A 144,179-nucleotide genomic window follows, 5' to 3' on the forward strand; every position below is an offset into this window, starting at 1 on the left:
GACTCCAACCAGGGACCTTGGCCTTACAAGCTGCCAAGTTCACTGGGGACTCCCCCTGACTCCTTTCGCCCTTTCTATAAAATTGATCTATAGTGAAAGTTGGACAACAGAACAACTGAAACAGCTGTTGCCCAGCCAGCAGTCTGGAATGTAGAAGATTAGCCACTTGCAAAACAAGCGCACCTAAACAGAAATCTATGGCACTGCTCCCCTCCAGCCCACTTTAACAGACAAATGACAAGAGAAACAAATGCTCTCAATAGCCTCCACCCTACCTGCCTCATAAGGCTCGCTGATGGAGAGCAGCGGCGGTTGGGTGGGTAGAGGGGCTGCTGTCACTGATATACATGCCGTGCCCTTAAGGAGATGACGGCCCCTGTCACAAGGCAGAGGGCCCTGTGACACGCCGGGATATAAATCTACACAGGAGATAAAGAAAGTACATGATGAATTAAGCTGGTGCATATAAATTCTTAAGAGCCTCCATTTTAATGCCGGTCATTATTCAACAAATTTTTCTAAGAAATGCCACATGGGCAGGAACAAGTAATTAGGGGGAGAAAAGTGAAACTGTCACCCGTAATGGTTTACTCCGCCGCCTCACCTTATCAAGGGAAGGAGAGGGAGAGGGAAAGAGAGAGAGGGAGGGAGAGAGCTCCATGGGGCCGTGCTGTAGCTACCAAACTGCCATTAGGCCAATTCTGAAGACTAAGTGTTCAGGAGCTGCAAATCTACCCACAGTCTCAGTCCTGCATTCAAAGCATTGTTAAAGGGGATGTAGTTTTCCTTACCACTGCTTCTATCAGTCTCTTTCTCGCCCTCTCTCTTTTTCCCCTCTCTCAAATCAGCTAAGGCCTCAATAAATCTGTGGTCACGGGGGATATTGTTAGTGTTGGCCAAAGTACTATTAAAATGAAGGGAAATTTATGGATGACACTTTGTAACAATTAATCAGGAAATGTTGATTAATAAAGTTGGTCGGTTATTCTCCTGAAACCGAGGGAGGCTTCGCCACATTGTCAGGCTGATCATTTTATTCATTATTTTTGATTAATGTACCCAGATACCCTGACTCTAAGAGAAGAGGAAAAGAGAAAAGGGGAAGGAGGGGCGGTGGGAGTAGAGGGTGGGCACTTATCCTCTATGCAAAATCATAAATAGTGAATGAGTGTGTATACCAGTATAACCTTGGCCGAGGCAAAGAGATTTGAGGGGAGGGCCGGCGGGATGGGAGGAAAGGGGGAGGGAATGTGCGCTTTCAGCAAAATAAACTGCAAGTGGGGATTAAGGAAACAAAATTGTTGAGGGGGGGGGGGTTGGTGGAGCTGTTGATGAACATCACCTCTCTGGACCTGTCCGTCTTCGCCGGACGCCCATGATTAATTAGTTTGTTTAGATACTCAATTAGCTCAGCCATGCAGAGAAAGGTATGGAGAGAGCTCTGTGTCTGAGAGAGGACTTCGAGATGAAGGGTCAGGGAGGGGGGAGGAAAGGGGGAGGAAAGGGGGCGAGGTGGGAGGGGGTTATAAAACTGCAGAGGAAGAGGAGGGTGGACAAAAAGGAGGAAGAGATGGAAAACTGAGATATGAGAGTGTGTAGATTACTTAGATTCACGTGATGCAGGCACTGCTCTCTTGTGTACGTCTGATATCGGGGCCTCTCAAACTTGTTTTACTCTGAACCATCCTCCCACATCCAGTGCCAGGTACAACACAAACTAATTTATCCTTGTCTTGGGTCCATTTCATTGAAGCATTGAAGCTTTTTTTCCCCAAACCAAGTCTGAGTTTAAGAGCAAGATGCTGGATCACATGAAACCAGCCAGAGACGGTCGTTACACTGCTAACATGTTAGTGTCAGAAATGATCGTTGGGAATTGAAGTTTCTTAACAGATGCATAAAAAACAGCCGTCGTTATCTCTATCATTTATCAAGCAACCATATATCAGTTCAAACTACTGAAGAAAACTGATCCAGCTCTCAGGAGCAGGAACAGTTTTACCAACACCAACACACACAGAATATTTGTTTTTACATGTAATGATAATATTATATCAGTAAAATGTTTACAGACAATGTTTTCGGGTTAGGGTTTTTCACAGTTTAATAGAATTATTAATAAAAAATAAAGGTCTGCTGAATGAAGAGAAATAACTTGATGCCAGTAGTGAAAGTCCCAAACACATCTAACAAAATTAAACAAAATCTCTCTTCACTTTGCAGTTTGTAACCTTTAGAAAAGAATTCATCTTTTGTGTAAGCATGTGTCTTTGTGTGTGTTTGTTTGTGTGTGTGTTTGTGTGTCAGGGAGAAGGAGGGTCAGAGAAAGATATTCAAATTGTCCTGTGAGAACCATCACTGAGGCATTTTCGACTCAAAAACTGGACATTATGTTATTTCTTTGATTAAGAACACACACACACACACCACCAAGTAATTGAGGTTCAACGATATAATTTTCTATTTATTTGGATGCAGTAAAAAAATGTTTCGGATTCAATCAAGAGGAAAAACACCCTGCCTGCTTTGTGATATATCATAAAAGGCTAGTCCCGGTCCAACAGTCTGTGTCCATGTCCACACACGGTCAAGTATGTGTTCAGTCAGGAGCAGTGTGGTGCCAAGAAGCCCTCTTTTTTACTTTGTCACATCAGATTTGCTAAAACAACTGTGAAAACACAACTGCTCCCTCTGACTGTCTCTTCTCCTTTGTTCTCGGCTCTGCTCCCCTCCCATCAACTCCCTGCAAGCTGGGACAAATGGGTGCTTTGGGACACTGTGTGCATTTGTGTGAGTGTGTACGTTTTGAATGTGTGTGTGTGTGAGTGTAGGGGGGTTGTCTCATTGTGTTATGTGTGATAAACTGCTGTGACAGCAGAAATGTTTGTGTGACAAGCGCTCCTCGGTTGGAGTCCATTAGCTGCCTCTTTTGAGTCTCTTTGGCGGGTTATCACTCTAACACACTCACACAGAAATATAAATAAATTCATGTATTTAAACGCTCACACAACCACACACACAAATACATATAAATAAATTAATATATATTGAAAATCTCACACACACATACAGTGCACAAACAAGACAGCTTGCTACGGCTCCTTGTGCTTGTGTCCTAGCAACTTGTGTCTCAAGGCATGTGTGCGTTTGTGTATGTGTGTGTAAGTCTGTGCGTGTGTTTGTGCGTTTAGTTGCATTGACTTTTGTGAATTAACGTGACAAAAAGAAAACTTGAGAATAATTAGAAAAAGGGTCCAGTACCACCTGGATTATTGAACACGGTATTTAATTCTTAAAAGTAAGAGTATATATAATCCTCAGTATGTCAGTCTGTGACATTTTAAGTACATCTTACATGTTGTCACTACTCTTAGCTAAATCTTACATCCCTCTATCCTTTCCTAAAGAACAAATGAGATTATCTAATTGTTTCATTATTAAATTGAAAAACATATAAATTGTTTTAAGCAAAAGTAGTCATATTGAAATACTAGATCTATTCTAATACTAATAGTTTTTCAGCTGTGTGTTGACACATTTTCCTCTTTGCTGCACGATGGGTAAATCAGAGACTTGACCGATCAGTGTGACCTGTGTCTACATGTTAGATACAGTTATCATTTCTTTGCATAACAGCTACTCATTGATGTCTGACCTGAAAGGAAAAACAATTCTGCAATGCTTAGTCCTCAAATATTTGCTTAATGTCAAATGACACAAACCATATAACAGCAAAGTTGCTGGTTGGATTCCAGCCACACACCTTTGATTTGTGCCCCTCTCTTTCCCATCAGTCAACTGTCAAAGTAAAACAACTCAGATATAATCAGACAGGGTGTATAGTGTGAATTGCACTTTGTCATGCATTGAAGATTTAACAGATTTCAAATGGTATACCACATGTATCAATGATGATGCAGCAAAATACGTCTCAATACAACATAATCTATGAAGTATAACGTTGAATGCACAAACAATGGGGAGAGTTCAGACAGATCATTAATGTTTCGGTAAAGATACCAGTATTTCACGTTCTCCCTCGGTGCAGGATCAGTTCATGTTATGCTCCGCCTCTGAAACCTAGCTACCTCCCGCCCCACCACCCCCATGTCCTATCATAGCTCTTCAGTGTTCTGTGCAAATCAATTGTTGAGTCCAAATTCCCCTTGGACCTGTGCTGCGCTTGTATCGCCACTGTCTGGCATTTAGCCCGGCCCCACTCCCCAAATTAACCTAACCTTGAGGGACTTGTTTCACCATCAAGTCCCCCCCCCCCCCCCCCCCCCCAAACAAGTGCTCATGTGCACAAATGCATGTGGATTGAATAATTGATGCCTATCTTCTGATGGATTTGTTAAGTCACACACAAGGCAGACAGCGACTGTCATCATGTGTGTGTGTGTGTGTGTGTGTCACAGTTGGTGTGTCTTCCCAAAATCCCCACCCTCACATCATCACAGAAACCATGTACTGTCCCCTCCAACATTCATCATAAACTCCATATGTTGTTTTTTTCCCCTCTGTCTCTCTGTCTCTCTCATTTCATTTGCCAGAGACCGAGAACTGACAAACACACAAACCCTTTCTGATGTGAAACTGTGGACCAGACAAGCTTTTAGACCTCTTGCACTGACAGTTTAGGGAGTAGAGTGTGGAAGGCTTTGTGTGCGTGTGTGTGTGTGTGTGTCTGTGTGTATGTGTGTGCGGGGGGGGGGGGGGTCTGTGTATGTGTGTGTGTCTGTGTCTGGGAGGGCATGCAAGTTTAAACAGACAATAAGAACGTTTTTTTTTCCTTTCCTTTTATTTTTAAAGAGGGAGAGAGATGTTGACAGATGAAACAGGGGGAAAAGGCAGAGAGGAGCTGGGGAGGCACTGGATTCACTTTGTATATTTCCAAGTCCAATGTCTTCACTGCCTCGTCTCTGCGGTGGAAATGATTGTCATGTACCGAACGGAATATTGTCCTTTAAAACATGGGCAAGTCCGTAAACCAGTTTTACTCGTAAACCACACAAAGATTTATCATTAAAAACAATTATTTCATGTCAAGTGCACTTGTTAGGTCAGTTGTTACATTGCACCTGTAATGGTTTTTGTTTTTGTGAAGCAGTGAAAATATCACTCCTCCATCCTTGTAAGCAGCTTGTGAAAATGACAACAGAAAGACAACAAGCGGAGGAAGGCAATAACAAACATTCATCAAAACTGCAGGGAGGATGAGGCTATTCATTCTAGAGGCAGGGAAGAGAAATATCATCAATATTTGACATTGTTTTATGGAGAAGCCACTTGATTTCGTCCGAGGTCCTGTGCTGGTGACCAGCAGCGATCAATTACCATTGACAAGATTTGTGTACATGGAAGGCCTTCGCACTTTGTTTCGCTCTGCCCTGCCTCTGTGAAGTTGCCTCCTCTGAGATCGCAAACCAAGTCCTTAGTGAGTGCTCCATCTTCCCTCTCATTCTGCCAGGCATCATTACTCTGAGCCTGCCAGTATGAAAAGGATATTGGACTAATTAAGTGGTGTGGTAATGTATGTAAGCGTTGTAACAGGCCTGTGTTCACAAGCATTGTGACGTTGAACAGTCTCATACACTCAGACATATTTTAATAATTTTTAAAATTGTAATGCTTTGGTGATACGTATCACCCATTATCCCTGAGATAAATACTCCCTGTAGGTTGGGTTATAGTGAACACTTATACAGTTAATGGAAAATATGAAATTGTTTCTTTCTTCAATTTCTGCACACACCCAGGGTAAAGTTAATGTTAGCGAACCATTGTGGATTGTAAAAATAAACCACAATTGAATAATGGTTCAATCTAGGCAACTGAAACACCTGGTTAAGGTGTGGTAAAAAAACATGGATATGATCTGCACAGAGAAAAGGAGAAACAAACTTTAAATCTAACCAAGTGATGGGTGGCCAACTCCAGTCTCCTGCATAAAAGATGGAAGTGCTATACATCTCCCATTCACTATCGCAATCTCCACACCTCCTGCATTGGCAGTAAACATTATCACTGAACGTAAATCTTGCAGAGTGGAATCATTGACTATGCATAAAAACAAAGAGAAGAAATGCATAAATACATAAAACAGTGTTCATCATTTGAGCGCTGTTAAATATCCTCTTTTTGTTTCCTGATCGTGGAATAATCAATAGCTGAGTAAAATTGGACTTTGTAAATAGGATGCGTACCTGTTCACGCCTCATGTTAATTATCTTAATGATTTTACAGGTTCCGTTCTTTTTTCTTCTTCAACACCCTCGGGTAATACGATGTGAGTGTGGCATCGGTGTTAACATCTTTAAAATACCAAATGAAAAAGGCTTCTGTCAGGGCAGTTTAAAAGGTGTCTGATAAGTTTCCCCCATCATTTATACTAATGCAGCACCTCTGACCTGCATTCACTAATCAGGGTAATGATTTTCATCCATTAAAGCTTAAGTGCTTGTGTTCAGTCTGCTTGGAACAAAAAATCTACATGCATGAGTCCTCTGTAACTTCTGTGCTTAAAAGAATTATGTCAAACTGAGTACTCGTCTAAACCAGTGGAGAAACTTTAATGTTGACAGGGCCATGCACAATTGTTTTGGGGCCATGTAATCAAGCAAAAAGGGCACCTCTCTAATAATTATTTATTAAAGGCTAAAGTTGCATACAATCTTTTAGGTATTAAACATAACGATTTATTTTAATAATACAATGGAGATATTTAATACTCAACAGCATTCAACAAAATGATCTATTCACAGACAAACAATGGTCTACAGCATCTATTATTTCCACATTCATCATAAGGTCAGGCAACCGCAAAAAAAACATCAACAGCCCTGTTGCTTGCTCAATTCTGTATTTTGGTGTATTCTGGTGTATTCTGTAACAAAACTACAATTCAAAATCAAAACATCTTCACACAGAATGGAAAAAATGGCTGCACTGAGATCAAGGCAGCAAAGTCATTCTCCTGCTTTACTGGAGCATTCTGCTTGTGCCTTTTGTCTGTGGTTTCTGATGACCTAATGGTTTATTGCCTCATGTCGAATGGGAGAAGGTCAGAGAGGCCTTCTTCTTAACAGATACTTTAATTTAATCAACAAATGATGTTGGACAGATGAGCAACCCATTGTTTTCCTTCACAATAGGATCTTGTGAAAGACCTTCCTCTTTGAAATCACAAATAATGTGGACGGCTTCCGCTGTTTCAGATTGTGGGTTCTTACCCAGCTAGCACATACCAGTGGAAAATGGAAGCACTGAACATTCCTCCTGTTAAGCTCCTTAGCACTTGCATGTAGAAATGTGAAGTAGACTCCAGCCCTGCAGTACGACTGCAAAATCTAAAACTGATCACTTGTTGGAAACTCAGAGGCACTTTCTTTTTTGTCTCCTGACAAGGAACTACAGAAGGTACTGGAATGTCGGGGCTCTGTCTGATGCACCTCCAAGTATTTCCTCAAACTCCACTTCAGACCTCATTGTTTGCAAAGTGAGAAGCCAGCCATCAACACAACGTCAATTTAATTTCAACTTCAATCCATCAATAGCTGGCAGTGGAGTGGTCCAAGCTTTCCTCCTGCAGATAATCTAGAGCTAGAGCAGTGATTTGGATCACTGAGGTGGGGATTTACTGCCAAAGAATAAATATGAATCTTAGCATCCACCTGGTCTAGGTCAGGTGGATCGCTTTCACTTGTGTAATCAAGGAGCTTCACAACAGTTACACAAATACTCTCAAGGGTCTTCAGTGCTCTCTTTCTGCAAGACCATAGAGTATTCAACAGCTGCTTGAACCTCACATAGGATGTGTTGATATTTCAAGGCCACATGACACATTGGGGAGCCAGGGCAAAGAGCAAACAGCTTCTCTGCTTTGCAGCACATTTAGAGGACCTTCTCCCAGTATGCATACGTTCTGGCTTGAGAACCATAATACACACCTCTCATGTTGGTGACTCTATTGTAACCTTGGCCTCCTGGCCTGTAGATATATAAACACTGCACATTCTAACGAGTTATTATCCTTGAAGCTTTGTATTTCAATTACTTTTATAACCTCAGACAAAGAGGTTTGCGGTTTTGTTTATTTGTCCTTTACTTAGCAGGATTACACAAGAACTACAAGACAGATAACCATCAAATTTGGTGGAATGGATGCAGTATGGTTCAAGAAAAAAACAACTAAATTAAGGTGCACATCCGAATAAATGGGTTGATCCAGGAATTTTAATTCTCTGCAACCTTAAATCAATCTAGGTCGGTAGCTAGGGTGCATCTGCATGCACACAAACGTTGCTCTCACTAGCAACAGATTCCAGGTGACAGGTACACAGAGTGGAGGGCACGGCTGTTACGGCAGTCGATGTGATCATTGCCTCAGAATTCTTTCCCTGTTTTGAAAGATCTACAAATCAATTTACCTGATCAGGATTTTTCTATTTGTCTTTCTTCTCTCATTCTGCAACATCAAATGGACTTATGTCCTTTGGTAATTGGTCAACAATATCATGTTTGTCATGTTGTGTGACCTCCAGGTGCATGCTGGGTCTGCTGAGTATTAAATGGAGAAACAAAATTTTGGTGGATCCTTCAACGTTTTTCCATTTGTAACTGTTATCCCCATCACAGTGGTTAACAGTGCCAAACACTGTTGAGAGGTGAAAACATCATCGTTATCTGACTTTCACCAATGAAGGCAGGTCAGGGAGGCACGAATGCTGCTCCACAGGGCGCTCGATTTGCATGCTCACCTGTAGTGCCTGGGACAAGGGTTTTATAGATCTTGGGGGCTTAGAACAACTTCTGGCATTGAAACATGCTTGTTTTTGAGAATTGATGTCACGGACCAAATATATATTAAGAAACTGTTTAGTTACAAGAAGGTGCAAGTTCTTGGTTATTCCATGTGGATTTACCTGTTGACATATGTAACTGATTTAAAATCTGCTTAACAATATCCTGTAAATGCAGCTTTTGAGATGATCAAAACTTGTGATCAGCACCAGGTTCTGCCTTCAGTTATATTCTTTAGGAGTTCATAGTGTATTTTACCTACTACTTACACAGTCCTCTTTTCTAAGAGCATAAATAAAGGTAAATATTTGTCTGCCGATCCTCTGTTGTGTGGAGAAGTCCATAGTGTATAGTAAATAATGAAGAGATACACATGGATTGCAATACTGTGTCTCCTCAGACCAGCAGCTGGTCAACCACTGCTTTTGTTTTTGGATATAAAAACTGTGTTTGCTACAGACACAGGCATGATCTGCATCATCTGAACGAACACGGGGATAACGGAAGTTATGCTCAGTAAATCTTAAAGTAGAAAATGTATTTTGCACTCATTCAAGTGAAATCCAGCGTAAAAGTTGAAATAAAACACTCAGACACTCAAATTATTCGAATTACTGTTATGCTGTTCTAGAGTATTTCAGTTATATTTTATCATAATGACAGTGGCAAGACCACTTGCCGCAGGACTTTGATTTGTAACTTAGTGTGTTTGTGTCTGTGTGTGTGTGTGTGTGTGTGGGGGGGGGGGGTGTTTGTGTGTATGTGTGTGTAAAAGAGAGAGATAGACCTGAATGATCACTTTCACCACGTTTCATTGGTGAAATTGAACCGTTTGTGCCACGATTTGATCCAAAAGCACTTGTGCTGCCTGATGCTTTTCTATTTTTTCCTCCTTAATAAGCAAACTCATGCAGTGGTACTCTCCAAAATCTCCTTAAATCATCTACATATTGCTTGTAGTTTGAATGTGATCTTCCATATATTGTTCTTCACCTATTTTCTTCTTCCCCAGCAGCAGAGCTTTTCACTTTCTGGATTATGTTGCTTTGAGCTAGCACTTAGAGCTAGCACATCTATCGTAGGAGTGTTGACTGTAATACCCGATGTATAGAGAATATTTTTGCGTGGCTACATAACTCACTCATAATGGCTGTGTGAATGGCTGGTCACTTTAGTCTACTAATGTAGTGTGGGTAACACCAGTACCTCTGAGTGCCACAGTGCTAGCGGGTGATTTGTAGCTCAGGGAGACTAATGAAGTGGTCGCTCTGCCACCCTGCTTCTTTTGCAAGATCAATTCGGCGTCAGGGCACATACAGCGGCAGCACTTTATGAATGATGTAAACCTCCTTAGGACATCCATGTACCTGAAACCCCGGCATCACTGCACAGCCCCCCCCCCCCCCCCCCCCCCCCGCCCCCCGCCTCTATTCCAGGAGGCAGGGATACAGCAATCTTTCTTGTTTGGAGGAAAATGCATTACCATCGGCCACCTCGGCCTTGCCCAGCACACAGGCACATCCATACTGTATATTGTATACACTCATGCATAGCTTGACCCTAAGGCTGCTAGAGGAAAATTGTTAACATTTGTGTCTCGCCCCTGTGTGTGTCCTCCTTTTTTCCCTCTCATCAAACCCACTCAGAGCTGTCACCATTACTGCCAATGATTTGACCAACTTGATGCGAGCCTTTCTGCCGTGCTTTGGCCATGATGACATCCACTAATAAAGAAAAGGTGTTCAAGAGGCCGGAGAAAAGAGGAGCTTTTAAAATGTTAATGCATAATGCGATAGATGTTTTAGTCAGCGGATGGTAATGAAAATGAGCTAAAGCAGCCAGCGAGGGAGCCAGTCGCTCTCTCCCTCGCTGGCCTTTGATCCCATCCAGTCTGGCTTTAAAAGCATCTGCTTCCGTAATGAGAAAGAGTTTACCACTGCTGATGCAGTTTCAGGAAATGAATTCAAAAGTTAATGGCGTATTTGTCCTGATGATTAAAAGCTGCACCTTGTTCTTTATGACATTGCTGATCTTCGCCATAAAACAGGTGGAAGGGAGAAAAAGAAGTAGTTATCATAAGTTATGACAATTATCCTAAAATATCCAGGGAGTAATTATGTCTGGTTTAGATTTGGGTATAATCAGTGTAGGTGCTTTTATCGTGTCGGGATGAGTGAGGCCTTGGGCACTCAGGCTGATCTCTCTGACAGTGTGTGTCAATAACAAAGAAATGTTGAGGAGGGGTTGTTTTGCAAGATCCCACTGTAGCTCATCTAAAGGCATCAGTGGCATTTTAAGAACAGGGCATCATATATAAAGTTGTCATGAGCCGGGACCTCCAGCCGGGAGGTTGAAAGGGAAAAGCAGAACAACAATGAATACTTTCCTGAGTTTTCTAGAAGCTATTACATTTAAAAGCCTCCCTTTTTGTTTCTCACTTAGATTAAAATATACAGTAAAGGAAAGAAAGAAAAGGCAGGGAGGGAAATTGAGACAACAGAATGGGGAGAGGCGGGGATGAGGTAGTGAGAGGACAGAGAAGAGCTTGAAGCCTTTACTGTTAATCTTAACTTTGGAGATTGATTGGTTCAAGCCCCCTGTAAATCAGCGCCTACATGGCAGTCGTCTTCTTTTATGATAATCTGGGTGTCAGCAGGGAGAGAGCGAGAACAAAATAGGTGGCAGTGTGGGAAGGCAGCATATAGTTGTCCAATTGAACCCGGCTGATAGTCTGCCTCCCTCCCTCCCTCCGTATCTCTCAGCTTCCCTTCATCTTTCTTCTCCAGGCTGAGAGGAGAAGATGAGCAGGAGGAGTGTTTAATGTTTCCTCTGATGCCACAACAGAATGAGCTGGGCCCCTGGCACCTGTACTGGAGAATGAGCTATATGTGGATGAGACTGTAGTTTAGAATATTGTATTGTTACGGGAAACTGGATTTCTTGTTTTATCAATAAGAGGACTAGTGTCTAGCCTCTGTCTCTCTCTCTGTCTCACACACGCATACACACACACACACTTGATTTATTTTATGTAGTAGGGCTGCAGTTAAAATGGGTCTTTGTAAATCATTTTAATATTTTTGCCAAATAACTCATTTATATATTTATCTATTTTAGTATTGTAAAGAATGTCACTTGAAGCTAAGGGGACCCTTATGAATTTCCTCTTGTTTTTATTCCCTGACGATGTGCAGTGTTAAATTTGGTGCAATTTGGATGTGTGATAGATACTATATGAATAAAAATGTTATATACAGAAGACTAGTGCCATGGAGCAGTGAAGTGGGTGCACACAGTAGCGATTGGTAACTGCATCGAAACACTGTTCAAAGTTGCTGCCAGATCATTTTGATCCAGGTTATATTAATTCCACCATATTAGGCTAACTCACTTCGCTGGAGCCACTGGGGCTGATCTTTGTCATGGCAACAACACTTGTCTACAAGGTAAAAGCACACAAGCTGAATTGCAGAGCTTTTATTTTGAGAAGTTGTGAATTTAGGTCTGTAGATTGTGGCGATTGCTTAACAGACCTCCGGAATAATTGAAATTCATTGTAAGAAAACAATAACACCACTTCAGTAAATTATATAAACTTATAAAGAGGGCACTCATTTAATAAATCTGTATGTCTGGCATATAGAATGTTGATAAAAAGCTCTGCAGACATCGTCCAGCACAAAAAGTGACAGTATACTGTACAACTGTTTGACTGAGGACTCAATGATGAAAATAAATAATTCAAATAATCTGGTGAGGTTGTGGTCCTAAAAGGTCCAGTGTGTGAGATTTAGGTGAAATGGCAGAAATTGAAAAAAAAAAAATCCTAGTGATATTTTCACTGGTGTGTTTCATCTAAATTATAAAAATTGTTGTTTTCTTTGCCCTAGAATGGTCCCTTTATATGTAAATAATTTATATGTACATCTTTCATCTAAATCTCTAAAGAGAATTTTGCAAAAAGTTACACATTTTGCTTCATCACCACATATTATTACACTCTGGTTTGACTTTTTCATAGTACTTTGCGCTGTAGCTTCATTCTAAATCCACAACAATCTGGAAGGGTACTGATAAAATACTGTGAGAAGTCAACTACATAAACCTTTCCTTCCACACACTCACACACACACACACACACACACAATAACACAAGCTAAAGCTACACAACATACACATGTACCACAGCTGTCCATACCACCACACACGTGACATGGGTACTTACACACACCAAAACACACAGACACACAGACACACAGAGCGTTCCTCCACAGCAACGTCGGCCAATGGATACAGTATCTGAACAAGAGCCGCAGCAGTGACACTGAAGCCCTCTCCCAGTTTCCCCTGAGTGTTCTACATTTATTCTTCCTTTATATATTATTCAAGTTCAAGTAATTAATTCAGGATATCAAATCAAGATGTAGGAAATCAATCAAGAGCCTTTTTCAATCTGCCTTTCATTAAGCTGAACCCCCGGTCCTGGCTGAGCCTGTAGCGGAGCTGGCCTGGACTTCTATAAAGACAGACTGAAACACTTACGTGGCATCCCGTCTGCTGGAGAGGATGACTGCTTCGCTTCGCAAAGGCCATGCTGAAGTACTTAAGCTGCATCCGATTGGGTGGTTGGAATTATTTTTGTTTAGGGCTGATATAAAAATGAACCACATGGCAGACTGGGATCTAATGGCCCCAGTTTGATAATGACTTTGTTCACCATTGTACATTCTGTAAACCCAGTGTTTTGTAAGAGGAAGGGGGGGGGGGGGTTAAAGATATTAAAGATCTCAATTGTTGTGTTCTGCTGGATGGTTAAGAGTGATGGAGAAAAAACAATAACCCACTGCTTTTGACGTCACTCCAATTTTATTGTATTAACAGAAAATGTTATTTCACAGCCAGGAAAAGGAATAGATGCAAAGCATGAAACATCCTCTTTGAATAAACTCCAGCAAACAGAAAAAAAAGGATCGGATGCATTTGAGAAAGATGAAGCAGACTTTAGCCTGAGCAAACATTAAGTCGGAACAGATGCTAATAGGAGAAACAATCTCTATACGTACTGTATTATGATCGTCTGTGTGCCCTGTCCTCTTCCCCAGTGTGCAGTCCCAGCGGCCGCCGGCTTTATGGGAAACCCGCTCTGATCCCGCTCGGATCCCACTCGGCTCTGTGGGAATCAATAAACCTGGTCAAATGACACAAGGGGGGGTGAGATTAATCTCATCTTCTTTTAGGCAGATACTTTAGCGACATTTGGCGCAGTGACGACTCTCCCATCTTGAGGCAGACGCAATAATGTTGTGGTAAAAACGTCAGTCAAAGAGCAGCGAACATGAGGGAGGAAGAGGGGGCGTTGTGGACAGGTAGTGTGTGTGTGCGGGTGTGATTGTGCAGTGCTGGTGGTTGGAGGGGGTAATTTATGGAAGGAAATGTATCTATATTCTCATAGAGCCACTGTGAAGCCGAGATCTCCATCGCGGTGATAATTTGCGGTTGTTAAAGTGACACAGTGTTGGTAGGCTGGTTGAGGCGAGGAATGTCGGGGCCAGACCTGACAATTAGAGCTCTGTATATCACACACACTCTCAAAGGAGGAGTGGAAGAGAGAGGGCGGGAGAGGTCAGGACACACACACCCACACACACACACACACACGCACACACAAAAATGCACGCACATATGGGCTACACGCTCAGGGACACATTTAAACGTGCGCTCCCAAAGCCAGGCATGCACAGTGGTGGATCCACTCTAAACACAAGCATTTATGCACACTTTGGAGTGAGAGGTCAGATAATACCTGCTGCTGGCCGACATGCACACTGACACGTACACAAAGCAGATAACATATGGCTCTCATTTGCTAAAACTGAGGAAGCAACAGAGGAACAAAACACTTCTCAGGTAAGCGCATAATAGAAGTTAATTTAATTTCCCCTTGCTGCTCATTTCAAAGTCATGAGAGTAATGTAACTGATAGCAAAAAAAAACTTCACATGCACATTTGTGCATTGTGCATTTGTACCAGGCTCGTCTGAATCATGTTTTACATCATTAACCATCACTTTCTCTGACTCTGCCTCAGAGTAATATGATCTAATTGGGCAACAGAGGGGCCGGTGCGCTGCACAGGATGAAATAAACTATTCAAGGTTCCGATGCAGGTGAAAATCTATTTCCATCCCCAATACACCCACAAAAAACACGTACATGCTTAATGCACTTGCTTTATTTTCCCGCTGAGCCTTTTGGGTGCATCATCAGACAACCCGGGCCGGGGCGTAAAAAACAAGAGTCGATACGTGTCTGCGATATGAGGGTGAATAATTGTTGTAATTAATGACCTGTGGGTATTAACTAGAGCCATCCGACGGACCTTTGAGGCTAACTCCGCAACTGAATCTATCCGGTACCGCCAGCATCAGTCACACTCTCAAAACAGCATTAAAAGATTCTGTAGCTTCTGTTGTGGCACAAACACTTAATATATATCTGTGTGTGTGTGTGTGTGTGTGTGTGTGTGTCTTTGCCCATGTGAACTGTGTGGGTCTCGATTCTCTGTGGATGTGTGTGAATGTATTGCATTGTTTTCCACTCACGTCTGGCCCCGATCCTCTCCGACACACACACACAAACCTGTCCAAAGTGTCTGAGCTTATTCCATGTAAGATAGCTGGAGCCATTAGCTTCCTGTGACCTTTTCCACTCATTCTCTGCCGTCACATTCACATTCCGCCTCGTCTGTGTGTGTGTGTGTGTGTGTGTGTGCGTGTGTGTGCGTGTGTGTTTGAACACAAAAAGTAAATAAATAAACGGCATGAATTTCCTCAAGTCCGCGCACCAAATACAAGCGACGCCTCAAAAATAAACATAAGCACTCGTACATGTGTGTAGGTAGCCACTGTATGTGTGCAGTTAATTAAATGTTGGTGGAAGGTACATAACCACACACAGACATGCAGGCACGTATTTGCAATAGATTCTCCTTTTCTTTTATTTGCCGTAATTGGAAAATAATTCAGGCAACGTCAGGAGGAATCGATAAAGAATTAATGAAAGGAGAGGGGGAGTCATTAAAAGCAATAAAGACGGAGCAGTTATGATGAAGATGGCATCATGGAGAGACACAGAGGAGACAGGGACCGCTGCTGCTGCTGCTTGTGAGTGTGTGTGTGTGTGTGTGTGTGTGTGTGTGTGTGTGTGTGTGTGTGAAGAGATATTTCCCATGTTGCAAAATATGTTTCCATGTTTTTTAATGTTTTGTGCGTAAAAATATGAAGAGAAAATAAAAATTAAACATAAATATTATCCATTTTCTCTCTTTAAACCTGTGTGACAAAAGGAAATAAAGAAGACACATTATAGGGCAAAGTTTGGTTTGAAAGCAGCAGATTAGACTGTTTGGGATTTAGTATTTTTAACACTTCATTTTATTGGTTTGTCTTATCATTTATAACACGAATGTAAGATGCCTTTTTGTCATTTTATGCTTTCATAAAAAGGCTGTCCTATTCTACCATTTCAACACTATGGCCAGTGTCACAGTCAATCATTCAGAAAGGTAATTATATGACATGACTTCGCTAAAATACCTACGGTCCCTTAATAGGATCTGAGCCATCAAGATCCAACCTTAAGCTTCCATCCCGGGCTCTACCACTCATCTGAGTGCCATAAAGCTGCCAGAGGAAACAATACTGCCTCTCTCCTCACCACTGAGGTTAATGGCAAATGGGGCTATGGCTGCCGGTGATATTGTTGGATAAATGATTATTGATCAGGTAAAGGTTGAGCTAATCATTAGGCTTCATCCATTTTACGGACTCTCTCTGTGACCTTTCTGGCCGGCCCTCTTGGATCACCAGGATTTCTCCATACGACGATTTGATCACCTCATGGGCACAGGGGAGGAGAAGAGAAAAAAGAGGAGGGGGAGGGAGGAAAGGAGAAGGAAGGGCAGATTAGTGAACTCAAGGCTGTGGTGCAGCAGGGGCGATGAGGACATGGGCGAGCTGAGCGTGCATGTGTGTGATGCGAGGCTCGTACGGCTGCTGAAGTCTCCTCAAGATACTCTGCTAGTGTTTCAGTTTATTCACACACTTGATTTGCTCATTTATTTTTCACTCACAAAATAGAGACACTCTGTTGTAGGGCCTCATCTAGTAAATACCTCTCTTATTTTCAAGATAAATGATGATTGCACGGGTAAAAACCTTGGCAGGTTCTCAAATTTCATCCATACATACTTTTTATTTATATAGTCAAATACATTATTTCTGGGTAGCTCCTAATTTAAATGATTTTTTGTACAGTATGTGAAGTTTAGGATTTAGAAAATGTCGGTAAACATTTAAATCTCTTCAGCAGTTACCATTTTCATGTCCCTCACACATATTTCCTTTTTACATTTTTCTCTGAATGTAAGATTTATTTAAAAGCAGGAACAGTTCCTCCACTCATGCATGAGTTTCTAAATATTTACTGATTAATTTAACATGTTCCATAAAGAAAACTTCCTAAGCCTCAATGTTAAGCTCAAGCTAATAATTTAATCTTCAGCTTTTCAATGGCAGCGGTCTCAGGTTACAGTGTTTCACACGGAGCCGGGTGTATACTGTAGTCGAAGCATTAGATACACTATAGACTGAGTGAAAACACCCAGTGTGAAACATCCGCTCTGAAACCTTGACATGGTGACAAGGAAATGCCTCGCTCCTAACAGCTCTATTTATTGAATTGGAGCGAATATTCCTGGCAACGGGACTTTAACCAAACCCAGACTGGAGCTCACATCTGCACCCAATCAGCACGGGAGAAAACCCCTCTGTTCCTTCTCCGTTCCATTTATTCACAAAGCCCGGCACTGGGAAACAGAATGTTTATTTGAAGTAATACTTTATGGGAACTACTGGACGGCAATACGTTAGCATTTTCATTACTGCATGCATAATCTGCTCTGGAGAATAATGAATAACCTATTTTTCCTCCATCGCTCTCTTTTCTTTTTTTGCTACAATAACCGGAAAACGGTGTGAATGTAAAACACATACAGTACATAATGCCACTTTTTTTCCCCTCTCCCCCCTTTTTTTGGAGGTGCATATTTCATTTACTCTGCTAATTTTGACCTGAAGATGGTATAAAAGGTTGCCCTGATTTTTTGTAATGCCTTCATGTGTTACATATTTGTTTCTTTTCTGTTCTTTCCTTTTACAATTTATTTATGTCATAATCATCACATATCGGTGATACATGGAGCAAAAGTAACAAGAGACGTAAACCGCTGAGCAACATGGTTGCATTCCAGGGAAATTAATACAAAGTGTAGTGATGTGTGTAAACTACAAAAGATATCACACACGTATCATATCAAATTTTCATTTTTATTGACTCCCCCCCCCAATTACATGAACACTACATGACACAGTAGTATTTCTTTCTTCTCTTCACATCTAATTTGCATGTCTCTACAAGCTAGTGAGCTGCTTCACTTCATTGACTGACAGGCCTGCTGTCCAGCTTTTCCAAAATCACAGTTCTTTGTAGGACCGAACATACAATCAGTAATGCAACATGAAGAGGCATAAATTAAACTGCATACACATACCCAATGCACACATGTTGCAGATGAGCTTTAGAGTACAATTGTGTGTATGCAGAATATGCACGCACACACACTGCGACAAACCTGCATGCACACAAAGAAAAAGAGGAGCATCTGCACAACCAGCATGCAGCGCTGCACACATGACTGGTTGAGAAAATAACTTAAAAGACTTTACGCAGTAAGTGTAGGCAATTGAATAAACCACACACATGCAGTATACAAACGAATGCTTGTTGTATTGTATGTCTTAAATGGAATATGAAATAAAGCATGAGTTGAATTACAGAATTAAGGCTCTAGCTGGGATTCAAGTTTTAAAATGCAGAGGTTTTCATATCTTCATAAGATGAAGGGGGGGAAGTAATCAAAATAAAAGATAACCTAGTGCTCTAAATCAACACACATCTACCTAACGTCTCAAATAAAATGTTTTGAGCCAAGATATCCTGGAATAAATAAAGTTCTGTTTGGAATCATGAGCCCCTCTGCTGAGGCAAAACAAGAGAAAGAAACATTAGTTTAATAATATAATATATAATGTAGTAATTATAGGGAAATTGCTGGTTTAATACATACACAGCCGTGTTTACTAAATGTTGATAACAATAGAGTTTGACAAAAATATTATTTTTGTTACTGTTCCACTCAGTTCACTCATTTAACTAGAAACCTACACTCCGATATAATTACAAACACTGGCTTAAGCTGTGTGGTTCTCAAAATGTATAGAAATGTACTGAAGTGAAATATAGAATTAGTGGGACGCCTCTGTAGATGATCACACTGTTGATCCATCGTTTTGTATTTATTTCGGGTCGATGGCTGATGACATTTTTTAAGTAGTTCATGGTCCCTTGTGGGTAAATAATACTTATTTTGTTGAACCCCCAACATCACCATTGCGATGGCATACTTAGATTTTAGTGAAATGTAATAATACAGTTATTGTACAGCATGAGAATAAATTCTGAAGATCCACTTATTTGTAATCTAGTTCCACCAGCAGGTTAGAGTTTTTAGGCCACTCAGTTAAACAGATTCATAACCCAATGAATCTTTTCCTCTGCTTCTTCTGTGAGGTTGACATTTGTGATTATGTGTGAAATATGTCGACAGGTATTGGATGGTTTGCTTTCAAATTTGACATAGATCCATTAATGAGCCCTGTTGGAGGGGATGTAATTATTTAAGTGATTATCTGACTTTTCTTATTGCAACAGTTAGTGTAAAATATAGGTGTATAATAGCAAGTGTTAGTAAACTAGCATATAGAGATTATGAAGTTAGTTCACATTTTACATCGCAGCATATTAGCTCTGTCGTTAGGCATGTTACCATATTAGCAACAGCAGTTAGTACAGCTCAATGGCTCTTTATGAAGATAGATGATATGACAAATCCACAAAAACGACGCCAGAAATCTTGATCTCCCTCAGCTGGCTGACTGCAGTATGGGTCATGAACCTACCTCCTCCATGTTATCAGATGAGCCCAAACTAACAACTGGAAGGACATATCCGACCATTTTGCCGAAAGAAGGTTGCTGTCATTTACAGTATAGTTTTTACCCCACTCATTTAAATTCAAGCATCAATGTGTCAGATTAGTTAGCTCTTTTATTAGTTATTTGATGCTATAAAATGGGGTGACTGACTCGGGATCAGCTAGGCTGTATCAGCTATATCTGTAGAACTTCATTATTAATCATTCCTTAATACTATACTATTCAAATGACATCACCAGTGTAAGATAGGTGCACCCATACAAAGAATATTTTGGTTTTATTTTTGTATACTGGGAGCAGTAGATCCATGTAATCATTTTTACATACAGTCACTGGTATAGCCTTTACGGAAAGGCTAGCACACTTTTGAGGGTCCATCCCAATTCACCCCTTAGCCCTCACACTTGGCCCTACCCCTTCTTTTTGTACATGGCCTTTAAGGGGGGGCCATCTAGCCCATTAAACAACCCTTCAACCGTAGTGTATTCAGGTTCCCAACAAAGGGGTAGACAGAAATTTCCAAGTGCTTTACGAACAGGAATTCAAGTATGAAATCTAGCAAGAATACTAATGAAAATGAGTTTAAATCCAGCTGAATATCTGTTTTTAATCCAGTAGCTAATGAAAATGTCATTGAATCTCTGTGACAGGTGTTTCAGGAAAAATTGTGTTCACGCCGTCAAAACAAGCATGTAAACAGCCTGAGTGAGAGTAACGAGAAACGTTTTTTTCTCTGACGTCCAGTATATGATGTTTGAAACATTGTCAAGCTGCAAAATTTGCAAAGTGCCCCCCTCGTGTTATAAGTTTTTTACTGCAGGGCTTTACTGTAGTTGATTAAATTGTTTGTCACTGTAATAAAATTTGTGGGCTGCTGATGATGTAGTGAGTGGTACCACAATTCTTAGGGCAAGATTTTCAAGCCCTACCCTTTGTGGCTCTGTTGGAGAGGGACACTCCCAGTGAAGGGCAGTTCATATCTAGGGGTAGGGCCAAGGAAGAGGAATTCGGACAGGGATTTAGTCTTGTTAATATAACAAAGTCAGCTGGAACCTAATCCTACAGTCGCAAAAATCATGATAGCAAAGTTACATTTCATTTGGTCATATGTTAGATTCATTGCCCTCCTCCAAGCAGCTGAGCTGGCACACTGTTGAAAGTACTTTGCTTCATACTGAGACTTGCTGATGATCCCAAGATAAAGCGATGGGATCTCACACTATATTGTAATATATCGCTTAAGGCTACTTCTAAGGTGTAAGCCAATTCATCTGCACTTCTTGTCACACAGCCCACCTCTCTGCCGAGAAATCCTTCACATTCTGCTCGCCATCTGAATATCGCCCCTCTCTCCTTCCCTTGTCCTCTCTCCTGTGTTCATTTCTCTTCCTCTTTTCCCCCCTTCCTTCTTTTCTTCACCTCTTCTACCCCTGCCGTCTTTCATTTAAATATTTCATCTAGTTGTCTTGCAGCTTCTGCGGCATGCCAAGTGTCATCTAGATCCCAGGGCCCGACACGAAAGTGGAGCGCGGAAGTCATTTTCAGAGGCTAGTATGTAAGTGTCTGTGTGTTTGTGTGTGTGTGAGAAAGAGAGAGAGATAGATAGAGATAGAGATAGAGAGAGAGCGAGAGAGAGAGAGAGAGAGAGAGAAGGGGTGTGATGAGAAGGAGAAGCAGCTTGGCGGGGATCTAAGACGTCGGGTGGTGATAAGACGTGAAAAGGTGGAGAAGACATGGGAGTGATAACTAATGTACTTCCTGTGTACTTCCTCTTCTCTCCTGTCAACCCCCCCTTCAACCCCCACTGCCAACAAACCCCTTTCTCCTTCAGCCTAAAAGATATAACTGATGTGTGATGCATTGTGTGTGCGTGTGATTCTTGGGTGAGTTGACGTGTGATGTGAAGGAGTTGGTCTCTGCGTGAATGTGAAGATGTACATTTATGTGTCTGTCGGACAAACTGATGGCTGATGTGTGTGTGTGTGTGTGTGTGTGTGTGTGTGTGTGTGTGTGTGTGTGTGTGTGTGTGTGTGTGTGTGTGTGTGTGTGTGTGTGTGTGTGTGTGTGTGTGTGTGTGTGTGAGCGAGAGAGACAAAGACTAACTGATGGTTAATGTGAAAGTAGAGTGATGAAGAATGACATGGACAGAGAGACCGAGAACATGAGAGATGAGTGAAACTTCTACTTAGCTGAGAGCAATTTGTACACCCCCTTCATGACTGACTTTTTGCACCCAAGTGTGTGTATGTGTGTGTGTGTGTGTCTGTTTGCGTGCATACAGTCCGTCATACCCAGACAGCTTATTGGCTCCATTTGAGGTCAAATACACCAGATCGCAGCCAATGATCTTCCAAATCTCTGCACCAACCTGCAGTACAAAGAATAAGAAGCAGATAAAGCAAGAGATGAGACGTTACCACAAAGTTCTCATCTGAGTTGTCCTTTTGTCCTCGCTGTAACACAAACTCCTGTTGTAGTTTCAAGCACAACTGTGAAAACACAATGACAAACACGATTTGGCTTTTAACACATATCTCCCTGCACTCGTCTCATTGCTCGGCCCCCTGTGACATGGACCGCCTCCAACTACAACACTAAACCCTGGTATAATATGTTGGAATCAAGTGTACATCCAATATTTTCAGTGTGAGTGTAAATGAGAGTCATGCTTCTGTCGCTGCTGCGTAGGTTGATGGTCTGAGCTTGCCTTGTTTTATAAATAGATGATATGAAGGGAGAGATAGGTTTATTAGTTTAAAGGTGTAACCATGGTGTCCACTCTGCGACAATTACTAATAGAACACCCATGTTTGTGACCAGCATGAAGAGTGTAAAATAATACAACATACGCAAAGAATTTTCTGCATGCTGTTATTCTGCAATACATGACTCTCTTTTGCAGTGAAAAATATTGATCAGGATTTAGCAACAAATATTAAACGACAAATTCAGTTTTTGCTTCAAAAATGGGGAGCCAAGATAATAAAGTAGGTGTTGTTTGTGGTTTTGTTATGCTACATGTATACTCTGTATGTCTATGCTTTGACCGCAAAAGTCAGCAAAGGTACAGTTTTGTATCTGTATAGTGATGAGCAGGGTTTTCAGATGACTATTTGCGTCAGTGTTACGTGCTCAGGGAAACCATCTACTGACTCAAGTGTCAGTTTTCCCTTGGCAACCCTGAAAGCTTTGAGCTCTGACAGTTCATTGCCGAGCCGAGGCAGAACACAGATTTCTGCCCACATTGGTCATGAGTTTCAAACTCACATTACTTCATTAGGATACATTCTGTAATAGAATGATTCATCAGCTATTTGATTAACGCCAGAGGCTTTAAGTGTGAATTCATCAGAATGGGCATATTGGTCTATTAATAATGATTATAATTTAAAGTGCTACAAATACTAGCTTTTTATATTTATACACAGTTTATTTCAGCAAACATGGCTGCCAGGTAGAGTGCTCTCAGTTCACCTCGGTCAATTAAGTTAATCTGGAGATAACGCAGAGATTCTTTTTTCTCCTGCAACCAATCGATTGGATGAAGAGTAGATACAATTTCAGTTGAGTGGGATTTTCTTTGATTGACTACGGTCCTAGAAGAAAATGGGAGTCATTAGATCGAAGGAAATAAGGAAATAACTACTTCCTTACCATTCATTGAGTAAATATAATCCCCTCTACCCCTCGGGATGAAGAATCTAAATGATCTTGAAGACATGTGTGTTGGAAGAGGCCATTAGAAGAATTGTGGCCATAAAGGGATGCACATGGTCAGCAACAAACCTGAGATAGACAAAGACATTCAGATAATGATTGACTTGTGATAAGGGGCACAAAGTGTGCCAAGGAAGCATTAGTCACACCATTACACCAGCAGCAGCAGCCTGAACTGCTGACACAAGGCCGGCTGGGTACATGGATTCATGCTGTTGATGCAGGTGTACAGGTGTTCTAAATAAAGCGCTCGGCGAGTGAACATTACAGTAGAAATATTTCATCCTTGAATTCTGTACACTTAAATGTAGAGGTTGATGTTCTTGGACGTTTACTGTTTGTGTAGGACAAAAAACACTAGGGCTTCAAAATGTACTGATATAGAACCTACATAAACTGCTCTCTCTCTCTCTCTCTCTCTCTCTCTCTCTCTCTCTCTCTCTCTCTCTCTCTCTCTCTCTCTCTCTCTCTCTCTCTCACACACACACACACAGCAACTGACCCATGTGTGTATAAGGTTTCTGTTACGCTTGCCAGGCTGCTCACTGACCCCCCACATGTGTGTTTGACCCTTCAACTCTGCGCTTCCCCCTCTGGGGAAGAGCCCTGCTCTCTGATGCACCTTTGAACATCCACATACACACACACACACAAACACACACACACACACACACACATACTGGTTTCCATGGTTTGCGGGGCGTGCACTTTTTATCATAACCTGTGGGGACCACCCTTTCTAGAGGTTGTGGAAGTATGAAAAAAATCAGGGACACTAAGAAAAAATCAGTTAGTACATACACACCTTAAAATATCTAAATTCATGAAGTAGTGTTTTGACTGTGCAAAATGGGGACCTTAGAAAAAACGGGTAGGTATGGCTGATGGGGACCTCATTTACATATCATTTGCATGACTCACACAACTTGTTATAAGACTAATGGGGACCATGCTTCAAAAAGCATTTTTATATACATTATTACTGATACCGTAAGTCCTTCCATTATTACATTTGTTAGAGCTGTTTGTTTAAAACTAATAAAGTCTAGCAAAAAAGAACAAAAGTTGTTGATAGAAAATGTAGAGATATAACATGATACCTGTAAATGGTGATAGGGATGCAAAGCATCACTTTGTACAGAAAATCTTGCTGTTCATGAACTACGCCTTACAATGAAGCAGAATTTGATAGGACTATTAGTGTAATGTGGTTGAAGTGAATATAAACTTATCAAACAGTGACGGGCTATCTATATCCCTACAAAGAATAATTCTTATTCAGTCAAATTTGTAAGATATTTTTAATTTCAGACAACCACATAGCAACCGCTTACTGGTGGTAATCTTCCCATTATTTACTTAATTTCCTCTTGTTGGCTGTAATGCGGTTATATATGTAGAATTTCACATTCTGCCAGCTCCGGTCCTTAAGAGCTTCTGGATCAGCCCTTAAACACTTCTCACAGTCAAACTTTGCTGGAGCAATACAAGATGTGATGAATCGATTCATGTGCCTTTCCACTGCCTTCACGTCTGTCTCCTTCCAGGGTGTTTTCTTCTTTTGGGCAGTTGTACCTTTAAGTGGTCGGAAAAACACATTTGTAAATACAAGGACTCCAAAGTGTGTAAGAGTTATAATCCAAAGTTACAAGTTCTATAAAGTATAAACTAACTTCTACAGTATAAGAAAACTAAAATATACAATTAGTCTGCCAAGAAAACACTGATATGTGCATTCTGACTGAAATTGTCAGTGGGAAAGAGGATTTTGATGCCATTTTCTTATAAGCTGAACATGCTGTGTTATAATAACAAATAAACTGTTCATTCTGATCAATGACATGGACTCACATTCACTGACATAAATTTCTCAAAATTGTCATGAAGAAAAAACTGTATTTATAAAATGTTGGATCTGTTGGATAAATAAATACAATGTACTGATTCACTCATTAATCTAACTAACTATGGAATTGTGAGGACGTAGGACAGGTGTTTGGTATAGGGACTAGTTGTTGTTTGTATGTTTATACTATTAAAACTGTAACTGTTATGAGTCCTACTTTAAGCACCTAATAGACTCCAGAATCAGCCAAACAACCCTTTATCTGATTATTGCAGGCATGAATATACAGATAAAACTACATTAAATGGGGGCAGCAACAGTTATGCGGCAAAGGTCTGAAATGACAAAGTATTGGTGGCAACATGTTAAGTTGGCAACACTGACAACAGTCTCTGATCTGGCCTTTTTTTTATGACTGCTATCTAACGATGTCCTTTATAGTCTGACTTGACTGGGGTTCTTCTACTGCTCTGGGGGCTTCAGGTGTAATGTTTTGACCATCCAAAATCATGTTGTCTGGTGTTGTATAATCGCAGACAGTGGGGCCCATTGAGCTATCAGGATCATTAAGAGGCAGAAAAGTGTTCTTAAAGTTTAGTTGAACTGAAGCATCACTGTCACTGTCACTTTCGGAGATGGTATCTGGTACGTGATCATCTGCACTCTCTCATGACGAATCAAATAGTTCAGAATCTTCCAGATCTGTGTCTTTCATCTAAAAAAATTAATGAAGAGATTATAATTATGTAGAGCTGTAACAGGTAGATGAGAAATTATTCTTTGTGCTGTTTTGCAAGTTTTGTGTCATAATTTGATTATTTTAGCAGTTTATATTATAATAAGCAGAATATTTTGACTGTTCTGAAAAAAAAAAGACTATATCGAATTGCAGCAACTTGAAAAATTGAAGTGCAACTGAAAGTTATTGTAGGCCGTCTTAATTTTGGTACAAAAGTCTCAGTTTCATTTTTTGAAGTCTATAATCTGAAAATAAAGGCACATATGCAATAAATAATTTAGTAAAAGTGCATATAAGAATTTTTGAGATCAAAGTTGTGTCTGCTCTGCTAAACTAATTCTGAATTCACAATCTAGAAAAAACATGTTTCACACATTTTAGACACAACATTAGAGTTCATCGTGGGGACCAGTTTTATCTAACTTTTCAAAAACAGTTACTACTTGCACACTGTCAGAAGGTGTGTTGTGGGGACCACGTGAATACAAAATGTAGAGTGATAGTTTATCAAGAAAAAAAATACTGTGAAGTTTGAAATCGACCATGAATATACCTCTACCACTAACCTTCAAGATGCCATACTTGAAATGTCATTGTATACCAATTTACATAACTTCTGACCAGTAAAGCTATTTCTCATTCACACAACTTAACACATGCTTTGTGGGGACATTTTACACACAACATTATAGTTCATTGTGGGGACCAGTTTTATCTAACTTTTCAAAAACAGTTACTACTTGCACACTGTCAGAAGGTGTGTTGTGGGGACCACGTGAATACAAAATGTAGTGTGATAATTTATCAAGAAAGAAAATACTGTGAAGTTTGAAATCGACCATGAATATACCTCTACCACTAACCTTCAAGATGCCATACTTGAAATGACATTGTATAACCAATTTACATAACTTCTGACCAGTAAAGCTATTTCTCATTCACACAACTTAACACATGCTTTGTGGGGACATTTTACACACAACATTATAGTTCATTGTGGGGACCAGTTTTATCTAACTTTTCAAAAACAGTTTCTTCTTCTAACCAGCGAAGCTCTTTCTCGTTCACACAACTTAACACATGCTTTGTGGGGACATTTTACACACAACATTAGAGTTCATTGTGGGGACCAGTTTTATCTAACTTTTCAAAAACAGTTACTACTTGAACACTGTCAGAAGGTGTGTTGTGGGGACCACGTGAATACAAAATGTAGTGTGATAATTTATCAAGAAAGAAAATACTGTGAAGTTTGAAATCGACCATGAGTATACCTCTACCTCTAACCTTCAAGATGCCATATTTGAAATGTCATTGTATAACCAATTTACATAACTTCTGACCAGTAAAGCTATTTCTCATTCACACAACTTAACACATGCTTTGTGGGGACATTTTACACACAACATTATAGTTCATTGTGGGGACCAGTTTTATCTAACTTTTCAAAAACAGTTACTACTTGCACACTGTCAGAAGGTGTGTTGTGGGGACCACATGAATACAAAATGTAGTGTGATAATTTATCAAGAAAGAAAATACTGTGAAGTTTGAAATCGACCATGAATATACCTCTACCACTAACCTTCAAGATGCCATATTTGAAATGTCATTGTATAACCAATTTACATAACTACTGACCAGTAAAGCTATTTCTCATTCACACAACTTAACACATGCTTTGTGGGGACATTTTACACACAACATTATAGTTCATTGTGGGGACCAGTTTTATCTAACTTTTCAAAAACAGTTTCTTCTTCTAACCAGCGAAGCTCTTTCTCATTCACACAACTTAACACATGCTTTGTGGGGACATTTTACACACAACATTATAGTTCATTGTGGGGACCAGTTTTATCTAACTTTTCAAAAACAGTTACTACTTGCACACTGTCAGAAGGTGTGTTGTGGGGACCACGTGAATACAAAATGTAGTGTGATAATTTATCAAGAAAGAAAATACTGTGAAGTTTGAAATCGACCATGAATATACCTCTACCACTAACCTTCAAGATGCCATACTTGAAATGTCATTGTATAACCAATTTACATAACTTCTGACCAGTTAAGCTATTTCTCATTCACACAAATTAACACATGCTTTGTGGGGACATTTTACACACAACATCATAGTTCATTGTGGGGACCAGTTTTATCTAACTTTTCAAAAACAGTTTCTTCTTCTAACCAGCGAAGCTCTTTCTCGTTCACACAACTTAACACATGCTTTGTGGGGACATTTTACACACAACATTAGAGTTCATTGTGGGGACCAGTTTTATCTAACTTTTCAAAAACAGTTACTACTTGCACACTGTCAGAAGGTGTGTTGTGGGGACCACGTGAATACAAAATGTAGTGTGATAATTTATCAAGAAAGAAAATACTGTGAAGTTTGAAATCGACCATGAATATACCTCTACCACTAACCTTCAAGATGCTATACTTGAAATGTCATTGTATAACCAATTTACATAACTTCTGACCAGTAAAGCTATTTCTCATTCACACAACTTAACACATGCTTTGTGGGGACATTTTACACACAACATTATAGTTCATTGTGGGGACCAGTTTTATCTAACTTTTCAAAAACAGTTACTACTTGCACACTGTCAGAAGGTGTGTTGTGGGGACCACGTGAATACAAAATGTAGTGTGATAATTTATCAAGAAAGAAAATACTGTGAAGTTTGAAATCGACCATGAATATACCTCTACCACTAACCTTCAAGATGCCATACTTGAAATGTCATTGTATAACCAATTTACATAACTTCTGACCAGTAAAGCTATTTCTCATTCACACAACTTAACACATGCTTTGTGGGGACATTTTACACACAACATTATAGTTCATTGTGGGGACCAGTTTTATCTAACTTTTCAAAAACAGTTTCTTCTTCTAACCAGCGAAGCTCTTTCTCATTCACACAACTTAACACATGCTTTGTGGGGACATTTTACACACAACATTATAGTTCATTGTGGGGACCAGTTTTATCTAACTTTTCAAAAACAGTTACTACTTGCACACTGTCAGAAGGTGTGTTGTGGGGACCACGTGAATACAAAATGTAGTGTGATATTTTATCAAGAAAGAAAATACTGTGAAGTTTGAAATCGACCATGAATATACCTCTACCACTAACCTTCAAGATGCCATACTTGAAATGTCATTGTATAACCAATTTACATAACTTCTGACCAGTTAAGCTATTTCTCATTCACACAAATTAACACATGCTTTGTGGGGACATTTTACACACAACATCATAGTTCATTGTGGGGACCAGTTTTATCTAACTTTTCAAAAACAGTTTCTTCTTCTAACCAGCGAAGCTCTTTCTCATTCACACAATTTAACACATGCTTTGTGGGGACATTTTACGCACAACATTATAGTTCATTGTGGGGACCAGTTTTATCTAACTTTTCAAAAACAGTTACTACTTGCACACTGTCAGAAGGTGTGTTGTGGGGACCACGTGAATACAAAATGTAGTGTGATAATTTATCAAGAAAGAAAATACTGTGAAGTTTGAAATCGACCATGAATATACCTCTACCACTAACCTTCAAGATGCCATACTTGAAATGTCATTGTATAACCAATTTACATAACTTCTGACCAGTAAAGCTATTTCTCATTCACACAACTTAACACATGCTTTGTGGGGACATTTTACACACAACATTATAGTTCATTGTGGGGACCAGTTTTATCTAACTTTTCAAAAACAGTTTCTTCTTCTAACCAGCGAAGCTCTTTCTCGTTCACACAACTTAACACATGCTTTGTGGGGACATTTTACACACAACATTATAGTTCATTGTGGGGACCAGTTTTATCTAACTTTTCAAAAACAGTTACTACTTGCACACTGTCAGAAGGTGTGTTGTGGGGACCACGTGACTCCAAAATGTAGAGTGAGAATTTATCAAGAAAGAAAATACTGTGAAGTTTGAAATCGACCATGAATATACCTCTACCACTAACCTTCAAGATGCCATACTTGAAATGTCATTGTTTGCCAATTTGCATAACTTCTGTACGGTAAAGTTATTTCTCATTCACACAACTTAACACATGCTTTGTGGGGACATTTTGCACACTACATTATAGTTCATTGTGGGGACCAGTTTTATCAAATTTTTCTGAAACAGTTTCTTCTTCTGACCAGCGAAGCTCTTTCTCGTTCACACAACTTAACACATGCTTTGTGGGGACATTTTACACAAAACATTGCATTTCCTTGTGTGTACAAGTTTTACCTAATTGTTCACACACAGTTTCTACACAAACTCGGAACAAAGAGTGATCATATAATGATAAAACAGTGATGGACATGAATTTACCTCTTCAGGTGGTGTCTTTGGCCCAAAGGCACAAGCCATCAGACTCTCTGAGTGGACAGGATCTGAATCATCCTCCTCCATGGTGTTAACAGTGATGCTGGTCGTCTGTAACAAAAGTAAAACGTTCCCAAGATTTACTTATATTATATTCTAATATTTCTATTCAGATAAAGTTTTGAGATTACATCCATGTCATAAGCAGGACTGGATACATTTGGCAAATGACCCTGATTCTTTAACATATAAAGTGATAGCATTTCAATGCTTTTTAATTATGCCCAAACCCATTACCCTAACACTACCCCTTGTTTTCGAGGGTATTCGTTCCCCTTGAAACAGAGGTTGAAATCTTTCCCATCTAATTGGGACAGCCCTCCAAGAGCTGTTACATAACCAGTGGTCATCGCAAAAACCTGCAACGACATCAGTAGTCTTTGATGTAAACACAAGCGACAAAAGGTTTTGCTGGGTATGTCATTGTAAAAACATTATTGAGATCTCTAATGAACCAATGCTATTGTTTGCATTCACTAAAGTGACAAACCTATAATATCCTAATATCATCTATGCTAATGCAGGTGAATCAATGACTTTTCCATTCATCCAATGGAAGTTGAAAAGTTTGGACACTCTGCACTATTTCACATATAAATCAAAATCAGAGCTTCAGGCTGCTTGCAGAGGTTTGTAGACAACCCTGCTAGGATGCAGTGTTAATAGAGGATCATTCAGTTCAGTAACATAATATCTATAATGATCTAAACTGACCTTCAATAGCTTCTTAAAACTTTTGTAAATTAGATTCCTGTTTGTTATTTCATGTTCCTGTTATTTTCACTACACTAAGTGGTCGCTCATACATAGCAGCTTAAAGCAGGTTGTGATAGGCAATCCTGGTATTTTTTGTATATGTAACGTGTACATGGTTATAACAATATTAATACAGCCAAATTAGGTCCACATATTTCTCATTCTACTATTTGTTGTGATACTTGACTCATTGTATTTGCTGTGTTCTGTGCTACATACCTGTGTTTGCCATGGGCAGTCTTCACCTCTATAGTTATAGGCGATTTCTTCTCCTTCTTTGATGTCATCCAGGGCAAATAAACAAAGGTGGGGTTCTCCATTAACACCAATTTTTTTCATTTTGGAGTAAGGACGTCTGTGTTCATCATTAACTTGTCACCCAATTGAGCCATCTTCTCTGAAGGCATCAATACTTGAGAAATTGGAAAAATTGAAAAAGAAAAAATACAAATGTCACAATATATCACAATAAAACCAGAGCCCCACTTAGTATAACTTAAAATAGTATATGGAGTGTAGTTTAGGAATTCTTAAGTTCACTTGAAGGCAAACATGAATGCAGCACATCAGGGGTGGTAAAGTTTTCTCCTTCTCTGGGATTCTGCATCACTTATTATATCCTTAAAATGCAGATGCAGATTAAGATGCATTTATTAGTCCCAAACACATGCACAGACATGCAAAGGCACACTCATGCAGGTAGGGAAATTTAATCTCTGCTTTTGACCCATCTGGTGCAGGATACACAGAGCAGTGAGCGACCATGTACGGCGCTCGGGGAGCAGATGTTGGGGGAGTAAGGTGCCTTGCTCAGGGGCACTAGACAGGGTAGGGAAACTCTTGGATTTTTGGACAGATCAATCCAGGTTCATCTTTTGTTGTTTCTCCGTGGAGACGAACCAAAGACGAACCAGAGACGAACCAGAGACCTTCTCTGCCCATAGTCCAAGTTTCTGCCGATAGACCACCGCCTCTAGACCTCCCCCCTATATATAACAAAGTCTCCTTTGCAAATTGTACCCTTTGCAAATATACCACATCCTGCAAACAATAAAAACATTTTCAATAAAACAGGAGGATCCATTAATTCTATTCCTTGACAATGAGTTTATGCTAATATATACTACAAAACAAACCAAAACTGACCACTGCAGCATTCTAGTCCCTATTAAATGTACTCTGGAGCTTTTCTTTTGATTTTAAATGATAATTATTTATTGATTATTTACAGCAGATACCACCTTACCTTTTGCTGCATAAATATACTGGACCTCTAATTTGCAGATGTGTATCATGTTGAATTGTTGATCCGTGGTGGCATTTCTGAAGGAAAAGATTAAAACAAATGAGTTTACTTTAAAATAATTGTTTGATTTGTTTGCTTAGTAAGATTTTGTGGTACTACAAATTGTTGTTGTTGCCTAAAACCTCATGAGGATTGTTTTTCTTGCAAAATTCAACTACAGAAACATTCTCCTTCACTCTCTGTCATGAGTAACGTTCCTGCCTACAGGATGATGCATACTCCTGTGCGTTGTTGCATAAACTATACACATCTACAAACATATATGCACCGTATATCTGTCTTGTGCATGTGTGAAAGCTAAACCGGGTCAAATCTAAAGCCAATTCTTTAGATTTTACCTGCAGGTCATGCCTGAAAACCCCTTAAATGAGAGATGATTATGTCTGAATAATTATGAAGGAGTTTGGCTTTCACATATAAAGAACACAGCAGGAGAATTCAGACAGGAGGAGGCGCCTGGGTAGAGCAAGCCAGAGGCATGACATGATGATAAATTCAGTATCAGAGAGCATAGTATTTTTTTTTACAGCACATCAAAGATGATGGCAAAAGAATGTAATTGTATTTAGTTTTGCATTTACACCAATGTTACAAGCATTTGAATATGTCCTCATTATCAACAAAGAGTCAACAGGGAGATTTTTCATGCTGAGATATTTTTATTATCCCAGTCTCACGTGTGTGAGCTGTTAAAAACACTATGAATTTGCCTACTCGCCGGCTCTGAATCCTCCGGATAATCTCCTACTGTATTTTCTCAATGGCTTATTCGGAAAATCTGCAGAGTTTTTACTGGGGGGGTGACAGAAGAAACTCTGGATTATCTGGAGCGTTTGCGTTTTTACAAACTGCCCCTATCTGGATAGTCTCTTGGTATCATCCAGATTGCAGTGCATGTTTAAAAGCAACTTAAAGAGAGTAAAGTAAGAAGGAAAACAAAGCAGCAGCTATTTTCTGTTGTGATTTTATACGGGAAATAGATGCATCACTATTTAACTTCATTTAAATTCAACAAATGTGGTGTTATTCCCACAAAATAACTGGTAGTGTTGAGACCTTTTCTCTTATCTACCAGGGCAACACAGAACAGAAGTGGGTTAAATGAAAACCATGAAAGAATTATCCATAGACTATTCAATATTATTAAGATTAAGATTAAGATGCATTTATTTGTCTCAAACACATGCACAGACATGCAAAGGCACACTCATGAAGGAAGGGAAATTTAATCTCTGCTTTTGACCCATCTGGTGCAGGACACACAGAGCAGTGAGCGACCATGTACGGTGCTCGGGGAGCAGATGTTGGGGGAGTAAGGTGCCTTGCTCAGGGGCACTAGACAGGGCAGGGAGACTCTTGGATTTTTGGACAAGTCAATCCAGGTTCGTCTTTGGTTGTCTCTCTGTGGAGTCGAACCAGAGACGAACCAGAGACCTTCTCTGCCCACAGTCCAAGTTTCTAACACTAGACCACCGCCTTATGAATATAAATACACCTTTCAATTACATTGACCTCATCACACAAGAACTTCTCTCTCCCCTGCTTTAGCTGTACAAACACTTTAACTTTCTATCTGCAAAAAAAGTAATATTCACAGTAAAATTTCTCAGCTTTTACCTGTTTATTTGCCTGACGTTAATAACCTACTGCTCTACTTTTCTATTCTAGACATTTTATCATATTAGTGACTTGTCATTTGTGATTGTAGCTAATTTAACTTAACTGCAGGTTTTAGATTTAATCTTCTATCATTTAATTCCAGATTTATGCCTCTGACCATGTTTCTTTAATAACCTGCTCTGCCTCTTCCACATGAACCTGCCCATGTTAAATAAGAAAATAAGTTAAAAGGGCCGGTTCATAACCAGCTTCCAAATAGAGGTTATCCAGAGCAGCCAGGTTACACTTCCTCTGTTGTTTAAAATTTAAAGCCCCTCAGCGGAAGCTACAGTCAGACTTAAATTATTCTGTATAATGGTACTGTGTAAAATGAGAACAGCTGTAATTTGAATTGTCTGAATATAGTCAGAACCTGTGCTCTATAATGTTCTCTATTAATTAACTTAAACATACTAAATATAGCATAACAGGGCTTATATTGATCTTAAGTTCATCATAACAAAATGAGACTCAAAACTCAGAAATGCTTGACTTGATTGTCTCCTTCAGTTTACATAAACTCCTACACATATGCATCATGCATGCAAGTAGTAATAGAAATGCAGTAAAACATTTGAGGTCTTACACTTAGCCTTTGTAGCTAATCAGAGCTATTAATCATGCTAGCTAGGTACAAGTAATACATGCAATTTGAGGATTCAACACTGCTTATAATTATTTAAGATACAACTGTGCTTACCTTATGCTTTACTTTTGCTCCTCTGCACATGTTCTTATCTTCTTAGCTAGTTTCTCCAGCAAATAATCTTCTTTTACTGTTGATAGCTACCTCTTGATGCTGAAAATGTCCTCGCTGCTTGAATCATTCCTAATGGGGACAAGGAAGTGGGTGGCACCCAACCATATTTGGAAGATGTGTGTGTGTGAAGCAGTGGGTGCAGTACTAACTAGAAACAGTAGGGCCACCAATGAGCAATGCTCACACACTCACACTCACCAAAAAACATGTCGTATGGGCCAATGCTTAAAACTTCACGGGCACCTTCAGAGTAGCTCTAGTAGTCATTTAAAAGGGTTATCCTCATGGGGACCGGGATTTTGGTCCCCAAAGCGCAACCGGTCCCCATGACGTGACTGTGTAAACAGTCAACGGTCCCCATCGCGTGATGATTACCAGAACACATGCATACACACACATACATACACACACACAGACACACACACATACAGATCCATCCTTTGAGTGTATGGATTTAGTCTTGCAGGGCTGACTCTGGTCTGGCTTGTGGTCATCCACAGTAACAGATAAAAGGATATATCACTTCCTCAATCCCTAAAACCACAAGTGTGGGCTGTTGGACACAGACATTCACACACACACACACCAGGCGCACAGAGTCCCTGAGTCCCCAGCTTAGCACTTGATCCTCTCTCTGGGTGGTTGACACTACAGAGAGAAATGCCTCACAAACTCCTTTGGACTACACACACACACACACAAACACACACACACACACACACATAAGACTGTGGACACACAGCATATCCCAATAAGAGTCCAAAGCCTCAGATGCATGCTCATGGTGATCTGCTGGTCAGCATCTGTTCTCTGCTGAGGACGCTGCTTCCTATTTCTTCAACCATCAGTCATCACGAGCACTGATGAAAATCCACATCTCAGTATTTGAAGTGCAGGGGACACATTGAGAAAATCATGCCAGTAAACAATCCTCCGTGTCACTGAATATCCTAAAGCTAGGACTACGCACTCTCTACAGAAGTGGAAAATCATTTGAGCATATTGACCTCTCCTCTTGCCTCCCCCGAGGTACAGGGCAGATTGCAGGCCGTCTCAGCCCTGCAGTGAGGCACTAATTCAGATCGGCGTGAAGCAGACGTAGGTCCAACATGAATGTCAAGTCAGCTCGCATCTTCACTGGGCCCAGGGGCATCTGGGCCGACCGCCAGTTTGTAAGGGAGAACCTGTGGCAAGTGCACCCCAGGGTGCCTGCATTTAACACTGTATACTATCTACTCTGCATGCACAACTGTGGACAGGCATATGTATGTTGGTTGAACATGAGGTCAATGTGTCGAAAGTTCAAGTGCATGAAATACTAATGTTTATTTGATCGAGGAGATATTTCCCTAGTGACTTCCGCGAATGCAGTATAGAAAGGATTTTATAACTTATAATAAATATATTTCATTATTGTCCTGTTAAAAGGAAACATATCTGCTAGTAAAATAAGTATGCATGGACCACTCAGTGTTAAAGCTAATCTGCACACAGACTATTTTGAGTGGATTTAACTCATTTCAGTGCAGCACAGTGTATCTGACCGGCTGCACTTCTCTGCATGTACACTCATTGTGGGTGAGGAGAAGTGGACAGGGGGAGGAAACGGGAGATGAAGGGCCTGGGAAGTGACAAAAACAGTTGATGTTTCGCTGTTGGAAAGGTAATCAATAGGTTTGAGGGGGAATTTAGGTAGCTGGTGTAGCTAGCACATATCAAAACTGTATTTACACTCACCTTATATCAAATCTATCCGTCTTTTGCCATTGTCTGCATTGTAGATGAGATCATTGCAAAACATTAAATTAATTACATATTACATATATTACAACATATTAAACATGGCTGTTCATTGTAACAAATCATTGTAACAACTGTTAAAGGTGCAAATCATTCTTAATGTTGTTAAGTCTATAATAACTAAAATTGCTGACTATGAAAAGGCTTTAAATGTTAAAATGAATGTGCAAATTTAACATACGTTTTTAGCCAATCTAAAATATGTCCAACAACTTAAGGCCTCAATAGCTATCACATTGAAAACGTTTATGAAGGTTTGTCACTGTTCTGCCAAAGTTGAAGTGTTGTCAGATGCTGTGTGATATTGTGATACTCTTTCTAACAGTCACTGGAAAACTATCCAATGTGTCAGGATAGAACCCATTAAATGTTGATGCGGATCCGGAACAGAGGGTGGATCCATGAAGATTTTTTTAACCTTCCTTGTCATTGTGAGATTTTTATACATTTTCCTTGATTGAGAATTATTCATGGCTCTTGATGAAATAATCATGTTTTGGGACTGAATTTTATTAGTGTGTGCAATTAGGTGCGAATCCCAATTAAAATCTACATATAGTGAATTTAAATGTGGTTTCATAAGGGGAAAGATGATAGAATAAAAAACAAATACAACCTACATTGTTAGTGTCTGCACCCTGCTGGTAAAAAGGAGCGGGTGAGAACATCTCCTTGGCCCATGGTATTATCACCTCCCCTTCCTCTGCCCTCTCTCTCACAAGGTCTCCTCTTCATCGCCCTATAGAGTCCAGGTCTGTCCTCTTCGACCATGGGGTGCTTTATTGGACCAGACAATGCTCTAATCGAGGAGCAACGCATTCTAAATTCTGCCCAACACAAAATTGACATTCATCAATGGGTCAGTGACTGTAACAGAAGAAAATCACTAGGTGGTTAGAATTGCTTATCTTGTTGGTGGTTTAAGCTTTAGCTTATATCTAATGTTTTATGCAACCTGCTGTTGCTAGGCAGGCGACAACAAGTTATTGGAGCAAAATTAATTTCCAATAAAAATTTCCCAGCATTACCTAGACAGCTACTCACAATCGGCACACATTTACCGTGTTTTCTGTTTATTTTAGATGTGAATTAGGCATGATCTAGTAAGATACCATTAGGGATGATGACAATGATGGACTCTGCTCCTTTCCCGAGTCCTAGTACTCTGTTATGGACTCGTCCCTCTGCAGTTTTCAGGCCGACCACATGCATATAGATGTTTTTTGTAGGATTGGCTTGGATGGGAGGCCTAAAGGAAGGAATTACTTGCTGGTTTAACCAAAATAGCCAACCCCTGCTTTGACATCAAATAAATCAACATGTTTTTCAAGTGACCTGATCAGATGCTTTGTTCCCTCTAACACAAAGTGAACTGGAGCAAGAAATGTGAACACACAAAAACTCAGAATATTCGCATGACAACTGGTTGAAGAGACTACTACAGCTGCATGTTACCTGCTGTGGAGAAGCCAGAGAATCCAGTCGGGTGTCAATCCAAGTGATCTATTCACAGGTGTATCCTGCGTCTTCTCGTTTCCAGCACTTCCTGAAGCTGATCAGTGGCCAGTTTGAAGACCTGTTAGTTTGGGTCAGTACCAGAACCTAAACCTCACAAACACAGACTGGCCCCCACAATGCATACAATAGCCTACACACACATGCGCACACACACACAAACACACACAAACACACACGCACACACGCACACACACAGACACACACACACACACATACATACTGCGCTTGTGTTCTTAAAATTAAGCAGGACAACTTCAAATATCCCTTCTGTCCCATCAGAGCGTCTCATAAGCTGACAGCATCAGCATTGTCACAGAGGACAAATGTGCGCTCACCCCCCCCCCCCCCCTCTTCATTTCACTTTACTCTGTATCTCTCAACCATTCAACTCATCTGTCTCTCCTTCCATTTAGCAGCTATCATACACAGGGTATAGGGGGGGAGCGTATCTGCAGGGAGAATGTCATACAAAGATAAACACTGCAGTCGAAGTGGCTGACGTGACAAGAGTATCGTAACGTGATTTGTATCCACTGGAGCTCCCAGTGTGGAGTGGCTCCAACCCACTCACTGTACATCCTGAAATATATATAGCATTTGACTCCCAAGTGTTTCTGTAAACTAGTGCTTTGTTTGTTTATAGCCAGCAGTGTTGTACCTGCTGTACTGTTATCACAGAGAAGCTGCTAATAAAGAGCTAATAAGGGGCTGTTAAAGTTTCACCCGATCCATAACAACCTCTCTAAAAGAAACCACTGGTTTGTAATTTTCAAATATAATCTACTGATACCTTCCTCTTTTACAATGTGGGACTGTGACTGAAGCCAATACATAACCTTAGTTTGATAACTGTTAGAATTATAGCTTATAAGGAAAAATATGTCCTGGGGTCTTCATGGGCTTGCATGCCATATTGACCAATACAATTCAGGGTATACTATTAAAAAACATTTGTTGTCACTTCAGACATTGGTTCTGAAAGTAATGAAACATTGTAGGCTACTCAACAAAAGTACTTCTTGAGCTCTCAGAATGCAGCCACGTTGCAAAAGTTAAATCCAAGGGCCCAAAAGTATTGACAGGTTGACAACTACCCAGGTTAATCACATTGATTTGGAAGAGAAAACAAAGGCAATTGGTTGTAACCCAAATTGCCAGCTATAAACAACCACCGTAGCGTATAGCCCTACTAGTTAAACTTTGACCCCCCTCCCAGTGTGGTGCACATTTTTCTGGCCTGAAAGGTGCACAAAAACCCATAAAACTTGTAAGTCATATTTATTTAGAGGACTAGAGCTATGTAAAGTGAGGTAACATAACACTAGAATTCCCCAACACGGTTTAACTGTAGGACTCTATGTCCCATAAGAGGATCATGGTTTTCTTTGTTTAACATAGTTTTATAAGATAGTCTGCTGGATCTTCCCATGCCAGCAACATGTTCTTTTAATGTTTCAAGATGTCTTTCAAAGATGCGCAACACACACACACACACACACACACACACACACACACACACGCACACACAAAGTACAGATCTATGTTCACACAGTTAAGTGATTAAGTAAAATCAGATAAAAGGATCTGGTATCAGCCAGAAGATGTGTTTCCGTTCTTACTGGTGATTTAATGTAAAACATTAATAACTCAAATATGTATCACACAGATAATCAAAACTATTTCTATCTGAGCAGATGACACTATAGTTTGTTGGGAGCTTAAAATATGGGAAGCAACTAATAATAATATATTTTGCGAGCATCAGGACGGAAAATAGCAAGTGAATGCTCTTACACTATCAATGTAAAATCTGCAGGTGGGCACTGGATGTACTTTTCACACTAATTTAGCCTGTAGGTAAATACACTAAAGATGCAAGTAAAACTCAGCCGTACTTTTGTGTAACTTAAGATTTTATTTTGTAAATACACAACCTTGTTGTTCAGCCCCATTTCCTTTTTGCATCATCTCACTTTTCTTTTCATTTGCTTGTAATGATGTGCTCTCTCTTACTCTATCTTTCCTTCTACTGTCTTCCTGTCTTCCTGAAGTGATTTGTGTGTCTTAAAGAGGCGGGAGGGGTGGCTGGGAGAGGCCTCATCGTCCTCACGCTGAACATAATTAATAAAAGCAGGCCGTTCCAATTTAAGAGGGCTGATTAATGCAACAGATACATCACAGCATGGAGTGGACCATCTCTCTCTCTTTCTCTCTTCCTCTGTTCAAGAAAGGGTAGAGACAGAGCATGGCATTATTAGGTTATGACAGAAAGTGCTTTTAATGAATCTCTCAGATTTTTATTTATGTATTTTGTTTCTCAAGGCCAAATCTTTCAGTTGCAATTGTAAAAAACTGAAACTAGCTCAGTTTTTGTCTTCATGCTTATTTACTGCCGGGCTGCTGACCTTGGAAACCTTGTTTTTCTGTGCTATAGAGCTTGTCTCTTTTCATCCAAAATCCTTATTAATCCACATAAGAATATAACTCTGCTCCTCCTTTTAAACTTAATGAAACTCCATATGTTTATTTTTAAACTGCACCTTCAAAAGCAATCAGAGGACTTGGACAACCATTTTTTGTCTCGATTTCATTTATTGATGGGACATCTTTAGAATAACAAAAATACAAAATATTGTCAGCCTATTCTTCCATCTGTATCTTGACACGAGGTAATTTATATTTCTTTGTGTTGTGTGATCAAGTGATTTTCACTGTTTTATTGATGTGTAGTGGAGATTTGTTCCTAAAGTGCTGCTGCTTGCAACTGCTGTTACTCGGCCAGAAATAAAGATACTACATCAATGAGGAATGAATAGGGTTGTGTCCTAATTTTGCCTACACTATTTGAATCTGTGTTATAAAAAAATATCTTGTGTGTTTGATTGTGTGAATTACAGAGTAAATGAGGCATGCTGGAACTAAATAAGATAGAGAGAAACAGGTAAGCGGTATTTATTTGGTTTTATCCAAAGAGGAACTCCCTGGGGGCTCGAGAAGGAGCCCAGGTGGTCCCTCAACTTGACTTTAAGAAACCACTGTTTTCGAGCAGTGAAACCAATGAAGTACGGTAATGGAGTGTAGTGGCCTGAAGTGTAGCTATGAAATCTTCCCTAATGACTCTAGCACATGTGTGTCTGGCTTTCAGCTCTCTCATTAACGTCACTGGACACTGTATACTCGATTGCTGTGTGTGTGTGCGTGGGTATGTGTTTGTGTGTGTGTGTGTGTGTGTGCGTGTGTATGCGTGTGTGTGTGTGTGTGTGGGGGTGGGTGGGTGAGAGGGAGAGAGAGAGAGAAAGAGAGAGAGAGGGGAGGGAGGCAGAGAGTTGCCAATATGGCAAGGCTTAGAGTGCCTTGGTGATCTCATCTCAAGTTTGCTCACCCTGTGGCTGTGTGTACGTGTCCGTGTTTGTGTTTATGTACACACACATACATACAGTACTTACTGTGTACGACATGTAGACGAGTCTACTTCATGTCCTTCATTCTCCAGCAACTGGAAAGACGTTTCATCTCTTTTTACAGCATGTAGTTTTTCTTACTCGTCATTTTTCACTTAAGAGTAAATGTTTAGTAAATGTTACTACTTTCCTTTTTTTTGTTTCACAAGGCCCATGTGTGTGTATGTGCATGCATTCGTGAAAGCGAGCATGTGTGTGTGTGCGTGTGGTAAACAGGGTGGTTTGCTCTCTGGAAGAAGGAATTTCCCCCAGCAGTCCCCATCAGTAATAGTGCCTGTAATGAGCTGCAGCTGTCAGCGTGGTTTCCGCACACACATGCATCCAAAACACACACACACAAACACACACACACACACACACACACACAATCACAGTAAGGAGGAAGCGGTGACTCACTCAGCAGTGCGCCATCACACTGTACGCTGATAAACAGTACAACTCATCAGACTTGCACCAGACGTTCTAGACAAACATTTCCTCTGCAATACCTGCTCCTTCTAAAAATATTCCCGTCTGTGAATTGAGTTCACCGTTTATGACTTGTTATAAAAAGTAAATCACACTAATTGTGCCTCTCACTTAAAGATACAGCAAAATGGAAAATGCCTCTTCCCAGTTATATTCTGTCTGTTTAGCTTTGTCTATGTCAAATACACGTGAAAAAGTCAGCCACTTTTGACTTAAACAAAAGTTTTTGGGATCATTGATCCTGCGTGATGAGACTTAAAGATCAATTTATCAAGTCAAATCAAATCTCGCTGTAAGACAACCCTTGTCCTCATTAGCGTGTGACTTTTAAGAGCTACAGGAGCGACGTCATTGGCCATAACTCTGTGTTTGGGCAAGAGTGAACATTTTAGTCTCATTTATTCACATTCTCCAATAATGTCTCTCCTAATCTCATAACCCTAACCCTAACCATTTCTCTGCATCCTTAACCAAAATGTTCTGTTTGAGGTGTTCTCCCCCCCGGGACCCTGGACAAGAAAAATACTACTGAATGAATTTAGCTTATTTTGAGATGATGATATGTTTCAGATACATATTATTAATTTGGCACAGGACTGTAGATAGATCTTCTGTATTTGAAAGATATGTTTTATTGAAACACCAAAAATTAAATCATAATAATTAAGTATATACATTTGCCTATTTAGTTTAATTACAACACTTCATGGTCATATTTGTTTTATGTCGCAAAGGTTTGTACTACTTATCAAATTGTTTATATATTAGGTCTGACAGGAAGGTAAAGAAGATAAAAAGGATTTGTTTTAAAATAATAGTCCCTATGGTTTCACATACAACAGTAATGATGATGTAAAGTCAACTCCTACAAAACACAAGAAGGAACAGAAATATTAGATTTTGTTTCCATAACTGATTTTGTAGTGTTCGCATGATCGTGATGACATTAAGACATTAATAAAAGCAGGGCTAGGTTTTCTAACTTTATTATTATTACTTAAATTTAGATTAGTTGCGGACACTTTTTTTACTGAAGGATGTTATGTCTTGATTGTTGTTTTATCACATTTTTACCAGAATAATAGCAGGGGTGCCATAATATGATACGTACATCTAAAATCCGATATTGGGACAGACTGAGCTACCTGATTGAGGCTACGAAGATTCAGTCAGGACTACACTGGCCTTCACTACAAGATTCTTGGCACTAACCCACCAGGCTTCCAAACCAGTTCTTCCTCTAATTTGGCTCCCCCCTCCTCCCCAAAACAAAAAATCACGACCAGTAACCCACAAAACACAGAGAAAAGCAATAAAAGCAGCACGGCTAGCTGGCCCTGCCACGTCTCAGCTTTGTGTTTTGACCGGACTGGCCCATGGTGACCTCTGCCAATTTTTATCTCATTTCACTCTAACTTTGTAGATCAGACTTTAATTTTGAATCACCGTCCACAGGACAGTGATGAATAGGCTACATCAAGGAGGGCTTAAATTACCCCTCTCCCTGGTGGCAACACTGACCGCAAGGAAAGGTGTGTGTGCGTGTGAGTGTGCGTGTGTGTGTGTTTGTGTGTGTGTGTGTGCATGTGTGTGTGTGTGTGTGTGTGGTTGGGGTGACCTAGTAACAGCAGACAGTGAAAGAAAGAGGGCTGGTCAGCACTTGCCCTCTCAACCCTGCTAGCTCCGCAGCTCACCCAACGAGGGAGGGAGGACACTGGGGAGGGAGAGAGAGAGAGAGAAAGAGAGAGAGGAAAGAGAGAGAGAGAGAGAGAGAGAGAGAGAGAGAGAGAGAGAAAGGGGTTGGAGAGAGAAAGCGAGCGCATCCATCTTTCTCAGCTTCCCTTGTCAATGCTTGTCTTGTTTTTAGTGGGAGTTTGTAACTTTTAAGGTTATTTGAGGAGAGACTCACCCTGGCCTCTATTTTTTTTCGCTCTCTCTCTCTCCATGCAAATCAGTAGCTTGTCTTGTTTTTCACTGAATACAAGGGGTGTGTGTTAGGGGCGAGGCGATTTCAGGTCATTTAGATATCGATTAAACCTTAACACTACATAATAAAACAGTCTGTCTCAAATTGAGGTGGGTTAGGTAGGAGGCTGTGGCCAACAGCCGCAGGCATGGCCTTAGGCTGAGATGAAGAAAATCAAAACCAGGGTGAAAAAAACACAGATTTATTGGATGAAGGAAAAACAAAACACAATACGGTTTTAGTTCTATAATATAAAACTAAAATATGTGTTTATAAGACTTTTGGACTTCTTATTTCAGCCATTTCTTCTTGAAAGATAAACAATTGTTATTAATTTTTTTACATTCAAATTTTACAAGAACTTATTTTCACCCATCTTCTGGATTCTGAAGGATCATAAAAGTTTTTAATACCTGTTTTATTCTCACACAATTTATAGCAACATTTATTTGAAGAGGTCTTCAAGTGACTCAGAACCAGAGAAAAGAATTTGTTAATAAGAATACTGTTAATAATTATTTATTATTATCCATTAAGCAAGCACTAAATTGGTGACCTACACACTTTTTAATCAGCTATATTTATTAGTCATTGTCCCACTTTTTGTCCTGGAATCCACGCATGCAGGAGAACAGATCAAATGATTCAGGGGCTGTGCCATAGTTTGGGGTTTAGGGGACAAATAGTATATCATACCATTTCTTTTCCTTTTTTTTCAATTTTCCAAGCTGCTCTGCCAACTGTCCCTCCCTCTGGCTCTTTATCCACTCTACTAGAAACCAGTGTGCCGTGAAGAAGCCGGTGCGCCACGCCGCCTCTCCACGCCAAAGTGATCATCATAGAAGAAGAGGAAAGAGCAGAAAAAAAGAGAAGCAAAAAAAGAGTAAATCACGGATGGTGTGGAGTGGTGGAGCTCAGAGAGATAAATCACAGTAGTTGTGCTCTAAACCTCCCCCTGTTTCTACTGAACCGAACGCATCTATTTGCGTTTTGAGGAGGGGGCGGAAGCCTAACGCGCACGGTGACCATGTCCCTGTAGCCAGAACAATGTGCACATGGAACTTTAAAACGCGCATTTGCTGATTATATTTCTCCGGGGAAAAGTGTGTCACTCAACCTAAACTTTTTTTAACACATTCATGTTAAGGTGTGTGTCGCTACCACCAAAATACAGTGTGAAAAGCACGTGTCTGCGCCCTTGCTTGGATGAGGCATCTGCATGATTTCAGTCAGGTTCGAATTAACCTGGTGGTTCATCACCGAATGAAAACAGTAATAGAACCACAGGGTCGAATTTAGACACGCTCCTTTTAGAGTGAGTGCCAAAACCCGTGCCATGCCGTCCGTGAACAGGCTTGTGGAGGTCCGACCTGTGCGTAAAGATCACCCGCCACCCGCCTTTAACACCCCACCTCTCTCTCTCTCTCGCACACGCACACACACGCACGCACACACACATACACACACACACACGCACCCACGCACGGACGCTCACACATACTGAGGGAGAACTGCATAAATTACTGACTTGTATGCGCAGAAGCGGAGTTTTTTTTTAATAAAAAATGTAAAGGCGCTTCTTTTAATCATTGCTGGAATCAACATTACAACTCCCTTCATGACTTGTGCACCCCCCCCCCCCCCACGTCCCTAAACAGTCCACGGCTCAAGCACTCAAACATGAGTCATGGACGTGGCTGTCATAATATTCCTGCGCGACTCTGCCTTTAGAGTACGCGTCCTGTAATTCCAGCGGACTCAAACATGTCACCGCAGATTTATTTCTCCGCATGACGCATATTGTTTTAAGAGGGGAGATGTAAATCTGTTCATATCATCAGTGCGACTTGAATATCACAGATTCAAACCACCGAGGGCGATAGAGTTAAATTAATTTAGTTTTAATATAAGTGATAACATACGCACCAGGCAACACAGCGATATACTGTGATTTATCCTATAGGCCCATTACCAAGAGTTAACATATGAAGTTGTGGTGCTTTTGTTTGTAATTATGTCGTCTTTGGTACAAGCAGCACATTAATAAAAGTATTTCATTATAAGATAAAAAATAAACACACCATGTGTGTTACAAAAAAATCCAGAAAAAAAATGTTGTCAAAATCAGAAAGTTAAACACACAGGGAATTAATATAAAATTAATACACGAGAGATGCGTGGTTATCAGATACATAAATATATATATGTATATATATATATATGTATATAGAGTGCATTTTTTTACTGTGAACTATAGTTTTCGAAACTAGATATTTCGATTGCATGCATGGATGAGTCGTGGGAATATATATATTATTTTCATAGACGCAGAGCTCGACATGCTGAAAAATATATTAACTTTTTGTAAACTGAGCTCAGTGTGTTTATTAGTGTGTTAAACACAAATGGTGCCCAATTTGTTTGGTAATTCACACGTTTGGGTTGTGAGTGACATAAATTAATGATTAGTGTAACCCTTCTGTCCCCGTGTCACACACGAACACACACGTACACACGAACACAGAAGTACACACGCACACACACAGCACTTTACTCCATAATCGTTAAAAACTAATATGAAAGCCTTGCGTCAAACGGAACACATTCCAAAGTTTTTTCTGTGTCGTAATAAGATCTATTCCTCTAAATTAACTACACACAAACACACGCGCACGCACGGAAACACCAGCACATGATGTAGGGTATGTCGTGAAACAATAACTAAAATATGAGAAGAGCGACAATCTTGTAAATGGGACCCACTGATGTGACACCGAAATAGAAAAGTCATTTGCTTTGTATTGGGTTATGTTGGATGTCTGATACTCACACTGCTGCTTTCACGAGCCCTGTTTGGACTCAGCAGCACTTTGGCGCAGTGATTTGATTCCCCACATGATGTTTGGAGAGAAGAGAGCGTTTAAAACGTGCATTAACCCTTCATCCAGTGTGTGAGCGCACACTGGATGCACTCTCTCCAAACACATCTGGCACAACGAGCTGCGAGTTTTTAACAATTTGTTGAACCTGGGTTTTAAACACAAGGCAGCGCCAAGCGAGCTACACAAAGCCCCAGGACCTAAATTCGCAGTGCACACCCGAGTGAAAAGTGCGTAATTAGCTTAAAACTAGTTTAAATAGAACTAGTCGTCGTGAGGACACAGTTGAGCTTTATATACAAAAGGCCAATGTTTGCAACACCTTAAAGAACTCCCCAAGGAATAATCCTTGTGCTGAATGTGGGTCTTTGTCCACATTAGTTATTACACTGTACCCGGTTCGAGAGATTTGTCAAATGATTCCAGAATATGTTTCAGAGGAAAGCAGAGATAACCTTTTTGGTTTGATGCATAAGAAGTACACCAGGAGGACATATTTAATTGAACAGGTAAAATGAAAGTTAAAAATTGCAGATTTTAGACACAATTGTAGGCTAATCATTTAAATGTTTTATTTGTTCAGACTTTTGGAGGCGAATCTCCTCAGTTTCACTTAATCACAAACATTTATAACATGGTGGCAGGTTTAGTGCTGACCAAAAACGCAGGATTCGCCTTTGCCTGCAGCGTGTGACCGCCCCGGTTATTTAGTCGACCTGTGTCTTGTCCTGCTTTTATTATATCAAACGCAAATTTCAGATTTAAATCTTATTTAATTGTTTTTATTTTTGTTCTTTTCATTCGTTCATGAAGCACCTCAGCGGAGCCTGGGATAAAAACAATTAAATGATCCGCTGACAATATACATCAGTGTCTCGAAAGTTGTTTTTGTTGGTTGACGCCACGAGAAGAGGAAAAAGAAAAGAAAGGGCAATCAGACAGAAAGAGCCTGCGCTCCTCTTCGGAGCTGGAGACGCAGAACCACAGTGCAGATCTTCCGCCGAGGAGCTCGGGAGGAAGTGGACTCTGTCACTCAGACGGAGAGGAGAGCTCTCCATCGCCCACGCGTGCGCGAGAGTCCCGTGTTTGTGTGTGTGTGTGTGCAAGAGTGTTATGTTTGATTGTACACTGAGAGGAAGGGAGGGGAGGGGGGTCTGTTGTAGCATCACAAGGAATGCGAGCACGGCAGCTGTGTGCGCGCGAGTGTGTGTGTGACACTGATGGATGCGCCAATGGAAAGACGGACAGATGCTTGGGCGGATCTAACGGCACGCAGTGGTGGAGCGGCGCACAGAGTCGCGGCGAGATTCGAGCGAAAACATCCTCGATCGGCGGAGAGTCACCAATCACCGACCCATCCTGCGAGCCCGCTGCACGGCGCTGCAAGCGAGAGACTCCCCGGTCCACACGAGGAGCGGCACGAGGAGGAGAGACGCTGAGCAGATCGGATTCCCTCGACGGTAACCGACGCGGGGGGGAAGGCTGTTTCCACCGGCTTTTGACGAGCGTGAGAGACGAGGCGCAGCAGCACCACATCTGGCGCAGAGGAGGACAGGAGGAGAGAGACAGACAGCCTTTGGCAACTCACCCTTTTAGTGCCCTCCCTTGTTCCTCCATCCCCTCTCCGACAGTATATCCCTTTGCCCTCACCCCCGCGGAGCCACTCTGAGGATTGCCTGAAAAAGACAGGATAACATTTTTGTTTTCATCCACTTCACCAACTTACTTGAAGCCCAAAACTTTTACCCATCACTGCGAGAGAAGTTGGGGAGCAAGGGCATCTCCCCAGAAAAACACCTGAATAACTTGCAGCTCCAGGTGTTAGCGCTTACCTGTGAAGAAAACAAGTACTTTACTCCAGTCAGTGGCGATAACGGGGGGCATCGCTCGTTGAGGAGTTTGCGCCTCTCCGGTCACTGGAGGCGCAGGAGGGAGAGCGGAGTGCAGCGCGGGGAGACGCGTGTGATTCGCTGCGTGGCTGATTTAAATAGCTCCTATCAGTCCGCGTGAAGAAGGGAAAAAGGGGGAGAAAAGTACCGTCAGCGGCCAACTAAGTGTTTGGCAGTGGGCGCCAGAACTCGGCTGATCCGTGCGCTCCAGCGAGCCTGCATGCATGGGAGCAGCCTGAGCCCGTCACCTCCTCCTCCTCCTCCTCCTCATGCACATTATTACAACAAGGGAGACCCAATCAAGCACGTATCTCATCGATTCACGCACACACGCGCGCGCAGCTACACAACCGCACGCACGCCCACACGTGCATACGCGTAGATAGCGACTGAGTGACTTGCCCTCAGCGGATTTTTCAAAGCGTTCTCGGACAAAATAACGTGAGTCGTGCCAGGCAGGGCAGCGTGTGGGCGACCAGTCCCGGCCGTAACCTCCTCCTTTTCCCTCCTCCTCCTCCTCCTCCTCCTCCTCTTTTTCTCCTCCGCTATCGCTCCTGAGAATTAACAAACTGAAAAAAAAGCCGCATGTGGCTTTGTTTTTCCCCCTCACACCGCCGTCAGGACTTGCCAGAGGCGAATGGATTTTTACGAGATGCTTTCGGGCACGTTTCAGCTGGTCCAGCTCTTGGCTTTGAATTGCGCGTGATTGCCGGAAAGCTCATGGATAGTGCTGCGGAGGATCAGCCCCTGAAGTAAGTGTGCGCATTCCCGTTCCCACCACGCTTGTCAGCCTATTCGCGTGCTTGTGAGTGATACTGTATATGTGTGTGTGTGTGTGTGTGCCTCCCATGTGCCCGCATGTCTGCTCCCCTCCTCTCCCCATCTGCAGTACGACTGATATTACGCACGTTTCAAAGCCACACAACCACGGGCTTGCGATTTTGCCCCGGTGGCTCGCAATAGCCGGGGCTGGAAGAAGGTGGTGAATGACAGAAGGAGTGAGAGGGGCAAGAGAGTCAGGGGGGTAGGAGAGGCAGAAAGGGTGGGGGTAGAGAGAGCGAGGGAGAGAGAGAGAGAGAGACAGGGAGCTACGTGACGCCTATCAGCGGCGGAGAGGTTGAACCGTAGAGGAGGCGCAGGGCTTCAGTTGTGTCAGCTCTTGATGTGTTGTCCCCTTGTTTGCGGACTTTTGACTGACGCGATCATTTGGTTTTGTCTCTCCAAGCTTGCCTGTTGCAGCACCCGACGCCGAACGGAGGATCCCACGGAGGCGTACGGTGCTTTTTTAACAATTTCTTCCGCCTGGTGTTTTTCTACCGCGGAGCCCCCTCTGTTCCTGCCCCTCGCCGCGTCCATCCAAGCCGGAGCGGGCGAGCGAGCGACCGCGCCGCCGACGGAGTGAGCAGCCAGCCGGGGGGAGTCACGCTGGTTTCCCGCCCCCCCTCTCTCCCCCTTTTTTTCTTTACTTGTCCTCGCATCTACTGGCTCTTTTCTCCTTTGATTTCTTTTGGCGATCCAAAACTGCACATTACCCCTCCTCCCGACGGGCACCCTCCCCGATCTATGTGGGAGCCCTGAGCGCGCACCCAGGGGGGCAAAACTGTGTATCAAAGCTTCGCGGATTCCCCAGGCAGCCTCGGACCACCGGGGCCAGAGAACTCCCCGCCGGGCCCCCGGAGCCGACATGCCGCGGAGGAAGCAGCAAGCGCCGCGGCGCGCCGCAGGTACGCACTGGCTCCGGTCTGCATGCAGTTTACCACTCTCACTCTCTCTCCTTCCCCTTCTCTCTCTCTGTTTGTGTCTCTCGCCTCCTCCCCGCCTCCCCCATTCAGTTACTTTTCATTGATATTTGCCTCACCCACACAGAAACATTTATGTAACTGCAACAACATCCTCTGTTGTCGAGCCAGCTGTGAAAGTGCAGAAACCCAGCACCCGTCGTGTACGTTTCACAGCTCCACTGACCTCACCGCAACTTTGCCCTTTCATATTTGATATCTACTAGAAATTCGGCAGTAATTATAACATTATAATCACAGCGAGCGATACCTCTGTTATAACATCTGATCAGGATTTGCCTTATTTCCAAAGACGCCTAACTCCAAAGTTTTATATTTTTTCTCTGAGTCCATCAATAGGTCGTCCATGATGTAATGTGCACTTATTCAGTTTTGTAAAATATTTTCATTGCCGCAGTCACTTTTCAAGTAAAAATATCAACACATGCCCTTTTCAGAAAAAAAACATTTTCTGCTTCTGTTTCTTTGCTGAACAAACAGAGATTAACTGGCTGAATGGAACAAGATATTTGTTGACATCAGCTGAGGCTTTAAAAACTGCGATGTGCAATTTTTTATTTACTGATAAAAAGAAGGGAAATAATGATACGATTAACTCAGTAAATCATTTCTTGATTTGATTGGTATTTTTCATTTGGTTTACAGTATGGTGAAAGTGGACTGTCCTGTTATTACAAGTCACAGTCCAGCCGCTCATTATACTGGCACATGCATCCTGTAGGAGAGAGGGACAGCGTGAGAGTTTCCAGTCCTTTTCCTTCTCACTCTTGGTTTTCACCTCGCCTCAGGGAACTCAATCTTTTATAGATCTTCCCTTACCTCTTTTCACTCCTCGCGCACCCTCCTTCTCGTCTTCCTCCTCATTCTTCTTCCTTTGACTGAGGCATGTGAGGATCTGTACTGGAGAGGTGTGGTGGAACCCAAGGGTCAGCTGACTGTCTCATAGGCCTCTAATGCTTGCTTGACTTCTTTTGGGGAAATCTGATCTGAAGTCTAAAATATCTCATTGATTTACAGGACGTTAAATCCTGTAGCCACACTTGTCTCATAACTTTCTATCTGTGTTACTGTTCTCAGTGAAATGTTTCTCTAATATCTCTAATAGATTGTTTTGATGGCAAAACCAGTAACAATATTGTGCTGCTGTAATCTTCTCAGCAGCAATTCTTAATGTTTGAATATATTGTTAATTTTTTTTGTTGTATTTTATCCCTGCTATTCTCATAAACACTTATCTCGTAGCATGTTCTCAGTCTGTGCTCTCTGTTTCTCTGAGACGTTAATGTAGAAACCTCTCTGCGAAATTTCTACCAGCCTTGTTTTTCGTCAGGGCTCGGTCTGTTTTCTTTTTCTCCTTCCCTTCGGTTTCTGGGAAATACTTTTCTTATTGTCTAAAGGTTCTTTCACAGCCTGGTGAGGCAGTGCATACTGGAAGAGAGCTTTAATGGACAATTGCCATCTTTGATTTGATGCCTGATTGATCGCCTGTCATCTGGCCGAGCCTTTGATCTGTTCATTCCCGATAAGTGTCAATAAATCTCCCCTCCCTCCAGCTCCCCCCTCTCGCTCACTCTGGTAGCAAAGCGGGGCCCTGCTGAAGTCACGTCTGGCCCTGAAAACTTCTAGCCATCATTTAATTGAATGTTTCTATTCTTCCTTTTTAATCAGGCTTAATTTTCTACAATTGTTTTTTTCTTTGCCTCGGATTTGACACAAATTAAGAAATTAACTCAGATTGGAATTTACGCTTCAACTCAAGTGGAGGAACGTCGTTCTTCTTCAGATCAGATTATTTTTCAAGACTTATGATTCGTGATGATTTACAAGTTTTTTATATATAGGATCTATAGGATTATGCGAATTTGATTATTTGATCTTTACATTTTTGATGCTTCGTTTGTCTGTAGCATGCGGTAATGTGGCTTCGAAACACTAAGTGTAATAATTTATTCATGACCTTTAACATTTCATTATAAGCCAAGCTCAACTTTGTTTAACTCTTGAGAAAGAGCAGCATCACAGTTACCTTCAGTCTAGCAGTGCTCACACACACACACACATACACACTCACACACACACCTTTAACCCATGTAAGTACATAAGTGCAGTGGCGCATGCACACAAGACGTGCTGCAATGACTTTATGCTACATATAAACAAGAAGGCAATTCTTGTTTTAAAAGGCGCGTATGGAGTGGAATAAAAAAATGGAACTATTAGCCTAATCGTGAGGCAGAGACTGTTTTGCTCCATCAGAAGGAGCCGTCACACAGACTCTGTTTCATATTTGATTTAATTGTCTGCCCTCTCACAGCCACATTCAATGGCCTTAATGTTCAATCAGAGGCTGAGAGAGAGAGAGAGAACGATGGAGAGAAAGAGCGTCTTATGTATTCTCAGCCCAGTGCCTTGCTTGATCTAAATGTTTTAGCTAATGGACACTATGGGTGGGGGCAAAACAATGGATGGATGGATGGATTGATAGATTGATGGAAGTCTTTTTATTCAGCTGGATTGAGCCAGTGAGAAAATGAGTTATTTATTTCTTTGGTGAGCGGACAAGAACAAACACGAGGCATTCTTCCTTCTCCTCTTCCTCCCTCCATCGCCTACTCCCTCTCTCCCTCCCTCTCTGGCACACAGCTGCAAGTTATAAGGTTGAGGAGAACTGCATGGCACACAAAAAGTGATGACAAATTGATTGCGCCACACTGATGGCAGGAGTTATGGGAGGATGGCAAAATGATAGGCCGTGATTAGGAGCTTGGGATGGGGATGGGCTGAGGGCTTTAGTTTTATTCTATCTCTTTCTTTCTTCACTTTTTCCTCCCCTTTATGTCACTGATTTGGTCTCTCTCTCCTGCACCTACACAATGAAGCCTTATTGATGGGCTTGCGGTTAAAGGCCGTGATTCATTCAACCATCAAATGTGTTAAAATGACAGAAACTAGTAAATCTTGTTAAAGGTCAGAGGGCTTAGTGAAAAGTTCCGTTACTTTTGCTGATTTGGAACTTTTCACATGTTTGTTTATTACAACATCAGACCATATGTGGTTCCACGTGAACGTTGAGCTCCGCTGTCACCGCATCCAAGCTCTGCCACAGGGTTCTGTTAGGTTACGGCTGTAGAGAAGGAGATGAACAATTGGCTCTGCCGTCCACAATTCTCCATCTTTCTCTGTCCTTTCTGTGATCCCACACTCTCTACTTCCCTCCCCTGCCACCACTAACAAACACTCTTCCCAACCTGGCGACGGAGCGCACTCAGCCATCTAAAAAGAAGAGTTGTTTTGCCAGCTTCATTAGCGTTCCCCTAATTAGCCGAGCATCTGATGGATCTCTGACAGGCCTAATGATTGGAGATGACAAGCTCCGCACACTGTCACGCTCGCCAATTAGGTCTGCAGCGTCGCTGGATGTAATCAGCTTGATCTTACACCGTCCTCATTTGCCCCTCACCCTCACCCCCACCCACTCACACCTTCTACCAGTGTTCCCACCCCACCACAGGTGAGAGCTTGGACAGCGGTGTCATGGTGTGTGTGTATAAGTGGCCCTCGATTGGTAGAAGCTAATCCTGGTCGCTCTTAGAATTAGCCGTGAGGATGTTTCTTGGAGCAGACCAGAGAAATTTGTATGTTAAGATGTTGACAGTGCATGTGTGTGTGTGTGTGTGTGTGTGTGTGTGTGTGTGTGTGTGTGAGAGTGAGTGTGTGTGTGAGTGCGCACGCACACATGCGGACATGGATAAGCCAGGATGACCACACACACACGCCATTTTCGGAGGTATTTATTTTTTCAGTGCTCCTGACATCAGGGAAGGACAAAGCTCAGGCGAGCAGCGGGCTTTTGTCCGCTGCCTTCAAAGCCAGGCTCGAGCAAACAGATCATTGTTATAGGAGAGGAAGCCTTAACATCAAACACATAGTATATTTTTCTACCTGTGTTCTTTTTTTATAATTCCTTATTCTACATAATTACAGCATTTCCTCACATGTGAAACGACCAATCTACTGTTTCAAAGCGATGTAGGTTATTTGAAAAGAAGGATGTTTAGCCGTAATAGCTGCATGCTCTTAACAGAGCTTTGTGTGTGCGTGTGTACGTGTGATTTTGTGTGTTTAAAAGCATATTGTCTCCTATGAGCCTGCTGCAGATTGATGACGTTGACACTGGTCATTATTAGCTACTCAATGACACTTTCCCAGAGTGGGGGGATTTTTCACCCGAGTTGATTTTCCAGAAACACCTATCATCAGCATGGTGTCCAAAGAGGCTAAGCATGATTTATGTAAATATTAACATCAAGACAGATCTGGTTCTGTCCTACAGGAGATAGATGGCAGCCGTGGAGGAAAAGCAGCTGATTTCTGTGATTTCTCTGCCTCCCTGTGTGTGCGCGCGTTTGTGTGTGTGTGTACGTCTGCGAGTGTGAGTGTGTGATTGATTGTAGATGAGAGCGAGAGATTAATCACGCTTGATGTGTGTTAACGTTGCACTCGCGGTGGATCTAAGTCGAGATGCAGTGGCCCATTTAAATGTGCTCGCTCACACACACACACACACGCGTTCACAGTTTCATAGGAGGGCGCGGGTACACACGCACAATGCAGACACACACATGTTTACGCTGTTCAGCTGCATATACCAAACATTTTAACATGGAATATTTTATTTATTGAGTACAAGACATGTGCTGTTTTAAAATGCATTTCAATTGAGAGGTGGCCACAGTGAAAATATATTATGTATAGTATATATCATATTATAATATACTGGCATGTCATATCAGAGCCCATTGTCTCGTCCAATGGGATCTGATGAAACAGGTCATGGTAATGAAGCTAATAAACCTTGTTTTAAATACATTTGCGATAAATCTAATAAAGGTTAAGTTGCGATGAAATATATATTTATTATATTTATTAATTTTTCATACAGCGCTTATTTATCTCGTTTTGCATCATGTAACAGAAATAAATGGAACTACATGTCTTTTGCATTTTCTTGATAATTCTAGGCGCAAAGACATTTGCGCCTAGAATTCACAGTATTCTTCTTGAACATAACTTCGCAAAAGAAAATGATCCTTAAGACAAAGTCAAAGAATTGAAAGAGGAAATACAGCGGATACCTGAAGTGAAAGTCGTCTGCTACAACCTCATGATGAGGCGAACACATTTAAATAGCACCACTTCAAAGCTTTATCATTAATTCCTCATCTGCTGATCACATCAAGCTTTTTCTCAATGCATTTGTTGCAGTGTTTTCAGGTGGGAGAGTTTTACGATGTTTCTCCTTTTCCTTTTTGGTGCCGTTCTTCTCTTTTTCATTAACTATTGGCACGAATGGAATAGTGTGTGGGATATAATTGTAGTCACCAAACATTTCTCCCTGCCCTCAGCAGGCCGTCTCTGACTAAAACTGATCATGTTTCCTAACTTTTGCACGTATGTTAAGCTGACAGCACTCTCTGTTTCAGTCAGTGTCGGCGTCCCAGCCTCGGTGCTGCTCCCTGCATTACTTTGTGCAGAGTGAGTCTTTCCCAGGCAGCTAACTGACACTGTGATTAGTTATGGCCCTTCCTCTGCTTTTCTCTGTGCTCCTGCCCCACTACGCTCTGCCACAATGAACCAAGAGAGAGACGGAGAGAATGTACTGGATGAAGTGGGGGAACTGTTGCATAGTTAAGTATTCTATCATGGGGAAAGACAGAAAGGGAATGAGATTGTAAAAAAAGATTATGAGCATGGGCAGGAGAAAGTAGAAGTGAATGGAAAAGCAAGCGAGTAGACAAATGACAATCATAGAGCGAGAGAAAGAGACGGGAAAGGAGGGAGGCCGGGATGGAGGGAGGGGAGCGAGAGCTTCCTTGAGGATAAGTGGCTGATGGTTTATAAACAGTGTTTCTTTTCCTCCCTCTCCCAGAATCTTCCGTCATGGCTCCCATTAGGTTGACAGCTGTCAATTAGAGCTCCCTTGGTCTGGCGCACTGCACTTTATTGCAGGCAGTTGATGCTGTCATTTTGCTCCCGGTTTCGCCTTGAGCGTTATCACGAGCGCTCAAACAGTCAATAGCTGATGCATCAGCAGTTATTTCTTAAATTGGCTCACAAGACTGCATCCTGCACCCCCCCCCCCTCACTTCTCTGTCTACCCCCTCCCTGTTCTCCTCTTTCTCCCAAAAGAGTGTTTTGTGAGAAGAGAGCAGTGGATTGTGGCTGCATGTAGAGGAGAGAAATAAGCTCAAGTATTTACATCTGTATCTATATTTTTTCTCTTAATTTTATTTTAGGCAAAAGTTTAGTTTAGGACATAAACCGTAGATGTATTAAGGAAAGGAGACAAATAGGGTTTAATATGTTTATTATATTATTGTTAATAATGCCCTATAGCTGACACTCCACTAAGCAAGTGTGTGATTCAAAAGTTTTTATTTGTCACAATCATAAAATATATGCACAGAATTGCAGGGTCACACACTGTGCTAAAAAAGCCCAATATGCAATAAAGATTAATACGTAGAATAAGAGTTAACTCAGGAAATAAAAAGAAGAATAAAAGATTTAAAAAATCAAATTGAAAAAACTTTAAATATATGTAATAAAGATGATAAAATACCAGTGTGTATTTTAGCCCTGAAGGAGGGCGGCCCAATTTCTCGCGTAAAACATTTGATAGTTATAATGAAAATGCTTAAATATCGAATGGGAATCAAACTGTCGATTATGTTACTGTTTTGTGTCGGAATAAGATTCATGGTTCGTGCTTCCTTCAATTTAATAAAAAAAGTGAAACCATGGAAAAGACGTCAAGTGTGCCTGTAATGATAGCAATCAAAGGTTATTGGTCCAAACCCAGCCAGAGGCTCTTTGATCAGTGGTCTGATTGGCTGATGAGCCCATGTTGAGAAAAATGCTTAAACAGGGATTGGAGTGAAATGAGTTTGATTTTACACACACACAAACACACACACACACACACACGCACACACACACACACACGCACACACAGACACACACACACACACACACAAACACATATATACTGACGCAAGGCAGGTGTACGTGTATTTACTCCTTAAAATTCCACTGCAAGTTATATTACAGATCTGTGCTCGAAAGCCAAAAGAGAACACAAAAACATGAATAAAGTCATGTAGTTGATATCAATCAAACAAAGAGACTAAATTATGGTTTTGATCATTAAGAAAGGTGGATAATCTTTGTCTCATTCTTTCAATCCCTTTTTTAGCATGTACAACTGGGGAATGTGTGTGTATTTGTGTGTAATAAAGGGGCTCATGGTGTGTAGGGAACTGTAGGCCCAGTAGGAGGATGAGACAGTGTCAAGACAAGGTGTGTGTGTGTGTCTTTTGAGTGTCATCTGGGCTTGGCTCCAGGTCTGGGTTTCTTCTTACCCTCAGTGGGGGTTGCCTTTATGTCTGCAAAGTGTGTGTATGAGTGTGTTTGTGTGCATGCTCACACTATCAGGGCCATTTGCTTCCCTTTCCCACGGAGGCTTTGGCTCTAGACAAGACTGGCAGCCATCAGTCTTGTTTGTGTGTGAGTTTATGTGCATGTTCATGCTTGTGTGTGTGTGAGAGAGAGAGAGAGGGAGAGAGAGGGAGAGTGAGAGAGAGACAGTGGCTTTGATGAAAAGCAGGGGGGCCAGTGAGGACCCGTCCCGGGCCCTGGTAATCAGGGCCAGCCTGAACTGACATCCTTCTCAAACTGACAGCGTCTTCCTCTTTTCTCCTCACACACACACACACACACACACCAACACAGTCGGCAGAATGGTCACCACTCAGTCACTACCAAAAGGCCGTCCTATTCTTCCATGGCGGTTTGATCTGTTTCAAAGGCTGCAAAGTATCGTTACCCTCCACAACACCACAACTGTGTCTATGTCTGTCTCAAGGTTTGTGAGTCAATCAAGGAAATGCACAGCTTGACAAGGATGTGGAAGTAGAGGTGTGTATTGAGTGGCAAACTCACCTCGGAGTGTGTTTCTATTTCGTGCGTGGTTTGAAGGAGGTTTAAGAGGAAAGGCAGGTGAGAGGAGAGAGAGAGAGAGAGAGAGAGATGAGAGAGAGAGAGAGAGAGAGAGAGAGAGAGAGAGGGTGAGTCGACCATGCTGAACAGAGCGAGAAAAGTGAGAGAGATGTGAGGAGCTGGGAAGAGGGCTGTTTTATTTTATACTGCGAGGGCCTGTTGCTAATTAATGTTTCTTGGTCGGTTTCTGTCGGAGCTGAGTAATGTTTTTGATCTTTATGCCTGATAACTGCATACCTAATGAGATTTCAAAGCTGGTGGAGATGGGAGTTGCTGCTCCCTGCAATTATTGACAGATGCCTTTTCTCCGCCACTGGCTGCCGCGCCATAAATCCTTCCTCAGTAATGAGCTTGAGAAGTGCCACCCTGCCAGTGAGCTAATGAAACCGAGCAAGGGGGGCCGCCTGCGTGCGTGAGCGTGTGTGTGTGTGTGTGCATGCATGCAAAAGAGTGCATCACACTCCTCTGACACATTTTTTTCTCTTTAAATGCACTCTGCAGATGTCAGCCAACTCGCCTGCTAACGACAAAGAAAGAAAAGAGGCAGGAGAAAGATAGTCGGTGAGGAAGATTGGGAGAAAAAAAGAAGAAATACAAAGCAGAAGCCTTTCTCTGTTTCTCCACTTTATGAGAAGTTTAAGGGTGGTGCTGGGGGCTGCTCAGGTTACAGCCCCATGTAAAGGCTATTTGTCTAGGTTTGGCTGTTTTATTTGTAATACTAGTATCTCTGTTGCCAAACGGGACTGTGATTAATATTGTTGCGCCCCTCTCGCCGCTTGCCTACCCACAACCAGCAGTTGCTTCTCTCTCTCTTTTTCTTTTTCCTCGATGAACTCTTCCTCTCTGTAACTCAGTCCGGGAAAGTGAAGGTTTTTGAAAGAAAATAAAGTGAGAAAAAGGCATAAGAAGAAAGAGAGAGCACAAGAAAAAAGAAAAAGGAGTAACTGAAAAAAGAAAAAAGCAGGGCAACCTTTTCTTTGCTCCAAACACGCTCAGCCAGAGTGGCTATCTGGTGCTCACGTATTAGACTGTGCATTGATGTGGTGTATTTAAAGTAGTTACGTGGATGCATGTGCTGTATGTTTGGTTGCATGCTGGGGGGGGGGGGGGGGGGGTTGTGCGTGTTTCCAGAAACCAGAGGAGGAGAGCAGCGAATAGACGAGCACCGTCTCACTGCCAAACAGTCGATTTCCCCCTCTCATTGTCCCCACCATACATCACAGACCAACCCTTCTCTCCTGACACAATGACGTGTGTCATTTATCAAACTGGGCTTTGCCAGACCCTCACATGTGTGCGTGCACAGCGGTGTGTGTGCACACGTTTCTGTGTGTATACGAGATCACATGTGTATTTCAGCGTTTAGGCGAGTTCCTTCCTTCTGCCTCTGAGGTCCTCCGGGGAAGGAGGGAGGAATTGAGGGATGAAGAGTGAGGAGGAGAGGGAGAAACAGAGAGAGGGGGGATTACTGGTGCTGAATGAGTGAGTGTGTGCGAAGAAAAGAGGCGGGGGGGGTGGAAGAAGGAATCGGCTGGACTAGTTTCACTAATGTTTGGGCTCGGGCCACTTTCCATATCCCCTGTGGGTGATCGGGAGGAAAACAGCATGTGAATGTGATATTTATACAGCAACTTTAAATAGTATTTTACACACAATTACTCACATTTCACATGATAGATTACTATAGATTGTAAATCACACCTCCATTAATCTCCCTGCTGCATATGCAGGCATGTACTTGTGTTTGTGTGTCAATAATAATCTCTGTATGTCTCACACATGCTTATGTGTGTTCAGGGGGATTGCTTGCAGGCGTGTATCAGTCACAATGTCTTATCTAATGCGCACAAACACACACATTCGTGGACGTGCACAACCAGTCGCAACTGCACACGAGGGTTTCCCAAGGGTTTGGGCAGTGCAGTCTCTCTCTCACTTCACTTTTCCCTGATTCAAAGGGAGGCCTTATAGAAGATGGATGCCCCTTAAAAAAAGAGCCCGTTGATGGATATGAATCTGGCCCTGCCATTCATCACTGCTATATTATTTAGACTGGATCACTACAGAGCTGTAACCTGAGCCACAGCTTCGTGCTTGTGTGTGTGTGTGTGTGGGTCTATTGGGACGTGGCAGGTAAATGGGGGGGTGGGAGGAAGAGGGGACAGTCAGGTTCTCAAGAAAGGAAGGGAAGGAGCACAACAGTGAGGGAAGACAGGAAGTGACCAAAACTGTGCAACAAATGAAAAACACAAAAGGTCAAAGGTCGCTGGTGATGATGGGTATCTGTTCTTATCCTCACACATGAATGTCATGAAATAAGTTACATACAGCGTTCTGTGACTGATGCAGTTATTTGAAGGCTGAATCTGCCTAATGATCATTTTATATCAGCGTCGTTTGTAGTATGGGGATTCTGTCTATTTGGGTCAAACAGTGTCATGTAACAAAGAGTTCAGACTACACGACACAATCACCTCCCGGCCTCACGGCCCAGTGCTGTTCCTGGTGACTTTCATGCATTCCTTTAATGATTTGGTCTGAAGTAGGCAACGGAAGAATCGTGGCTGTGTTCATTTCTGATCGTGGCCAAAATGCTCCAGTTGCTGGATTATGTTTGGACATTTGCACAAATGTGTTATTGGCTCTAAGATCTGCAGCCTTGGCATCCTCTCACCGAACAGCCACAATACATAACAAGGACTTGTCTGCCAGCGCACATGAGACAGTGACATAGCAAACACACTTACAGTGACATGTATATCCGTGTTTCAATACAATGATATTACAACGTAAAATGTTTTTTTAATTCCACAATGCTTTCGTTCAATCACGGTCTGGGTCACCATCACAGATGTGGTGTGACCGGATCACAGATCAGTTTGCAGTGAAGTGTAACGTTTAAGTTTTCAGTTTTACAGGTTCTCTTGGTGTCAGTGGTGGTCCAAAGTGATTTAATGCCACAGTCTGGATCAGCTGCACCGTTTGATATGGAACGGTTGTGTCAAAGCGAGACAATCGAACACCTCATTGATTATCGGATGTTCCTTTTGAGCAGTTGAGCTGAAATGAATCCATAAAACAAGAGGATACGTAGAAGTAGAGATGGGAAGTCGAAAAAAAAGAGGAGGGAACAACAACAACTATGTTTTGCTCACAAAAATCTTTCACGCTTATGTTATCATTTTAAATAATATGGTATACCCCCCCTTCTCTTCCCTTCCCTCCTTCGCTCTCTTCCATCTCTCTCACTCTTCCCTGCCTTCTACTGCGCCAAGGCAGATGTGGTGATTTATTGTGGCCATCCATCTCTCGTACTCATCCATCACCGGCCGGTTGCTAGGCGATCATGGCAGCAGCTGTTTGCTTTTGAGTTCGACAGAGGGGCCGTCAGTCAGCGGCGGCAGGTGAAAAGCATTATGAACACGCCGTTGTCACGCCGAATAATTAATCAAAGCAGGGAAAGATAATTAAAAAGATATGACCCTTGCCGGCACTTCGCCCTAGGTTCGCCCAGGAAGAGAGGGGGAGGAGGTAAAATAGAAAAGGTGAGAAAAAGAGGGCTTTTGCTTCTGTCACTGCCTTTTTGTAGTAACTTTTGACCCCCCCCCCCCCCCCCCCCCCCCATTTCCACAGAGGAGGGGAATGAACGAGTGCTGATAAAACAAGCGCTCCTGTTAGTCAGTGCCACTGCTCTAATTAATTAGGAGGAGATCTGCGGGAAAAAGGAGTGAAAGGATTTAAAAAGAGATAAAAAAAAAATCAAAGGCAGCGAGAAGGAAATAGCTCTTCAAACTGGTGTGGATTCATCCGTCACCTCCAGTCGCACTTATGCAGCAATAGACCAGACTGAGTGATAAGCCCCTGCTCTGTCAATGTTTCAGAGATGGCTTATTTTTTGACATTTTACGTTTTTTTCCTTCTTTTTGGAGAATTTTACCGCGAGGGAGACAAAAGGAAGAAGGAACGAGAGGCGAGTGTGACGAGACAGAAGCTTGATGTCTGATTTAGACAGAGAACCCATTAAGGTGTCAGGATGCTTCAACTATCGTGCTAAAAACCATCTACCTGCTATCCTGTCTCACTTGTTGTCATCATGGGACAGTAGCTCTGCAGTGTGACGGGCCTGTGTCTGTCAAGCTGCTGACTGCTAGTAGGAAATGTTCTTTTTCAAATTTTTAATTAAAGTAAGCATTGTGTTGTTTCATAAAAGCTTTGAATCCCCTTTTCTTAAGAGACACACTTGTTCAGACTTTTGGGTGTTGAGCATGGATTTGTAGTAGATTGTGAAAATCCACAGGTGAGTTTCCTTTAATTTTCTCTGGAACGGAACCTTGAGGCTCGGCTTTTACTTAGTTTTTTCTATTAGGAACAAAATTCAAAACATTAAACCTACAAAAACATCAGAAGTCTGGCACGGTATATTTTTGCTAACAAAAAAAATGGTGTGTGTGTGTGATAGTTAGTTATTCTGGCATTACTGTGTGACTCCCCATTGGGAGTATCCTTTGCAGCTGTCAGTTCCACTTAAAAGCACCGTGAGTACAGATTATAAAACACTTTTTTTTGTTGTGCACAGGAATAATTTATAACTCTGCTAAAAACATAAGTGATCGAAAAAATCTGTTCCTTAGCTAGGTAAGGATTGGTTATTACTTTTTACACAAACCTAAAAATCTTGTTTCCAAAGATATATACACGAGTACATACATGAGATTGTGAATGTGTGTGTGAGTGTGTACATTTTGCTTGAACGCTCTGCTTAGCTTTCATATGTGCATTTACATCAGTGCTGAAGTATTAGATAGGATCTCCAGCCTTCTCCTCTCGTGTCACATCTTTGATCTCCCATGCCGGGTCCCTGCTTGTTTTGACACCCCTCATTTTCTCACCACCATTTATTATCCGGAGTTTATACAGAGCGAGCGCACCGATGGAGCCAAATGTTCTGTAAACACCACCAGCCAGGCTGTGAGACATAACAACAGAATGGGAGAGAGAAATGCACGCACAGGGTGAAACAGACAGAAAGAGACAAACAGGAAGACGCAACCAGATGATCTAATATTACACATACCGGCTGATTTGAGCAGGTCTGAAGTGATCAAACTCCAAGAGAAGATCCACTCTATTTAAAGATTTATAAGATTTATAAAGATTTACAAGGTTTCGCCTCCTTCTGATCAGTTCGGTAACTACTTGTTGAAAAGGTAACAGAGGAAAACTGGTGGTATGCTTCACCCAAAGCTTCATTGTTACCGTAACGGTTAAGGTCATGAAGGTCTCCTGGTGCAGATGCTTGGTCACTTTCTTACACACTGGCTCCATTCGTACCTCTACGATGTGCAGGACACAGCATTAATGAGGTGCTACATGTATTAGCAGCAATGGAGGGACCAGGAAGTGATTGTGGTAGATGGTGGGCACACAAAGCTCACAACTGTCACATCACGCTTTGGAAAGACTCACATCTGTGGTTAGGTTTAGGCAACAAAAGCACATGAGTGAAAACATGTTGCAGCCACTGGTACACAACTTTGAGTTGTATCGATGGTAGCAGCAGTCGACCGATGTGGTCGTTTAGGTTGGAGGACTAGTTGGTATTCAAGGTTATTGGTGGCCTTAATGTTGCTTCAGGCTTTCTGGTTTCTATTTGTCACTTTATTATCATCAAAAGTTCATTTTAATTGATAGTAAAGTTCTGTTGGTTATTGATACCTGTTGCATTAGCGTGAAAGAAATAAACCCCTAAAAAATGAAAAAGATCATCTGATGAGTGGTCCAAGAAACAAACTGTGGTCCAGCAAGCGAGAGGCCAGAGCGGAGCTGTAATGGAAATCTGGAAATCAGCACACTGTCTATTATCTTCAAAATGTAAGAATATGAAATACCAGTAGGCTGTCTCTCATCTGTGTCTTATCTACCAGCAAATAACTTGATTTTCTTTTTTTGATTTATTCCTTTTTTCTTCTTTATGTTTTTTTTTGTTGCTATCATTGATTTCCATTGCTGTACAAGTAAGTGTGAGGAGACCTTTTTATTTATGTGTTTATATCTGTAGTTCGTGTTAAAGACAACATTTTTATGATTTTAAGGCTTGAAGTAAAAAAAGTCATAGATGCATCGGAATGAACAAACCCAAAAACTTTTGTGTAGGGTATAAATTATATTCTCACATATTTTGAACTGGAGATAAAGTCAAAGGGGTAGACAGAGGGAGAGAGGAAGAGATAGAGAGAACAGAGATGGAAGCAGCACACAGAGCATCAGTCAGCATTTAACATTTTGCTTTCTACCTTTTCTGGCACTCTTCCAGGATTTATTTTGCCTCAAGCCCTGCCCCGGGTTATATTCAGGCTCTCTCTCTCTCTCTCTCTCTCTCTCTCTCTCTCTCTCTCTCTCTCTCTCTCTCTCTCTCTCTCTCTCTCACACACACATACAGATACACATGTGTGCAGAGAGAGAGAGAGAGAACAGAGAATGTCACTGAAATGAAAGCCTCTGTTCTGACTGAACTAAATGAAAGAACACAGGCTATTTAAAGGCCCATTGGCATCACAGGATCATGAGTGAATCACCGTGTGTGTGTGTGTGCATGTGTTTGTCTTTCATTAGCACTTATAACCTAGTCAATAGACACTTGATTGGTTAACATGTAGCTATTGATTCATTGACCATTATAAGCTGGGCTGTAGCTTAAGGCACCAGCTGCCAGGGTATTAAACATGACTACACTGCTACTGTTCAAGAGGAATCTACCCTGGAACACTCACACTCATCTGTGAAGGCCTGAAAATAGGATACATTTTCATTCATGTCCTCCCTTTAGTCTGACTTGAATGAAATCTAATCTGGGTGTGCGAGGACCAATGTCCTGAAATCAAAACTGTGGTGGTGGTGGTGGTGGTGGTGGGGGGGGGGGATTTCTGAGAAATCAATTAATTGTTGATCATCTTTCCGACTCTAATCGCTCATGAATTTCAAAACATTCCACGCAATTTGTGTTAAATAATTCCCTTATGTCATATGGGCTTCATTTCACTTGGCCATGCTGCATGAATCATCGCCACACGGTTTAAGCCAAAGCAACCATTACATATCTCAGTCAAGAATTTCAGAGATTAAGACGGATAGATCCACTCCATCATGGAACGGAGGCTGCGTCACTGTGGAATGAAAGTGAAATGAGATATCCACTATTCCACAAAAATCTTAGAAATGTTATTGAAGTTATCTCCAGGCTTTAGCTTCAATGAGGATGTAAATATTCAGCCCTGACTTTGGCAGAGTTTTGTTTGCTGGTGCACAGAGCATTAAATTAAAAATAGCCCGAGCACTTATTGAAAGATAGAGGCTGTGTCAACACATGTTTCTTCTTTCTTCCCCCAAAGTTAAGCTTTGAACCAAAGGTCTTAATCATCAACATCTGTAACATCAGATAGTAAAACACTGTGCAATGCTAATTACGTAATTTCTCCACGTCCCTTCAATTTGAGCTAAACAAAAAGCCCAAATTGTCTCATTTTGGTGGTTGTGCATTTGAAAAAAACGATTCTATTCTGCACCTGGTTATCAGGTGCAGACACAGTTTTGTGTGGTGCGGTTTTTATTCTGTGATCAAAAAGCTCCTTTACCCTCATAGTTGAGATACTGTCATTAGCACCACAGGCTGTGTTACAAGAGACATACGGCTAGACGCAATGTTTGTTGATCCCATAGACCAAACCAGAACACACACACACAGAGACACACACACACACACACACACACGATTAACCATGTTCAAACACACATCTTACCGATATGGTGTGTCTGCATGTGTGTGCACCATGTGTCTGTACGTGTGGGATTTATGTTGTAAATCACACTAATCAATTGTGGCCGGTGTCAAGGCATGGCAGACATGGCAAACGGTCTGTTTTACATTTGGGGTGGGGGGTGGTGGGTGTGCTTGGGGGGGGGGGGGGGGGTGCATGTGTGCAGCTGTCACATGATGTCCTGCACACAGCTGTCACAAATCACAGTTATGTGTCTGCAGCACCAGAGTTATTGGGTGTATCATGTAAGTGTGTGTGTGTGTGTGTGCATGTAATCCCTTAAGGTTTGGTTGCCATAACAGCACTCAGAGGTTGTGAAGTAAGGCCCTGTTTGCCATCTTGTTCTACCTGTAGCCTGGGTTACATGTCTCATATGCTGAGGTGGTTTTACAGGTGAACACACAGACACACACACACACACAGGTCCTGTTCAGATGTGGCATTAACATGCATCTTGCTGATCCATCACAAGTGGAAAGCTCTTAGTGCATCAATTCGCACCTGCCATTGAAACGTGTCTCCACATGTGTCTTGAATGAACACCTGTGATCAGATCTCATTTCCCAGTTCTACCTGCCAAAAAAACATGTACTTTGCTATAAAAAAAGTCACTTCAGTAATAAATGCACAACCATATTCACAATGCCAACAGACAGTAGCTACAGGCATCAAAGGCCACTTCCAAAATCGGCCTGAGTGATGGCAAATGCACTTGGGTGCATTCACACCTGTACTTAAAACAGTCCACTGTACCCGCATCACCCAAGATGCATGTTAATGCACGGCCACACTCTTACACACTCACACACACACACACACACACACACACACACACACACACACACACACACATTGACATTAAAGAGACCTTTCTAATCTTTTCCGCTGGTTCATGCCTAATTACATGGTGTCTCCTTCCTGACATAATTCATAGCTGTATTCATAGGTGTATTAACTGCCCTGGCACAAATGCATACATACTGTCGCAAACACACAAATTCAGTTCTTTGAAAGTTAAACTCCATTCAGACACATGCTCCAACCAATGGCCAAGAGGAAAGGTGCTGACGCTTTGATCCATTAAGTACTGAGCCTAGAGTCAAACCTTTGATGGAGGGTGACATGCAGGAGGTTTTCAAGCTACAGTATCAATGTTGAACTAAAACTCACAGGGAGACAGCAATCTGTGGGACAGCTTTTTTTTATAAACAGGTTTTGAAATGTTGCCTTAAGGAATATGTGTTTTCCAGGGGTGCAACTAGGCATGGAAACACACATTGGAATGGTGGCAACTTAATTGTCACTCAAGTTGTTAAATGTTAGTATGCAGATCTGTTTCTCCCATCAATTCACGTTCCATTTATTGGCATGGAAAAACACCAGTGGTTGCTGCCAAAGACACAAGAACAGACAGTGCAGTAAGAAGAAATAGAACTAAAGTTACAGGTGATATACGGTATTTGAAAGTAACAGCGGGGACATTAATGACTCAACTCAACAACCGATGTAAGTGAGTGACACAGAGATGAAGATCTACAGTGTGGAGACCTCTTGTGTTCTCCGTGTCCATGGCATCATTTGCTGCAGTGGTAGTCTGTGCTGTCAACGTACAATTTGACATATTGACCAGCTTTATTTTGAAATCCTGGAAAATAAGTTATTGAAGAAAAGTAGCTGTGACGCTCCTTAGAAGTCTCTGCACGTCTAACCTTAACTTTATCTTAACACTGTTGGTCTTCATACTCAGGGAGAAGCAAACCGTCTTCACTTTAGAGGATTATTCTCATCCTCTCCTGCTCCTGGGGACATTTGTTTCTAATAAATATAGAATTACAGCTGTAATTCGGACAGTCGCCCTAAAACCCAGCTTCATAAATTCCACATTTTCAAACATGTCAGCATAAATGACAATGATACCTCAATCCTTGTAACGAAATGTGAAAACAAGGCCTTGTGGTGAGCGTCCGCGGCCACATTAAAGCATGTGTGACTCTAAGCCTCATTAAATGAGCCTCATACATGGCTTGGCGCTGTAAACATGCTAATATTTCTTGATGGCACTCTCCGACATTGATATGCATGTGAACTCTAGACCATTAACCCTCTCCATCCCAGCGCACCCAACCCAACCCCACCCTGCCGCTCATCAACAAAGACACACACATGCACCAGCCGCCATTACGGGGCCCCCTAGCTCTCAGTTTTTCCATTAATATCAAGTGATTGAGCATAACATTAGCCGATAAAGCAGAGACTAAGATGACATATATGCTGTGGATGGAGGAATTAAAGCCTAATATAATCACTCGGCCTTGCATAAGGAAAAAACATCGCTCGTCACTATGCCTGACATTTTGATTTCCAACGTCTCTGGCCCAGCACGGGAGAGGCAGGGACGGGTGGAGTCTGATTTCTCTTTTAAGTGAGCAGATTCTTGAATGATTGTTCGAACACACTTGAACTGTGTGTTCAAAAACACATACTGATATAAATAAACATGTGTGCGTAGAGAAAGTATCGTATACCTCTTAGGAAGGATGTGTAAGCTTGTGTGTGTATGTGTGTTTGTGTGTGTGTGTGTGTGTGTGTGTCCTTAAGCTCTCGGTCCGACTGGTTATTTTCAGAGCAAGTGGAGAGCACATCAGTTTTTATTAGCTTAATAAATCACCTTTGTTGTCAATCAAGCAGCAGAGAATAATTGGATATGGTTGAAGCCTTGCGTGATGGATTATAAATCATTCAAGATTAAATTAAAAGATAATGCACAAACTTAATGGTTTGTGTTTTGCAGTCTAAATTGCCTTGGAGCAGTGCTGTTTTCCAGCTTTATTGCTAGCTGTTTTTTTTTTGTTCCCTCTTAAACCCCCTCACATTTCACACCTTTTACTGCTTAGATGGAGCTTCGCCACAGCTCTTCTACATCTGTGTTTGATTTGTTTTACAAATCCATTTTTGGGAAATTCTCTTTATTCCGTCATGGATGATGATATGCATTTGACTTTTAGATGCAGGATGTTTTTAGCCAGAGCATGTGTGCGTCTGCATGTGTGTGGACGATGAGTCGACTCACATGCAGACGCACCCTTCTTTTTTATAGATTTAAATATGTGAATCTGTCTTTGAGTGACATTTGCACTCAGCCTGTTCTCAGCAGATGCACCTCAGGCTCATGGAGACGATATAACGGGAAAAAAAACAACAGAAAAAGGCATTACTGCTTAAGAGATTGGGGGGAAAAAGAAACGGAAATAAAGGAGAGCCACTCAGGCAGGCAGGAAGAGACAGAAAAAGAGCTATAGCATGTATATTATGCTCCGGCCAGTGAATTTAAGTGTGTCCGTTTGTGTTTGAACAGAGCAGGCGTTATCATAATCGCCTCCTGCCAACATGACAGGACCTTAAAGTGATCCTGTCATTTTATTTACACCCAGACCACTGTGTGATTTACTTCAACACACAGACACACACAAATGTTCTCCATTGCTAACTTCCCTAGCGAGCCCGGTCGAGTAGGTCGGATGACATCTTTTGATCAGAGCTGTCCAAAGAGATCAGAGCAGACGGGCAGGTAATAGATACCCAGCTACTAACCAGACTGCACTGCAAAGACTGTGTGACTGTGTGTCTTTCTGACAGTGTGTATGCGTGCCTGTGTACGGGAATAGAGGACACAGACAAGCATTCTCTCCATTTTAGCAAAAGCACTGGCATAACTGCTGTATAGCTGCAGTTTATTTTGCAATGTCTGCATGTCCTGAATGTATTACTTTAATTCCTCTATTGTGTATTATAGTGTTTTCTTGCGCCACTAAAGAGGCAGGTAGGCGAGAGAAAAAACACAGGGGGGGGGGGGGGGTTTAGAGAGAGGAAACCAATAGGAGATGGTGGAAATGACGATGAATGTACACCCTTTCTACACGTATGCAGACGTGCACACACACACTTTTCATCTGAAGTACTTGACCTCTCTCACTGCAATGCTATACTTAATTGTGATGAAGGAATTAGTGAAATTGATATTGAAGAAGATAACCATCAAATTTAAGACCTTATGTTGAGGATTATGAGATAAAGGATGAAACTGAAAACAAAACATTACTTGGGTTAAACCCCTTACGTGATAAAGCAAAAATATGTTTCCTGTTAAGGGTGACTAGTTTGAATAAATTATGGCAGATAATGCATTATGAAAGCTGAAGTCATGACCAGGTCAGCACCTATGCATTATTATACATACATTATGCATTTTGCTAGAAACCCTTTTCTAATTCAGAGTATGATGCAAGCTTAATAGAGAATAAATCTTAATTAATAAATGAATGAAATGAAGAGTAAGATAAGTGGATGTGTGCACTATGGGAGACTCAGACACTTTAACAAGGCAGGAGGCCCCTGTGGGAGTTAATGTTAAATGTGATGTTTAAGTGAAAAGATCAACTACTACGTCATCTGTGCCAGCATTTCTCTTTTTCCATAGCTCTAGTCTTCCTCATGATTTACATCATTTACTGTTAAGGTTTGCGGTGTGTGTTTGTATGTTTGTGTATGTGTTTCTGCGTGTTTGGTTTTTGGGCACCAGTCTCAGACATGGGAAAATACTGACTTGAAAATTAGTTGTCTCACAAACACAATTCTATCACTTTTTGTTACCATTTCTTTATATTAATAACTGAATATACCTGCTTTTTCATGACACACCCCAAGCAGCACACACTCACACACGCACACGTATCCACATTTAAAAAGTCAGTGTGTAGGTGTGAAGTTGACTTTGTCTGATAAACTAATTTGAGGACCGTTCTGCGTTTGACTTGTACAGAAATAGAAGAATCACGTTCTTCTAAATAAATACTGCACATGTATAAATACAATGCATACACTGCACACACACACACACACACACATACACCTACACACACACACACTCACACACATACATGCATCAGCAAGTGTGTCAGTAGCTCTTCAGCCGCGGCATACACTCTTGTATTGGCACTGTAACAGCAGCATGTAAATATACTGTCAGCACCTCCGCAGCTTGAGTGGCACAGGGAGATGATTAGCCAGGCTAACACTGTTCACTGCACATACACGGGCACGTACACGGGCACGTACACACAAACACTTACATTCACGCACCCACAAGCGTGCGACAGCGGGATCTGTGTTTCTGAATAATTGCAGTATTCCAGTGGCTTGCGATGTTGCTGCAGCCACAGACAGACACACTAACTGTTGCCACTCCACATCTAATCTTTCCTCTCTCTCTCTCTCTCTCTCTCTCTCTCTCTCTCTCTCTCTCTCTCTCTCTCTCTCTCTCTCTCTCTCCTCTCTCTCTCTCTCTCTCTCTCTCTCTAACACCACTGCCACTATGTGCTGTATATGCTAATATTATCTCAGCCTCTTTGAAAGGCATTTTGCATATTTCAGACTATCATGCCGTTCATTACCACTTATCAGCACGCAGCTACTCCTACATAAAAATAATGCAGATACAGGTAGAGTACATACAGACACAGACCTGGAAAAATAATTTAAATACATTATACATTGTGCATGGGTGCATCATACAAAACAGAAACACACAAAATTTAAAAGCCATAAATCATGCAAGATTCAACAAATTATGATCAAACCAAACATTTAAGTGAATAAACAAAAACAAGAGAAATATCCCCTGTGTAAATTTCCACTGTAAAGCATGTTTTAAAATGCCTTGAGTAGTTTCAGAGGAATGTTAAAAGATTCAGGACAACACACAGACCCACTAAAGATTGTGGTTTCCTGTGGTTATCTTTTTGTGTGAACAAATCGTGTGCCAGTGAGAAGCAATTAGTGTGTCATATTCCAGTAATAGTGTAAATACGTTACAAGTCTGGTAATTCATGTACGCACTTGAAGGAACAGCTCAATTCGTCAGGCGTCTGGGTCGATCGAACACCTCCTGGGATCAATGGCGTGCCTCACCAGTCCTACGCAGTTGCTGCAAGCACACGTGCCACTTTAACCACTCCACACACACACGCTCACACACACACACACACACACACACACACACACACACACACACACACACCACACACACACACACACACACACAGAAGCCATCCCACCAATTTGTCTGTGCATGTCAAATCACAATAATTAAGCATTATCGATCTGAGATTCAATTAACTTCATTAACGTGGGCCGCACTGGTGATTGGGGAGGGATGGAAATGAGGGAGGGTGGTAGGTGAGAGTGGAGATTAAAGGATCTCATTAAGTGAAAAATTGCTGGTGGTTGGGTGGGAGGCGGGGGGGGGGGGGGGGGGGAGGGGGGGTGCGTATTGCACACAAATTTGTGTAAACACACTCACACAGGGTGAGTAAGAGACAGTTTGGATGACACTCTCATCTTTGGCCAGCAGACTTGTTGTCAGCTGTGTCTCATCAAAAATAGTCCTTTATTAGACTTATGTGGACAATCGTCGACACACACACACACACTCACACACACACACACACACATACAAACACACTGAAAATATGTGGTCAAAGCAGATATGTAAACAAAGGGGGTTGACGTTCCTGGGTGCCTAATAGGCCTGTTAAGTGGTTATATAACCAGAATAAACTGTTTCCTAACATAACATCTGCAGAGGGCATAAGCATTTCCTCACTTTATGAGCTGACAGGGACACAGAGACATAGTTCAGAACCACTGTTCATATTCTGTCCACCCTTTTTCCATTTGCCTGTTTCCATTGACTTCCATTAACCTCTTAAGAGGCGGGTGAGATTTGCCTAAAATGCAGCAAAAAGCAGAATTGTCTTTTGGAAGCCCCATCTACCTCTTCCAGAAACAACTGCGGTGTTTGGTAGCCCGCCTTGGTTTACAAAAAATGGCTGATCTCTTCTTGGCCACGTTCTCCTGAATATGAGATCAAACCTTCCGCTCCCTCCTGCTGACAATTCAGCTGGAGATCTCTACCTCACTCCCCCTACTTATTAAAAGAGCACCTGCATACCTGGTCTGTTCGGGCCCGACTTCTTCCTACTCCAGTAGCTTTGTGTTTGGTGTGTGTATGTATATGTGTGCAGATGTGTGTGTGGCCCCAGTCTTGAATTCCATCCAAGACCTTCCTCCTCCTCTCCCCTCAGCCTCTCCTTCTTTCGCATTATAAATGTGGTTTGTCTCTTTCTTCTGTTTGATTTACACTATAGCTTCGGTTTTATTTGTCTACATTAATTGCAACAATAAATACAGTAGTTTATAATGTGTGGAGCCGACCTCACCCCAACGCAATGAAAACCTACTTTGTGCCAAGTAATTTATAATATTGAGACTGGGACAAAGAATAGAAGCAGTCTTGAATCGGCAAGGAAGTTAGCCACTTAGGTGTTCATCACTGATTCCAAGTAAATTATACTCCATTAAGATAAATCCTGAAAATTTGGATTTGTTAGAATACGTATTGGTTTTTAGCAAAAAATAAACACAAGCAGGATCACAAGTTGGTATGTTGGGGATTTTTTGTCGCAAAACTATCAGCTATAACAGGCTGCTTCTTAGAACACACTTCACAGCAGTATGAATACATCCTCCTTAAAAAAGAGAGAGCATCAAATCTAGTATTATTGTGACTGTATCATTTTATTGCACTTCACCTATTAAATGTCTAAATGTTTCCATATTTTAACATCCTCTGCCTATAACAAGTCCAGAAATCAGCCCTGTGCTTCATGCACCATGCAGGTGGCCTCTGCACCAAATCCCTATTCAGAACATACTGGTGTTACTCCCCTATCCTCTATATATACAGTGCATATCACACACCCGGAGGTACAAATTGACACACATGCACATACTCACACACAATTACACGCCGTGTTCTTATTACACAAAAGGCGTTAATTTGAAGTGGAGTGCGTGCGTGTTGTCTTTTAAAGGAGATTTCACATTGATGTTTGGCCTTGATGAGAGCACCGCGCTGCTGCGTTCGGCTGATTTCTAGAACAGATGGCATGTACATGTGGGTCTGCTTGGCTGCACGTATGTAAGGGCGGGTGGAAGTGTCTCGGAGACACAGAGAGAGGGGGAGAGAGAGGGACAGGTAGAGAGAGGAGATTTGGTGTGTGTGTGTGTGTGGATGTGTGTGATTGCGCGTGTGTGTGTGTGTGAATATGTGGATCAAAAGGTAAAGGGTAGTTGTACTTCAATAAAATAAAAGAAACAACAGCAACTCATGCAGAAGGGGTAGGGATCAGATGACCCTGCAATTTTTCAATTGCACGTAACATCTACGACAAGATAACGTGTTTCAAATGGATGCTTTTTGTCAGACTGAATGCTGGAGCAGACTGCATGTTCTACAGAGAAGCTCCTGAGATTGCCTGAAGGCAAAGACTTGTTATACTACAGCAGTTACAGTACAACCAGTGTGTGTGTGTGTGCGTGCACATTTTTGTGTGTTTGTGAGCGTGCAAGCATATGTGTGTGTGTGTGCATGTGATGGGTGATGTGTGATGGGCTCTGGGATATCTGTGTCTCTGTGCATCTGTTTATCCCACGGCAGTGTCGTATCATTGCCGATGGCAACCAGTGGCTTGACAATGACAGGGACTTTTTTCTGTTGTACTGTTGATGCAGTACAAGTCCATACACAAAAACACACACACACACATCTCACACAACTTGGACTGCTCAGTAGCAGATTGGCAAAAGCTTAAGTGTGTTTTAGCCAGTATTTTTCTGGGTTTTCAAGCCCTTTTTCACCTAACTGTAGGCTTTGTTTTTACCTAGTTACTTTATGCAGACCTGCACATCTTTTATAAGTAATTTCTCCCTTAATCGTTATTACAGATGTAAAACAATTTAACTTTTTTCCATTGATTTTGCGTGTCGTTGGAAGTGGTAGCTCGTGATTGACTGTGAGCTTCTGTGCCACATCCATCCCACTGACCGACTCACTTTGTGTTTACATACCGGGTTAGATGAGTGATGACCTGTTACAAAGAGGAATGCAAGGCACAAGGCTGCTGATGTTCACACCTACGCTCATCTTCTTTGCCAGGGCAGTTGCTAAAACAAGCAGGACGTCTGTGTGTGCATGTGCCTGTTTGTGCTTCAGAGGTTATTCAGGAATTCAGCCTTAATCTCATAGTGTGAGCATGCAGCATTTCTCATCAGATGTTGTTTTATCCTTTTGATCGACTTATTAACAAAGCTAAACATTTGCGGATGTACAAAGAGGCGCGACTGTGATTTATCTTGATACGTCTTTTGTCTGTATGATTTCCATTGTATTATTCTTAAACGTGAGGGATTTGAATATAAATTGAAAGCCTCAAGCCCAGTCCCCGAAGCTAAACTGTAAATAATAACTCTAAACTTTTTCTAATCTTTGGTAATTGAAGCAAATGGGTTTCGCGCGGAGAGATTTGTCGCAGGCAAACGTACATACATTCATTTTTATTTACGAGGAGGCGAGGGCTGAGCGGTGTAATGAGTGAAAATGCGTGCTTAATTAAAATGGCGAGTGTGTCTGTTAGGGAATGCATTAGAGTCTGCAGAAGAAGCGTAAGACATATTAATTGACAGACAGGAACCGCTGTCTCCGAGGTTGATACAAGTAATTTATTACTTCAGAAACGAATGCCACCGCCAGAATGTGCTTCATTAATTTCAAATTTAGTTTTAATTTCAAGCTGTTGCCCCTTGAGAAGAATAAGGTGGCAAGTTCTATTTGAAGACACATTTTCCCCTTTCCCTCCCTCCATTTTTCTCCTTCATTTCTCTCTCTCTCTCTCTCTCTCTCTCTCTCTCTCTCTCTCTCTCTCTCTCTCTCTCTCTCTCTCTCTCTCTCTCTCTCTCTCTCTCTCTCTCTCTCTCTCTCTCTCTCTCTCTCTCTCTCTCTCTCTCTCTCTCTCTCTCTCTCTCTCTGATTTTCTGCAATACAGAACAAAGACCTTGGGGTTTAGAAAGACTGGGAGGGAGTGGCGACTTGATTCCAATTTGAAAACAATGTCAGTGTAAAAGGGAGAAGTTAGAACAGAATTACTTCAACAGTTTAAGATAGGAACTACTTTGTCTACGAATGTCACTGGATGATTGCTCTCTTTCCTCTGGAGAAAGTGTGAATGCCAGTATCTTGAGTTCCTATCAATTCCCTGCTTGCTGATGAAACAGGAATACAGAGTTGAGAATCTCTGTTAGAGATGCTGTCAGTGTATTTCTAACAAATCTCTCTCTGTGTTTGTTATTCTCTCTGTTTGAACAGCATATGTCCCTGAAGATGAGAAGGAAGCAGCCCTGTTGGATGAGGACCTGGATGGAGATGACTCAGCTCAGGAAGGGGATGAACCTGCTGCCAAGTTCCTTTGTCAAGACAAGGACTTCCTTCTCAAGGACAGACCAGGATCCACTGGCTTCCATGACTCCCCCAATCCTGCTGACTTTTCTGGTCAGGAGCTGGACAGCGAGTCTCACGTGAGCGAATCCAGTGACAGACTGTCCGATTTTGAGAATTCCTCACTTAAAAATGAGGACGATGTCCTCCTATGTAAAGACCCCTCAAATGCCCTGTCTTTGTCTTCCTCTGCCATAATGGCTGCTGTCAACGCCACTGCCCAAGTAAGTGGAGATGAGGCCATTTTAGCCACAACAGGGTCTGTGGCAGACAGCCTAGAAAAGATGAAGGCCATTTACACCTCCTTTCTGACCAACTCCTATTGGTCCACACTGAATTTGAACCTGAGCCAGCCCCCTGCAGAAAAACCCCCACGCAGTCACAGCAGCAGCAGTAGTAGCAGCAGTAGCAGTAGTTGTGGAAGTGGAGGCTATGACTGGCACCAGACAGCTATGAATAAAACCCTCCAACAGGCTTCACAGAACCACCACAACAGACTGGGCCTGGTTCACCAACCTACAGTGGCTGTATCTACAGTATCTACAGAACCTCACCTCTTCAGCACTGTCCAGCTGTACCGACAGAGCTCCAAGCTCTATGGCTCTATATTCACTGGTGCAAGCAAATTCCGCTGCAAGGACTGCAGTGGAGCCTATGACACACTGGTGGAGCTCACAGTGCACATGAATGAGACCGGCCACTACCGAGATGATAACCACGAGACTGGAGGTGAGGGTGCTAAACGGTGGTCAAAACCCAGAAAGCGTTCCTTGTTAGAGATGGAGGGGAAGGAGGATGCACAAAAAGTCCTGAAGTGCATGTACTGTGGGCACTCATTTGAATCCCTTCAGGACTTAAGTGTCCACATGATCAAGACAAAACATTACCAGAAAGTGCCTCTGAAAGAGCCTGTTACACCAGTGGCAGCTAAGATTATGTCCACGGCTCGAAAGAGAGCTCCTATTGAACTAGACATCCCAAGCTCACCTGACTCAAACGGAGGGACCACACCTAAGCCCAGCGCGCTCAATGAATCAAATGAAATACTCCAGAGGGTTACCAACCCTTACATCACACCTAACAACCGCTATGGACACCAGAATGGTGCCAGCTATGCCTGGCAGTTTGAATCCAGGAAGTCACAGATCCTCAAGTGCATGGAGTGTGGCAGCTCTCATGACACACTACAAGAGCTAACTGCTCATATGATGGTGACTGGACACTTTATTAAAGTCACCAACTCTGCGATAAAGAAAGGTAAACCCATCATAGAGTCACCGATCTCAGCCCCTCCAACCAATTTAACAGGTGAAGAAAAGTTCCAATCTGTTCCCCTTGCTGCCACAACATTCTCTCCTCCACCTGCCCCAGTGCCTCCTCCAACCAGCATCTCCCCAATTGCCATGGCTGTGGAGATAAAAAAGGAGGAAAAGGAGGAGGAATGCACTAAGGAGTCCATTATCAACAATGGTAACATTCTCAACAAAGAGAAGAAAGCAGGAGTTGAGGATGACGCTGAGGAAAAGTTTGATATTTCTTCAAAATACTCTTATCTGACTGAAGAGGATCTGGAGGAAAGTCCAAAAGGGGGTCTCGATATCCTGAAGTCATTGGAAAACACAGTGACGTCAGCCATCAACAAAGCACAGAATGGTGCTCCAAGTTGGGGTGGGTATCCCAGTATCCATGCTGCCTATCAGCTTCCTAACATAATGAAGCTGTCTCTAGGCAATGCTGTGAAGAGCTCCCCCCTTAAATACATGTTCCCTGGAGGGGACATTCTCTCCCCAACTAGTAAGAGCCAGCCGCTCCTCTCTCCTCCCAGTCGCCAGACCTCTCCAATGCCAAAAAACAACTTCCACGCTATGGAGGAACTGGTCAAGAAAGTGACAGAGAAAGTAGCCAAGGTAGAAGAAAAAATGAGAGAGCCCAGTAGCATTGTAAGGGTATCTCCTCTAAAACGTACCACGCCCTCACCTTGCAACAGTGAAGTAGGGGACCCAGTCAGAGGAGCGTCCCCTAAAGAAAGTAGAGCAGAAGGCTGTAACACCCCTGAGAATAATAGCGGGGTGGAAAAAGTAGTAGGAAATGGAAATGGAGCAGATCATGGGATATCAAATGGAGATATTTCCATGAAAGAGTCTGTAGAAAATGGTCTGGAGTCAGCTGCTGTGACATCACCCCTGCCTGCCTCCCTGATTGGCAGTACAGCTATCATTACAGACCATCCACCTCCTGAACAGCCATTCATCAACCCTCTCAGTGCACTGCAGTCAGTAATGAACGTCCACCTGGGGAAAGCTGCTAAGCCTGCCCTGCCCTCCCTTGACCCCATGAGCATGTTGTTCAAGATGAGCAACAGTCTGGCAGAGAAAGCAGCAGTTGCTGCTTCCACACCACCAGCACAGACCAAAAAGCCCAGTAATGACCACTTAGACCGCTACTTCTACCAGCAACATCTAAACAACGACCAACCCATTGATCTCACTAAAGGCAAAAATGCTGATAAAAACACAAGCAGTGGTTCTCTGGGTTCGACAGCTCTGTCTTCCACTGCTTCCACTCCATCCTCACTTCCTCCTCCCTCCACTGTCACTATGACCAAAGCCTCAGCTGCAGTAGCTTCCTTTATGTCCTCCTCCCCATTGAGAGAAAATGCACTGTCAGATATCTCTGACATGCTGAGGAACCTAACAGAAAGTCATGCTCTTTCCAAGTCATCCACACCTACCAGCCAGTCTGAGCGCTCCGACATTGAAGGTGTCACACAGGAGGAAGCAGACGATGTTTCTCCAGCCCAGAAACGTAAAGGCCGCCAGTCAAACTGGAACCCCCAACACCTACTCATCCTACAAGCCCAGTTTGCTGCCAGTCTGAGACAAACAAGTGATGGCAAGTATATAATGTCTGACCTGAGCCCACAGGAGAGAATGCATATCTCCCGTTTCACTGGTCTCTCAATGACTACAATATCCCATTGGTTGGCTAATGTCAAGTACCAGCTAAGGAGAACCGGTGGCACCAAGTTCTTGAAAAACTTGGATTCGGGTCACCCGGTTTTCTTCTGCAGTGACTGCGCCTCCCAGATCCGCTCACCATCCACCTATGTCAGCCATTTGGAATCCCATCTGGGCTTCCGCCTGCGAGACTTGGCCAAGCTTTCTGGGGAGCAGCTGCTCAGCCAGATATCACAGCAACACCATCAACGCCACATCAAAGGACTCTCTGAAAAACTGCTCTCTAATCTTCACTCATCTAGCCACCCTTTAGCCTCCTCTCTACCTACATCCTTAGCCTCGTCCTTACCCATCTCCCTTCCATCTTCCTTAATCACCTCCCTGCACTCGACTGAACCCCCATCACCCTCCCCGGACGACGACGACAGTGTGGCCATGTACCAGTGCAAGCTGTGCAAACGGACTTTTGCGAGTAAGCATGCGGTCAAGCTTCACCTGAGCAAGACTCATGGGAAGTCCCCAGAGGACCATCTCATGTATGTGTGTGAGCTGGAGAAACAGTAGCACTGGCTTGGGACAACTCTGCACTCTTTCATAATGGCTCACTGTTTTCTTGCTCTGTCTCTTTATCCTTTCATGGACATTTCTTTCAAAGAAAAGAAAGGATTATTAATGTGATGGAACTGCACAAAGATGCCATACAACTACTGCTTTGAGTTTTGGTACATGGTTTTAAATTTTGCGTTTTTTCTTTCTCTGTTTCAGAGTGAGGTAGTCTCACTTTGGCCCACTCGATTTCATGATCTGAGTGTGTGATGTGATATCCTTTTTAGGACTAGTACATGTTTTCATAATGTGCAGATGGGGGATGTTGTCAGTAAGAAGACACCGTAAATGAAGGTTTAAAAAAAAGAGATTCTAAAATGAATTGGTATGTATTTTGTGTACATGAAAACTAAGTTCATTCATATTTTGACATCACTGGGGTGTGATAAGCTGCATGCATAAATAAAACAGTTTAGTTAAACATTTTATAACTAAATCTGGGCACTTTCCATTATTTTCTCTCTTCATGTTTTCACTCTTCTGCTCGCTCTTTTTTTGTTTTTTTAAATAACATTTTTGTGCTGGAGTCAGCATTTAAGATTTAACCCTCTGAGTACGTCAAAGCACTTCTACACCTAAGATCCAAACACCATAGACTAAAGATTTGAGATTGGGAATTTCTGAAGCTGTTATGAGAATTTGATGGACAATGTGTGCATGTGTCTGCAATGATTGTTTCCAAGACATACAGTATGTTGAGTCTAATGCTACACATGAAAGCCAGAGTATTCTGTATAAAGTGCAAAGTATTCACCTTGGGCCAAATACTTGTTTGGAAGATGCTCAAAGGATTTGATACAAGCATTGTAGCGATGTGGTTAAAAAAAATTGAAAAAAAGGGAAATCTTAAGTCTTTTACTTTGGTCGATCAGGGACCTATATTAATTCAGGTCTGTGTAAAATATGTATATAAAAACATATTAAATAATTCCTGTCTAAATTATGCATCATTTCTATATTTTTAATTTAAAAGGATTATGACTATCTGCTGGTGCACAGTATATGAAGACATAAATACAATTGTTTTGCACAATAGTTTTATAAATGTGTTATTTAATCAAATGATACAAAAAAATGGACGATACAAAGGGTTGACAACAGGTGAATCTTTTTATTCCTGACTCGTGCTCAAAGGGTTAAAGACTCTTTTTACCAGACACTACTCGACATGTGCCGCTGTATGAACATTAAAAAGATATTAAAGGTTGTACAAAAAAGATGTTACTTTATGAAGATATTTCACATGTAAACTGTTATTTATAAGCACTCTTGGTTGTTTCATATCGTTGAATGCCTTTTTGATTTTTTCTTTTGTTTTGTTCTGTCTAATTGCTCTGCCATGATTCCACACTGCAGCTTTATCTTTTTGGGATATGAAAGGTAACCATGGTTACGCTAACCCCTTGAGTGACAAGTTCTGCTACATTTTTGGCAGTTATTTTGCTAAAGTAACTGACAGCTGCCAGTGTAGAGAAGTATTAAAAAAAATCCTTATGTGTAAAATATCGGCATGTAAACAGCACAGATACTGTTATGCATTCTGTGCTGTTGGTCTTTTTCATTTGTTTTTTTTCGTTTTCTGTTGTTGTTGTTCTTGACAATGAACCCCCATTATATGACTTCATATAACCTTGTTTTCTACTGCAGCATTAAAAAAAAGGAAACTGTTTTTGCAATAATGTGTGTGTGTGTGTGCATCATGTGTGTCATGGCTATCAATTATGTGTGTGCTGTGCAGCCACTAATGAGCACATTAGACTGGGAGTGTGTCAACGTCTGTCTGTGACGAGCTGCAGACTAGTTTACAGTGAGTGCCAGGAGTGGAGCTGCGTGGGAGGGAAACATACATGCACACACATGCGCACACACAGTCAATCAGACACACAAACAGACACAATCATCGCCGGGCACTTGTTGGGCCTCCTCTGTTGTTCCACAGGCTAAGACTAAGGCATACACTGCATATATAAGGACTGTGTCTGAAATGCAAGACCTCATTAGCAGCAAACAATCAGCAAACAATTCAATGACAAAAAGTTTTTTTTATCTTCATAAGGTGTCAGTGGATGTAGGAGGTTCACACAAAGCTGTCATTTGATATGTTATTCATAGGGTAAATTTAAAAAAACAAACTCAGGTGCAAATGTCATGTCATTTTCTCGCAAATGTCATGCAAACTAATATTAAATGCAGAGATCTTACAATTCTGAAAATCAAAACACACGGCCACACATTGTCATCCGATTGTATAAGAGATAAAGATTGACTGAGTTCAAACCTTCTTTCACTTTCTATACGACAAGTAAGGCTTATAAAGATACACACAGTAACACACAAAGAGGAAAACGAAAACGTCTCCCTTGCATATCTCCAGCTGTATAATTACCTCAGACGTCGATTTTGCGGCGGCTCTCAATAAGGTAAGGAACCTGGCAGACATATTTGTTTAGGCTTTGTGGGAGATGACAACAATGCTGACAAGATGAGCAGCTTCTTTCAGGTCTTTATTTATTCATGTTTCTCGCTGTCCAGAGCTGTGATTAAATGGTAATTGTATCAGGATCAATTTGATGATATTGTATGTGCAACACAACAGTACAAAATAGATAAAACAGATGGAATGAAACGTTAAGGCTTATAGGAGGAAGAGATCTGTGAGAGCAGCTTCCTGTCCAAAGAATGACATTAGAATCACAATATGTTCGGTAGACATAAGCGATGGGAACACAGAGCTAGGTATTAGCTGGACAAAATAAATGTTCAAGAACTGGCACATATATCATCAAATATAAATGATCATACAAACACAAGTATATTACATAAACCTGCGCAGGGAGCACAGCAGTGGGACGGTGGACAGACTGAGAGTGTTCCTGAACTACATCAAATAATTGTTGCTGTATTCTGCCAATTAATTTACCATCCTGAAAAATAAAACACATCCTTACACACACCTGCAGGCAACACAAACAGCTCAGCATGGTACAGACTACAGCTTTATTTTCCAAATGCATACACACATAGATCGACAAAAGACACACACACACTCAAGGACTCCATCTGCACTGACAAGGTGCCACTGTGTGTGAGAAAGTTAGCCTTCAACAGTGCAGCCAGGAGTCTGGCACCATATTTAAGGCTCTCATTAGCCTCAAAGAAAATATGCGTGAAATTGAAGTGTAAGAAAGCCATTTTCTCTCTATCTCCCTGCCCTCACATCCTGCAGGTAGAGGTAAGGGCCTATTATGGTTCAAAACTAACATGCAGCAGACAGTGGGTACCACCATTGGGAAGGGCGTGCACACACACACACACACGCAAACATATTCACATTCATAGACTGACTGTGTCCCATTGTAATCATAATGTGCACTAAACTCCATTAGTTACAGTCAGTGAAGTAAAATGAGGAGTAAGTGTTGACCTCCAGACACTGATTATCCTGAGGCAAACACCAACATTTATGTTTTCATTTAAAGAACCCTACACACTTAGCCCTAAGTCTCCTTAGTTTACCACAGCACCATTCCACCATTATGTGCACTATTTATGTAAATCATGGAGAGTTGCACCAACATCTCTACAAGAGGGATAATGGCAATGCGCTTTAGTCCATTTAGAATGACATGAGCATTGACCACTGGAGGCATTTTACACACCTTGATACACAATTTTCCAAAATGAAATAGAAGAATATGTATGTGTTCACACCACAATTGGTTCAGAAGCTGTTATTGTAGTATTCATAAAGACACCTTAAGAAATCAGTCTTTCATTTTGTTCAACTCAGTTGTGAAGGACAGAGAGAGCCACCATTAATAACTACTTCAGGGAATTGCACGATGTGAGAAACTGCTTTGATGTAAGAAATAGTGTAGATTTGAAATACTTAATACAGCTTTTGATGTTTGATGTGAAACAAATCTTAAATGTCACAGATTTAACTTGACGGTGGATGCGTCCACATCATACATGGTTACAACCTAACTCACAATGAGACGATTAGTCAATCTATTAACTTTTCGTTTCTTAATTAGCTATCTTTCATTCAGCATAACAAAGGGCTCTCTTTTAACAATCTAGGCTCATGATCATGAACTGCTTTTGAAACAAACAAAATCCCTGATGTCACACTTTTCAATAGGTGTATAGAATGCCAAGATCGTGGCAGCAACCTTTTCAAATGGGGTTAGGGTTAGGGTTAAATGTTGTCATGTGACATATCTAAACCACCAGTTGCTTAACTACTTCTGTCCATACTGAAATATATGTAATGGCCAAATCAGATTCAAATTGTCAATTTGCTAATTTATCCTCCAGCCTCACAATGAGATTATTTCAGTCAGGGACAATTGGGAGGGTTAACCATAGCAAGTTATTTGTTAGATTTAGTTTGAAATGGAATTCAAGCTCCGATAGGGATTCTCCAGAGAGCTAATCCCCCTCGCATGAACATTAATCCCAGTTAATTCAACAACACGAAATACCTCATAAGGAGGAGGTTGGTAATGGAGGGAGCTGCGCATTGGCCTGAATGTGACTGTCAGAGTAACGGTAAGAAAGTATCAGGTTATAATGCCTGCAATGTGCACCTGAATGAATATTATTGGAAGTTACTTTCTGCACAGTGTTGAATGAGCCAATAAAAGGGTAATTCCAGTGCTCTGCCTGAACTAACGCTATGCTTCATTTCAGTCCGAAACACTTAACTCAGGGAAGTGACTGTATTGCAAATGGTTATACTGTACATGTAAATTGGAAGGAAAGGTTCTGTTGTTTAAGGGAGCGCTCAATGAATCCAAGCAGCAATGTCGACTCTGGTATGAGAGCTAATCCCCCAGAACAAAATCATCACTCCCTGCTTAATAAGTTGGATAAGTTTATAATTTAAGTATAATGCAATATGTGTAAGTGCACACAACGACCCCAAACAGCAGAGCCACTGGGATCCACCACCCTGAAAATGCAACATGCATGTCCTGATTTCTGTTCAATATAGAAGCCTGTCTCATCAGAACAAGCATGTTGCAGTTCCATTTAAGTTCTAGGGAAGCCTTTTATATTTCAAAGGTAGTATGAAGATGTATTCAAACATTATCTGGAATCAAGGGAAATATTTCAGACTAAATGTACCCTATGAGAAACACCAAGCCAAGTATTCTTCTACTATTTAATGACCAGTTAAAAAGTAGCTAATTCAGAAGATGCAGAATTGCTAGCACAACAGATTGGTATGCAGTGGTTGGACCCACACTGACCCCAATGACTTGTTTTAACAGTCACTGAAATGGTCAAAAAACTTCCAATAGAGGGGTATATTTGGTTGGAATAGCTCCAGTATATTACAATTAAACATGACTCTATACTTTGCCAGCCTTGTTGCCACTTTAACATCTACCACCAATTCAACAAATGTCTGTATATGGAACGCATATCTCGCAAACCGTTCATCTAATCTGCTTTATACTTAGAATGTGTATTCTGACAAATTGCAGGGCAGAGTTTAATGTGATTTACACACAATCCATTCATTATCAATAATAATAAAGTGGGAATCAGCGCTCTGAAGCATTGAGTGGAGGCTGTCTATGGAGTACCTTGAACATGTCGTCTTCGGACAAACAACAGCAGTGAACATGCTGCGGTAATCTGATTACTTTTATTTCACTATATCAGACATAGACACAGATGTACCAACCCACGATGGGTGCGTATCTTCGCTTATCTTCATATTACACTATCCCCTATTGTTCGTGAATTTGTCTTCAAAGTTAGAGTGCAACGTCCGTGTCGTTGCTATAATAGTTTATACTGACTGGAATTACAGAGCTTTTACTTTGAAAAGTTGTGAATTTGGGTCTGAAGTCAGTGTCAATTGCTTAAGAGGCAATGCATGCAATACATACACAAATATGACCAGTTTAGTAAATCATTCAAACGTATTTACAGGCAACACACTTGAAAAGTAATAAAGCAAATTCAGTTAAATTCTTGAAAAATATTGTCTAGGATAAACACAAAGTTTTGTAATTTCAGTCCTCACCATAGACTGTTGTTGACTAACCAAAAGCTCTGCACACAACGTCCAGCACAAAAACAATCAAAAGCGACAATACATTGTGAAACTATTCAAGGAGGACTCCCAAATAAAAGGGATTAATTCTGAATTAGGCTCCAAACAGCTTCTTCCAAAGAGGCACTTCACCTCTTGATGAAGAAATCAGATTTCTCTTCTTGACAAACAGCGTGTAGAACTGAATGACTGTTTTCAGTGTGACTCGACTACAGAATAATGAGGATGCTGCCTCCTTGCTGCCTGTGTCAGATTCATTTAGCCACATGGAAATACTTTGGACTTGAGTGAAAAGGCCAGTACTAAGAATATTAGCACAGCTGATCAAACAAAAGGTGAATGGGGGTCACTCATACCTGTCACTAATTGATGTCATGGATTTGTGACAAAGACGTATTCCTCAACGTGAAGAGTTTTCTTTGTGTTTTGATACAAGCTGTTTGGCGAAGCACGTCAACAGAATCAATTCCATGATCAAAGCAACCGTGCTCACAGATGGAACAAGTACACTCTTGTTGCAGGCATCTGAAAAGGAAACATACAGAGTTTGATCTAATGAAATAATTGATTATTTTATTTCTTGAATCATCTTAATGTCATTATGGAGATGTTATGTAGGCTTTTTAGCCATGCATAATTCATCGGATTCAGTCTGGCCTACTTGGAATCTATTGTATGCCTATTTTAGTTTTATTGAATAAGCTTATGTAAAGCTGCTAAATATTTAACAAAGGCATAATAAAAATGGATTCCAAATTTTGTTATTGGTAAACTGGCTGCAGCAATCTCACAACCAACCCTAGTTCAGGTCTTCATAACTTCTGATTAGTGTTGGTGTTTATTGTTAATGTGTAAAGTGAATGCAGGTCAGTGGGGTAAGTGAGGAGGGTTGACATGTGGTATGGTGATATGGCACAGAACAAGGTCCTCAGGCCGCCGATACAAAATTAACATAGCAGAATCCCTAAAGTTTGTGAATGCACATATTGGGGAAACTTTTAAACCATGTTAACCAACATGAGGAATATACAAATCGACTAGAGGTTGTAAATGTCGATGCCCATCCCTAGTTACAGTAATGTAAGGGTAAAATATCGCTATATATATATATATATATATAGTTATATTTTATATAGCTATATATATATATAGATTTAGAGAATCATCAGTTGCAGCCCTGCTTGTGCGCTAAGGTAGACTATTATATGTGCACATATGATTCTCCTAATAGTCTGGAAAACGCATAGCAATTAAACACGATTGTCCTACTCTGTCTGTGGCCAATGTAAAATTCTCAATGGGAAGTCAGCTTTCGGTGTTGTAAAGCGATTGCACTGCCTAAAGCTAGCTATGCCAGTGAACATTAACATCTTAATAGTGGTTGTGGAGATGGTGCTGTGTGCCAACATACCACACCCTCATTGTAGCCCACACAATGCAACCGTCAGAATCCCCCAGGAACATAGAGAGAGCCTCCACAATAGTCATCAGCTCACATGCATTTGAGGAAGGTGCACTGCAGATCCAGATAGCTTTATCTAAAGAAGGGGGCTGGTGGGAGGGTGGGAATACAAGCTCGGTGGATCTACTCTGCACAATGGAATCACGCGGCATAACATAAATAAAGCCAGGGTACAAGCAACCATACTGCTTACACAAAGACACACAGGGAGAGTGCCCTGTCCTCCACATTTTCTCTTGATTTCTTTTTCTGTTCCCATTTCTTCATTCACCTGTTCTTTCACTTGGGCACACACACACACACACACACACACACACACACACACATACACACATGGATACAATGCTACCTATAGGCAGACGAGGTATCTGACTCACACATCCACTATCCCAATTAAACAATTTCTTGAATAATGATGGACTGATGTGTCTGAGGAGCCATTTGTCGAACCTGGTTTATGCTACGTGCGTCATTGTGATAGCAACAACACATTCACGAAACATATTGTTTAATTAATTCAGGAGGAAGTTAGATGGATCAGAGGCTGAACCAGTATCTTCAGCAAAGTCAAAACAGTTAATCATTGGTAGATAATACTTGATATTGGTTGATAGAGTTTCCTCAGGCCACAACCATACTACTATGTTTTTATTGAGTGAAGGTTATGTCACGACAGAAAAAAAACAATCAGCAAGCGGTTGTGATCCTCATTGTTTCCAAATATCAAATGTTCTTGCAAGCAGAGATTAAAATGCAAAACTGGAGTTTTCAAGCCAAGTAGAGAGATAGTAGTGTTTCCAAACATCTCCATTTTAGCAGCTCTAAAACTCTGAAGTAGTGTGGACGCCAGGTGTGTCGTTTGCAGAGTTGATGTGTTTTCAGGTGAAAATGTAGAATATGGATGGAGCTTCAGGATAACCTGCTGTGCTTCAGCATCCTCAAATGTTGTATTTCTTCAATATATTATTGTCTAAAATCCAAAATGCAATACAGGAGATCTAACAATGTCTCTCAACAACCACTCAGTTTCTACAGTCAAACAAACCGACACATGAGACATGAATATTGAAACAAGGCTGCGTCCCTGAGAGGTTTCAGAGTAAGTGACCGGACACACTAGTAAGTGACCGGACACACTAATTATACAGAGATACGGGTCATGTTTGAGAAGCTGTCAGAGGGAAAAATGTTTACAGGTAGAAATTCTCGAGGTCATTTTCAATGAATCTGCTTGTCAAATAACAGTAGAATGACAACCTGCCATTCTCAAAATTGTTGTCGTCGAAACCTGCAGAAACAAAATAACCTTTCTACAGAAACGAACCAAGTTGAACTAATTTGGATGCAAAACATCAAAGAAACGTTCCATGAGACCAACAGATCACTCTCTGAATCTCTGTTAGTTCAAGAGCAACTCTTGTTAGTAACATTACCAGGGTCTTGATTTGCTAATGTTTTGGCTTTGGGAGAGAGTTATTTATTTGTACTGCCACTGACGTCTCTGATCATAGGAATGGCATATGTAAATTCTGTCTGAGCAGGTTCTCGGGCGAGATTCCTTAAGAAGACTATGGGAAGTGTGCCAAGAGACTGGGAAGTTGCGCATCAAAGTCAAACATCATAAGCAGCTGGAAGGTAGATTCACGACATTTACTTGCTTTTTTAATGAAATATTCAAAGAGTCGTTAGACATATACAGAATATGGCTATAAGAAATACTTCTAAAATAACAGTCCTGCAAATGGAAAACCAAATCAGGCCATACAACAAAAATTTTGAAAATCAACAACTTACACATAGATACAAACAAAGACAAATAAAAAAAGATGAAAAAGTAATATAAATACAATACACTGTGATAAACAGGTTATATTACAAAAAACAGCGCTGTTAAAAAAGAAAGTTGTCCCGAGTCGTAAGCCACCTATGAGGCACATTATATGTGAATTCATTTTTTATCTTTTATTCAAATTTGTGTTCATTCTCAACAAGATGTCCTTTATTATATTACAATACATGTTTGGGCATGTGTAAAGTATCCTGTACTCCTCAGTGTGGAGGTGATAATAAATAATTGAAAGCTTATTTAAGATGGCTTTATGAATTAAAATAAGACAATATTGTCCCCCTCGTGTGCTAGGTGTCCACCCTACCTTCTCATAGAGGAGACAATGATGGGTTCTAAAACTGCCACCTGTAATAAATCAAAGGGAGCGGTGATACGCTGCATCAAGAGGCTGGAGGGTGTGGGCTGCAGCGTAAATTACATCTACATAGTCAAGCACTGATTAAAATGTTGCCTGCCCAATCTGTGTTTTACTGTGAGAGAGGGGCCCTGCTTGTTTCTAAAACAGAAATCTGATTCAATTTGAAGTGTCTTATTATTCAACATTTTTTATTGAGCCCTCAATATTGCACTAATAGTAAAAAATCATAAGCACTTATCTGTTACAAGCTGCTAGGGGTTCTCTCATTCACTTTTAAGATTTGACGTTTGAAATGTTTACAAAATACTGATATATTTATTTGAGTCCCTCTGAAATATTACTGTGCATTCAGTAAAGAAAGAAGAGGAGGTGATTTGACCTCCCTACCTGCTTCACGGGGCTGACCTTTGGAGGAAGAAAGACGGTACGTGTCCAAAGTATCACCTTTGGACAGGTCCAAAAAGAGATGCACCTTGGTTCTTGGATCACAATATCTGGGCCTTTCTTTTTCTTTATTCCATTCCATACTAACAACCATGCTTTAAACGATGTTGTGAAATGATTTTTATCAATAACCCCTCCTGTTCCGATGGAGAGTCAGTCAGTCATTGTGTATATTTGCTACATGCAGCACTGTAGATCTTGTCTGGCCGCACACGTTTCGAAAGTATCTTAAAATAACGCCTGTGATAAATGTGCAATTTCCCTAATTTACAGCTGGCTGCCGTACGTACTCAGGGCTGCGGGCTGGATGGAAATCTTAAATGGGGCTTGAACAGCACTCTTCACAACAAGAAATCAATATGCCATGCAGCCTAGAAAGGCGACTTGCTATCTACTGTGGCCGAGGCAACGCTCGCAGGGTAATTTCCTCTAAACGCTGCAAACACAGCTCAGCCACTTCACCGACACAAATAGAATCCCAGTCACATGCTCTGACACACATACACTCCAGAAGATGCAGGCTCAATGTGTGTGTCTGTGAGTGTGTGTGTGTGTGTGCATATGGAGAAACAATGACAGAATGTATGTCTGTGCTTATACGTGCCTTTTCACGTAATCTAGAAAAGGTGCTGAATTTTCTGTTTTGTTGTTATACGTTTCTGCTTTGCAAAGCAGCTTTTTTCTATTATTCACCTAGATATGAGTATTGGAAATCAGACACACTAATTAAATCAAATTTATATTTTCTATTTTTATTATATTAATGAGGTATGCAATAATTTAAAGGGTAAGTAGTGAGCGTTGGTTTTAGGAAGGTACCTTTAGCTTTGGCTGAAAACAAGACTGATTAAAGCAGTGAGATTAAACCATAACAATTAAGTTGCTGCATACAAAACCAAAACAATAAGCTGATAGATGCTAAAATGCTAAACAAGTTAAGAGAAAGTCAAATTCCCTGCGATAAGTCTTGGTGAGTTTGTCACTACGAGTTCCTCTTTCCCTTTTAATGAAGTCATTTGGTGGTAATTATACCTTTTAAAATAAAACATATACAAGATAGAGGTAAAGAGACTAAAATTAGTTTTTTAATAGTGTTTCTGCCTTTATCTACTGCATCAAGGGCAATCAAACAAATTGAAGTATTAGATTGTTTATCAATTTAATGACTGTGATTTTCATCATTTTTACACCAGTACAGATACAAACAAACTCAAAATCAAATATGTAAAGATAGATATGTGAGTATAACATATCAATTGGTTTATACAATATTCGAACTCAATTGGTTTATACAATATTCAATTATATGTCAGCGGTGCCACATTAACAAACACTTAAAACAGTTTTTTACAAATCTGTCTAAACATGCTTTGAGCAAATCTCACCTTCCAGCAATCTGGAATCCACTCACACTTAAAGGTTCAGTGCATAGAATTTAGTGACATCTAGTGGTGAAGTTGTATGTTGAAGCTGAATGCCCCCCCTCCAAACACAAAAGAGAACCTGTGGTAGCCTTCAGTTGTAATCAAAACCCAAAAGGTGTTTAGTTTGTCCAGTTTGGAATTGTGTAAAAACATGGCGGCCTGATATAAAGTATATGAATATAAAGAGTAATTCTATAGAAAACAATTCGTACAATTAAGATGAAATACACTATGTTCAATTTCTCAATAGATCCGTTTCACCTAAATCTCACACACTGAATCGCTAACTTCAAATTTATGAAACCTCATCAAAAAACAAATAAATGTTTCTTGTTACATTTAGATATTTTTTATAACCATAAAAGTAAAGGCTTGATGTCTTATTTAACAACAATGTAGCTTCTCACTTGTGGACATTTGCGGATGTGATACCAAGAATAAGTCAACGCGATTCATTACGTGATTCACTCATGCATGGTGTCCTTCATCTGGTGTAATCAGAAGTAGAGTTCTGACTGAGGAAGAGGTGCAGGTAAGTAAATTCAAACAATATCCATTACCAAATATAATCTGCTCTCCCCTGTGCAGATACCATCTTTCCCAAGTCCTACAGGAACAATACAGAGGATGTGCTTGCGCTGTTATTCTTGGACTGCTTTGCTATGGAACTCATCTGATAAGCTGGAACACTCCGTGCATTAACGCATACAGTATACTGCATTAAGCATGTGTGTGTGTGAGAGAGACACAAAGAGAAATGAACCAAGCCACTACATAGAAATGACTAGAGGGGCAGTCTAAGAGTGCATACCTCCACCAAGGCTAACACCCTCCTTGCCATGTTAAATAAAAGTGAAAAAAAATTCCAGGATCTGCCTGTTTATTCGACTTCACTTCCAAAATGTAATTGGTTCTTACTTGGGTTGCATTCCACCTCTGCACAAGGCTATTTCAGCCAAGGCTATTGACCTGTCTCACCACATCAAGGCAGTGTTCCCAAAAATTGTCTGGACATTGGTGACCTGCCATTTTCTAATATGTTCTGTTCTGACACAAATTGAAATTGACACCATGAAATCTTTTATGCTTTTGAATTGTTAGCTACCTGGCAGCTAATGATTTGTTGGAAAATATGAACATTCAAGTGATCATCTTTTCTGAATAGGCTATATTAATAGCAATGGCAGTATACTAGGGTCATTCCTTCTTCGTTAGCCCATATGCTATTTCCAGAAAAGAACTAAAAACTGCAGTGATTTTATGTCACCCACTGATGTTGACATCATCCCTGCTGCAGAGCCAGCAAATGTTGCGTCTCAAACACTCATTGCAAACCATTGTAAAGATGCCATTAAACCTCTGATGACAAAGTATCTTTAAGCGTCAAGGGTGAACTGAGCTGACCCTGGTGATAGGAGGAAGTGCTCAGTGTGGTCAAACTTGCCTCCTGCACATGTGTGTAAATGTACATGTGAGTGTTCTAGTATATAGCCGTCCTTAAGGATTTCTACCTCCAATATAAGAGCCTTTGGCCATAGCAGTGCAGCTGCATTATGAGGTAAAATGTGTGACCCCATTCAAAAGGATGAGCTGTGTTTTCCTTTAATAGACACAACATAGCTCCGCATCATGCTGAGAGTGGCCTTCTGCAATATGAACAGATTAGTGCCAGTTAAATTTGTTCCAAATTCCAAATTTAATTTGCTTGTTTGTGAAAAAAACAAGCAAATTTCTGCTTTTTCTTCAATTTGTCATTGAAGGAAATTTGTGTGTTTAGATGAATACAGAAGATGCATGTCCTACTGCTTTTTAACAGTTATCTGAAGGTGTGTGTGTGTGTGTGTGTGTGTGTGTGTGTGTGTGTCGGGGGAAGGGGGGGGGGGGGTTAGTGGCTATTGATTTAGATGGAAGATCACTCTATTAGTCGATAGCCATGAGGTTAAAATAAACCTTAAAACCCCCTAGTTTGATGTTTGTTGTGATCAGCACATTATCAGAGGTTTAGTCATTTGGGAGGAGGCACTCCAACACTGATGAAGGTGGGTGGGTAGTTAAACAAGTTGATGATAAGGCTAATGAGAAAAAGTAATGATCTGTTTTCACTTTACATGTATCGCAAGCAGAACTCTTGTTTGAAAATGAGGAATAAATGGTAGAACTGAATAGAAATAGGTGTGGTCCACTTATATAAACATAGGGAAATTGTATAACCTACACTCAAAGTCAACAATGACAGACCTAAACATCCTAAGCCTTCCAGGTAAAAGACATTCAAATCTGTTTTGAATGTTCAGTAATGTAAAGTCATACTTTGTGTGTTTATCTTCTTATTCATATGAGCCAATTTTGTGGGAAGGAAGACACCGTCAAAACTTTTTCTTACACATATGTCTTGTTACTCTTTCACATTATTGAGGAGCAGAAATGTCAGAATAAAGAATAACTCCACTTCACTATCAACCCACAAGTATTATTCCCTCCTTCCTCTCAACACCATTGCTGCAACCAGTAAGTATTTTCCTGGGAAGGAGGAAGACCCCTGTTCTAAAACGTTGGTTTTTTCAGGTAAGATCAGAACAGAAGATAAGCATTAGACAGAGGTAACTCGCCATCTCAGGTGGTCACAAATGATCTTGTGATATCCGAACCTTGACATCCCTGCTGGTCTGTGTCTTGACATGCTGGTGGGGTGAACTGAAATGATTCATGATGTCTTTATTGGCGCCCGCACTATGTTGGCAGTAATGCAGGCGTCTAACAGCTCTAATGTGGCGATGAGTGAGCTTTTGTTTTATCTTGATTAATACACAGTCCAACCCTCACCTATGATCATCGGCTTTGTGTAATTACCAAAATGTTTCATGCAGCAAAAATGACCTCCACTAATATTTCCTCAAAGGAAGTCAAGGCAAGGTGAGGTCAAGTGTCACACAGGAGCTGATGGTAGAACTGTTGCTTAATGGAACCAGCTGAGGTGGTTTGAACATCTGACACTTTCCTGCGGATGTATGCCAGAGATGCCCGTCTGGTGTGACATTTCGGCAGAAAACAAAACAAAATAAAGTAATATATCTTTTATTATTATTCAATCTTATATTTGGTTATTTTTGTTGAGGTGGTTCTGCAATGTGTGACTAATTCAAATAATTTTCAGCTAAATACCAGAGTTTTCCAGTAAATTAGATGGAGAGGGAAATTCATAGCATACTTGTTGCATTAACAAATCATTTGCAAAAGAAATAAATACATTTCTCAGTTATTGGGTCTTTATGTATGAGTATTTTCAGTTGATATTTAAAGAATGTTGAGGTCAATATTTTACAAAATTATATCAGTAACTCCCCCAAAATAGGGGTTGTTTTGCACAAAAAAATCAAAGTCCTATGACATTTGCATCTCCTTGATGTTGAACTGTTTCTAATATGAGATCTTAACACATTCATATTTCAAATTCAGAAATGATATTGCAAATTCTGATATCCAACCACTTTCCAGACTCACCTCTAATGTGTTCTACAGAACCAACTGAAGTCAGTTGAAGCAGGGTGAGGGCGCTCCCTATTCTTTTTGCCTGATAGCCTGGAGATCACTCTCACTGCTCCTCTTCAAGCTCATTATCACGGTTAAATTATTTCCTCCCACAAGAACGTTAATTAACACACACGTCCAGACCACGTCTGACTGCACAAATTGATTACAACATCAGAGCCAGTGTGTGTGCCTGGCTGGCCACTTCAGGAACAAAAGGCGATTGGCCCTCATTGGGACCAGCGAGCCTCTAACGGCAGCAGAAACATACTACATATGCCACACAATGAATAACGTACGAAACACAGTGTATGTGTTTGTGTGTATCTAAAAAAGTGTGTCACATGTTTTCTATGTACTTGCTAATGGGTGAACAGAGGTAACAGCTTCAACAAGGGGATCGTAGTAATCAAGAGGTATCACACACAAACAGGAAACAGAAGTGGCTGCATGGTGAGACATACACACACAATACATACACTCACAGGAACACACTTTAAACTGAGAATGTGAATTATGTCACAAAGACAATGCAGGATGTGTGATTTCAGGTTTGGCCTCAATCACCAGTGGTTACTCCAGTCTTAAAGGGGTTAATTAGGGGCTGCAAAGACAGGCCTGAATTAATTGCTTGTGACTTTTCTGAAAGAAAATAATGAAGCCGTAGAGGGGGAGCGTTTGTGACGTTTTAATTTCCCAGAATAGGCTGACAGTGTTGACCTGTATGGAAGTAAATCAGTCTCATCAGATTTTTTTTCATTTTAAAGGCTTTGAATTTATAGCACTGAATTATTTAATGTGGAACTTATGCATTTGTATGTTTCGTTTCTGAATTTCAGTCTTCAAATTATCAAAGTATAATATTCTACTACTAAAATTCAGATGCCAAATTCCGTTGCAAATTTTCAGATTTAAGATTCGGGATACCAGTAAAAGCAATCGATAATCTCACATCGAACCAAACCTCCGACCAATCAGGTCATGTGTCAGTGGTCATGTGACGTCAGGTGATGCTTGCGACAACGAGAAGCGCCATACAGTCAGATACGCTACTAGAACGGCCATTGTATATAACCAGCATGAGGTTTGGTTCGATGTGAGACTATCGATTGCTTTTCCTAGTATCCCGGATGTTAATCTGAATATTTGCATCTGACGTTTTGCAACAGAATTTTTGCATGCAGTTGAAGACGGAATATCTCAAAGTGTCTCACTTATTTGGGCAGCCGACGCGTGGGCTTGTTCTGATGGTGCATTTGTTTGGTGTCAGAAAAATGGGAAAACTTGGTTCCCTAAGAAATATTTTGCGTGAACACCAACCTTAAGTTCGAAAACATAACCATGAAAGTTTGAAGCATGAGACGTTCTCACTGTACTTTTCATCCAGAACAGATTTTAAAGAGAAACCTTTGAATCTACTTGTATGCCGCCTTTTTCTTTCTTTTCATTGGAAAGAGGTGTCAATGTGTTGTTTACGCTCTATACACTTAAAGACAACAAATGTCATAAACAGGTGCTTAACAACTCAGGAAAAGGGACACTCTGAAGAGCACGTGAATGCACCATGAGTTCTACAAATGAGTTAGGTACGTTGGCAAGTATATTACCGGACTAATGCATTAAGAGGTTTTAGGAGGTGCCTAGACTGAGAGACAATGTAGGAGTAAATGAGCAGCTTAAAGGGAGTGAAGTGGACAGGAGAGGTGAGCGTATCTGAGATGAACAGGAAAGCTCTTTGCATCATGGGTATTTTTTATATCTCTTCATTTATTTAAGTTAAGGTGCATTGATGGGCGACACGCCTGAGTGGCCGTGAAACAGAGTTGGCAAAAAGCTGATGGGGGAGAAAGAGAAAAAGAGTCCTCCATCCATTCACTCTGTCTCTCAGGTTCCCTCTCCCTTCCTCTGTGCAGTACTGAAAGGCTCATCAGGACTTGTCATCGCTCTAATGAATATCATTTAAATTGCTTTGTGTATGGGAGTGAGTTTGGATGTCGATTTAATTTGCGCATGTGTTTGAGCTCTTGTGCTCGGCGGGGCGGACGGACGGAGAGCGGCAGCCCTAATGAAACGCCGGCCTCGTGACAGGCTGACGAGGCCCGACCCGATCAGATGCCGTTGAAAGGAAATTTTGACAGGGCGGCGGAGGTAGGGAACACACACACATACACACACACACACACACACACACACACACACAGAAACATGCATGCAGACTAAATGGAGAATAAAAAGATGCACAAACTCATACATCTACACACACACACACACAAAGATTAATACACAAGATACACACTCATGCAGGAATAATAATGTGTTGCTGTTCATATACAAATTTAACCAACTCACGTTTGGAGAGAAGTATCGGCTCATGTTTCAGGAAATAAAGTGAGTTGCAGCTAGGTTTGTGTTATCACAACATCCCAGTACCACCTGTTCTAATTTGCAGATCTCCTTTTAGAGCCGGCCTGCTAATGATGGCACCTCAGTGTCCCTGAGCCGGGGGACTATGTAAAATAACACCCACTTTACTCTGCTCAAGACGAGCCATAGCAGGCTATAAGCATGGCCTTATCAGAATGAAATTACAATAAATGCTGATGCCGTATTTCAGCAACCCCCACTTCAAATCCTCATGTGTGCACTCCCACTGCCGCACACCTGGTGAAATATTACAACCTTTCCCAAAGCAAAAGATATAAATCCACATTGAGGAATTGCAAAAACAGCACAAAGCATTCTCATCTAGTGAGGCGCTTGTGATTTAGCATCGCAGGTGTATCCAGGGCTCTCTCTCTCCCTCCCATCCCCTCTCGCACTCTGCCTGACACACCAGCGCGCGTGGCCACGCCGCACCCGCTCAGCCGCAGCGCCCTGTTTCATTACTATCACCCAGAGGTTTTTTAATTGAGTCAGATCCAATTATGAGCCAGCAATTAGCTATTAATATAATCAATTACTCCTCCATGCTTGTCACATCAGTATGTGATGCAGATGTGGAACGTGTGTACAGTGCATTCAGTGCATTACTAACCAGATTTATCCCAGTCACGGTGGGGAAAGGGCTCAGGTTAAAAAAAAAAGAATATGAAAATGATGCAAGTAGTTAGAAGAAAGGAAGAGACAGTGTTACTACTCAGGAATGTCACCTGTCTGTGGAAGAAACCTCTATGTGATCCAACTGCTCCTTCTCTGTCTCTACATGGGTTTTGCACTGGTACAAAAAGTGGAACTGATATCAATCAGTCATGTAAATACCTTCACATGTACACAAGAAATCTGATTCCTGGGACAAATTAAACAATGTGGCTAATTGGACAATGAGTTTAAATGCACTGTAGTAACCTGGTTACTGAGCAATCCAGCTGTACACACAGTATCAGTTTACCTTCGTCCCTTACCTGTCTCCTGTTTACAAATATAAAAGTTATATGATGAGGAACAGAGTAACGCAGAGACAAGACCCTGACCAGCTGTGGGCACACTGATGAAAACAAACAAGAGATAAAACCACAGCAGCCCCTTTGCATGGGCCTTTAGTTGATTTCAGAACAGAGCTTACACTTTAGAGCTTCTGTGCACATGTAAGTGAGTGCTATTTGTTGTTTTTTGTAAATACATTTCAACTCTTTCTTGAAAATATTTGTATTACTACTGTTGTTTGATCCTGAAAGATGTATTACTATATACCAATCTCATTGTGACATGCTCTCTGTAATTTATAAACAGTTTTATAAATGCTCTCACTTAACAATCTCCATTTTTTGTCATAATAGCCTCTCAGCAGCTGGACATTTTGATCTGGTTTACATATCATACACTGCTGTGTGACACATCAGTGGTTCTCATCAGCAGCCATCCTGAATAACACAAATCTTGCTCCTGAGGCACAACATTTTCAAATGAAAATGCATATTTTAGCTGTTACAAATGTTTAGCACCAGTGGAAAATATTAGAGAAAATCTCTCAGGGAGAGAGAAACAAGAGAGAGAGAGAGAGAGAGAGAGAGAGGGAGGGAGGTCCCTGACAGTCCAAGTAGCCGGGCAAGTTAAACAGACACACATAATAGGATATTAAACTTTAACTACCCCATATTCATTCCAATCATCCAGGAGAGAAACAGCCAAAACTTCGGGCTCCAAATTTCATTTGTGCCTCATTGGAAAGGTTGAATTTATGAGGCCTTTTTGTTAACAGAGAGGTATGAGTCGGATTAAAAAGTTCTCCAGGCCTTTTTTTCTTGCTTCAGCTCTCTCTCTCTCTCCCTCTCTCTCTCTCTCTCTCTCTTAATGACATACGTCTTCATTTGTGAAGGCTCAGCTCATGCCAGGGTGGAACTTTCATTGGCAAGAGCCCAGTTCCCCCAGGAGAACTGTTAAGCAGTGCACAGGAAATAAAAAGGAATGCCAAGTTACTTCCTAGTGTCGTGAGTGATTTCATTGCCTCAGACACAGGACTAATTTAGGGCAAGTGAAAGAATGGGATTTCAACATGCAAAACAGCAGATAACTACCCAGCAAACGGCAGAGCAGAATTCATGCAAAACGGCATTTATAAATGCAAACAAATGGGGATATTTAACTACAGAAAGGTACAATGGAGAATACACTTAAATGCCTGACCTCCTGAAGGCAACTTCTCTTTGGAGTAAAGCCTGCTTAAAGGGCGATGTGTTAAAAACCATGCAATTAAGAGGGACTTGAAGGGGAGGAGGAGGCAGAGAAATGAGATCTCATTGTGGGGCGGACATGAAGCTTAGATGATCCTATGATGAGGCGAGCACTTGTCAGGACAGTGAGGTCGTTGCCAGCCAAGCTCTCTCTCTCCTTTTAACTAACCTGTGCATCTTGACAAGGCAATCAAGTCCCTCCCCAAGTGTAATTAAATGATAAGTTCATATTTGAGGGACAATTGTGAGGCTGCTGATCGGAGGGCGCTGTCACGGCGAACTGCTGGCGTGACGAATACCCTTATTAGCAGAGGAACAGGGCTGACCGGGAGAGAGAAAGTGTGTGTGTGTGTGTGAGTGTGTGAGTGTGTCTGTGTGTTGTGTGTGTGTGCATGTGTGCATGTGTGTGTGTGTGTCAGGTAGAGAAGGTCCAGTGTTTCGTATTCAGACATGCCCTCTATCAGATGAGAATATGCATAAATGTTGGTGAATGATGGCAGAACAGACACACACCCTCACCACAGCCGCCCGCCAGTGATCGTTGAAGATATGCCCACAAAGGGCAGATGGAGGTAAAGGGGACATGCACTCCAGCGTGTCAGCGCAACATGCATCTCCCTGTAAATCACTGAAAGATGATGTGAGCTCTGCGTCCCAGCTGTTTTATATGCAAACGGATTTTCGATGCAAATTTGTGTCGACAGCTTCAGACACACTGAGCAGGAGAGTGGCCCAGGTGTGCTGAGGGAAGGAGACTAAACTAAAAAAGCAAATAAATAAATATATTTTTTAGTTTAAATGACAAACAGCTGATTTGGGCATGAGGTTTGTTTAATCAGCACTACACCACTGATGTTTGTTCCCCCACTTGTCCCTTGTCTTCCCCCTCCTTCTATCCTCCCTAATGCTGAAATCAACTCTTACAACGGCAAAAAAAAGAAAGGTGCTTGGCAGACACAACGCACCTACAGCTCTTATGAAAGGGTTTGCAAACATTACACTATTCACAAAATGTCCTCATCAAAAGCAGCGCACCAGATAGTGTTTTGTGTTCTTTTTTCTCTGTTGGTGTCTGTGTGTAAGAAATATCCCCTCCCTTTCCTTTCAAGGGGTGGATCACGAAGTGTGTGCTCGCTTTAATCCTGTGTGTGTGGCTCGGTGTAGTGCGGGCCTGCTCGCAGCATGACTCCCATTGTGGCGTTTGCTCATTGTGTCTGTGGAATAAAGCTGCCTCTGTTGTCTAGCCAGCTTCCTGCTTCAAACAGCTCTGTGGAGCTCTCGCTCCTCCCATCCTCCCCTTTTCTCTCTCTTTCTCTCCCTGTCATTCATCCTCTCATCTCAATTGTTTACCTCTGTCCTTTTGGTCTATCTCGCTCCCTCTTCCTTGATTCTACAACTGCCCCTTCTTTCTTCCCCGTCTTGTGAAAACAAACCTGCTCTTTTGAGCTCAAGCTGTACGGTGAGAGGGATGAGGAAAGACGGTAGGAAAGCTTTTTTCTTTTTGGAAGAGAGCTGTGGTTTAAGAAGTGAGGGGATGAAATGAAACCAGCAGCCAAAGAAAACCAAAGACCAAAGAGAGGGAAATTATCTGACACATATGGCACACAAGCATGACTCACTTTGCATGATTGCTTTTCAATGCGTCATTTTCTGAGCTGCCACTTGAGCTAATATCCAAAGTCTAATGTTCATCTGGGGAATATCTGAGACCAAACAGACAGAGAGTATGCAATGCACACCGATACAAACTGGGAAAGGGCGGCAAACTCCACAGGTGATACTTTTCTCTTGGCCCATGACTTTTTGTAAAAACTAAGTGACACCGCAGTAAAGAAACGGGCTCCACTTCGGATTCCTGCTTAATAAATCATAGAGCGGAGACGCTTGTTAAATTGAACTTTATATAACTTCTGTGTAAAGGTCACTGCTCTCTTCGTCTGAGGTAATTTAAAGATTAGAGGAGTCAGTGTTTCCATCACACGCACTCACACACATTTGGGTTAGCATGCACAGGTATGGACACACACGCGCAACACTCATATAAAGCATTAGGCCTTTGGAGAGACAGGAGCTGAGGTGAGATTTGTTAATCATATCTTCACCCGTGCAAACTAATCTGGGCGCCATTTGCAAATACCAAAGTCCAACTCCAACTTTCACAGCGGCTAATGATAGAATTTCCAGTCTTTTCTTTGAATCAACGCCTTGTTTGACAGAATAGAATATCATTATGAGAATGTCCATGCTGAGAAGCTCCAGATGTTGTCAGTTTCTAGTGAGAGGGTATGCTGAAAATGTTGCCAGTAGTAGTTATAGTTACCATGACGGAAACATTGATTTCAAATTATCAAATTATGTTTTAGCACCCAGTGAGACCCTCACACTGCAAGAATATCTGTCAAGCGCACTTTCAACAGAATTTAGATGAACCCAGGCCTTGGTCGGGAAGCTCTTATTTTGGAATGACCTATAACCAAGAAGAGCAATGAAGTAGGATGTAGGGCTGTAACACTGTGGGTGCAGTTGTTTGCTGCTCCACTCCTCAATCGATCAAATCACCTTCAGATCTATCTACTGATCCTGCAGACATCTCTGTCTGCCTGCCCTTACAACGCATATCTCCAGAACCAGCGTCTTATCGGCTTCACACTTGGATTGTATATTAAAGGTCCAGAGAAGTGCAGTGTTAAATTTGGCTCAGTATGAACACATATTTATGCAATTTGTATTTTCAGGTGACGAGCACTTTGCAGTGAAGTGGGGGCGGGGCGAGTTGAACATGTCTTATTCTACATCCTTGGATAACCTAGCGGTCAGCAACTGCTGGCCTGCGGGCCAAAATCAAGATTATTTTGAAAAAGTAATTATTATTATTTGCATTGCACCATATCGGACTGACACAAACATTCAATAGTGTTGTGGCTGCTGATCTCCGTTTTGTCAACAACATTCATAGAATCACCTCCTGGAGAGGCGGTGGTCTAGTGGCAGAAACTTGGACTATGGGCAGAGAAGGTCTCTGGTTCGTCTCTGGTTCGACTCCACGGAGAGACAACAAAAGACGAACCTGGATTAATCTGCCCAAAAATCCAAGAGGAGTCTCCCTACCCTGTCTAGTGTCCCTGAGCAAGGCACCTTACTCCCCCAACATCTGCTCCCTGAGCGCCGTACATGGTCGCTCACTGCTCTCTGTGTCCTGCACCAGATGGGTTAAAAGCAGAGATTAAATTTCCCTACCTGCATGAGTGTTCCTTTGCATGTCTGTGCATGTGTTTGGGACTAATAAATGCATCATAATCTTAATCACATCTGCTTCCTCCTTAGCAATTTGTCTTCAAAGTAAAAGCATATTATTTGTTTATGCTGCAATGCTTTCTATAGAGCTGAATCACAGAGCTTTTACTTTAAAGGTTGGAAACTTGGTTCTGAAGATTGTGTTGATCGCTTATCAGACCTCTGAAATAGTGACATGCAATATTAAAAAAAAATAACACAAGTTAATTAAATCATTCAAAAAATGTTCCAATTTTAACAATAAACCATTTAAGAGAAGCTCTGCACACAATGTCCAGAACACAAACAATATAACCTGACAGTACATTATAGAACTGTTTGAGGAGGACTTACAAGGAATAATTCTGAAGTAGCTCTGGAACATTAACACAGGCCAAGAAAACAGCCTTTTCCACACAGGAAGGATCTGAGTGAATGGGGGAGGGGTAGCAAACCCACATGTGAGAGCAAATGATTCACTGATTGGACTGAAAGGTAGGCAAAGTAAACCGACAAATTAATATTAATTGAAATGGTGTTGTTTAACATACTCAGCTCCCTCTACCGCCCCAACCTCTTAATTCACCTCTTGGTGTTGCTGATTTAACTGCAATTCATGTTGATGTAGGGGGGAATAAGCTCTTTCAGCAGAGTCCAGATCAGTGCTTGAATCATTGAGAATCTCCCTGAAACCTTTCCACAGAATAATGTAACCACAAAAGCATTCACTCTGGTCACTTTCTTGAAATGTCATTCTCCTGTATACGCTGGAGATTAGTCAGTTGATCACCAAAGTTTGTAAACTGACCTGACATGATCACTTCCTCAGCCTGCTCTTAGAATCACGCTAATGTATTTTTCTGATGCAGCTTATTCCACTGTCCAAGCCTGCTCCTTATATGGCATTGCATGTTGTGTGTGTGTTTATTTGTGGGGTTAGTGCTTTCAACAGGAACATCTGGTGCCAATCAACCAATGCAAGCACAACTTCTGCCTAAAGTGAAAGAAAGGATGATGTAGTGTTAATGCATTGGTAATGTACATAAAGGGTGTTATTTACACCGAGCAGAAACAAGATGTCAGATATCACAAAATGTATCTTTGCAATGTGTTTCTTAGCTTTCAAAAATAAATACAGGAGTAAACCATATACTCATAAATCAGACCTGAAAACTGAAAACATTCTCAGATTACATCAGAAGCTATCATTTCAAGTGCATGGCATAACCACTCTTGACATAATGTCATAATTGTATAAAACATGACATTACAGTGGACTCAGTAGTTCACAAATCACACATCAGAGGAAGCTGAAACGAATAAAGAAGAAGCTGGTGAATTCTAAAAAGTCGTTGTCCTCAGTACTGAGCCCAGCACTGTGTATTAAATAACTTCATTGTTCACTCAAACAACCTATACCATGCAAATGATCTGATGCTGTACCCATGTTAGGGAGACAAATACAGACAGGCAGCCACAGAGAGACATGTAACCATCAGGAGAGGAACTGGCAATCAAAGTGACACAGAGATACAGTGAGAGAAGGAAAGAGAGATAGTGTAGGCTTACATGACTCACCATGCTTCACTCTTATTGGACGAGGAAGTTCATTCTCCTCACTTTCATGGTGATGACATGTCCATTTCATATTTAATGCCCAACTATGTTAGGTTTGGACAATGGGAAAAAATGTGTTGTTTGTATATTTACAGACCTCCACTGCCCCCCCACCCCAGCCATTGACCCTCAATTACATGAGGGTCAATGACAAATAAAAAAAATGTATCCACATAAAGTATTTTCCATATATATTTAATGCATATTTTATTAAATATGTTTTCAAACTGCCTAAATTACATTTTTTACAGTATTTTCGACCTCTTTGGGAAGCATCATTTAGAGCGTCTGCACTGCCTAACGCATTCTTTTTTTGGTGGATGTGTTCTGTATTGACAATTATTAAAGGATTTTGCATTCTATTGAAACAGGGGCTGATATCATTAGCAACACTGGAACGGGCAAACTTTTGTGGTTAATTTAATATAAATGACAACGTTGTTGTTTGTTGAGAGGTTAAGGCCCAATCCCATTTGACTCCTTGGACCTTAGCCCCCTCTCCTCATTTTGCGTGTTCACATGTAGGGGTAGGCTGTTGGGATGAAGGGGTAGGGCCAAGCGTTAGGGCTCTATAGCCCCTCGAAACGGAGATTTGTCAGACCCACACTTCAAACCAAGGGGTAGCCGGAATGCCTTGGGAATTACAACAAGCTGGGAGAGAGACCCACAAATGTAGTATTTTCTCCATTAATAAGGATTGAAAAATTTAAATATTGATGGAGATATCTTAGTTTAATATAATTTCTATGTTTCATGGAAAAACAATTTCACAAAAAAAACCCTCTGAGAAGATACACCATGACTTGAGTAATATTGCTAAATGTAACTGATAACCTCTAATAACAAAGCAGCCTGGCAGGGTTGCATACAGAGCACTGCTAGTAGCATGAAACTGTGTGCATTTGATTCATACGAGAAATAATGCTAAGCATCAAAGCTTTTCCATTTCAAATGTCATTGATTCACCTGCATTAGTATAGATGTTATTTGTATATTATAGGTTCGTCACTTTACAAACTGCAAGCTCATTGTCTCGTCTGTTTACATCGATGATTACTGATGATATTATGGCTTCTTAAAGGGCTGTCCCAATTTATAGGGGAAAATTTCAACCACGACCCCTTGTGACTCTGTTTCATTGGGGCAAGATAACCCTCGGAAACAAGGGGTAGGGGTAGGGCCAAGGGGTGAAATGGGATTGGGCCTAAGAGTGTGACTGGTTTCACAGTTCAACAAACACAGATTATATTTACAACGTGTCCATTCACACACTGACAGGACAGTAAAAGCTCCTGTCTATGATTCTTAAATATTAATCCCTTTCTTTTGGGAAGGCTGCAGTATTGTGTTGACCATGCATCGGCTGACATTTAGCAGCACTTACAACCCATGGGTACAGTTTCCCTCAGTTGAGGAATTTCCATGAAACATGGGGAAGACTACTCAGGTGTCAGGGTTATAAAATAGCAAATAGCTGTTATTGCTGAGGACAGTCGGATGTGCAGTGTCGACATAATCAGATGAGAAATATGAAAATAAGGAACATAAACCTGCAATCGTTCAGGACTGCAGCAACCCATCCACCTTACAGAGGTCCTAGAAGGTGCAACACAAAGATGACGCTTTGTCAAATCACACATCTACTAACAGCTATACAACCTGCACAGTAACTTATTTTGTGGGATAATATCTTTGAATGAGGGCTAAGATTGAAAAGTTGGAAACTGCTCATCACAGCAGTACAGCAGCTCTGTAGGATAACTTAAGCGACAGCATTATAGAGTTATTTGTTAAAGCACCAAGGTTTCTCACTCTCCTGAATAGAGTGGGGTCAAGAATAGAAACATTTTCATTTGTAACATAAAACTGCTTGTCAATGCACCTTCGATGTGGCAGGTCAAATTAGAACTGCTGACAAAGGCTGTATATTATGGGGGATATTTAAAATGGACGCTTAAGGCTGTTATCACTTTCTTTCTATATATATTTGTTTAGCCCGGCGAGTTTGTTTGCAACATATATGTTTATCTGACCGATCATGCCACACCTCAATCTAAGGTTTCAGCAGTGACTCTGGTGAGTACAATGTTATTGTGACTGCACCAATAACCAGAATCGCAGGAATGAAATGAAATAAGTTGGAACAAACCATTGTTCCCTTTAAATGGCCCTACATGAGGGAAGAGCCAATAAACTGAGTCACACTCATCATTTGAGGATCTTTAAGCTCTCTGTAGGTGAACCTGTGAACCAAGTCAGAGAGTACCTCAGGTTGTATCTTGCGAGCTAGTAAAGTTCATTCTTCTGGCATACCAGGTGTGAATGAGTCCCTTAGGGCTGCACGGCTTCTAGATGATTAAAAAGAAAAGCAAGCGAGTCGAGAAAGAGACAGACACAGAGAGTTTGAGCTCAGATGTCCGTCAGAGTAATAGTTAAAAAAAGCACCTCCCTCCTGCTCTCCCCCTCCCGTCCCTCTTCCTCCTCTCAGAGAGGCCTGTCACATGCACTTTGCACTGATGGCTGACGGACCGGGCCAAGACACTCGTCTCAGGGCACTTCTCTATATATCGTTAATTTAATGCATGATGACGTGGCCAATTACAGTGGGCCTGCACGCTCAAATAGCATGTCAAAACCTGTGTGTCTATCTATTAGGTCCCGTCTCCGTGCACATTACAAGGCACCTTAAGCCCATCCCTGGCGCTGGAGGAAAGTGCTGACCTCATGGTAACAGGCCTCTTGATCCTCTCTCCAGCCTTTTAAAGTCCATAAAAATCCTAACAAGACTTATACTGGCACGACAGTGAGATCAGGGGATATATGGCTGTATATATGTAGGGATATGTATGCATATATTCAAAGAGCAGTGTTACTGTCACACAGGAAGCTTTTTACCTGTTAGTGTTTGAAGACCACTAAGGTGGCATGGTCCGTGGTAATGGGAAGGGGTTGGCTGTTCCACTGCGATGATGGGCTGAGCTGGGTTGCCTGCCAGAAAACTTCTCCTTTGTCTTTATCTCTCTTCTTCCCTCTCTCCTCCATTGCCTCCCTCCCACCCCATGGGGTTTTCTTGCTGACAGGTGGGGCTGTGAAGTTTGACTTGGCTCAGCTCAGGCTTTGATACTGTCACTTCCGATTCACTCAAAGAGTTCAAGGCTATCAAGTATCACAAAATGACGATGCCGAGAATACTTGTCAAATTTTGTCAGAGACTAAGTGTCAGAGCGATTGAAGTAGCCTCATGTTGACTTTTCAGCTACAAAATAATCACGTAGTTAAACTGAGTAAAACGTTGTTTTTGCAACACAGGCTACACAAAGATTCATAAACACAACAAACCATAATACTTGAGAGCGCCACGTATTCAGTCATTCCAAATATCAAGGAATCTTGTTTTAATGTGAGCTCAAACAGAATGCAAAGTGACTTGTTAAAACAGGGCCCTATTGTCAGAACCTTACAATTGGATGATTTAGCAAAATTAAGGTTTTTTTTCCCATTGTCCAAACCTAACAATTTCTAAATTCATAAGAAACTATGATACAGTTGATTTTAAGTGGAAGACTGTGGCCATAATCTAAGGTTGGGATTAAGGCCATCAAATGTTGGATCATCAACATTTGAGCCGCCATGTCAACTCACATTTGTCTGTGTAATCACAGCACTTCCTTTCTGCGAGGATGCCCCCCCTCCCTCTTTTGGTCTGGAACTCCTGACTTCCTGAAGTTTGGTGTGAAATGTGCCTCAAATAATGGTCCAGTCTGACAGATCAAAATTTAGTCTGACCAAGACCGGTGGTGACATTTAGACCAACTGCAGGAAAGTAAGAAAGCCTTAAACAATAGAAGAAGAAAAAGAAACAGAAGGATTGTGTATAGTCGTCACGTCATCTGAATGAGGAGGATGCTCATTTTGCTGGTAATAATACCTTAATGATATTACAGTGGTAACAAAACTTATATTGTGAAGCCGTTAATTCATTTTCTTCATTTAAATGGAAAGATTAGCTTTTTTCTTTGCACTTTATTTAAAATGTTCAGTGAATACAATGGCTGTATTAACAACATGCCAACGTCAAACTGTCACCAGATCAGTCATTTGGTAGATGCAGCCCATGTAGGTAATGACGACAGGGTGTAATTACATTATACAAAACTCTTTAGTCCGCTCCCTAAATTATGAATCCAAAACTAACCAGATCAAATGTAAACAATGTAACAAAGACACGTACATTTGTTTGGAACAGAGTCCAGACCTTCGGGTTTGAAAATTACCTTATTCTCTGGCTACTGATTAACACAAGATAACAGTTTTTTACAAATTCCCTTTTTTCTGAAATTGCAACCAAGCTCATAGTGTTGGAGATACAGAGGGCTGATGGAAACAGCACAATGCAGATCAACTCATGGTCTTGTGGTCATGCTTTAATGCTGGATGTTAGTTGAGCCAGACTCTGGTAGAATGCCCTTTACTGTTGGTGTGATTGGCTGTTCAGCTGATGCTGACATCATCCAGGCTCTACTGACGTCCCATGGTGTAATAATGACTTTTAATTGAACGGTGACCCAGATGCAAGTTTATATTTTTCTTTGTGATGATTGACACCCTCATCGTAAACAGGTTCTGGTTTACAGTTCTTGCTAAAAATATACCTATAAGTCATCTGTAGATGCACTTTACTACACTTTGCATTAAGGTGACCTCTGGTACCAAAAGTGGAAGTCTGATGACACAATCTATAGAGCATCAAAGTCCCTGTAAGATGGAAGCTGAGGTGGATGGATGGGTCAACAAAACACAGGACATTCACTCAAGAAACTGTTTTTTTTAGCTGTTTCTAACTAATACTCAACACTGCTTCTTTGAACCATGACTTTCACAACCTTAACTATAGACTCATTACAGTAACCATGACGACAAACAACCTAATCATGTTGATTTGTGCCATAACCTAACCAAACTTTGACTCTGTCAATATTATAACTAGGAAAAAGACGACTGATTCCCTTCCTGACGTAGAAGAGCTCTGGCACTTTTTGAGGAGAATGCTCCTGTGGTCTGGTGGAAACAAGTGTTCTGTGGTTGTTTTGGTGAGGGTACTTGGAAAGTGAACATCCCCAGCTTGACCATCAAAATGCCCTTAAGCACAACAGTGTTATGAACATCCACTATGAGTACACTTGTAGTTTAGTCAGCAGGCAGATTGATAACGCATTAAAGGGTGTGCATATAAACAACTACTCTCATTCACCATTCCCTAAATATGTACGACAATGTCAACAGAGCTACAACTCCTCTCACTTACTTTTCCAAAGACATTTCACACAGACGGCAAGAAAAGACAGTTGTGTGTTTTTGAAAGAGTGCATTTTGTGCACAATTCCACTGCAGTATGCAGTAGTGTTATGTAGAAGATCCAGTTGGGTTTTGGCAACTGTGTTATACCTTGTTGTCTTCACGACACAGCTGACAGATACAGTGATAAGAAGACAAAGTGTGTATTTGGACGGGTGTGTGTTGAGGGGAGTAGAGATTGTTGTGTGAACTTCAAATCACAATATCTGGGCATGTGCACGTCTTTACAAGCAAGCACATAAGACCTAAAGAGCATAAGTGCAGCGATTACAATTTCATGTGTGCTTCCGGAAGCGAGTCTGTGTCCTTTGAGGAAACCAGACCACTGTGTGTATGTGTGGGGGGGTGTATGTGTGTGTCCCTATGTGTGTGAGCAACAGTGATGGGCACTGATCTCTGGAGTGACAGGGCTAATCTCCCCAGTTACTGTCCCGCTCTCCACATCCTGTCGTGCTCCAAGTGGCTCTCTGATCAGCTCGCATTAAAGCTAAACTCTTTGACTGATTTGGAGGAAAATCAAAATCAATTTGCACCAGGGCCCTCCATTCGGAGCTGTCCCCCCTGGGCCCTCGAGCTTGTCACATCCCCTCGGTGTGGGATTGACGTTTTGACATGCAAAGTTAGATTAAAAAAGAGAAAGAGCGAGTGAGAGAGAGAGCGAGAGAATGAAGTTGAGGTTTCCTCCCACCCACTTCCATCAGTTCCCAAACCAGCCATGAGATCAAGGTAGCCTGGGACGTGTCACTGCTGAACAGGTTCAATCATGGGCTGTCAGTCAGAGCTGCATGGCTCTGAGCTTCCTGGTAGCTTGACGTCCTGTTATGTAAGCTTTAGCGTACGGTTGCTTTCAAGTAGGGTCCCGTGATACTGAGAGGAAGCCGGCGAAAGGACTCACAAACTGATGAACAAATTAAACCGGCGGTTGACAGACGGGGAAACCAAAAGAAGGCTTGCGGACAGGCTGACTGACGGGATTGATTGAAAGCAGGGCCACAGAGGAGTGACGGCGCTGACAGACAGATGGAGTGTGACAAGCTTAAGCTGGCGTGTGAAGCTGAACACCATCAGATGGAAGAGGTGACGAAAATGCAACAACCACAGTGGTTGAACACAGCAGGTCACCAAGGCGCCAAAAGTGTAGTGAAAGGGTGATTGACAGGGGGAGTTTGATCCGAGACGTTTACTCCTGTTTTAACATTTGCATATGTACGTGTGACAGGGGCAGCAGCATGAAGCGAGTGTGGTGAGGAGGGACAGCACGTTGGATTAGAGTGACAAAACGTGGGAATGTAGGATGAGGGAGAAAGAGGGATCAGGTCATGTGGAGGTGAATGGCCTTATCACACTCTCTTTCTCACACTCACACACACACAGAGGATGTGGTCCATTTGCACTGACACGCGTAGTGATATCTCCGCTGGCAACGGCAAGGAGATGGGCTGTTTGTTGGCCTAGACAGTTTTGGATGGGCTCAGTGCTTCACAGCGGCTCCTCCACTGTGAACTCTGCTGAACAAACGTCAATCTCCCACTGTCTTCTGGGGATTTGAAACTTAAACAAAACAGAAGCCAAAGACAGAAATAAAGGAGGATGTGGGGGGGAAGTGTCTACTGAGCTCTTCCTGCTTTTCAATATAACCAAACCTAGGAGCAGATGATTAAGCTTTGTGCCACGAACAGATCTGCTTTTCACTGTATATTCTCCTGCTCTTGTAATGAACTGAGAAACGGTTTGTATAACTAGCTGTTTGTGCGTAAACACATGGATCAACTTCACTTGATGTTCAGGCATCATCGGTTCTTGATAATTCCCGGGTTTCAGGCCACCCCCACTTAATTAGCTTGATTATATTGTTAGGTTTTATTTGACTGCCAGCATAACTACAGCCACTCTTTTAATTATAATTAATTATGCTCTAAGTGGAGGTCTTTCAATGAACATTAATATAAATTGTTAACTAATTAATCATCCTGTTGCTGACTGTTCCCCCATTTATTAAAGCTCATCTTGACCTTCCTGTGTCTCCACTGCCTCCAGAGGGAGTCAGATTGAGAAATGGATGATTTCAAAAGTGAGCAACTGACACAAAAAGCATGTGCCACTCCACGTATCATTGTCCTAATGGTATTCATCAGGGTCGCTCCTCTATGACCTCTTGGCTAATATGATATCATGGTTGGAGTGTAAGTGAGCCAATCAGGCGTGTCACGGTCCTGACCCTACAGGCAAGTCACGCTCACTAATGGACAACATCTCTGACGTGCAGTACCATCACGTGGTTGGACCCAGCGATGTCACTGCGCTGACAGGCCTATTAGCCAGGGTAGGTGTGAGTGTGTGTGTGTGTGTGTCCGTGTTGGGGAGGGGGCTGGGGTCATTGACACAGATAGACCCTGACAGAGGGAGATGTAGGAGAGAGAAGGGTCCCGTTGACACAGATAGACTCTGATAGGAACAGAACGGTAGGGGGGGGTACGTGGGGCTGGCTGGGTGGGCTATAATATTTATTAAAAAGAGCAACATTTCTCTAAGTCAAAAAGTCTAACTTCATAAAGGAGAAAATTTCCCCCCTCTCTGAAGGTGAGTTACATTTTTTTATCAATTAAATAGATTTGTATTTTTGTGAGTTTTTTTTTTTCTTTCTTTAATTTAAATAACTGACATTTCAAAAATGGGAACGCAAAGGCTGTGTTGCACTTTACAGATAAACATATTAAAGATTTTATGTATTGTTTCTTTTCATGCTTTCAAACAGTGGGATAACATTTCTCTTTTTTAAATAACTTTCTATGTTGAACGATAGTACTGCAAATAGTCATCATGTTATAAAATGTGTTTATTTACGCTTCTATTTATTTGCAGTGCAACACATATTTGCCAGGCAAATTAACTTTGTTGGCATGCCATATTCCGCAGCAATGGTGTTGCCCTACACAGCTCATGTAAGGACCACATGCTGTGGCGGTGAACGAGGTCCTGACCCGGTCCGAGGTGCAAAAGTGGTTACCACTTACAGACACTCATCCATTTCTGATCTCTGATTTAAAAATAAAACTGTTCCCCAAGATTTAAGTCCGAAATCTGTGGGAGTTGATTCTTCAGGAACCTCAGCACGATAGAATAATGCTTGACTGTTTCTGGAAACATTTTAAAAGGGATTTGTAATTTTTTTTCTGTTTATCTGTCTGTCTGCTAGACTTTCTGGTAGTTCTACCGAAATTGTGCAGAAGACCTTCAAGCGTACAAGGGATATTCAGCATCTCGTCCTATATTCTAAAAGTTTTTTATTATTAAATATTTTTTTGGAGTAAACTCGTGAGTAGATAAACTGAAAAGATTTCCATGAAATTTAGATTGATGGGGGGCACATGGCTAAAGGGAGAACCCATGAAATTTCGCAGCAGTTCAAAATAAAATGGTGGACTTTTACTTTGTCTACCACAGGATTAATTAATTCTTTGGGTTTTGCGGCAGTAGCAAGGGGCGTACACATACGAAGGTCACTCTCATCTGTAACAGATACTGAGTGACAGGTACACATAAGAGTGAAAGAGCAATTCTCGCATAAGAGAGAGAACCGCAGTGCATGCTACTTGCAGATACACACATGGCTGTAGCTGAAATTATGATATAGCACGAGCGTGCAATAGCACAAGTGAATACGCAGCAAATCGCACAGCACACAGCTTTACAATGCAGCAATGGAGCTACTCACCAATTTACAGAGGTTATGAGAAAGATAACTTAATGGGAAACACTGCTTTGACACGGCAAGATAGTGCATTTCCCTTGGTGGAGGTATGCTATCTTCTAGTTTGTTTAAGTTAGAACACTTATTCTCCTAGTTTCCTATTTTAATGCCGCCTCCGTCATTTTTTCTTGACCTACAATGACAACAATTTATTCCAAGCATTAGTTTTTCACGGTACATTGACAGCTGCCACTGCCTTTAGGGGTTTGTGATTATTGTATTAGCTAGTCAATAAAACTCCATTTGAGCTCGGCAAGTTTCTTACAGTGATCTGCACTTGGGTCCTTATCTGACAACTCTTAACAACTAATCCATCCTGTCATGATATAGACTTTGTGAGATACAAATGATCGCCTGACCTGCCCTGGTAACAGAGCAGCTGAGGACAAAGCACATATTCTAGCATCACTTCCAAAGAATGAAGAGATTTCTGATACCATCCAACCTCTGAATGATCATGAGCAGTAAACAATGCACCCACCCTAGAGAAAGGGGAGCTGGGTGCCTAGGTCGGATGAGTTAACTTCACTAAGGTCTTTTGAAAAATATACAACATCTGTAACTATAATACTAGGACATACTGTGTTTTGTCTTGTGTATAACTAATTACTAACAGACAAAATAAATACCAACAGAATAAATAATTTCACTGAACAGGCAGCCAGTCAACAGTGAAGAGAGACAGGCAATACAATGTGGTGAGGTTTACATTGACTACATAGGGGTAAGATATTGTAAAGGAATCAGAAATGCAGCTATAAACTTGACTGCAGATTGAAGGAAGATATGAGTGTGTTGAAGAAAGCTCTCAAGCAATAACACGTGAACTATTAAATCTAGAAGAGGGAGGGAGAGAGAAATAGATAGAAGGCACTTTTCCTTTTTCAGATATGCCAAATGTTGAGGATAATGGCGTGACGTACCCGTAATGCACTTGTGGCTCCAGGCTAGGCAGGATGACACAATCTCACTCATGCTTCACCGTCACAAATACTGGTGTTTCCAAGCTTGGCCAGGAAGACAGCAAGGTTAGAGCGCGCACACACACACACACACATACACACTAGGAAATAGCTAATGGTTATAGCAAACACTAAGCCCCCCTCCCCCCTCATTCATTGGAAGGTGTTGCACTGCAGGTGATGACTGAAGACGACCAGGACATAATACGAGCAGCAGCTAAAGGACACACTTTATCTCTGTTACTCCTCACAACATCAGAATTTTGAGCTGTTCATTATGATCACATCAGTTGACTGTGCATGTTGAATAGTTTTCCTGGATCAAATAACTGTCACGACAAGCGGTTAGTGCCAGAGGGGAGGTAATATTAAATTTGGAGTTATTAATCAAAAACCAAATGACTTGTCTGGGGGATGTATTAGTAAGCATTTTTCCAAAATGAGGAACAGCTGAATAATGATGGGACAACTTAAAACATCCAGTGTTCCAATGCCAATAAATAAATCCATTTGGAACAATAAAAGGCCCTCAAAAACAACAAGGCCGACTCCAGAATATGAAGAAAAGGATAACAGATTGAAATATAAAGTATCTTGACCATTTTATGGCTATAACACTTGTTCGAATAGTTCTTGGATTATATTCCATGGCACCTTCGTTCTTCTAGTTGCTGTAGCCTGCACTTTCTGTGACGTTCAGTCATTTATGTTTATGGTTTTCTGTCTCGTTATGCTTTCTATTTCCTGTTTTATTTTGTAGCCTCGCTTTCACTGTGTCTTGTTCCAGCTTCTCGGTGTCTCACTTCCTGTCTTTGATTGTCATCTCCAATCCTCATGTGTTTCACTTGTGTGTAATTGCCCCTGCCTTCCTTCTGTGTATTTAAGCCTCTGTTTCTCTTTGTCTGGTGTCGGTTCGTACTAGTTGTTCCTCCACACGTTGTGAGATATGGTTTGTCTGTTCCTGCTGTCTCGACCAGCTTCTCCTGCTTCATCGTTCCTTGTTCTCCGTGCGCTTTGTAGCCAGTGTTACTTGTGTTAGTGTTTCTGTTCTTTTTTTGTCTTGTTTAAAGACCTTTTTGTATATTAAATCCACTTTTTGTTAACAACCTCCACATCCTGGGTCCTTCTCCTCCCTCAAACCGTAACAGAACGAACCGACCAAACTATCGACCCAGCAGAGGTTAGTTTTTTGTTTTGATCGTTTGATGTCGTAGCTGGAGGTGGGATGCTCAAACCCTTTTGAGGGAACCCGCCTGGCTCTGGGAGGACCCCTCAGCCTCCAGAAAGATTCTGGTGTGGGGGGTAGACAGTGGAGGGGGGGCATCCACAGCAGAAGCCTCTCCCTCCAGCAGCATGCTCCGCGCCAGAGATTCCAACCTGACGTCCCCTGTGTTTCGGCGTCAGAGGTCCTCACTGCCGCGTCGGCTCCAGTCCCTGCTCCGCGCCGGAGGCTCATAGCTAATGTCTCACGTTGTCCGACGTCAGTGGCCTTCACAGCGGCGTCTGTTCCAGCACCTGCTCTGGTCCCAGCTCCACGCCGGAGGCTCCCGGCTGATGTCCCTCGTTCTCCGACGTCAGTGGTCCTCACAGCGGCGTCTGCTCCAGCACCAGCTCCATTCGCTGCTCCGCGCCGGAGGCTCCCAGCTGACGTCTCTCATTCTTCGACATCAGTGGTCCTCACAGCGGCGTCTGCTCCAGTGCCTGCTCCGTGCCGGAGGCTAGCGTCTCATCTCTTCAGGCGTCGGAGGTCCTCGCTGCACCTACTCCTGTCCCTGCTCCAGTCCCTGTCCCGCGATGGAGGGTCCCGGCAGGTGTCACTCTGGTTCAAGCGTCTGAGGTCCTCGCGGTGCCAGCTCCAGTTCCTGCCCCACGTTTTGGGCTGAGGTCAGAGCTCTTGCCCTCTGCCCCTGACCGGTCTTCGAGCTGCCCGCCTGAGGAGCTCCCGTGCATGGCTCCTGACCGGTCTCCGGGTCGTTCAGCGGAGCCCTTGAACTCTGTCCCTGAGCGGCCACGGCGCCGCCCCCACGAGCCTCAGAACTCTGCCCTTGAGCGGCCACGGCGCCGCCCCCACGAGCCTCAGAACTCTGCCCTTGAGCGGCCACGGCGCCGTCCTCCCGAGCCTCTGCGCTCAGCCCGGAGCGGCCACGGAGCCGTCGGCTGGGGACTATGTACTTTGTCCCTGACCGGCCCTCCCTGAGGTTCGTTCTGGGCCGTCCACCTGAGACATTCTGCCAGGTTCCGAAGTGGCCACGGAGCCGCCGGAGTCCCTCCTCCGGTTCCCCACTTCTCCCTCCCGACTCGGTTCACGTTTTGGACCGTCCGGGATCCGGTCCTTGAGGGGGGGGGGGGGGGGGGGGGACTGTGATTTATGTTTATGGTTTTCGTTATGCTTTCTATTTCCTGTTTTATTTCGTAGCCTCGCTTTCACTGTGTCTTGTTCCAGCTTCTCTGTGTCTCACTTCCTGTCTTTGTCATCTCCAATCATGTGTTTCACCTGTGTGTAATTGCCTCTGTTTCTCTTTGTCTGGTGTTGGTTCGTACTAGTTGTTCCTCCACACGTTGTGAGATATGGTTTGTCTGTTCCTGCTGTCCCGACCAGCTTCTCCTTCATCCTTGTTCTCTGTGCGCTTTGTCGCCAGTGTTACTTGTGTTGGTGTTTCTGTTTTTTTTGTCTTGTTTAAAGACCTTTTGTAAATTAAATCCCCTTTTTGTTAACAACCTCCGCACTTTCTCTGTTAGTTTTTCTCCATTGCTTGGCTCATTTCACGAAACAGAAATGACATTATCAGAGCTCTAACTGCAATTGGCAAAATAGCCCATATGGTTCAGCACAACTACATAGATCACCTTCAAAAGGCCATATCTCACCCAAAACAGTAACTCAAGTTTCAATACCAAATTATTTTCTCATATGTAGTCAGTGCCCCCAAAATGAAAATTTCCTTCTTGATTGCTGTGGCTCATCTCTCAAAATAACATGCATGTTTCAGCAAATCTCCATAGCACACCTGCAAAAGGTCATATCTCTCAAAACTAAATCCTTTTTCACATACAAATAGTCAGTGCCCCCAAAATGAAAAGTCCCGTTGGCATTGTTTAAACACTAGAGGTCAAAATGTTCAGATGTTTTGTCAGTATGGCAGTGGACCATAGAAATATCCCTCATGTGCACATTTCAATCTTGGCTCAGTCCTTGAATGGTCACTGAATGGTTCCAGTAGATGTTTTCTTTCCAGAATATTATGTGTATCAAACAAAAGATTTATTCAAGGTTTCACGTAAAATATGTTTATTGAACTCATACTGCCATACGCCATGCTTACAGTAACATAAAATGTGTACAGCACAATATACTGTCAAACAATAAGCACATCAAAACTAAAATTTGGTATAGTGAGATATGACCTTTTGAAGGTGATCATGTAGTTGTGCTGAACCATATGGGCTATCATGCACTTAGAGCTCTGAGAATGTCATTTCTGTTTCGTGAAATGAGCCAAAGCAATGGAGAAAAACTATAAACTTACTGTGTGATTGGTGATCAGATCTGTGAAACTCAACCTTGATTACTAAAGTTCTAGTTGCACCTGAAAATGAAGCCGATGATCAAAGATATCCTTATAACAGTATATACCATGATGTTTTTAATGGTATTATGTGCCTGTACGATTCTGACAGTGGAGTGAACTATTGTGCAGGTGATGATGTAAACAATGAAATGATGCCAACATGTTCTGCAGAGAACGACCACTTGACTGAGAAGCGACAGTCAGTTTTGACCAACAATATATATTCAATTGGTAATTGGGCTAACTGAAGGCAGTTGTACCTAACCGTTTGCAAAGGTGGGCTAAATCATTTGAAATTTGTGCAAGCTGTTGGAAATTGTACTTGTCATTGCAAGGATGTGCTAATACAATTGCAATTTGATTAAAGGAATGAGATATTCCAATCTGTTGTGAACAAGTGCCCAGTGGTTTGGAGGTTTGCACGTGTTGTTTTGAGAATGTCATTTCTGTTTCTTGAAATTAGCCAAAGCAATGGAGAAAAACTGTAATATGGTTACCCACATGTTCAGCTTAAGACAAAGACATCTGTAAAACGTATTCAATTGCCTATCCAACCAAAAAGTTAAGTGGATGGGATTATTGTTGTAGCCTAATTAACGATGATGTTATGATGTAAAGAATTATTGTTTATTTAAAATTGATATGCGATATCACAATGGATTTGCCACTTTTAACTCACTGAGGTAAACTCTGTTCATTTTGTGGTCTGTTTAATATTTCCAATGTAATGAAACGCTGAAGCCTTACATGTATGTGACATTTTTTCTAATTAAAAATTAATAAAACTATATTTTTTTTCAAGAAATTATCCAATGTTGTTGGATAACACAATTTAAATTGTGTGTATAAAATATTAAGGATTGAAGCAGGACAATAAATCAGTTCAAAGTAAAGTTTTTATTTAAGCTTAAGAGTGAACAAGTGAAAGCTATCGTAACTTACTTTATACTGTGCACTTTTACATGGTATGGGCTATTGTGTTACCATCACAATTTGTCTCATGGGGTTTCAACAAGAGTAAGAAAAAACTTTTTCTGAGCAGTTAAACAGGGTAGAAAGAATGTAGAAACCTCAGAGAGAGCCACATGTGAGGGATCCCTCTCCCAGGACGGACAGAAATGCAATACATACCATGTGTAATGGAAAACATCAGAGATTTAATCATAGTCCATGATCATTAGCCGCCATGATCAGGATCCGCCATCAGGTTCCACCAACATAATCCACGATGTTGAGGTATAATGGTGCCATATTATTAAGGGCCTTGAAGGTGAGCAATAGAATTTAAAATTCTATTCTAGATTTAACTGGAAGCCAATGTAGCGATGCTAATACTGGAGAAATGTGCTCTTTTCTTGATTCTCGTCAGGAGACGTGGTGCGGCATTTTGGACAAGCTGTAGAGTCTTTAACGACTTACTGCTTGAGCCTGATAACAATGAATTACAATAATCAAGTCTGGATGTAACAAAGGTTTGGACTCGATTTTCTGCATCTTTTTGAGACCAGACATATCTAATTCTTGACATGTTATGTAAGTGAAAGAAGTCGGTCCTATGAATTAGTCTTAAGTGAAAATTAAAGGACCATTCGGGATCGAAGATCGCTCCCAAGTTCCCGACTGTTTCATGGGAAGCAAGGGCAATGTCGTCTATGGCAGCTAATGTATGCCTAAGGTGTTTAGGGCCAGGTAGTAGAACCTCTGTTTTATCTGAGGTTAATAAGAGACAATTGTGGGTCATCCAGGTTTTTATGTCCTTGAGACATGCTCGGAGTTTAATTTATTGATTACACTGTTCTAGTTTTATTGACGAGTATAACTGGTTGTCGTCCACATAGCAGTGGAAATTCACAGAGTGTGTCCTGATAATGTTTCCTAGTGGAAACAAATATAATGAGAATAAAATTGGGCCGAGCACAGAGCCCTGTCGAACACCATGGTTAACTTTGGTGCCCACAGATGACTCATAATTAATTTACACAAATTGGAATCGAAGAGAGGCAGTGGACTAGTGCCAGAAACTTGGACTATGGGCAGAAAAGGTCTCTGGTTGGTCTCTGGTTCGACTCCACGGAGAATCAACAAAAGAGGAACCTGGATTGACCTGGATTGAACATGTCCAAATGTGGACATGTTCTCAGTTTTGAGGAACACAGAGACTGGTCTCATTTGATGAGATATACATGCATGTGGGTGTTAAAAAATGACATAGTGTTTATGATGAGAAACTACTCAAAATGTTATCCGCAGAAATGTCATAAATCAAAACTCAGAATAAATAAATTTAACTGTTAGTTGCAGAAATGTGTTGTGAGCCAAGTATTGTATATGTAACTGGAAGGTGGTTGTGGACAGACTCTAGTGATGAAGAACAGCTTAAAGGGGACATATTATTAAAAAAAATCCACTTTTGTAGTGCTTCTACATGTTAATTTGGGTATCTGGCATGTCTACCGACCCAAAAACTCTCTAAAAAAACTCCAGAGATTCGTTTTGGTTCCTCTAAGTCAGAAACGTCATGCTTGAGTGACTGAGAATGTGCTTCTGTATCCTTCCCTCGTCACAAGCGAAATGGGAGTCTCTCTTACATGGCCAAAATATGTTACAGACATTTCATTAAGACCCCAAGAGACCATATCAACTTGTGGTAAAATGGGCATAATATGTCCCCTTTAAGGTAGAAAGTTTGTATTTTTTAAATGACAATCCCCACACCTCGCAGACACGTCCCTTCAACAACATGCAGCTAGTATAACATCTTACAATGTTTCATTTTTCATTTGAGAAAGAAATTCTCTTTGTGCAAAAGTTGGACAGTCCTTTAGTTAAAGTGCTTAAAGACCAACACTTGTATAGACTCATTATTATCATACCATATGATGTAGATTCCCTTTAAAATGACCCACAAAACACTCTTGTATTTAATTAGAAATAAGACACTTAGCATCTAATGGTAGCATCCAATGAGCATCACTATCCACCAAAAGGAATGAAGCTGGGCTCAGGTTTGTGTACATTATAGATACTGTAACCATTATCTTCAATGCATCTCACTGAGTATTTATCTACACCTCCGCCAGTCTCTTTCATTCTCTCTCTCTTTCTCTCTGTCCTTTTTTTGCTGCAGCCACCCATCATCAGTTTCTCCGCTCAATGCTGGGAGCACACAGGCTCACTCCTTCCACTCACCAGGGTGTAATCTCTCTTTGTTTACACTGCCAAGGGGTTATTTGGCTGTCTGTTAGAGTGTGACACAGACAGCGCTACACTGTCAAAGACAGCCTCAGCACACTGCAGACGAGCCGATTCTGTATTCAGTGTATCTAACACGTCAGCCCCCACTGACAGTATGTGATGGCCTACAATCACACAATAGGCTCTGAAAGACAGGATCCATCCATATGTCAGGGAAGAAAAAAAACATGGAGAATAGCCATTGGCACTTGTCATTTCACCCAGGTTTTTAAGACCTAATGTTAAAGGAGGGCCACACTGCAAGAAAAACGTGTGATTCCTTTCGCTGGATCTTTTGAATTGTGAGTCTGTATTCTTTTTCACGACCCACTGTTTGCCATGTGTTTACATGGTGATATACATTTACATTCTAACTGGATTGCAATGCCATACACAAAGAAGATTCAGACAGCACACCGGGCCTCTTTGTGTGTGTTCTTACATGTTTTTTTGGTAAACAAGGCCACTGCCAGCTTTTTTTCGAAATACTGACTTCAAGAGTCCGAGATCCCATCTCACCCCTCTAAAATAAAATGAATTAAGTTTTTGTTAGATGGTGATGGTGAAGAAAATATATTATAACTCATTTCACCAACAAATCGTACATGAGATCCACCTGTATATTGTAGCTAAATATACCAGCTCTAAGTGACACATTATCTATTCTACTTCTATTTCGTTCAGGTGTCAGAGTAATAGGTATTGTCATTTTACAAACAGCAGAAATTAATGTTGGCGGCTGTGTGATTCTTTACAGGGCCTAAATAACTAAGTCTTAAAGTCATGTCACAAAACGACTCACTCAATGAACCTAGATGTATATATTTAGCAACCACATATCTGTGCTATGACTGGAAAATGTGGTTCTATAACTGAATGACCCTCTCCCCTCAACAGCTCAGTGGACAGACTCACATGATACTCTGAGGGTTGTTCTAACTGTAACAGGAAGGTGAATTACTAGGGGGAAATTGACTCGCACTTAAAAATAAGTGGAGAGTGTTGTTCTTTTCTAAGAAGTCACTTGTTGAGGAATGAACTCCCAGAAAACCAGCTGCAGTGAGAAAACAGTGATGTCCCCTCTTGTCCCGACACTCTGCTACTCAATTATAACAGTTTTGAGCAGCTTTATTCCTCTGATCCAGCAGCATAATAGTCATATGGTGTACTCTATGTGGGCATGTATGTGTCTGTTGTGTAACTCATGTGCCAGTAGATATTCTGGTATATGAAGTGTATTTTCATTACTCTAACAGACATGTGCCAATGAAATCAGACTAAAATCACTGTGTGTGTGTGTGTGTGTGTGTGTGTGTGTGTGTGTGTGTGTGTGTGTGTGTGTGTGTGTGTGTCTTTAAAAGCTCAGAGACAGATTTCCTCCATTACGTCAATTATGAATTAGCACCTCTCTGCCATCTCTCAGCTCCCTCTCTCTCTGTCGGCTGCTGTCTTAATTAGCCAAACACAGGGCATCAACTCATTCTTCCTGCTGCAGGAGCTCTCCTCACAATCACACACACACATCGACACATGCCTGGACGAACACACATATATATGCACGCATGCACACACACATGATTGTAGACAAAGAAAGGTGTAAAGATCCATGTATAGCATGCACACATATGCAGGATGCAAATTTTCAGAGGAAAATATGCTAAGAACACACGCGCTTATACATACACACACACAAATACGGGGAGTGGCAGCTTGTGGGTTTAAATGGAGTGTGGGGACACATAATGAGACAGTCCTTCACAAAGTGCCATGGTGTGACGATCTGTTACAAGTCCCTATCTGGCCTGTTTCAAGTGTAATATGAATCAAGGCCCTGACAGGCCCTTAGCACATAGATCTGTCACTTCTCAAAATGCAGTCCACTAAAAAGGAAGTGGAGTTGAAACAAGGCCTCTTCGTACGAATAAGGGTTCGACATGAGCGACAAAGTAAACACGGCCTTTTAAAAGCAACCATTTGTGTGTAAATGAGGGTTTTATGGTTGAAAATCATATTAGCTGAGGAGCTAGAGTGTGACTAGAAATATGAGAGGATTTTGGAAGATTAGACTCTTGTCCAATTAACGGTATCCTAAAGCTCTACTTATGGATATTTTGATTTTAACAATGCATTAAATGTCTGTGTAAATTGAAAAGGCCCATTTGCCATGATGTCACTGCAGTTCAGTCTGTCTGCTCGTATTGTTTCCAGCACATAAGAAACCATGAGTGGATCTAACTATTGAGAATATTGAATGTATAAATAGAGTAGTTGGTACGTCAATGTTGAGTTTACTGCTCGTACTGCTGCGGCCAACATAATTATTGCTATTTAAACTTTGTGTTTCTCTCATACATCTACACCAATTAACCGATAACTTGTTTTCATTTCCCTGGATCGTAGTTCCATGCAGAGTGGCTGTGGAAAGATACCATCTAGCAGGTTTGCTGTTGTGAATTGGCCTTGAGTTCTTGATTTGTAGGTTGAGTATTGAAGGGGAATTTTTACTTATATCATCTGGTAACTTTTAACAGTTTGTGGAACATTGGAATTTATAGAACAAAGGAAAAAGTGTTCTGCAAGAAACAAATGATGGATAAGTGTATTAGTAAGGTAAGGTCAGGGAAGTCCATCTTTATTATCATATAGTTCATCATTTATCCGTTCCCTTTGGAAATAGTTCCTCATATATTATGGATCCATGTGTTATTTCTGTGCTCCAGGAAATCTTTTAATTCTCTGATCGGATATTGTGGTCTCATTTAATGTTTGTGTAAGATGTCAAATTATAAGTTATTATAAGTAATTATAAATAAGTTCTGACCTGTTACTGATGCTGGAATAACAAACTTATGTGGGTGTGATAGCACAATTTCAGGATTATATCACATATTCACACTACACAAGTTTATAAGCATAGACACTGTCTTCAAGAGTTAAATAGATTTTTTTAATGTTTCAAGACTCTGCTGATAAAATGTCTATCTTTCGTACGATGTTTATTAATGCTTACTTGGCTGTGTGGCCAGCTGCCATTATCAGTGGCTTTTGCCCTAGAATAATTGTCAGATAGGAACTTCCTGAATCACCTTAAAAATTGCCCTCATGTCAAAACAGCGCTGACAACGATGGCTACAGCGCATGCTCGGTTGGCTAGAGCAACAGTCGCCGTGGCAACCAGACTGACAACTGCTTGCAAAATATTTATGTCCAAGTGCAAGAAAACATTGTGCTTTTTTAGTAACTTTTTTAACTTCAAATGACAAACCTCAGTGCATGTGCAAAGGCACCACTCATCAAATCCATCAGACAATAGAGCCATTCCCCATCTGCTATCAGTGTGCATTGATAGAAAGGGGAATTTGTTGCTGTTTCTAGGACCTATAAGGGTAATGTGCTCTGCATTCATGTCCAATGTGCAGTGTTCTGTCAATTTGAGACATGCAACAGAGCAGATGCTCATGCATAGAGAAGACGTTTAGTGGAGTTTGATCATGTCCAGTCCTTGGTGTAGAGTTCTGTGGCCACTAATTCAACTGGTGTTCTTCTAGAAGGGATTCTTACAGAGATGGTAGTGAATAAGTGGCTGTGCAAGGCTACAGTGTGTCAGAGCTGGCTGCTGATACTGTAGGTGCACCCACACGTCTCCTCTCATTCTTGAAAGAGGAGCGTCATGGTCCTCTGTAATGATACACACAGTACTGCCCTTTCTAAAAAACTTTCAAGACCTGCCCACACAACACCATAGTCAAGTGGCACCTGCCCAAAGTGAAGCCTGACTTTTTTTACTAAAATAAAAACATGTCATGAAATTAAACTGGAAAAACAACCAACTACCACATACAACATTAGCAAAATAACATTGGTAATATGGTTTGCAGGTTAGTGTTAAGTAAAAATGTATTCCTTATCAGGAAATTTATTTTTACTGATGGGGTGCAGAGCACTTTCTGGCCATTGGTCAAAGTAAAGCAGAGTGTGCAAAGGGATCACCGTCTGCGGCATGGCCTGTGTGTGGTGTAGCCGGCAGTCTGACAGGCAGTCAGGCTACTGAGCAGAGCCTCCTGCACACTGGACTAAGTGAGTTAGCATAGGGCTGCTGGCTCTGTAATAAAGCGTTTAATGGACACACAGCTTCTCCCTGTCTTCCTGGGGCTAACACTAAATCCCTCTTTACTGTCGCTTTCCCAGATGTTACCGAGTTATCCATTTCTCCCATCACTCCGGAGGCTGAAATGCACATAAAAATATATTTTAAGTCGGACGTGTTATCTCAACTACACACACGCAGTCAATATCTGAGTGCGTTATGATCATACATGAATGTGCTGCAGCCTACGTTTAATCATATAAGTGCAGTCAGGATTGGTCATCTACATGTAGCTCCTATACGGGTCAGAACCCCCGGTCGCTGTAGGAGGCTTCAAGCCTCATTATGTGCCCCCACTGCTCAACAGTTTTATAGACTTTCAGATTTAAAACAGTTACAGAGAAAATGAGGCTCTTTCCTTCATTACTGCCCCCGATTTCCTTCAGCACATGGGTGGCTTAAGTCACAACATCCACCTAGACAACATTTAGACAAATAAAAGTGTGAGACAATACACCCCTGCTTTTCTTTTGAATGAGGCAACTGCATTAACACGCTCAGGGTTACAACTTGCCAAAAGGCAATTTTACAAAGGTGTTCCGCATAAGTGAGGAACCTGCGTACACATATAGATTTATTTGATCATGTTGATGAAATATCTTTGTTGTTTAGCAGGTTAAGATAAATGTAACTTTGATAACTCTCCAGAGATGTAAAACCCTGTCTCACGGTAATACAAACCATTGTGCAATCTTTTGAAATTTCCTCGTCTCACCTGTACCTGAAACAACATGTCCCCACCTTCCCCACCTAGGCAGACGTACAAGCGTAATCATTCTCATGGTCAACGTGCTTGTAATCAGCAACAAATGTTGTTTCACATGTGCAGACAGTCTCCTTTAAGTCAGCTGTCATACTGGACCTGTTGGTCACATGTCAAAGGTCCATATCTACATGTTGCTGGCCCCCCAAGAGGGACTGAGTTTGATTTTCTATGATTATTTTCAAGATATTACACACTGAAAACTCAAAAAACAAAGTTTTTAGTGGTGTCAACCACCTGCAATCATCCATTCAAGACAAAAAACACATTCTATGAGATAAGACGTTTAAAAACATGTTTAGGCCTTGCACTAGTATACGGGCCACATAACAAGCAAAGTCAACCTGACTATTCTGTATTTCGGAGGTGGTTGAATTTTAGGGCCAGAAATGGTGGGCCAAATATCTGTAACAACTTCTATTATGGTCAATCTAAAATGTTCCACCTCAACCAGGACTAGACAGGATGTAACACAGGAGTCATACAGGTGGAAGCTTCAGATGTAGCTACTCACAGGCAGGATTGATTTGATCTAAGATGCTCTGCTTTTTCTGTGCTGTGCACGCCTCAGATGTGATAGACAGTCGCTGAGTCTCACAGATACACACACAGCCCTCAGGTCGTCAGCGCAGTAACAAGATTTCCCCTGTTGGACACACACTCATCATGTCACTGTATTTCTGCTACAGCTTTAAGGAAAAAGAAAAGAAACTAAACAGGAAAACACAATTAAGCCACCAGGACAGAGCACAAAACGCCACACTGTCAAGTAACTCTGATGTGTCTAGACTGGGGCTAATGCACTGAGACTGGACAGACAAGGAGTAATCTGTTTTGAAAAGAGGGGAAAGGGGAGCTGGTGTTTTCTGTGATGCTGGTAACATTTAGCTCACACAAGCCTGAAAGTGTTAGCTACAAGACAAGATCTCAAGGGGACTGTTTAGTTTTTACATCCTGTCTGTCTCTCTTGTTTTCCTTTTCCTTCTTTTTTTGGATTGGATCTTTATTTCCTCCCACAGCCGCTCACCCAGTGTTGTCTGGACAGCCCTGATGAGCAGGGGCGTTTCCGAAATTACACATGTAAGCAGGACAAAGAGACAGTAGGAATGAGGCTTGGTGGGAGGGAAGTAGCGAGACCGAAGTCGGCATTCAGCAAAATGCAGACGTGTCGAATCTGGAAGCGTAACAAAAATGTGTCTGGCCTAATGATGTCAACCAGTGTGTTCACTGCCCAATCTGCAGTGTGTGTACATTTATATGTCTGTGAGTGTGTCTCGTCAAGGTTGACTTTTTGTGTGTTTCCTCTTTGCCGTCTGACAATCTGGTTGCCAGGGAGAGGGTGCGCTGCTGTAGGGATGGGATTTAACCTCCCTCGCCACACACATGTACACTAACACATGTTCATACAAAGAGCTGGTGATGCAGCTCAACTCTCCTCTTTTCTGCCCAGTCCATGGAACAAGACTCTTCAATTGAGCGCATTTGACACCTAAAAAAAGGGCGACAGTGGCCAGACACGACAGTTGGTGGCACAGGCTAGTGTCTGCGTCTTTAAGGCTAACTAGGTACTAAGGAGTGGAAGTTGGTGAGCGGGCTCTGGAAAAGGTCACACGGAGTTCAAAGCCTGCCGGGGGATGAGTGATGGCTGTGGAGAGGGGGCTCTGCTCCCGGGCCTTGTTCTTTTCTGTGCTGCCTGTCGGCCAGCACAGCAGTGGACTGAGACTTGATGGATTGGCAGCCAGTGAAAGGGAACGTAGCCCCCGTCACCACCGCCATCACCTCCTCCACCAATTCCCCCTTTTCCTCCTAACCCAAATCCCTCCAAGCCCCCTCCCACCATCTCTTGCTTCAGTGCTGCTGAAGTTATGCACATGGGGATGGCTCAAACAGAAAGACATATGACAGTGTGTGATGATGATGATGATGTATTTTGTGCTGTTTGATTCTAGAAAGCTGTAGGTGTCACACCGCGGTGAGATCATGTCTTGTTTTTTGTCTCGTCATTTCCGGTTTTATTTTGAAAAAAGTAACTCTCCTCTCGTTTCAGGTCACTTGCCCTTCCGTGTGTCACCGGTCTGATCGTCTCCCCTGATTCCTGATTGTGTCCACCTGTTCCCTTTTCCCCCATGTGTTCATATAGTCTGTGTCTCCCTTTGTCTTGTGCCAGTGTGTCGTCTTTTGTCGTCATTCAAGCCCGAGCCATAGATACCAGAGTCATAGTTTAAGTTTTGCTTAGCCTCGTGCTTATAGTTTTACCTCAGTAGAGTGATTCATCTTTGTAGCCTTTTTTTTGTTTCGGTGTTTAGTCTTAGTTAGGTTTATTTTGAATGAAGCCTGGTTTTTCCTCCCTTTGGAGCGCTTTTGTTTTTGTACCATAGTTTACTCTGTGTGGAGGATAAATAAAACATTCTCCTAACACATCCGCTCTGCGTCTGAGTCCTGCCCTTCGCCCGACCTGACAGTAGGAATTTTGAAGTAATATCATGACAATTAGAAGAAAAAAACAGTCAAAGGAACTAACTCGCCACTGTTTCCTCTGCATGTATGGGGGGGGGTCAATCCACAAGGAATGTTTGTGTGCATGTGTGTTTATGTGAAGTCCTTGAGGAGGTAATAGGTGAATGTGAGGGGAGAGAGGAGGCATACAGCTCAAGAGGGAGGAAAGACGGGGGAAGCAGGGGTTAGGGGGGGGATGTCGGTTTGGTGAAAGGTTTAAGTACAGGACATCCCCTGACCCGGGGTCAAGCGCAGAGGACACCCCAGGAGCCATGTTTTCTTGGCGGGGGGAGGGAGTGGGGTGACTGTTGTACCTTGTAGGACACAAAAGAAGGTCTGCCAAAATATACATCAAAGCCTTCTGACCCTGTCCCGCTTCTGCCACTTGGAAATGGAGGGCCCTCAGACGAGCCTGCCAAGCTTCCTCTAGATTTCTATTCTTTTTATAAATAGTCTATTGAATTCATGAATGTAGGTCTCACAGCGGTACTTTCTCTTTTTTGTACGTTCATGCATTTGTTTAGCTGTTTTAATATTTTACAATTTAAACACAGACGCATTTCCAGACCAAATATGTGCAAGTGATATCAAATTAAATATGTTATAAGAAGGCTCAGGTGGTAGAGGGAGTAGTCTACTAATCAGGAAGTCTGTAGTTAAATTCCTGGCTCCTCCAGTCCACATGCTGAAGTTTCCTTGGGCAAGACAATGAACCAGTATGTTTAAAGCATTTTGAGTCATCGATAATACTAGAAAAGTATGAATTGCATTTATATTAATATTCACAAAAATCTAACATAATCACAGTACATACTGTGATAGAGGACAAAATATGTAACAATGTCTACTGTTTGCCTTTGCTTTTTAAATATCAAATACATTTAACTTGTAGCAAGGAAAAGAAAACGTTGTGGTTTTCCATGCTGCAAGTTGAGCCCACAGTTAACGAGCTAAATCGACTGATCAACAGTCAGGATTAACTTTCAAGATATCGGATACTTATACAAATTTGATCCAAATGTGAGTAAAAAGCCCACATGTGCTTCACCATAATATGTTTAAAGCCACTATAAAGCAAGGTCTGATCTTTACTCAGACTGGAACATCTTTGCAGCCTGGGTTTCTTCATCGCGTGAAAACTAACCAAGAACTGAATTTCTTTCTGCTCGTTGTTATCATCTCTGTCGATCCGAATCGAAGTTTGGTGAGTGAAGCACAGCTTTGCATCATGGCAGTAGTTGAAGTACAAAATACCTGCATTGTTTGTAGAGAGTGACAGGTTTCACTTGTTTGGAAAAAGTTATCACTAAAACAAAAGAATAACTCAACCAACTTTAATGGATAGTTCACAGAAAATTCACTTATTATCTACTCACAACTATGCCCATGGAGGGGTGGGTGAAGTGTTTTAATCCACAAAACACTTTAGGAGTCTCAGGGGGTAAACAGTGTTGGAGCAGAATCCAACACAAGTACTGGTACTTTCCAACAGAATCAAACAACAGAAAACACACAATGATTAAGATTAAGATTAAGATGCATTTATTAGTCCCAAACACATGCAAAGACATGCAAAGGCACACTCATGCAGGTAGGGAAATTCAATCTCTGCTTTAGACCCATCTGTTGCAGGACACACAGAGCAGTGAGCGACCATGTACGGCTCTCGGGGAGCAGATGTTGGGGGAGTAAGGTGCCTTGCTCAGGGGCACTAGACAGGGTAGGGAGACTCTTGGAGTTTTGGACAGATCAATCTAGGTTCGTCTTTTGTTGTCTCTCTGTGGAGTCGAACCAGAGACCTTCTCTGCCCATAGTCCAAGTTTCTGCCACTAGACCACCGTGTGTCTCCATTCTTCTTGTGTGGTGTCATCCAAGTGTCAGGAAAGCCCGGTATAAAAATTTGACACGAAACGGCATCAATTACACCATCGGAGCTGAGTAACGTTGATGTGCACACATCGGAAATACTTCACACAAGTTCTGCACAAATTTTTCTACTGATTTATTATGTTTGAAAAATGTATCACCAGTACTTAAATGGATTTGGCTGTTACACTGTTTACCTCTGAGACTCCAGTAGGGTTTTTTTGGACTCAAACACTTCACCCTCCCCTCCATTAGCATTGTGGTGAGCAGATAATGAGTGAATTTTAATTTTTCTTTGAACTATCACTTTAATTATTACTTAGCAGAGACACCACTTGTCATTGACAACATCCAGACATTTAGTTTGAATCTCAAACAAATGTGACATGGGAGTTTCTCACTCTGTAAGATCTTCAGTGCTTTTGTCAGTTGGACCAATTCAGACAATCTAACTGTTTGAATAAACATGTGAGGCAACGCATTAAACAAAATATGTGTGTGTGTGTGTAAATACCTCGGCATAGATGAGGGGACAGGGGAGGGTGGGTGGAGTGACGTTTGGTGGGGGTAGCAAGGGAGATGATTATGCCCATCTGTGGCAGATACCAGGTGTGCAGCACCCCCCCACTTCCCTTCACTGCTTCTCCATTATGATGCCCCTACCCCACCACTGATTCTCTCATTGTCTCTCACACACACATACACACACACACAGAAAAAGAGAGAGAGGGAGAGAAGGACAGAGAGAGAAAGAGAAAATGCACTTACTAGCATACAATCACACTCCATTGGCGCTCTCCAGCTGGCAGGAAAAGCAACAGCAACAGCCGTTGTCACTCTAACAGTTATGGAGGGGTGGCAGTGGGTGCGTGTGCCCTTAAAGCTTGTGTATTTGTATGTAGGATAATAAGAGAATGCTTTATAACTTGACTTGGTATGTTTGAAGACACAGGGATTTGTCATCAGAGTAAGAGTAAGGTCGAGAACATACAGTATTAGAAGGAAACCTAACAGTTTCACAATAAGCAAACGAGCTTTCTTCACTTCACGTACAGCTTCACTCACAGATTGAACCTTAACAGAGTGGAGGAATTTGCTTGTCCCTAAAAGGATTAGTTCAAGCAAGTAGATTAGGCTTCACATTGGGTCGACAGACATGAAAGCAGTGTCAATCTTCATATTAAAAAAAAAGTTGTAAACTAGTTCCAAGTAACAGGGAAGGGCATTCGATATAATTGCCTGAATCGATCGTCGGGAGAATTAACAATCAATTTTTAATTAATCATTAATATTTTTATATTATCATTCACTATTCATGGGCTATATTAAAATAGAAATAGAAAAAAAAAACAGCGTTTTTCCTCAATGAGGTCTTTATTACAAGATGGACAACTCTTGTGGCAGTTAAACGGAATCTGTTCACTGGTTACACTTGAAAATATGCGCTGCTGTACTCTTAAGCCCCGATGAGAGCACAGCTAGCCGCTGAGAGCAAGTGGTTCTCGACCTCTCAGTCCGGTTGTTGTCACACCCCTCACTCCCGGAACCCCTCACCAAGACCCGGGTCTGTCCGGTTCCCTTCCCTTTGGACTGAGGGTCTGTGTGCGGACATAAAGCCGAGCAGCAGAGGCTAGCTTCGGGCTGCTTCCTCCAGCTGCTAACATCCTCGCTGTGCTGCGTTCCAGGCAACTCGGATATTCCGACCTCCTGCCACATAACAAGATCAAGTTTTTTCGTTGATGAAAAAATAATGTCATGGACGAAATTCTTAATGATCAATAATCGATCGTCGATTAATTATGCCCATCCCTACCAAGTACTAAATATCACACTTGTATTAAATTCTGAGTAACCTAATGCCTTGACTAACAGAAGTAATTGTCTTACTTAGCCGACACTTAGATACAACGATACGATGGCAAAGCCACATCTTTACATAATATTTCTGAAATAGCATTTCTTCTTCATTTTCAACAAATAAAAAATTCTAAACTAATAACTTAGTAAGCTTTACTAAATGTCCCATGTAAGTACTGCTCTCCAGATGTTTGGCACTTGTACAGCAAATGTGATGAATGTGTGTAAGAATTAAGCTTTCTTAATAATTTCTATTGAAACCTGCTTTGAACTGTCGAAACTGTCTTGCCTACGTGCTTGCTGACAGGAAAACCCACAAGCAGAGTCTTGGCTACAAAACCTCATGCATCGACTTGTCAAGAGACACAGTATATCTCATATCGACACTTCATTATGTCCTTTCCTTGTTCCCCTGCTACAGATGAGCATTTAACTTTCTTCCTAAAAACACAGCAGACAGCAAAATAAGCAGTCTAGCTGGGGTAAGTAAGTCAGACATCTTTGAAAAGTCAAAACTATTTCGCCTCTTACCTTGTAAGTGCCCATGCAGGACATAGCAAGAGTAGAGTTGAGCTTGTCCTGATTGGCTGAGATTTTTTAATTCTTGAAATGTCACCCAATAGCAGTAGTTATGATCACAGAACCAATTTCAACACGAAACCTGTGTGGTATAGACCTTTATTCTGACCCATATCTTTAGTTCACTTCTCCCTGTTTTACAGTCTTATTACATTCACTGTAATTTAACATAAGAGAGGTATTTATTTCAGGATTCTACAGATGTGCATTGTAACTGTTTGTCGACCAGTACATGATAAAGCAAATTTATCTGTCTCATTTCATCTCCAATGAAGTGCTTCAGTCAGAAAATGGCCTGAGTGTCTACTCAACAAGAGCTTCTTCATACACACAGAGTAAACGGGCTAAAACAGGAAAGGTAGGTGGATTGGTTTATTTCGTTTGGCATGTTCTGCGACATTTACATGTTTAGTTTGATTACTACCATCTATCTTACCTAAGATTTGTATAGGATTTTGTAGTGTGACTCTACTGCTATGTTTCTTCCATTTCGTCCCTTTTTACCAAATGTATATCACATATATTCTTAAATTCTACTTCAATGTTTTTTTCATACAATTCGAAGTTTGTGATTTGTTTATCCTCTTGCCTTAATGCTTTTGAAATGTGCTGTACAAATAAGTTTGCCATGTCTTATGTTACTTCAGAAGGCAACAACATCTTCAACTATCCTAACGACTGGGCCATGCTGGCTGCGGTTGTACCGTTGTTCAGCCTTCAGCAGCTCCACCTCAGAACCTTGTGTTTTGCATGTGTACCTTTGTCTCTCACTGTTTCCACTAAGGCAGGTGGTTTTGGGGGGATTTTGCACTAAAAACAGCACTAATGTTATGTTATAATATAAAGAGTATTTGAGTATTGTCTTTTGTAAGAGCATACTATTGATAAGGCTTTTACATCCCATTATGAATTGCAAACTAACACAACTGAAAGTTAAGATTTTCTCACCCCTCATCTGTTGCTGTGTGCTGTCTGCCCAGTGTTCCCCACAGTAGCCTATTAGTGATGCATTCCACTGCTTAAAGTCTTTACAGCTAATTTATTTTTCCAAAGGATGAAGGGTGTGAAAAAGTAGTTATGTCAATAGTGTGTTTTACGGCAGTCTAAAAGTAGTCTCCGTGTTCTTCCATCAAGTGAAACAATTTTATTTTCATAAGATCAGCATTGTTCTATGAAAGTCTGCCAAGTAACTTAGCAACACCATGCACCCACATGCAGCTCCTGTATTTTCGTCACACAAATGAATCATGTGAATCAAAGTTTACCTATACTTTACAACGGCTTTCATACATTTCCTCTTTACCAATGACTGTTGTTTTCCTTACATTCATTTTTGTGCATACATACATACATTTACACAGTGTTAAACAGGAGGATTCACTCTGTCACCATGCATTTTAGAAAGATATAGTGTAAATAATCTGAATTTTGATAAATGCTCAACGTGGAGAGAAATAGGAAGGAAGAGTTGGAGAGAAGAGCATACAGGGACAGAGAGGAAACAAATGTCCATTGAAAAAATACCATATAACACCCTTATATGGTATTTTTTAGGAAAATATGTAGTACAGGAAATACACCATACCAGAACAAGAGTTTAGGTTAGGATGGCACCAAGCTTTTCTGACAACTAAATACCTGTTTATGCAATTATCCAATCAGCCAATCACATGGCAGCAGTGTAAAAAACAATAATGTAGTCATAGGTCAGAAGCTTCAGTTAATGTTCACATCAAACATCAGACTGGAGAAAAGTGTGAATTCCGCAACTTTGACCATGGTATGATTGTTGGTTTGAGTGTTTCTGAAACTGCTGCTCTCCTGGGATTTCCCCACACAGCACTCTGGAGTTTAACCAGAATGGTGTGAAAAACAAAAACACCCAGTGAGCAGCTGTTCTTGGGATGGAAACACTTTGTTGGTGAGAGATCAGAGGAGATATCAGACTGGTTGGAGCTGACAGGAAGACTCCAGAAACTCAGATAACTACTCTTTCCAACTGTGGTGAACAGAGAAGCATCTCAGAATGAACAGCATGTTAAGCTGGATGGTTCTAGAACAGCAGAGACCATGTCAGGTTCTTCTCCTGTCAGCCAACGACAGAAATGTGAGACAGCAGTGACACAGACTCACCAACACTGGGCAGTTGAAGACTGAAAAACCTAATGAATCCTGATTCCTGCTGAGGCTGCAGATGGAAGAGTCAGGATTTTTCATCAACAGTGTGGACCTGAACCCAGACCCACCATTTATTAGTATGATGTCCCTACAGTGCTTGGGGAGGTATAAGCCACAGTCGATCCATCATGGGCATCATCAACTCTATTTGGAACATTATTATGCATTTCTTTCTACTGTCCACAAACTGCTAGGACACAAGTTGTGTAACAGGTAAAATATATATTTATATAAAGATGAACGAAACCTGGGCTGGCAGGCTGTCTGAAGAAAACTGAAACAAAAATCACTGAGCAGTGGTATTAACACCTAAATCAGCTTAATGAAGACTGCCCAGCAACAAGGATTAATTTAACAGTGAAAGGGTTTTTGTTGTTAGGTTGGACCCCTAAGCAGACGCTGACTGTTTGTTTTAGAACAAAAAGAGTTTATTTGCACGAAATCACAGATGTAGGCTGGGGTAGCAGGGTGCTGGCTGGCTCCGGTTTTCCAAGGCGAAAAGAAGACGAAGCAGAGCGTCAAGGCATTCACAGATACTTTACCAACAACACAACTAAAACACCAAAATGGGATGACGACAAGTTCGATAACCAATTTAATGTGTGTTTAAACACAGGTGATATGTCAGTTCAGGGGTCATATGGTAATGAATCTGGGTAAGTCTGGACTTGACCTGGAGATAATTGTGGTGAACGGGTCGGGTCCAGTACGGAAGGTACAGGTTTACAAGAATTGACACGTTCAAGGACTCAGAGTGACACCTGCAGAAACACACAGATCAGCCTTTGTTCCATTTTTACACAATTCATCACAACTTATCACGTGACTTTTGATCTTACTTTGTGGGTGCAGCCCAACATGTAACAAAATACAATAATTGAAAAAAGAAACAAATAGTATAGATTTTTGATAATACACACAATGTGCAAGTACTCAATACAATACACAAAATGCACATTTTATATCAACAAGCTACTTTTAGAAACGAGAGTAACTGTAATATGTGACTTCAACCCTGGGTGTCCGTTCTAGACTGCATGGCAGATCACAGCGATCATTTGTCTCAGTTTATTTAGAGGAAACTGAGGCTTTTTGATCTACAGTGCTTAACCTGAATTACCTCAGTGTAATAAATCCAATTTGTAATTGAATTATAAACCTTCTGCTAAGCCCCTCAGATAAGGAGAGGCAGCTAACCAAATGGAAAAATGATTTGCTCAGGTTCGCTCTGAATTATGATATGCAGATCGTCTTTGGTGGACAGTACACTTAAGACTCCAGACAGGGACTATGAAAGTGATATTATTATCCCTAGTGCCTGTGCAGAATACAAAGAGAGATTCACAGTGTATAGGTAAAATGGTCAGACAGTTTAACCTGACATTAACCCTCTTTTCCATTGCACCAAAGAAAAAAAAGCTGTCCATCTATTTGTCTATCTACTACAGATTGAAACTACAAATTTACAAATCTGTATCTTTTACTGTATATCTCTGCTTCATGGACACATGCACGGACACACACAGAGACTGACAGGGAGGCCCACATACGCACACAAACTTATTGCGGGGCCACAAGCGGAGAGGCCGCACCTCGTAAAGCAAGAGGTGACGGGCTGATTGATCCCCTGGTGAAAATGGGCGATATTCCCCCAACATCGATATCAATAAAGCCTCTTAGGCTTGAGGCTTCTCAGGGCCTGCTTTTGTTTCTCTTCCGAGTAGAGCTAAGAAAAATCTATAGTCAATTGATGGTGTCTGGGAGAAAGGCTCTATTGGAGTATATCAAATCAACGTATCGGGGGAAGGGAAGGTTAGCCCTGTGAATTAGACTGTTTTTGCTCCAAGTTTAGCAGCAGAGTGAGGAAGATGCTCATTGCCATATTTTCAAGCCATTGAAAAAGATGGACATAAGACAGAAGGAAAGATAAGGTTATGTCTTTTTTAAGGTGTGTAATGACGAGTATGAATATGGTTCAAGAAAAGTGGATTCTCACTGGCCAATTTTAGAGTGGCCATATTAAAATGTAAAGGAACATGTAAACCGTTTATAACATCTGCTGAATGTAAGTGTAAATGAGTATTTCTGATCTTGGTAACAGAAAATTCTATTCATTAGAACATAAATATTTCATTACAGGAGACATATTATGCTTTTTGAGTCCATCCCTTTCCTCTAGTGAGTTACGATTTTTGAGTACCTAAATAGATCTGTAGATGTTCAACCATAGAAAATGCTGCTCTGAAGCTACAGTAGCTGATACGTCTGTCCCTGTGTGTTACTACTGTGTTTTGTTAGTAATTAGTTATCAGAATATTTTAACCCTTGTGGAAATGGAATTCAGATAAACCACACTTTAGTAACAGTGGTTTTACATGGGCCACAAATTGCTTTAACACTTGATGGTGGGCGTGCCTGATTCTAGGTGCTACTGTTGTCATAGAGACATCAACTAATCACAGCATCTTGGGACACACACGACAGAGCTTGCTCTCGTCTTAACAAACCAAACCAGCTGCCCATGCAAAGCTAAAGTGAGGTGCATGGAGAGATAAACTCCATCACCAGATGCACGCATACCATGGTAAACATCTGCCTCGACCTGCAGGGCCTGTATTTAACAAGATGTGATTGGCTGGTACCTGCTGCACACTAGAGGTTTTTCAAATCTTAACTGGGAGACCAGTTGTCTAGTTGCAGATGTGACCAGATGTGAATTTTTTAATCCTAATGTCACACACACTAGCAGAAAAAGTCTTAAAGGCAGCCATATGCTGTTAAAAAACCCACAACATCTGATTGGTGATGTGGGTTTCTGCTCACTCACCTCAGTTTCCATCCCTTTCCTATTACATAAGTCCCCCAATTTCAATCAAACATGATTGGGCTTTGTTCTGCATAAAGCAAAGCTCCCACATACAGGCAAACAGCAAGTGCTTTGGTGGGTATAGTATAGCCAAAACCAGCCATAACAAGCTCCAAAAACTTCTGGTGTTTTTAAGTAATAATTATGTTTAGTTATACCCTTGCTGGTCAAAATAATGTGTATTTTTAATTCAGGTTTATTAATTTTTCTGTCATGTGCATGGCCATTCTTTCTCTTCACTTTTGCTGCAGTTGAATCAGTGGTTGAAGAGACCCTAAGCAGGCCAGCCTCTGGATAATTATTCTTTCCAATCACTGTGACTGTCTAATTGCAGTCCTGGCTTCTAATTTATGCACGCCTTTGTTTTCTTCAAGGAACGCATTTCAAAAAACACATCAAACGATTTCTGATATGTAAAGAATACAGAAAAGGAGCACAGGCTGCAGCCGCTTAAAAATAAATTCTTGATTATTTTCATATGATAATAAGTCAGAGAAAATGAGGAAATCAAAAGGGAAGTCATATAATGATGTATGGGCACAAATATGGCACTTATTGTATTTTTTTCCTAGCGTTGAATACATTACCATATATTGCGTTTTTTCATTTGCCTTAAGCTGGAGTTATGTAGGACAGCTTGGTGACCATCATTCACAAGCTGTTATCATTTTTGCACATAGTCTGTCAAGCACAGAACTCACACACATAACTGGCATTGTTTTTAATGTAAATGAAGTTGCAATGTGATGAGGAGCCATTAAATGCACACACATAAGCACATGCATATAAATATAAATCTACGTAGATGCAGTTATCCAGCCTAACCACCCCCTCACACACACACACACACACACACACACTCTGACACCAGTGCATAGGGGAACAGTGGTGCCTACTTTGCATGAGGACAGGTAAAAAACATACAAATCCACAGTGGACACCCACTGTAATTGAATGTGACTCCCTCTGTATACTATCCATAGCGCCGGGATCTGGCAGCTAATTGGAATATACAGCTCCCTAAACCACCAGTGAAATCCGCGGAGAGGCTGGGTTGTCAGCCGCCGATGGCCCGCTGCGGGTTTCGCTATGTTAAGTTGGCATGGGACTCTCATACTGCTAACATTGAAGATGAGGGCTGGAATGAGAGACAAATTGGAGGCTCAAATGTAGAATGACAAGACGTGTATATACCTTTGTGTGTGTGTGTGTTGTTTATACATGAAAGAGCATGTGAGTGTGTGAGTGCATGTTTGTGCATGGACTGGTCTGTTTGTCTCCACCGACTCTATTTCAATGTATTATGAGTAGAAAATGTCATCGTAGCTCTCATTGCTGTCTATTGTGATTGCTTTCAAAGACTGTCAGTGTGTCGTCTTTACCTATGCTGCCCCACTGGAGATATTGTGCATCTCTGTGTTTAGTAGTTTTTATTGTGAATATTGTGTTGGCAACAACAAGAAGGTTATTTATAATTTTTCTCAACCTTTGTACACTGTTTGATCTTGAATCATCCGCTCATGTAAGGCTGAAGGATGTATCAGATCTATGTACCATATTGTACTCTCCTGGTATCACTGTCCCCCCTGGTAGAGATTGGTCTTTTCAAGGCCCTGAGGTATAATCTTTGGTATCTTGAGTGTATGGGTAACAGTTGGTCTCATATGGGCTTGGATCAGCGGCAGTCATGTCAAGACAGGTGGAGCGAGGCCTACAGGTTGGCAGTTCTGAGCAAATACATGTTAAGTGAACGTAAGAGAGGCACGACTTAAAGCAAGCCATCCTTTTTACACAGCACATAAGAGTCACTAACATAGTTCAAAGGCGTCATGTTTCCATCACGGTCACTGGCAGTCAGTTTGTTAAAGCAGTACGTAAATGTCAGGGAAGAAGAGCATGAGAGATTTGTTATTGTTAGGCTCTTTCCTGTGGTCCGGTGCAGACCTGGTACACACAACTCCAAAAGGTATCAGTGGAAGGGATGTGTGTGCTCTGTCTTTTCTTTGCCAGCACAAGTCTATAAACTGTGATGAATGTCTGTTAATAACTCGGCTGATCATCCAACCACTCGTTTTCATTTCCCTGTTCTATGGCTCTGTCAGGTTCTCACCATATTCCACAATCTCATCAATTACTCAACCAGTAGCCACAGCTGCCAAATTAATATCCCAAAGTGGTATTTATGTAAAGACATTTAGTCTTTTCCCACATGGTTGATGATGTCTGCATTTAGCTTTATCCTTCCATAAGTGTTTTGTTTAATTCTTCAACTACTACAAACTCTTCCAAGCCCAGTTTTGTTCATATGGTTGCAGAACGAACCTGCTGTATCTGGATGGAAACACAAATAGGGATCAGGTTTTCCTTGTTTGTTTTGGATTAGGTAAGGTTACTCATTCTTGGCTGTTTAATCAAAACAAATAAACCCCTCCCTTCGCTGCTCCTTCAGAAGCTCATTACCATTTACATAACATTACATGTCTATGAGGGGCCATCTTTGGGGTCAGCATCTTTTGCCATAAGACACTTCGGGCATGTGCTGGGATGTGGACTGCTGTCATTCTTGTTGGAGGACAACTGCTCTACCAAGGCGCAACACTGATCCCAACAAGATGGAATTAGCCACTACAAACATAAGCATTATCTGTAGATAAAATACAACCTCTATATTTACACAAACTACACGTTCAACAACCAGAATCAGCCGCTACAATGAGCATCGGTCTGGCCATAATAGGAAATGTTTCCCTGTTGTATGTATGACTAGCTCTAAACAGAGGATTAGTGTATCATTAAGGTTTATGACTGTTCCTGCTTGAGAGAGCTCCATCTCACTCCCAATGCCCCTTCACCCCCCCCCCCCCTCTAGATTTTAGCAGAATTTTACAAAAAAATTTACTTATTTAATATCGCTCACCCCAACTTTAATTTATCATTTATTGTAGGATCTAGAGAGATAGCTAATGAAATATATTGGAATCAAATCTATTGATTAATTATATAGAGATTAGGATTATGAGGTTGATTATAGTGTTTCCTGAGTTTGAGCTGCGCTTGTTTTGCACATCTCTAAAGAATTTGAACACCTTTGTTTGCTTGCTATTTATCTTCAGTTGCATTTAGTAATCTCTGTATTGTCCCTCTGCCGAGCATTGTGCTTTCTCAGCCAAAAGCCACCAGCCTTGTATCTATCCCATGTAAATAATGGAACACATAATTATCACATCATAATTGCAGTAAAGATGGCTTTGACAGAAATCATTTCCCGTATCTAATACAGCGCTAATCAAATCTGTTCCCCCACTCACTAACACGACCTCTGGTGATTGAGTTTCGGACATTGGTTTGTGTGTGCCTGTGTGTGTGGTCATGGTAGATTGATGTGTGTCTTAGCTCTCGTACAAACATTTAAATTCTTCTCTTCTTTGTTTTTCTTTTTACTCTTCACTCAAGAGTCTGCATTCTCTTTCATTCTCTTTCAAAAGGCTTATGCAAGGTTTAAATACTGCTCATCCTTTTCATCCTTTTCTTGTAAGTACGCATGCCTACCTTGTGGGTTTATTCTCTCCTCTCCCTGCCTCAACACTCACAAATCACATTCTTTATTTGATAACTCACAAAGATGCTGATTAGATGCTGATTAATCAAGGTGCAGCAGTATGTATGTGTGTATGGATTCTTTCTGTGTCTCTGCTGCTTGTTCCCTTTCCATTGTTCCATTGCTTGATTGATTGACAACTCGTCAGATGTAGCAAAGCTAGCCCGGTCACGTGACCCAGCAGATGGCTGAGGAGACAGCCGACAGCAGTCACTGTGTATGCAAGCATGTAAATGAGTGAGTCTGAATTATCTCATGCAATGGAATGGAGTTACCTTTAAACATAGATAGATAGATAGATAGATAGATAGATAGATAGATAGATAGATAGATAGATGGGAATATGTATGTGCAGAGGGCAGAGGTAGATGATGTAAGAATAGTCTTAAAGGGAAGATTGAGATAGGCCTGAGGATAGGTCTCTAACAATGAGTGATTATTGCACTAACAAGGCTGGCAGCTGGAAGGGATGCGTGTAATCTGATTGGTGCTGGCTGCTATTTTTCTGGACCAATAGACAACTGACCTGGCTATGTCTCCCCCCCACAGGTCAGCTAGAGTTCACCAGGCTAAGGAACAATGTTATAATACACTCACACATGCACACGCAAACCAGGACAAATACCTTGTTTTCTCTCTCGACGTGACTAATACTCGGATTGAAGAAAAGATAATATATTTTTTTTTTAAGGTGTTGCTCTCAGCTGTGATTAAATACAATGTTCAGAATTCATAACTATAACACTATTATTCAAATATTTCACATATATGAAGTGTTGAATTTATTTATCTCTTTCACTGAAACGATGTAAAGTCAGACACAGAGATGAGGTGTAAAGGCACACAACGAGGAAGTGAGATAGGAGGGGATGATGAAAAAGAAGAGAGTCGACTCACATGTAGTGAGGGAGGGCGAGGCATGTTGAGTAATGAGCGCTGTTGCTCCCAGAACAATCAGGTTCTCCATTTTGCTGCGTGTTCCTACCTGATGTATAGTGCGAGCTGTGGGAGCTGCTGTAATAAGACCATTTGGGCTTCTCATTGACGAGCATTAGTGGCAAATGTCTTCCACAGGCCTAAAGACTGCCTGCGGGGCTGAAGAAACGGCCACATTAGCTGTGCCGCTCATTTGGTCCGAGGTGATGTGGGCTGGAGGAGAAAGTTGCTGTGCACACTTGATTAGGCTCTGCAGGGTTGTGTAGCCACATCACGGAAAATATTCATTTCCAAACATTGGATCAATTTGACAGTCTTTTAGGCTTTTTCCTTCTTTTAATGTTGCTTTTCCTGATATATAAACAGCATTGTTTGCAAGTAAATGTCTTAAATGATGTGACATTAGAACCACATTGCCATGTCTGATGCATAACTTAGTATCCCACACCAGAGCATTGACCCTATGTCGGCCAGCATCACCAAAGGCAATCAAATCCTGTCATGTCTTCAAGTTTATGTCTTCTTCTGTGTTATCTACATGTCATCTATTTTTATCCTTTTGCATCTGTTGCTTGTTTAAAATATCATCAATGTTTGGGCACGG

At 41.5% G+C, this 144,179-nt stretch overlaps 1 protein-coding gene and 1 long non-coding RNA gene across 3 annotated transcripts; one reads left to right on the forward strand and one right to left on the reverse strand.

Moving 5' to 3' along the window:
• Positions 1–24,915: 24,915 nt before the first annotated feature.
• On the reverse strand, positions 24,916–35,490 carry LOC133955433 (uncharacterized). 2 transcript variants are annotated; one of them, XR_009920877.1, is made up of 5 exons: positions 35,056–35,490; positions 32,637–32,713; positions 31,610–31,802; positions 30,581–30,685; positions 24,916–25,208 (listed from the first exon to the last, which is right to left on the reverse strand). It is a non-coding gene; the product is annotated as an uncharacterized LOC133955433 (long non-coding RNA). The 2 variants fall into 2 exon arrangements; XR_009920878.1 differs by lacking the exon at positions 32,637–32,713.
• A 14,864-nt stretch (positions 35,491–50,354) lies between these two features.
• Positions 50,355–82,380, forward strand: tshz3b (teashirt zinc finger homeobox 3b). The gene is made up of 2 exons (XM_062390289.1): positions 50,355–50,820; positions 77,029–82,380. The coding sequence occupies exons 1-2, from the start codon at positions 50,781–50,783 to the stop codon at positions 80,676–80,678; spliced, it is 3,690 nt and encodes a 1,229-aa protein (XP_062246273.1). The 5' UTR covers positions 50,355–50,780; the 3' UTR covers positions 80,679–82,380.
• The last annotated feature ends 61,799 nt before the right edge of the window (positions 82,381–144,179 follow it).

The sequence above is a fragment of the Platichthys flesus genome, chromosome 1 (assembly GCF_949316205.1).
Source record: "Platichthys flesus chromosome 1, fPlaFle2.1, whole genome shotgun sequence".
Classification (NCBI taxonomy): domain Eukaryota; kingdom Metazoa; phylum Chordata; class Actinopteri; order Pleuronectiformes; family Pleuronectidae; genus Platichthys; species Platichthys flesus.

What these genes read in the sequence shown, in the direction of transcription:
- tshz3b (XM_062390289.1), top strand. Translation starts at nt 50,781, where the DNA reads ATGCCGCGGAGGAAGCAGCAAGCGCCGCGGCGCGCCGCAG. An exon ending in AGCGCCGCGGCGCGCCGCAG is followed by an intron (nt 50,821 to 77,028) that starts GTACGCACTGGC and finishes CTGTTTGAACAG; the next exon opens with CATATGTCCCTGAAGATGAG.